This window comes from Ostrea edulis, chromosome 3 (genome assembly GCF_947568905.1).
Source record: "Ostrea edulis chromosome 3, xbOstEdul1.1, whole genome shotgun sequence".
In the NCBI taxonomy this organism is placed as follows: domain Eukaryota; kingdom Metazoa; phylum Mollusca; class Bivalvia; order Ostreida; family Ostreidae; genus Ostrea; species Ostrea edulis.
In genome coordinates this window covers 33,508,935-33,653,113 of record NC_079166.1, presented here as the reverse complement: position 1 = coordinate 33,653,113, position 144,179 = coordinate 33,508,935, and the positions used below count along the sequence as shown (strand labels likewise).

At 34.7% G+C, this 144,179-nt stretch overlaps 7 protein-coding genes and 2 long non-coding RNA genes across 12 annotated transcripts; 5 read left to right on the top strand and 4 right to left on the bottom strand.

Moving 5' to 3' along the window:
• The first annotated feature begins 29,182 nt into the window (after positions 1–29,182).
• Positions 29,183–31,074, top strand: LOC125677726 (uncharacterized). Its single transcript, XR_007371259.2, has 4 exons — positions 29,183–29,335; positions 29,696–29,833; positions 29,925–30,011; positions 30,941–31,074. It is a non-coding gene; the product is annotated as an uncharacterized LOC125677726 (long non-coding RNA).
• A 19,971-nt stretch (positions 31,075–51,045) lies between these two features.
• LOC125677428 (proprotein convertase subtilisin/kexin type 5-like) lies at positions 51,046–60,961 on the bottom strand. The gene is made up of 3 exons (XM_056160516.1): positions 60,764–60,961; positions 53,454–56,159; positions 51,046–53,163 (listed from the first exon to the last, which is right to left on the bottom strand). The coding sequence occupies exons 1-3, from the start codon at positions 60,815–60,817 to the stop codon at positions 52,972–52,974; spliced, it is 2,952 nt and encodes a 983-aa protein (XP_056016491.1). The 5' UTR covers positions 60,818–60,961; the 3' UTR covers positions 51,046–52,971.
• Positions 60,962–60,974: 13 nt separating this feature from the next.
• LOC125676531 (uncharacterized) lies at positions 60,975–75,590 on the top strand. The gene is made up of 8 exons (XM_048914385.2): positions 60,975–61,663; positions 62,222–62,257; positions 62,439–62,593; positions 72,732–73,001; positions 73,113–73,220; positions 73,525–73,560; positions 73,634–73,717; positions 75,305–75,590. The coding sequence occupies exons 1-8, from the start codon at positions 61,042–61,044 to the stop codon at positions 75,488–75,490; spliced, it is 1,497 nt and encodes a 498-aa protein (XP_048770342.2). The 5' UTR covers positions 60,975–61,041; the 3' UTR covers positions 75,491–75,590.
• A 4,662-nt stretch (positions 75,591–80,252) lies between these two features.
• On the bottom strand, positions 80,253–93,536 carry LOC125677427 (proprotein convertase subtilisin/kexin type 5-like). 2 transcript variants are annotated; one of them, XM_048915487.2, is made up of 4 exons: positions 93,465–93,536; positions 86,220–86,336; positions 83,142–84,624; positions 80,253–82,831 (listed from the first exon to the last, which is right to left on the bottom strand). In XM_048915487.2, the coding sequence occupies exons 2-4, from the start codon at positions 86,231–86,233 to the stop codon at positions 82,640–82,642; spliced, it is 1,689 nt and encodes a 562-aa protein (XP_048771444.2). In that variant the 5' UTR covers positions 86,234–86,336; positions 93,465–93,536; the 3' UTR covers positions 80,253–82,639. The 2 variants fall into 2 exon arrangements, with proteins under 2 accessions (XP_048771444.2, XP_048771443.2); XM_048915486.2 differs by having other exon boundaries at positions 83,142–86,336; positions 93,465–93,534.
• LOC130053374 (uncharacterized) lies at positions 88,664–91,901 on the bottom strand. Its single transcript, XR_008801935.1, has 2 exons — positions 91,801–91,901; positions 88,664–90,185 (listed from the first exon to the last, which is right to left on the bottom strand). It is a non-coding gene; the product is annotated as an uncharacterized LOC130053374 (long non-coding RNA).
• A 2-nt stretch (positions 93,537–93,538) lies between the features above and the next one.
• Positions 93,539–106,700, top strand: LOC125674231 (uncharacterized). 3 transcript variants are annotated; one of them, XM_048911338.2, is made up of 8 exons: positions 93,539–94,366; positions 96,281–96,316; positions 96,480–96,634; positions 101,779–102,051; positions 102,172–102,279; positions 102,901–102,936; positions 103,010–103,093; positions 104,295–106,700. In XM_048911338.2, exons 1-8 carry the CDS (start codon positions 93,742–93,744, stop codon positions 104,478–104,480), a joined length of 1,503 nt encoding a protein of 500 aa, XP_048767295.1. In that variant the 5' UTR covers positions 93,539–93,741; the 3' UTR covers positions 104,481–106,700. The 3 variants fall into 3 exon arrangements, with proteins under 3 accessions (XP_048767295.1, XP_048767296.1, XP_048767297.1); XM_048911339.2 differs by lacking the exon at positions 101,779–102,051 and having other exon boundaries at positions 93,612–94,366; XM_048911340.2 differs by lacking the exons at positions 101,779–102,051; positions 102,172–102,279 and having other exon boundaries at positions 93,612–94,366.
• An 8,329-nt stretch (positions 106,701–115,029) lies between these two features.
• LOC125674238 (uncharacterized) lies at positions 115,030–122,593 on the top strand. The gene is made up of 5 exons (XM_048911352.2): positions 115,030–115,257; positions 118,050–118,185; positions 119,331–119,445; positions 121,216–121,359; positions 121,601–122,593. The coding sequence occupies exons 2-5, from the start codon at positions 118,060–118,062 to the stop codon at positions 121,879–121,881; spliced, it is 666 nt and encodes a 221-aa protein (XP_048767309.2). The 5' UTR covers positions 115,030–115,257; positions 118,050–118,059; the 3' UTR covers positions 121,882–122,593.
• A 3,448-nt stretch (positions 122,594–126,041) lies between these two features.
• LOC125674239 (uncharacterized) lies at positions 126,042–135,276 on the top strand. Its single transcript, XM_048911353.2, has 5 exons — positions 126,042–126,537; positions 128,072–128,207; positions 130,689–130,806; positions 132,980–133,123; positions 133,399–135,276. The coding sequence occupies exons 2-5, from the start codon at positions 128,082–128,084 to the stop codon at positions 133,629–133,631; spliced, it is 621 nt and encodes a 206-aa protein (XP_048767310.2). The 5' UTR covers positions 126,042–126,537; positions 128,072–128,081; the 3' UTR covers positions 133,632–135,276.
• Positions 135,277–138,216: 2,940 nt separating this feature from the next.
• Positions 138,217–138,699, bottom strand: LOC125676533 (uncharacterized). The gene has a single exon (XM_048914387.2). It carries the CDS (start codon positions 138,697–138,699, stop codon positions 138,217–138,219), a length of 483 nt encoding a protein of 160 aa, XP_048770344.2.
• Positions 138,700–144,179: the final 5,480 nt, after the last annotated feature.

The following is a 144,179-nucleotide window of genomic DNA, read 5'->3' as shown; positions in this document are numbered from 1 at the left end:
TAACAGTCTCGTTTAAAGTCAGCATTTCACAAATTTCTCGTAGACGTCTGATCTCACCTCTGGTGTGCTCAGGGGTCCGTGTTTGCTCTCAATACTGTATTCTTTATGGAATTTATGAAATTGATCACTGTTCATTACCTTAACTTTTCATGAATGAATATGGAATATTGTTAATAGATAAAAATACATCGATATACATGTATCTAAATATCGAGGTAAAGGTCACGGCAAGATATTTTTTCTTCTAATGAAAAAACTTTTGAATAAATTCTGCCACATAAGAATATACAAATAGGTCAATTAATAAAGGAGCGTAATTTATGCATATGAGACTTCCAACAGACTGTTGGAAGATCTGATTACCAAAGACCACGTAGATATTGTCAATGAAGAAATCCAGAATGTTTATGACATTAACATCAAATACTAGTGCATAGAACCAGAGGGGAGTTTAATAAACTATTTTTTTAATAAACTGATCACAAGATATGGATACTTCCGTATTTCAGTTTCTCGAGCATCAACTTCATGTTTCGGTTTTATTTTAAAGGCAACTGTCAAAAAGCATAGTCAAACAACTGTCAAAAAGCATAGTAAAAAAAACTGTCAAAAAGCATAGTCTTTGATTTATCATGAGGAATGGTCGTGTAAAGTGTTGAAAAGGTATGCGTCTTGATGCTGTTGATTTGAGAAAAGTTTGGTGATTTCAAAATTGATTTAAAAGGTTTTTTGGACCTTTCTTAGAATATACGTTTGATTGTGTTTTACACCACTGCTCGCATACATTGTATGTTGTAGCACCGTAGTCTAAAGTTTCCACTTCAAAGCAGTTAATATTTCTGGGAGTAGGAAAGATAAGGGCTTGGGATAACATTCACTAGATAGTGCAGTGTATCCCTTGTAGGTATGGCAACTCATCTATTCATCCTGTTGACTGGGGGTGTTAAATGTTTTTAATACTTAAGCATGGTTTTGAAGAATTTGGACTTTTGAAAGGGAACTTGATTAAAAGTTGGATTACCAAACGTGAACTTAAAGCCAAGTTCGTTTAGAATTCAGCAGTAATATTTAACCTTGCAAACAAAGACAATGTTGTTACAAGCTTTGTCAGCTGGAACTATTCCGTATCTGTCATGTAACCTATCTACTTCTTTCATGATCTCTGGTTTAGTAAGCACAGAAGGATAGATGGTACGTTATTTTGTTTTAATATGTCTTATACAAGATTTTAATATTCCACAAACTATTATTTAAGAGAGAAAAATCAACAAAATGGTGATGCCTTCAAAAGTCGATGATGAAACTACATTAGTTGTGGACACGTTGTTATCAACAAAGGATTTTTCTTACAACGTCGATTTTGTTTTCAATTTTGAAGGACAGAGATAGTTTTTGATACTGAAAGATGCTTGTTTATTAAAACAAATGTCGAGCAAAAGTGTCGAATGGGTCTTGATGTTGATTAAAAATTACTCTATGTATCTGATTTCCGTGGGTATGCTGGTTCGAATCGGTCCCCAAAATCCCTTGCTTGTCGTAAGAGGTGACTAAATGGGGCGGTCCTTCGGATGAGACCGCGAAACCCGAGGTCACGTGTCACAGCATATGTGGCACGATGAAGATCCCTCCCTGCTCAAAGGTTGTAAGAACCGAGTTAACAGTCCTTCACCGGCAGTGGTGACGTCTCAATGTGAGTGAAAAATTCTAAAGAGGGACGTTAATCAATATAAAACCAACCATTCGTCTGATCAAGCAAGAAGGCTGGCTCATGGCTGGCGTGACCAGTCAACAGGGGATGATAGGCACCCACCTATGGTGTTCCCATGGTCCGTGTTGGTCGTACTCTTAATTCTTATATTCTTTATAGGATTCATGAGACCGATCACTATTCGTTGTCTTCACCTTTTTCATCCTATAATCTAGGTATAAAATAGAGTCTCTAACATAGAGATATTGGTAATTTTGATTAGGATATAATTTTCTTGATTCAAAACTCTAAAGTTTCTATATTCAGAGAAATCCAATAAAGTACTCAGTAAAAGAGTTGATGAGATAAAATTCTTTCAAGTGCAGAATCAAGTTGAACCGATAAAAGCTCTAGACAATGAAGATTTTATCAAACCTGAAAAACAGTTCTCACAAAACATATTAAAATCTTATTTATTGCCAAGTCATTCTTTAGAGTCACGTTGAACCATAATTCAAACCCATATTCGCCTTATTCTGCACAATTCTAAATGATATAACTTCACTGAAAATGCACTAAACTTTAGAGAATAAAAACACTTTTATCAGATCGGGCATATTTCATCTGTTTAATGTTTTAATCGTTTGTTGGTCTGATATTCTACAGCAATGTCATTTACGGTTACATACTCGTATTTGTGCTCCATTAAGTAACAACACACTGCAGGTTAAAACGGTTCATCTTCAAGCCCATTTCGATGTTCCACAACAACACTAATGGAGCCAGGGTAAAAAAAACCTGGATCATCTTTCGTCTTGCCATACATCAATGTTAATACGTTCATGGGACTGTGTTGAAGTTTCATCTACAATGGTATCATGTTTCCAAGGAAGATCCATTCAACTCCTCGCTCCTTTTAGGGGAAGTCTGAGGAAACCTATCACCTGTTTTCTTCTGCAGTTGCTGTTCGATGGTATCGAAATTTTACACCTGGATTTGGCAATGGCCACGATGTCCCTTTGTTTAAGTTTTGAGTTTGGTTTCGATATCCAACACTTACAAGATATCAAGAAAGATAGTTGAAAAGGATTCTTTGTTTAACATATACACATGGTCTGTGAGTGATAGATGGCATGAAAACAAATTTGTCGACACAACTAATCATAGGGTACAATGAAATTTCATTCAAGTTTCAACAAAACCAGACAAAGATATCTGTAATTTATAGGAAATAATCTTCATTTGATAGACTTTGGAAGAGAGAAAATAAATGGATTGTGTCTTAATATGTGACATCTTCTATCACATATTGCAATAAAACACACATTACAATAAATAAAACGGTGTATTCCATAGAATATATATATATATATATATATATATATATTTATATATATATATATATATATATATATATAGAGAGAGAGAGAGAGAGAGAGAGAGAGAGAGAGAGATTCATCTTATGGGGCACTGGCAGTTTTTATTACTCCCGCTTTTTGTTCCTCTAACTTTTTTGCTCAATTTCATTTCCAGTTTTGTAATTTGGTTTGAGAAAGATCGCCTGTGTATGCAAATCAATTCTTGTGAAGTGTTTAGAATTGTTTTAAATTTAAGCAATAGTGACCTCCCCTTGTTGCTTTATTAACTGATGTCAACATTTTGTATGGGATAATTATTGCATTTATTTGTACCTGCATTTGGTGTGATTTTCTTTATTATCATTGAACCTGGTGAAATTACAGTCGATTTGATATATATTTTAGTCGTAATTATCAATAACGAACAGTTTCCATTGTAGGCTTTTTGTTTTAATTTTGCAATGATCAGGCAGATATGTGCTGCAATATGCTCAGTAGATGCCAACTGTGTCCAAAACAGGCACTGAAATAAATCATTAAATGTAGCAACTCTTTTCTGGTCCAAAACTCCCATTTTGGTAATCATTACTAAACTGAAGATGACGTACTGGGGAATTTACGGGAGTATATTTCAATAGATAAACCCACATTTCTAGTACTGTCTGGATTAAGATATCCATGTAACTAAAATCGTAATCCTTATCACCAGAGACCAAACCTTTACTATCCCGAGGTAGGACTGTTTTGCATGTTTTGTTAAGTTCCTGTCTGAGCGAATCAATTAACTATAATTATATCTCATTCTACGGTCTAATGGTGATAGATTCTGATTCTTAATGCTTATTCCAGACCCAACTGACTTATCGGTGTAAATTATAAACAAGTGTACAATAAGCGGATAGAAAAGTAAAGTATACGAATACGTAATGGCTATCAACAAAATAGTGCCTGATACACGTGTGTGGATTCACCAGCTGTTTGCGTAATAGAAATTGAAACAATGGCCGAGGATTATACACCTCTAATACATTTTGTGCATTTTTTAAAATGTACTTGGGTGAATATAGTAAAACTTCGTGATACATAGCTTTATCATATTGTTGTGATATATATATATATATATATATATGCAGTTTATATGCAGCTTTTGTGAGTAAATGTTGTTTATTTGCTTGTATTTGATTACGATCTTACAAACCTTAACATAACAACCTAAACAATAGATATTGGTTATTTTATGATTATGTAAATCTTAAATCCTAGGTATCCAAGAACCAAGAACTCACAAATAAAGGAAAATGAAAGGAAGATAGAACAGCAAGAGAAAATGTAAGACAAATATTCTGGTTACGTACCTTCATACAAAAGTATATTATTAGGACAAGGTAAAAGCAAAGGACTGCCATATAATGATAGCTTTTAATCTACTAAATTATGTACTTAATGTAACAATATATTGATAGAACAATATTAATACATATAGTATCATAGAATCGTAAACTTTTATTCTATTGTAGTTTAAGTTTCTCAAATGATTTCCATTTCTTCAACAACAACAACAAAAAAACTCAACATAGTTGTTTCTCATAGCTAATGTCAATTCTATATTGTATACATTTGACAAAGTCAGCTGAAAGATATTTAAGACTAGAGTTTTCTTCTGACATATACAACAATATTGCATTTTCATATCTTCTTTGGAGTCTGTTGAAATATTTAATAATTTTTTTAAAATAAAGATATAAAAAAATTTTTATGATATATATATATATATATATGATATGATACTTATATATTTATATATATAAATAATACTTTTGAAACTAACGTAGATAAAGAAGGGTTTGGCCTGTTTGAAGTAAGCATTTATGGTAATAGCTGCTGTCATTGCTAGTCATAAACCAGGTTTACCAACTTGTGACATATTTATAAAAAGGCGATACACTAGTCTTTCTACTGATGTAAGATTTGCGAATTGTGTATCCATTTATCGACCTTAATTAATAAGATACCAATCAACGCATGTTGTTCCTTACTACGGGTTAATTATACATCATGTTTGCGGAATATCTAATGATTTCCGTGTAGTCGTGACCTTTATTTGTCTTTTCATGAATTGAAAATATGAGACATTTTGTTCATAAATGAACACAAGGCTTCTGGTAAAGGTTCACCACTAAATACAATGCTCAATAAAAGATATTGTGGGAAATTTAAGGTTGAATGTAGAAAATTTACTGACAAAACAGTTGAATTCTCAAGACGTATTTCTTAACGAGTGAAATAAAACTGAATTTCAAATATGAAAATATACAACACTTTTTAACAATAAGTATTCAATTTCTACATGTTGCATACATTTTTCGTTATGAAATACACCTATCAATTTCTTTTCTTTTAGTATACTTTTTTTTAAAATTTCAACTTTCTATGATAAATCCTGCTAATAAATTATACTAATTAATCCTACAGAATGAATATAGACAATGACGGATTCCGTACAACTATAGATATCTCTATATATATCCGTCAACTTTAGAATATCCCTTTCAACTTTAGAATATCTCCGTCAACTTTTAGAATATCTTTATCAACTTTAGAATATCTCCGTCAACTTTATAGATATCTCCGTCAACTTTATAGATATACCTGTCAACTATGTATATTTCTGTCAACTTTAGAATATCTCCTTCAATTTTATAGATATCTCCGTCAACTTTATAGATATTTCTGTCTACTTTAGAATATCTTCGTCAACTTTAGACATCCTGTCTACTCTCAACCAACATTGCTTTACCCTCTTTATTCATTCACTAAATTTTACTTAACATGCCGAAAAGTATTGATAATATGACCATATCATTGCGTACAGGTACAAATTTCATACAAGCTTGTTGCATATGTATGTCTTTAAAAAAATGAATCAATAAAACCACCACTTATATCCAGTTCAACGTGTTAAAGTGTGTAATAGTATGGATCAAAATATCTACTTGTACATGTATTATATAAAGAATAAAGATACATTTAAGACACATGTACATCAAGTGGATTTCATTGCGGTAACAATGAAGATGAGATTAATTAAAGGGTTCACTTCTAGGCGAGAATTCTTCACACATTTCCATTCTTTGTAAAATAATACACATCAGAACTTTTCCATTCCACACAAAAACAAATTGTCGACGCTACAGCAACATATTTCAGTGGTCTGTATTTTAAGTGTCCTTTGGTTTATACACATCTGAAGATATGATTAAAGATTAATTATTGAATTATTGATAACCAGGGTTTAGTTTTGAACTGTGTACAAGACCACCTTTGACTTACTTTGCAGTGACTAATTTAATTATTTTTGATATTGAATAATATCGTCTCATTGACGACCTAGTTTCAGATAATGATATATTAAACCCGTCAATGTATCATGAGTAATAAGATTATCTAATTTCCAACTTTCACACTTTCTGTGACTAATTATTCAAAAGCAGTAAATGTATGTACGAGAAAATGTTAAAACAATAGACAGCTCTCATAAATTAGTGTATTTTTCACAAATTATCAGTCAAAAGCCAAATTGGCCTTCTCCAAGTGCAAAGGTTTTTTTTCCACTGAAAATGCATAGAAGCAGTAATGGAATTCATAAAGAGATAAAAATAATAAGTATATTTATTGGTCGATGGAATGCCCTGGTACTGAATCAGTGCTTAAGGCTTCTCTGCAGATTAAAACAAAGGATTGATTGACACTAAGTTTTGACCAAATGTATATTTCAGAGTAAATTTCCTGCTGGGGAAAGGCTACTAGAAGACAAAGAGTGAAGAGTTCATACACTAGCAATACTATTAATTACATGAAATGTAATATACTGCTGGTTAAACATATGTGTGATATATGGACCTGCATGGTCATAGTTCCGTAATACAACAGGCACGAAATAGTTTTTAGATTCTTAATTTTCCTGGCATTTTCCAAAAAACCCTATACAAGTTTCACCGTATTTCCTCATATGCTTTCAGTTATTATTTCTAAAGTATTTTAGGGGGTTTGTGCTGAGGGACCATGATGAGAGATTCCAGGACGAAAGTGATAGAATTTTACAAATAGATATGAAATTAACAATACATATCGAATTTTCTTTTCAGCATTAAAATGAAATCCTTATGAATACGAACTCATACGACCGGGGTTCAGGCCCGTCACAAAGCTAATATCTTCACACTTATGCAATATATGTTTATGAGTGGTGCATATATCCCGAAGACTTATTTAACAGAACACAAAATAATATATCACAAGTCAATGTTACCGTATACTTACAAGTCGAAGGGAAGCAACCAGCTTTAAATCATACGTAAGAAATTATATGAAATATATTCATCGATAAATAATGCAAAACAAACAACAGAATTCTAAATGACTCTTTTAGCATGTTTTTTTTTTTTTTCACGAACCAATAAAATCAACTAATTAATTATATTAGGTACGTTTGATGATAATTATAAAGATCTTGTTATGTTTACATTGTGATTCCTATTCATGAAGATTGAGAAATGATAATTTTGCTAATGTGATCTATTCAATCTTTATATCAAAATATTAATTAAAGAATATAGACAGCGCAATCCAAACTAGAAAGGTTAATAAAGGGCAATTGATAGGAAGGGTCAAGTTTTGCTCACAAAATTAGTTTGATGAAGAGCATATGCACAATTCTTTTATGTATGTTCTTTATAGGAAATTATGGGGCAAAATTTTCTGAAAGTTTTGATGTACAACTAAAATTGTGTATACATATTTTTTCATCTATTTTCTTCCCGCAAAAAAAAAAACAACAACAACCAAAACAAAAACAAACAAAAAACCAAGACGTGCTAATCTAGATACTTAATGATGCAACATGTATATTTCTCAAAGATAGACCATGGATAGAAAAATAAAAATCGTTCAAAAAGCCTCCCCATGATTTTGAAATAAAAAAAAATAATAACCATCAAATTTTTCGAAAGGGGTTGTAAAGATTACCAACAAATTTCTATTTTTAAAATGACATTCAAAGTTTTAAAGCGATACCAATATTACAATTCTCCCCATTCCCCTATGGGTTCTGGTATTTTAAGGTGCAAAAGTAAGTTCCTGAGAGAATCCGCGCATGGCTGTAGCACCCACAGTGTCGATGAGTAACCCTTCTAAATTATTAAAGAGAAGCCATTTCTTTAGAAATTTAATAACCATTCTTTATATCAATGCAATTTAATTATTTATCAAAATCAGTCATATGAAATTAAATAATAGCTCGAACTTCAAACACACGATCGATGAGTTGCGGGCCGCAACCGGGTAACCGGAAGTACGTAAAAATCAAACACATTAATACAGTGTAGTAGTTTTGGATCCGAACATTGACTCAAAAAAAAAACAACAAAAAAACAACAACAAAAACTATTGAAACACTCAATACATATCAAATGAATATATAGGTAATGTCTCCATAATTTCTTTATTTCATTATCAATTCAGAGATTATTTTTATTCACATATTCAAAAAATGATTTCGTTTGTAGAGATACATGAGAGTATGAACTGCGACGCTTCACGCCGGCATGCATGTACTTCATGAAGCGCGTTTGCACTTAATAAAAAGTATGCCCGTATGAAGCATTGCGGTTAATACTCTCGTGTACTTTCAAAAATGAAGCTTATTTCTTATATTCACATTTCATTTTCCTTTCTGTCGGAATTGTCGGCCGTTGAAATAGATTTATTAGAATATTTTTCTGTATTCATACGCGCATTGTTTACAACTACAACGCATTCACGAGGAAATGGCTACCATTACAATTTGTAGAGATATTAACGGCAAAGGTATTGGACATGTAAATATATATGAACGGAAAAAGAAAAATATGCCTAAACATGATAACAGCCTTTTGGAGCCCCTATACAAGTATAATTTGGAACGCTTGAAAAGAAAACTAAATCTTCATTTATTTCATAAAAGAAACTGTTCAATACAGTTTCTCATAATATATTTCTGATACAGTCATTTGGAGTACATAGCATCTAAAATGAAGCTATTTCTCAATTTTAATCAAATTTACTAAAAAAATTTATTTTCGTAAACTTTTCTCTTTCAGCAAACACGGCGAGCAGCTTCAGACAAACGCATTTTTTCTATCATATATCTGCACCGAAAAAATAAATCTTTGGTATATATAAAGTTTCCCTAAGTCTGCTCTCAGTGTTTTGTCTGAGGGAAACTGCATGAAAGTAGCCATTCTATGTTAAAATAGCGAAAATAAATGCTATAATTCCAGTTCTACGTCACTCTGATCAGATTGAAATGAATAACTTGAGTTGCATAAGGATTTTAGTATTAAATACATCTAATTTTGAAATAAAAGCACGGGTGTCGATTTCAATGGGCAAATAGAGTCAGAGTATATAAAGTTCTGCTAGTCCAAAATGGATAAAGAAAAAACATTGTTTAGATATATTTTACACCACATGTATGTACATCTGTTAAATTCAACGATGTTGAATATGGGGGGAAATTAAATGGTATCGCTCTCAGAAATAAACTGAAACGTAATCTCGGTAGATAATTTAAATTATTTTGACCACTTTAAAAGAATGCTGCTCCATCAACATAACTGTTGAACAAACTTAAAGCCTGAAATGGGTGTGAACATATATAACTGATGTTTACGAAATAATTTATTTCTTAAAGAACGTTATACTGAGCTATGTGGTTCTAACACTGCAATTAATCTTGAAACAAGCAATTAATTTCTGGGTCTCGATGAATATTTGGACAGACGTTGCGGTGGGAGTCTTGCAATAGGCCATCATTAGTCACGTGATATTTTGAAACTCTGCAAGGCTTTCTTTTGAACGGTGGTGTAAACTCCCTAGGTCTAGTTAGATCGAGTCTTGCAATAGGTCACCATTAGTCACGTGATATGTTGATACGAAGCGCGGTCGGCTTTTGAATGACAGCGTTATACGCACCAGGAAACATCCAAGGTCTAGCGATGCCTCGACCAGCTTGGTCATTGACATCTGGCGCAAACCTTTCCTATTCCAAGTTCAGATTTGTGATAACTGACATGTTAATGATGTAGAAGCCAGCTATTTTATTTAAATCATTCTCTACCTATGTACTTAGCTATCAATTCGCGATTCCCAGAAATGTCCCGATTAACATAAAATAATAAAAGCAATTCAAAATTGACCATATTTACATCTTGATCTATCTCATATTTCTTGCAGCTTGAAAATATCCATATTAATACACTTGATTAATTTATATTAATTTCTGCATGTAACACGTGCATATTTGGATCTATTATTTTGATGCATTTATCCAGTCCAGTACATTTTACAGAGGCTATTCACTGATAGGGCAAACATCTATTATGCAATGTTCGATCTACTTGACACCTGGTACGACTGGTTTCATTAGGCATCAGAAACCTGTATAAAATTCCAGAAAGTGTAAATATACCTGTGTATACCTCATTCTCATGTTATGGACATTTATCATACTTATATAACAATACATACAGTCTTATCATACTTATATACACTGTAATTCAGCGAATCACGCAATGAAAAATACAAATTATATGATAAAAAAACAAGTGTAATTTCATGTAATGTTGAAAGAAGCTGGTGCAATAGCCGAACACACTTTATATTTACGTTAATTCAGCAGGGTGAATTATGTAAATGGATGAACAAAGGAAACTAGTAGAGTATACTCAATCGACTTTGCTATATTTTTAACTTACTATTACTTGTGTAGATTTTTCTATACTTATCTCTGGATACTTATATATATATATATATATATATATATATATATATATATATATATATAAATTGATGACCAGATGGATTTCAATTACATAATATCATTTATTTCTCTAATGGCTGTTTCGTAAGGGGATAGCTCCCCCTCACTCGTCAGGAGAAAAATGACATCTAATGAAAAACACGTACATGACTGAGTACATGTTACACAGAAACATACTGGATAGTTGCGAAGCATATATATGAATGTGATATCAAATGTGCAAAAATAAAACGACATGAATTGTTAAGTCACGAACATATAATAATATAATAAACAGATATATCCCTTTATTTTTTTCATTTGATTTCTTTAATGTTGTAATTCTTTGTCATATGCAAAAGGGCTTTCATGGCATCATTTCACTCAACCACAGATTATAAGCTAAAAAACATAAGTGCTCGTTTTCAACATTCTAAATTCTATCATTTATAGAAACACTTCGTCAACTAGAATATTGAAAAAAGTTTGGTCATTGAGAAGTAAAAATCATTTTACTAAAAAAAAAAATTAAAATCTTTTTAACATGTCTATAAGTAAGCATTCATCATATTAATGTGAAATTATCAGACTGCAAAATAGCACTACATTTACGCCATCTCTCTTTCTTTATCTATCTCTCTCTCTCCTTTTAAAAGAAATATGGCACAAAAAGAAAGAATCTGAAGTTTATATGACCTATTCCAAAACGAGCACCAGACAAAATATTTCCTGGAGACTGAATACTTTCACCTGTACTAAAAACCTCTATTGTATCTATTCATGCTTCAACCTTAAATACTAGGAATAGAACACTGGATGACTTAAACGTAATTCTGTCTTCTTCGTTTTTAATTCTGTAATTGCATTATATTTTTTTTTAATAAGATAACAAGCAGACTTGTCAAATTGTCATACAATGTTGATGAGTCTTGCAATTTATTGTGTTGAAGACCTACATACTTTCCAAAGAAAATGGCATTATATATTCCTATAATATACAAAATACCATAAAATGAAAATTTTGAAGTTTTGGAAATGAATATCTGATATCAATTTTTTTTATTAAAACGATAGCATATACCCAGCAGCTAAAACAGGTGGGAATGTAGTTAAAATGACTATTGCAATAGTCAAAATATTCTATACAAGGAATATTTATCAATACAGTAGCTACTTCATAGTAAAAAAAAAAATCTACTAACAAGGAACACAAAAACAAGACAGGCACAGATGACTGTTTTCGTGAGTTTGAAGTTTGGATAAGTTGTAACAAGATGGAGTGGCTATGGATCACTATATTTAGTTTACATTTCTGATTCTTATGAAGCTTCAGAGGGGTGGGGCTGGGGGGTACATTTCTATCATTCTCAAAGGATCCGTGTTTGTGTGAGATTTCATAATTCTTGACAAGCCATTACATCTGATTGCACTGAATAATGCAATAGATAATATATAAGTCCATTTCGCTGTAAACAAAATGTGAATGATGCTTTGGCCAATGACTCTTTCAATGTGTTATGATAATTCCCAAACAAATAATCCTTAAGAAGTCTGACAAAGAATTCAAGCATTACTACAGATTTACACGAGTTCATTATCTCGTGTCTTAGATTTCTGTAGTACATCAAGTTTGTATAAAGGTTGCATGATATGTACATAATTGAATATTAATCGATAATCAGATATTCATCGACCTTGTATCAGAAATAAGGATTAATTTATTGTGGGGGTGTCTATTATCATTGATATGTAGCCTTGAAGGTAAATAATCATAGAATAATGTAACGTAAACGAGACATGTACTCAATTCACGACATTTAATACGAGCTGCACCCACCACACAATCTTTGTTATGAACTGTTCTACGTTATATGTAAAAGAAAAGACATGTGTTCCGAACAGTGGTATTAAAAAGTATTTCCATAGATGCATTTTGGTCATCAGATTAATTAATAAATTAATGTATCGAGTAATCAATTGGAATTAGTTGTTATAGCATATCATACGTAAGTAATTATGGAAAGGGGAAAACCGATAATGCAGTATTCCTGTCATATTTTTTGTGTAAGCAATTCACATTGAGTTTTAGAACTTTTATCAAATTATCTTACTGCGTCGTATATTAAGAATTTTGCAAAGAAAACCTTGCAAATACAATGCTAGTAACTGTGACATAAAATTGCCGAATCTGGATAATAACCACATAATAATTAAATTTAACTGATGCGCGTATAGTGTGGATTCTGGCGTTTCTCAGAAGAGTCCTACATGTACTTTAAGTTTTTATTTGTGGTTTTCTAAGCACACACACCTTTGAACATAATTGTACATCTATCGCTAACAGTGGGCATGTTATTCATTTTTACGCTCTTTATGCATATAAACGATCCCTAATCTCACACCAATCCACGTTGATAAGGAAATAACCTAGTGACTGTGTGAGGGAGCTTGTTTTAGGGTGTCACTCTGACAAATGTATATGTCAACACTAGCTGTCCATCAACTGTTCTGCGAAATTCCGAAGAATGCAAAGTCTAAAATCGTTAATTAGGAGAAGGTACATGACGTCTATTCAATTGAAATGTAAACGCTTACTCTCCTCTGTGTGTTTATATGAACTATGTTTTGTTCCCAATTGCTTCAACTTTTGTCTACCGTCTGATCTTGAAACAAAACATCTTCAGAAGCATAAAACATTTTGAAGATTGTTCTAAATTGCACACCTCTCTGAGTTAAGGTATGGTATATTCCAAGATGCTTTTATAATTGCATTGTGTCACGCGTATCAAGATGTGTGCACAAACTTCTCAAAGTGATTGATTTTAGCTTTTGGCCTCAACAAGAAATACCATTGTCATCAATACAGTTTGCCAAATCAGACCTATTGATACACATGAAGCACTTATTCATCATTTTTGTTCTCATACATTTTGCATGAAAAACTCATCGATTTTCTTTTATTATTTTTATTATATATATATTTCATAAAATCACTCCATCAAAAGACGACACAGAGAACTTTATCGATTTAAGTGTTGAAGGCGCAATGACAGAAGTGACCCGTTGTGGTTTGGAAGTGTTCTCGAAAAGAAACATTTTGTCACGATTGCTGCTTAATTTAAATATCTGTACGTCAACAACGTCAGACGTTACTCCTCTCGCAGGTGTTACATCTTCAATTTTTTTTCCTAAGCACCATGTCAACCGGTGTATCTGAGGTCCTGGAACTCTTGAAGAACGTGAACTCTGCGATTGAAAAACAAAAATCCAATTCTACAGAACCTTTTTTTTAATTATACATACAATATATCAACAATGCTTTTATTATGCTTATTTTGCAAACTGATCCAGACAACATAAGTATTATTTATCTCTAAGAAGTTTCTTATACATTGGTTTTTTTTATATATATGTATATCAAAGAACCCTACAACTTCTTAACTTTGTGTTTTTATTTTGCAAAGATACGCGGAAAACTTAAGTGATGTATTTTTCCCTTTAAAATAATAGGTCGTGCTTTAAAGCTTCTTCAGCCTTTGGAGGCCTTGGAATTATTAAGGACTGACAAAAAGAGCAGTCCTTTTGTGTTACGATGTCATCTTTCTTTCTCAGTGACAGAATATATGCAATTGGTTGAACACGTAGTTTTGGATTGCAAAAAGCGAAATATGTACTACATATATATCTAATTTAATGTTACATATTTCGCATCGAAATGAAACAATTTCCTGTTTCTTTAGAATACCTGTATGTTTTATATCTCTTTAAGTTAGAAGCACGGACAACCACTGTGTGATATGAGATGAAACACCCTGAAAACCAACCCCCACAAGGCGACTGCTTCTCTTTAATTCTAGTTGGGGGGTTCTTGATCTGTTTTTGCTGTGTTCTGTATGGCACATTTGTTGCGTACATTGTTGTCTGATGTATATATGTATATCTTCTGAGTTTTTCCATCGATGATCAGCACCTGTAACCCGCAATAAATTCACAGCCCTGCATTCCTCCTGTCATAAATAAAGTCTTCACTTGTGGTTGGTGTTGGGTCGTGACTGTTACCTATCCCACAGTTCTTCTAAGGTATCCCATGGTTCAAATAAGGTTATTCAAACCGTTAGTACCAATGGGGGAAATGACAACTAGAATTATCCATCAAGAACCCTCTATATGAAACTAAATAAACTTCTTTTTTTTCAAAAACGATATTTAGATTCTAAAATAAAAGAATGTTGCTAAAGTTTGTATATTAGTTAGAATTGCTACAATGTATGTAATGGTTTGGTATTTTCATGGAACAATTTTACTAAATTTGCTACAGACGTTGTATCTTAAGCAGTAGTCGTTTGTACTTTTCTTCAATACGTAAACTAGAATCAACTCCTACACTTGATTTTCAAATCAATACATGCGTTATTAATATTAATTAGGATAAAAATTAGATTACCTTTAGCTATATCAAACACAATTTACAGACCAAATAAAAACTAACGTTGTTAAGGAAGTGGTGAGATATACACGATTCGCTAATCTAAATAAGAAATTTCGGATCATGTCTGACCTTCTTCTAGACATCCTCTATCCACAAGAAAAAGGTTTTTTCTTATTTCAGATAACCATGAAAACGAAATTTAAAAAAAAAAGTATGAATTAATGTAATTGGAAAAAGCTAAAAACCACAAAGGCTTCGATGTGGTAGCAGTTCAAAGAAGACAGATGTCACACATCACAAATCCCAAACTGTTTGTATATATCTGATTGTTTTGTTGTAAAAGACATGTGTGACATTAATTTGTATTAAAATATATACTTAACCAAAACTGTGGTTACTTACTGTTAACAAGCATCACGGGCAGCGGTGATCTTACACGCAGGGCTTTGTTAGAAGATTTTTTTTTTTAAATCAGTAAGAACACTTGTCCAAACTTTGTACGCAATGGTTGTCGATTCTTTCAGAATTCGATCAAACCATTGCAGACTTCAATTTTTTTTTTCATCTATTGGATCTCATCATCATTGTGCAATGGTATTCAGAGATATAAAGATAAAAAGTTATTATATATACATTTAATAAATAATATATGCGTGTAATAAAGTATTTATCAAGCTAGAAAAACACCCGTGTTATTATTAATGTGAAGTATGGATATCTTAAAGGTAGGGGAGCACCAGTTAAACCAAATAGGAATACAAAGAAAAGAAGGATTTTTTCTCTATATGTGTCGATGTTTCCCTGTGGATAATACAAATACGGGGTGGGGGTGGGTAGGGATACATCAGTCTTCTAAATCCCACGAATGTGACCCATCTGCAGAACGTGTAATTATTTTATGTGTAGTCTACTTGATACAAATATCGACAGAACGGTATGACAATGAATGCAAAGAGACACAATGTATTCTTTAAATCGCTTATTTCCAATGGATACTTTTTTCCTGTGGGCATACCCTTAAAATTCAAAAATCTTCAGAAACTTCGACAACCCTTGAAATACATTTTATTTTTTCAAACAACAAAATTTTGATTCTTGTTCTAATATTTATCTATTCATTTTCTTTACAGTCATACCCGAAGTTCTTTGCAGCAATACTTCAGTCTTTGCAATCTGCTCAAGCACGAACCAATCTCAAGTTTCTTATATCTTATTTAAAAAAAAACCCAAAGGCTTCTAAGACCACCTTGCATTATTTATGCAGAATGGGTTGTCATCTATATGAATTACGTGCCAGTAGTATTTATAGGGCGCTATATCAATGTTATTGATACAAACTGATAAATCAATATCAAATCGAAGGATTACTCTGCGAAAAAGATAGTTTCTGGATTTGGGTCATATTGACGCTAAAAACGAAGGATTGATGGTGTGAAAGGGCGTAACTTTTGCATTGTCTCAAAAATACACTTTGTAACCCCTTTCTGTTTTTGCATTTCTTAAATTTCACTTTATATTTGTCTTCACACACTATACTATTATTTACTAAAGGTTATTGCATGGATTGCTAGATTCATTGAATGCGTTTGTAATTTTTCATCAGGGTTTCCTATATGATAACCCTATTTCACTTTTAAAAATTGTGCGTACAAGCACCAAGATAACCAGAGTTTTATTTTTTTTAAGTTCCCATGAACTGTTATTTAATGGAGTGTACGGCAATCCAGGGGCGGTCTCGATAAGCTTTTAAAAAATGAGGAATTGCTATCTAAGATTGCGCCTTTTTCCGCCCGAAAAAGGACAATCAAAGTGCTCAAAATAACAGGCAGAAAATGACAATTTTCGTTTTAAAAATTTCAACCAAAGATGGGATGCAACATTTGTATTCTCTCTAGGCCTGTCACTGCAATTCTGAAGATAGCTAAATTTCTTATTGCACAGAGTTGATTCCACAAAATAGTTCGCTTTGCGGTGACAGGTTTACAATTTGAAATTGATGTACAAACGATTTATAGCAATACCCCACCAGCCGTTTTCGATTTTGAGATTGCACCTACACGTGCAACGTTTGGAGTAAGATCAGACTTTCCTCTTTTTGTTAGGAATTGACTAGGGCTTAACTAGGGGGCACCCTATTTTTCGAAAAAAACCAAAAAAGGTTTTAAAACGAAGATATTATAAATGTATCATTTTGAAGGATTTGTGAAATATTAAGACATTTTTGCATAATGATATAATATCGAATGTCACCGTGGACAAGACTTTTGATTTACGAGGTATATCTCCTGTAAACAGAACTGGAAAACGCATCTCTTTCGGTTTTTGGAGGCACCTTTTTGAGTGATCGTAACTGGTCCCGTGCAGTGAAGACCCTGTCAGGGAGATTTATAAGGTTGGTTACATAGGGAGTAAAATCTCATAAATATATAGTCTTAAATGCTACTTTCCAACTTTTTATGGCCATGTGTGTGCGTAATGACACACAACTTAATTAATATTCGTAACATTTTATTTCAACAAGTGAAAAATTGTCCCCTTCGTTGACATCCACTCCGCTGGTTGAGTTACGCGTGATTGATTTATAGTAGTTCTCTAATTCCACAGGTACCGTGCAGGAAATAGAAATAAAAAAAAGTTCATCAAAATCAAACAACAAACAAAATATAATAAAATTCCAATGACACCTGCAATTATCTCTATTGACGACACAAAAGGTTTGTGAGAGGATATTGAGAACACACATCATTTTTTGAATTTCAAATTGCACTGTCAGATTATGCAACAATTTGATTAGTATTATGTCTAATGAACCTTGCGATATAGCTGTATTCATTGTCAATACCGCTCATAAATTAAGATGTTCAATACCATAATTTCATTAGGATTTCAATGATGAATTTCAATTAAAGAACCGACTAAAGAACCATTAATTGAGCGCCATTTGTGAAACAAAAGCGCACTTGGGTATTTTCCGAGTCGTGGTGTTTATCGATAACAAAAGAACCATCAATAATGATTTTTTTTCACATTCATCAATCAATGATGAAAATGATCGATGTGGTATCATTTTGTGTTTGTTTATCCACGCCACCCTCCGATGTTGATATGTTCATTATTATGTTGTAATCCATACATCATTACATCAGTAAAAGTTTCAAACTGCTACTTTTGTTATAAAACATGCTCTACAATTCATAGTTTACTCCCATAGAAAGCATCTTTTCACTTTTTTTCCAGATATGAAAAAAAAAAATGTATTAAAAGATTAACTTGTTTACTTTTATGTTTTTTTGTATAAATAAAAGAAACACGTTCAGTAACTTTTGAGTAAGTTATATACCTACATGTAAACTGTTTCCAATGATAAGGACATTCATCAACGATCTCAAGCTTAAAATCAATCACCATGACATTCGATTTGTTTATCCAATTTCACCTGATTGAATCTTGGGGATTTCCGATGAAACACCTCCATGCAAATAGGTAGACCTTGAAAACAGCAGTCTTTCTTTTGATGGAAACATCTGTAATATCACCTTCTTATTTCCAGTTGAGGAGAACAGAGCGTATTAATAGAGACAATTCTAATCTGCACTAATCATCTAGTGTTGTATTCTGTGATTGGTATCACCATCTACCAATACCTCTGCGAACTTTCACTCTTTTATTTTGTTTTTATAAAATGTTTTTAAAAAGGAATATTCGCTGTCAAATAGGAAGTAAAACTTTTTTAATTTGGAACTGTGATTAAACTGTAGATTGTGTTAAAAGATAAAGAAAACTAATTGTGAGAGTGGAAAGAAAAGCCTCCAATCGAATTTTATGAAAATGATATACTTCCATACCGTAATGATTCAGCCATTGTTTCTTTATGATGAAAATGATTGCAAGATATTTTAACTTTGATACCAAGTATGTCAGTGGCGATTCTTATAAATTGTAAAGGTATTCTAGTCATTTTGGTAACAACCGCCAAAACAAGACTTTGGCAATTGATACCCATTTCAGATATTTTTGACTATCTGTGAAATAACCTTCTCCCAAAGAAACCTGAAGAATCATGAGTGTAACGGGCATTGATTGCGAAACATGTTCATTCACCCACAGAATGCCAATGGAGCACGAGTCATCCTAGAAACGAACAAGCTCAGAAAACCACAATATTAGAACATTATCGTAAACCTCCAGAGAAAGTCGAAAATCTTCCATAGCTATTTATAAACACCACACACATCTAACACTAGCTATTTATAAACATCACACACATCTAACACTAGCTATTTATAAACATCACACACATCTAACACTTCTTGAACCAAAATGTAACACCACTACAGTAGTAAATATCAAGGGAGTGAATGCGAGAGGCAAGTCCGAACTAGACAAATACAACACACATCACTCTGTTTACCTGACCAAGACATAGGGATTACAGCGAATGTGACCGGTCAACAGGGGATGTTTACTCCTCCTAGGCACCTGATTCCACCTCTGGTATGTCCAGGGGTCCGTGATTGCCCTACTCTTCACTTTGTATTCTTTACAGGAGATTTGAGATTGGTCACTGTTCGTTGTTTTCACCTTTTCATCATGCACAAATCACATAAACAGCGAAACTAAAGGTTAGATTGGTTGGTTGTATATTGTTTTACGCCCCCCTCGAGAATGTTTCACTCATATGGAGACGTCACCATTGCTGGCGAAGGCCTACAAAATTTAGACTCGGCGCTTATAGCCTTTGAGCAGGAAAGGATCTTTATCGTACCACACCTGATGTGACACGGGCCTTAGATTTTGCGATCTCATCCGAAGGACTGCCCCATTTAGTCCCGAGGACCTATTCTAACCCGGATCCCCATCGGGCAGGTTAGGAACACTTAAACATATGTACATATAACGTACATAATAATGTGCAAGGGTGGCAATAAACCAAAGTCAGATCCATATATTTATCGACCTGTGTCTTTATCATGTACAAATTTCAGAGAGTTTGAAAATTTCATATATAACTATATTTTCTCATTTCCTTTCCGTTGAATTTCAAACGTTTGACCATGTGATGTCAAAATGCCATTATTCATACTTACAGGAAAAAGGCATTATTTGCGAGAAATATACCCGTATATCAATATTACATTCATTTGTCAAATCGATATATCAGTGAACTCGAAATAAAAGACACTACAGAGTCTTCCACATATGCTTCATACTTAGATATTTTATTGAACATAGATGTTGACGGCACTTTATGACAAACGGTGTGATTTCAGCTTCTCCATCGTCAACTTCCAATATTCATGTAGCAACATTCCATTATCACCTGCATATGGTGTTTATGTCTCGCAATTGATTCGATACGCGAAAGCATGTTCTGAGTATGATAAATGTTTAAATAGAGTCATGCTACTGACAAATAAGTTGATGTTACAGAGTTTTCAAAAGTCTCGTTTGAAATCAGCATTTCGTGAATTCTATGGTTGTTATAATGAATGCTCGTATTTGCAAATACAACCTATCGTTAGGTCGACAGCTGTCTGACATGTCTCAAGCAATTGTTAGGCCGTTTTTCACAGTCTGATTTTGACTGCGGAATACTTTGCTTACCTGATTGAATAGAAGACTCTCGCCGGGTGTTGTCGGTCAACAGGAGATCCCTACTCTTCACAGACGCCTGATCCCACCTCTGGTATGACCAGGGGTCCGTGTTTGCTCTACTCATGATTTTGTATTCTTCATGGGAATTTTGAGATCACTCACTGCTCGTTGTCTTCACTTTTCATTATTGCAGACAAAAGTGGTTGTGTTGACTTTTAGAAGATACGCACCATTTGAACTGTGTGTGTTAAAATATGCTTTAGTAAAACAATCTTCAACGTATATCCTTTTATCACTATTTTTGTACATAATAAATGTGCATGTGATCCATTGAGATGACGAATCTATGGATCAAAATGTGAAACTCCTCTGTGCAATCCAAGCTTTTTTTACAGGAGTGTTGAAGGTGCAATCAAAAACAATAATTTCAAAACCATGTACCCTAAATGTGTATATGCTTATGTATCTACTGGTAATTCAAACATCTATATACTAAAATCTCTTATGAAGGAATGCGAAACTCATGCTATTAAATGTACATTATGTAAATGCATAGCTGCAAGGAAAAGCCTATTTTAAGTTTTTGAGAACTTTAGTCCAATCCGTTTGGCTCTATTGTCAATATGTTCAATTCAATTCAAAGCTTCGTGGACTTGGTCTTTGATTTTAAAACAGTTCAACGCATTCTTTTGAAATGAGCTTCTCGTTCATACGGGCATGCATTCATTATTTACAATTGTCTTTTCCAATCTGAGAGCTTTCCCAAATATTTATGTTTCTATGGATAAAAATGTTACCTAAGGAATCTGGAAAACAAATTTTCCTTGTTTTTATCTATCTTGTCAAAGCGTATTGAAAATTAATCAATGTTCCCCCGGACCCAGTTGCACAAAGCTTAGTTACCTTTAACTGACAGTTAACTTTCCATTACCTTGAAAATGTAAATAGCGTTAACTTGACGTTAACTGTCAGTTAAACGTAACTAACTTTTGTGCAACTGGCCCCTGTTCTCTTAGAGTGTATTTCTATTTCACGTCTCCAATGAATTAATGACATGCATTTTTCTACAAAGACGTTAATAAAATCTAATTTTTAATGTCATACACTTCAAATTTGCACACAAATGAGTGCTCAAAGGCCGTACGCGCCGAGCATAGACCTAAATTTTGCAGCCCTTCACTAGCAATGGTGAGGTCTCCATATGAGTAGAAAAAATTATCGGGCGGGACGTTAAACAATAAACAGCAATCAATTAATCAATCATACATGCTGGGAATATATTTTTGCACCATTCAAAACGTTTTAAATACTTCTACATATAATGTAATCTTCAAAAATGAAATATCTTTTTCATTTTCTTACTAGGTTTACTCTAATTGTCTTTGATAAATATATTGTATATTGCGAGATCTTGTATGACACGACACGAGGTGGCGCTCACTCAGGCCCATACATGGCTGCTGCAATAACTATTCGAGTAGCGAAACCATTTTGTTGCAGATTTGGTATGAGGACTAAAAATTCATACTATAATGGACATAATAAAATATCTCTTATTTTATTGCTATAAACAACACTGCTTTGATAATCACGGTGCCATGAAATTTCAATAATCCCTCATACTGTTGCAATTTTCATTGTAACACAGATACACAGATGATTTCTGCTAAATTAGATATGGTCGCCACACCATTCTTACCACGCACAGTGAAAAATTGTAATTGTCTGCATCGCAGAAGAATTAATCTTCCTATGTTTGGTGTTTTCTTGTGCCAAACAATTGTTTCTTGTTTTGAAAAGTTTAGTCTTTTTTTTCAACTCAAGAAGTTATATCTTGTTAGCAGAAAACATACCAGCCGTTATTCGGGAGAGGTTTTCCAGGTTGCTAGAAATTGTAACCAATCTCTTTGTATATTCATACAATAAAATGTGTTCAAATCAAATCAGCCGTTATTTTTATCGAATTTACACTTTTTAAAGGTGAGAATTACATGTTTCATTGTAATAAAAATTACAGTGATGTCCAAGCTTTAAAATTAAGAAGGGCAAATCACGAATGATACCGAAATAGTTAGATTTCAAACTTTCCAGAATTTGGGGGATTATCCATAAATTCAGCGAGTACGTCCGTCAAATATCACAATCAAGTCGAATTTCGCCGAGATTAAGTTCATAACAATAATGACGTTGTAGAAATTTGTTCCTGAGACCTATTTGTTTCAATTTACGGAGTTGAAAGAAAATGTGTTACTATGTGATACATAATTTTTTTTAGATAGAATATATTGTTGTAAATCGTTTATAATTTTTTGTAGATTTCAGACACAGCTGCACTTTACGAATCAAAACAGAAGTCTTGCAAGAGAAGAAAAACAACATTAAAATCAAAATAGATGACGTACGAAATAGTTTTGCAAAAAGGTTAAATACATTTTATTTTTGCGTTCTTTGTTTTTTGTTAAAAAGGTATGTCACTTTTTTATTGTTCACATCGCGAGAAGAATAAATTATCTAAAAACTATCAACGTGTTAGAGATTAAAAGAATATTAAAATGATTTGATCACTAACGTCTGCATCAAGTGTCATCTATCTTGCACAATACCTAGGAGTTCCCGTCGGTGATGTCAAAGGTTGTACTCTGACATGCGCAGTAATCATCGTTTCAATTCCAAAGTTGTCTAATATCCCTTAAGCCATGCTCGTACACGTTGCAATGATTATGCAATGTATGACAATTGATTAAATCTGAGCGTTTACTTTGTTTCAAAAGGATACTCAGTAAATTAATAATGCTTCCAGTTTTATATTGCAATATCGAACAGTACATTAAATCAAATTTTGTCGTTTATAACTTTCTAAAAACCAGTTCGCTTAGGCCCACCTGTGCGAAAAGCTCTTTTTTGAATTTCTGATTGAAGATTGAATATATATATATATATATATATATATATATATATATATATATATATATATATATATATATACAATACACAGTTCTGTTTTACTTCTTCAAAGTTATCGGACCAATTTCCATCAAACTTGCCCCAAGATGCCCCTAAGTATAAAAGGAATTCCATGTTTGTTCAAATGAAGGATCACATCCCTTTCCAAAGATTTGGTGAAAAGAATTTTGAGAGTTTGAAAGAAAACAACTACAACTTTAAAAAAAAAAAAGTAAAATGTCTAATAACAGTAACAGTTAAGTTTGTTCACAGGAAGTGTTACAGTAACAATTAAGTTTGTTCACATGAAGTGTTACAGTAACAGTTAAGTTTGATCACATGAAATGTTACAGTAACAGTTAAGTTTGTTCACAGGAAGTGTTACAGTTAAGTTTGTTTACATGAAGTGTTACAGTAACAGTTAAGTTTGTTCACATGAAGTGTTACAGTAACAGTTAAGTTTGTTCACATGAAGTGTTACAATAACAGTTAAGTTTGTTCACCTGATTGATTGTATATTTTTTAACGTCCCTCTCGAGAATATTTCACTCATATGGAGACGTCATCACTGCCGGTGAAGGGCTGCAAAATTCCGGCCTATGCTTGGCGCTTATGGCTATTGAGCAGGGAGGGATCTTTATCGTGCCACACCTGCTGTGACACGTGACCTCGGTTTTTGCGGTCTCATTCGAAGGACCGCCCCATTTAGTTCACATGAAGTGTTACAGTAACAGTTAAGTTTGTTCACACCATGGCCCCCAGGGTCAATGTGGGGCCACAGTAGAGGTTTAAAATTTTACATCTATTGGGAATTAATAAAAAAATGTTTCACAAGTCTTCTTAACAACCTCACATTAATTAAACTAATATGCAAGCATCCTCCTGTAGTTTATATTCGAATGTTCACGCCATCATCTTTAGGATCAGGGCCACGTTTTACAAAAGAACTTCCATGTATGACTATAAGACCGAAATCTTCTAGTGTAATCTATTTTATTCTTTACGTTGATTAAATTCTGATTTTAATGTGAAGAATAATTAAGTTATGTGAAATCATATAAATATAATATCACAAATTTAATTATATTGACGAGTTTTTAAAACTATGTAAAAAAAATTTAATCTTAGTTTCATGTTCTTTTTTAAAACAGGACCCAGATCTGAAAACAGTAGAATTATCTGTATGAGTATAAAAATAGAAAGTCCATTGTGGTGAAAAAGTATATTATTTTGTGTTGAGTGGGCAACCCGTGTAGTTGGCTCATCTATTCGTCGCCAAATAGACTCCATAAAAGGCATCATGGTAATGTCATTTTCATAAGAAGGTGGGTATTAACCGTCTGATATGGAATTTCTATCTTTTGATCACACGAGAAGGGATTCTATTCTATAAAGAAAAACAGATTTGGAGATAAAGGGTTACTTTCATTGGTAGAATTAAATTTGCTTTCTATCAAACTTTGTTTGGACTAAAATTAAAAAAATTTCCTGAAGATTATATTTTCTAAATGATTGTCTAAAATAAGATGCATTCATTGACCTCAGCAACTATACTCTGAAACAGATCCCTTAATTTTGTGAAGAATAGGGTTTTGGATCCAGGTACTTTTGTATGTATATGCCTGAACTATTCCTAAAAACTCTCGGGGGGGGGGGGGGGGGGGGTGACCGCTCCTTCGTCATGTTTGCTAACATGGAAAACGAAAGCAAGAACAGGAGGACTTAAAAGTGTACATAGCGGTACCTCTTTCTTCACAAGCTGGCTACGATTTTCGGGGGAACAATTTAGACCTCTACAAAGGTCAATAGCATCGTTATTTCTTCATGGTTGCCACTTATGACAACTTCAAACAAAAACACACACCGATTCTAATGAGCTCGAAAACATTGACTAATGATGTTTCCTAATTTATTGTGCCGTTGCCATTGAACCTGGCGTGGAGTAGGGACCTTTTTGAGGTATAGGGGTGCGACCTTGTCTGTTTCTCTGTCCCCTCGGCCTTTTTAACACTTCTGGAAGATGTTTTGTTTTGGCGTGCAATAAATTATAACTTATTTTGTTTATTTTACGACCAACATTGTATAAAACAAAATGGAACATAGTTTTTTTTAGATGAATAAGTATAAGGGCAAGTTAGGGCAACATTTTTTTTTAACTTGCAAGCCAAAATGAATGGATTGACCTGAGAATTATCATCGTCTCAAGCCTTTTAAGTACTGAACCGATGAAATAAAATAGTATCACTGTTCACCAACTTTAAGGCAATCTTAAATTCATCTCATATCATATCAATTAATATATACGCTGACATAAGAATTATTATATAGTAGTTTCTGTGAAATCTGCAGAACCGTATCTTTCGGGGTGGGGGTGGGGGGTGGACAAACCATGCTAGGCAGCCAATTCGATTTTCGTATTCGTTTCAAAACAATAACTTGTATGTGAATTGTTTAATATTCCCACAAATATTTTAAGTTTAATGTTTTGGATGAAATCATCCCATTTTGGTAAAACAAAATGGTTTGAATATAGAACTAAATCCACAGCGTTCGTTAGTTTGGCCCTCATCCCCACCACCCCGTGTTTGCACTTCTCTATTGGAAACAGGGTGACGGGGGCGGGGACCAGATTAAGTTTTCATAACGTACCAGAATTACTTTTCAATACTTAAGAACTTATTTTAAGTCTAGAGGAATTGTGCATTAATCATTCGTGTTTATGGTAAATGAAGACCAAATATATACCTACTATTTGAATTATAAATAGGTACAAAACTAACGGGGTTCGAATTGACTGGCTACCGAACATGGCTACCTCAACACGAAGGTGTGTATTTCCGGTTCGCATGAAGGTATGTTCGCGGATTTAAGACCCCTACACCCCCTTAAATTTTAAATCCTAGTATCTTGTTTAGAAAAATGTACTAAACAATAAAAGAAGCAATAATTTCTTCCACTCCCGGAGAAATAATTAACAAAATCTTTTGATTTCTTGAAATACTTTAGGGGGGAGAACTTAATTTTTTCCAAAACCCTTAAAATTTGCGTCATTTTTATTAATTTCACCTTATGAAATATTATAGAAAATAGTACAAATGACTAAATAGGAGACATATTTCAAACTCTATAAAACCTGTAAAATCCAGAAGCTTCCGGGGGCTTCGCCCCCTGGACCCCAACAGGGCTCCGCCCTGGACCCACTTAGGGTCTCAAGGCGGCCTCTCATTAAGTGGCGCCCCCCGTAACCACAATTCCTGGATCCGCCCCTGATGTTGGACACAAATGTAGCGGGGAATTGGATATATCAAAAGTTTGAGACGGCGATGCAAGATTGCAGCAATATAAGATCTCAACCGCGTATATCAAAGGTTTTTATAAGGGATGGACAGGAGCGTTGGCAAGTATTTGACATTGGGGAGGCGAACTGGATTGAAGTCTAAGTAACATGTTTTGACTTATATTCAGATTTCCACATGAATCTTTATATTCTTTTCCTATTCTGTCAATGCCGTAAAGACACCACCTGATAATACTTATAAGCTAGACCCCAGTTTCATATGTAACAAACTCAGAAAAAAAACCCAATAATAATAATTCCAATCACCTGTAAGATGTTCAATACTTTTGAAATGAAACTCCTAATTTGCAGACACTAGAAATTTGATGAAGCAATATTGAATAACAATTTCATATTGGAATCATTATCAATCCACAAACTTCCATCAGAGTTCGTTTACTCTCCAACCAAATTCTCTCATCAGAGGGCGTGCTACGTGTTGTGGAGCGTCAATCGGAACATCACTCGACCTATTCCGGAGAAGTTTATTCTCCAGAATAGGCCGAGTGATGTTCCGATTGGTGGAGCGTAGCGTAACACCCACTGGTGAGAGAATGCACAAACCAAACTCTTCCAGTTAGGCATTATGGGATAGCGATTTCTTAGGCCTCGTATACTGTGTGACGTCACTGTAGAATGACGAAAAAACATAACGTCAAACGTAAACAACTTTCAAAACAAGAACGTAAAGATCAAGTTCATTGCTTTACACAATAACTTGAACAGAGTCTCCCTACTTTTTAATTATCTTTTGATCATCTTATATTTAAAATAAAATCCATACTTTTATATTAATGCTTTTATTGTCAATATCTTCAAACTTTTAACTACGAACTACTTCTTTAGTGTTATTTACCCGTGTGATAATCGCGGACTCACAATATACAAATCTGTAATTATAGAATGCTTTTCCCGTATTCCGAGAGTTCCGTGATCCGCGACTGTCCGTGTTTTGCAAACCGCGATTCTCCATACGTAACAATGGGATGACGTCATACTAGTATTACGTCACAACATATCCTTTGTTGCTGCAACAAGGTGTATCTGGCAAAGCGCAGTGAGTAGACTTTTCTCCTCAAATTGTGTATCACACGAAAGCTCGGCGATCCAGACCGCATTATTTGTAGTTTAGTCTGCGATCTCCTACTTTTGTTGACTTGGTGCCAGATCTAACAGTTAACTCTATTTATATGGAAGATTTTTTTTAAAATGCTACAATTTTGTGTGTGTGTGGGGGGGGGGGGGGTGCTATTCTGCAATTAAATTGATTTCCTCCATGATTCTAGATCTGAAACTGATAGGATTGACATTGAAAATGGAATCCCCTATTTTTGACATCGCTGCCGATAACAAACAAGAGATGGTAAGGACTATACTTCTGCAATAAATGCTTTTCTTGACAGGATAAATCCTGTCTCTCCGTTTCAAGTTAAAACGAGCATTATTTTTAATTCTTATCAAATTAAATAGATTATTTTCTAATTGATGTATTGATAAATATTTACAGAGAGAGCTTGTTGGTCGGAAAAAGATCCTTAAAACTATCGAGAGGATCGAAATCATCAAAGAAAAACACGCAGGCGTCAACGTAAGTTTTGGACGCTTGGTGGGTAAACAGTCCAGTGTATTAATATAAGATGGGTTTGAATTGCAGATTCTGTATGTAAATCTCTATTTCCAGATGTTTCTGCCACCTTGGGCGACAGACGCCTATTTCGAATCCCTTCACAAACAGGAGACAAAGGTACATCGCGAGTTCATCAGATATGAACTAATCTCTTTATCTAATTAACTACAATTTGAGGGGGAAAAAAGCATTTATATCATTAAATTTTCTTTTTATTCCTGAAGGCTGACGAATGTGAACAACTGCTCAATATACTGCAATGAACAAACTTTTCTTCAATATGTGAAAAATATAGCATTTGTACTGTTATTTTAGGAACATTTTGGTAGAGAGGCTGGTGAAAACCGCCTTGATACCGAAAAGGATAGTCCACAGCGCCATATAGCTTCACAAACAGACAAGGATGGCGATCAAATCCACGTAGCTGCAGATACCGGTGAACAAATCGAGTATGATGAACAAATTAATGCATATACAGGAACTCGTGAGCAGTTGGAGTTGGCCATAAACGAAGGGGTTAAGGTACAGCATATCTTCATACAATTTATGATGTAGATATATGATATTAGTAATGTAATTCTAGTGATATAACACTTGATGTTGTACTGTAACACTAGTAATGTTACACTAGTGATGTAGAACTAGTACTCAGTCTGTAAAATGGGCAATTTAACGCTATAATCAGTAATGTAATACTAGTAATTTACCATTAGTCATGTAATACTAGTATGTAACCTTAGTAATCATATATTATAAGTAATATACCATATATTATAAGTAATATAACATATATCGGTAATGTTACATTAGCAATGCTGTACTAGTAATGTGGCACTAGCCAGTATGTGTTTTAATCTGAAACAAGTTTTATTTCTGTTACAGAACTTCCACGTGCAGGAAAACAGACCTGAGGATGACAGCGAGGATGACAATGAAGATGACACTGAAGATGACAATGAAGAGCCTCTGCCATGGAAGCTGTTCTTGTTCAACATTGACACTTTTAAGATCCCAATTCAGGTATTATTTATTATTCTTTGCATTTGTGACACCACGATTGTCATTGATAGGGTGTTAATGATACGTATTTTAACAAGCTGCTTTTTATCAGGACAGAGAAAGGCACACTACCGAAGAACTGGAAGACGTCACAGAACCGTCCTTGCCAGGCAGTTCTCCTGTCAACAATGCAAAACTGGTAATTATCCTTACAAATTACTTTCATTTTTATTTTATATCTTAAATCGGCGTAAAAATTCCTAGGAATTTATAAACGTTTAATTATATTGTAAGAAAGTTTGGGAGTAGCACTGTAGGGATAATTTGTAATGGAGAACGCATATATACTGCATTATCTAAGTTGTAGAAAGTCGGGACATTGGTCCTTGATACAGTTATTTGAAACTCTGTCAGGAAAAAGAACACAAAGTACATCCATATAATGTCTTGCAATACACCGGAATATCGATATTGTGTTGTCTGACCCTAACAGATTACAGTGTGCTTTGAGATATAACATTGTAATGTAGACATATTCTTGATGGGTCATGACTTTGTAAATGCAGGGGATATAAAGCCCCACATTACCAGATATTGGGAGTGTATAGTGCAGGTGTCTGTCACAACAAGGTGTACCCGGTATTACACAGGCCGAAGTAAAAAAAAAAAAATTCTGTAAAAACAACATATTGTCAATGTCTGGATTGTAAGATGTGCAGAGCACTCCAAGTCGGAGTTGAATATGCATTGATTGATTGATTGAATATTGTTTAACGTCCTTCTTGAGAATATTTCGACCTCACCACTGCCGGTGAAGGGCTGAAGAATTTCGGCCTATGATCGGCGCTTACGGCTTTTGAGCAGGGAGGGATCTTTATCGTGCCACACCTGCTGTGACACGGGACCTCGGTTTGCGGTCTCATCCGAAGGACCGCCCATTTAGTCGCCTCTTACGACAAGCAAGGGGTACTGGAGATCTATTCTAACCCGGATCCCCACGGAATAATATGCATTGAGTATTTCTCGAGTTGAGTGTACGCCAATACTGTGGGAGGATATTGGTCTGTTAGGATTCATAAAACAGCTCTATATATCATGAATTTACAACAAAGATCGTATAAATTACAGGTGCCTAAAACAAAGAAGCGCGGACTTGGAAGAAGACTGTTGAAGTTTCTGGGAGTGAAATAAAACACCTGTGAATGAGCATGAATACAATGCAAATCCTTTTTAAGTTTTCTGTGTTATATCTAAAAAGTTTGGAAATAATGTTCTTTTAAAATTAGATTAAATATTTTTAACTTTATCAACATGTTTTGTTTGTTCTGTTTATGCCCCCGCCACGAAGTGGTCGCGGAATAAAGTTTTACACTTGTCCGTCTTTCTGCCAGGTATGAACGTGGGAAACATAAGCAACATAAGCCATACAACAAAGAGAAAGTATTTAAACTTTGATTACATGAAATAAAACCATAAAACTAAATTGTCGCGTTCAATGCGTAAATAATAGTACGAGTTCACAGATCCCGGACAGCGAAAATTATTATTGTTATTGATAAAAAAAAATCGTGATTAGATATATGTAAAACCCGTAATTCAATTCAATAGAATAATCAAAAGATAATGATGGCTTTGAATATATATAATTAAGTTTACTATTTCATAGTGTAGGCCTGCAGTAAATCACAGTATTTTTTTTTTTCAAAACCACAACATATAATCTCCTGGCGACCGATCATAAAGTCTCTTTTTTAATTTTTGCACGACGACCACTCGGACTAGTAAACCGACATTTTACTCGATCATGTAGTAGACTCGGTCTGTCGGACGTGCCTTAGTGTCAAACACTGAAGTCTGTGAAATAACATCTAATACTCAACAGAGCCAAAGTTCATAATAAAAAAAGAAGACCAATTGATTATTACCAGGCGCATATAGCCGGAAAGAAAATGAAGTGTACACAAAGTATGGGAGAGCCCTGGCGGAGGGCGCAGGGGTGACGCCCCTAGGTTTTACCGATGAAACAAGGTCTCTAGTCAATTTCTAAAACAGAAAGAATTCACAAAATCATTTTCTAAAGTGTTTTATGATGTAAACTCACTCTGTGTACTTGGACTGATTTTACATTGTGTTGTCTACTCTTTTCGGGGCCCCCGTGGCCGAGTGATTAGAGCATCGCGCTCAAAATCACACGGCATATCACCTCTGGTCAGCGCGGGTTCGAATCCCTCTCACGCCAATAAGTGAGAAGGTTTCCTAGTTTATTTTTGGTAGGTCGGTGGTCTCTTCCCAGGTACATTCATTGGATCTGTAACTCTCTGGTCCGTTCCACACACACACACAAAGAGTTACAGTTCTGTATTTAGGATTTTGTATGATCATTTGTTTTATCCTGAATATTTCATCAACAACTTTACATTTAAACTTTTACTTTAATTCTAGGAAAAAATTGTATTTAATGAATGTGACTTTTACACTAGATTGTGTGTTACGTGAATATGGGTAACACATCATTACGTGAGATATCTTAATCTAAACTAGCAACCAAACTTATACTCAGACCAACACCAAACATCAACCTGAAATGAATAACTAGATACTCCAATCCAACTCACAATCATCGTTTTTCTTATCAGTCTCGTCCTGCATGTAACATTTCATTGACATCCAATAAACAGCATTTTGAAGCACGTGATTCATGTACATTTATCTTGTTGACAGACATCAAAACATACATGTAGCAATACACTACTCACGAGTTACCGCCGTCAAAATTCAAATTATATACTTGTAAAATATACATTGTATGGCATGTTTATCCACCTCAATTCTCAAAATGCATATGCCACAGCCCTTTGCTTTTTTTTTCTAGGGGAAACTTACACAAACTTTTATTACACAAAATATGAAGTTCAATCTATGTGTAAAATGCATTTATTTGGTAGTATCAAATAGTCCGCAGCATGAAGTTTCCTTTTCTTATCACAATTGGGCTGTCTTCTCTATGTAAGTACGGATGGGGAAATGGAAGCGAACAAAAACAATGCAATCGATTTTTGGATGTTTTCCTAACAAGCTCAGTAGATAAATATATATGTACAGCTATATACATATATGAATATATCCTTTAATCCATTTTTGGTTAACAGTTGACACGAGAGAGGAATATGTTGCTCGTAAAGAGCAATTCTACTGGCAAACCACGAATTGGATACTCCATATCGGCATGTCACCATAAAGTTAGTGAAACTACCCAAAATATGAAATTTACAGCGGACAACGACCAATCAACCCACTTAAAACAGCGACATAAATCGCATGAAATTGACAGGCAAAATTGATTGTCAGGAAGGATGGATTTCCAAGTGTTCATTGTGATAGTGAAATGTTGCCAATTCCCGCACGTGTTTTCTGCTTTATACGACCAAAGCATACGTTTTAAGCGTTAATTTGACGTTGGGTCTGTCGTTTCTCATTTACGAATAATGTGTAATATGACATGCTGGATAATTCAGGAAATATTTATGATGTAATCTTTATAAAATCATACAGGCTACAACCTAAAATCAGCTGAACTCCGAAAGAGTAAAAATCATGGTTAAAAAGTGTTTGTAAAATATCACGCAATTTTCTTAAGCTTTACGTCATATGCGGTGTAATAGTTAGAAACATTTATCATATCAATGATGTGGAATATATGGAATTTTTGGGTTCGTTGCCAATGCAATTTCTAAAAATATAACAAAGATATTCTATGGTGCTTAATGTTGTACACTAAATCACTTTGACCTAATTTCACTTTTTTTTTTATTTTGCTAGAACGTAAGTTGATTTTTCTGAATTACTCAAAGTTTGAATGTAAACGGATTAGAAATAGTTGCATGTACTTTATTTTTACGCAATGATGCAAGAATACATAAACGCGCGAGGAGGCATTGTGCCATTGAAGTGTTTAAGGAGCTAAATGGAATAGATGCATCATATTTGGGGTTTACATGCATTTGCCTGGTTCCTGTCGTCAGAATCTCATGGATAATTATGCACCACTTTAACTCGTTGGACAAACAAACAAAAAACCCTGAATGCATCCATCACACAGCCTTGCATGTATTTTCAGTGTAGAACATATTTCTCCTTCATAGTGGTTTGAATGTTTATTTGAATAAATGGACAACATCAAATCGAAAGTGAGTATTCATGTATTACAATTGGTAAAAAAAAAAATGTTACCTTTATTTACTGTGCGGTCATCCGTAGTCTGAGGCAGTATGCACCACGTACAAAAAGCGTCCGTTTCTTTGTAATTCAACCCCAAAACTTCTTGTATATGGCGTATGTCTTACAAAAGACTTTTATTTTTTCTAGATCTTTAATATCTAATGAATGTACTGACCCTGAGAACATTTTGATTCCATTTCGTCTGGTGCAGAACACAAGCGTTTCGGGGAATACAACTGTAAATATGTACCTCTGGGTGAGAAATTGTATTTACATGTTTCAACAAGAAATCAACTTGACTCAAGCGTCAAAGATATCAGGACGCAGAAGATGAAAGGAATATTTTTTTATTATTATTATTATTATTTTTTTTATCGGACCACACTGACAATATGCATTTTTGTACATTCCCTCAGGACGAATAGTTAATTAAGAAGTCATATTTTAATAAGGATATTTTAATTGCTACAGTACGCAAAATTAGTTAGTAGAAACAATTTTACGCGGAAGGATACTTGTCTAGACTCAAGACCCCTTATCACATCAAGACCACTTGAATATATTACTAGTTGTGTGTATCCGCGAAAATAGTCTTGGATCCACAAAACCCTGCACACTTGTTTGTATTTCATGAATGAATAAAAAGATATAAAGTAATAAATGAAATATATGGAATCCGAAACAAACGCAGTACAAATTGACATCTATAATCTTTATTTTACATTTTCATGTTAATTCGCTTGATTTATTTCTAGAAAGTATATATTAACAATATTTTCAATCCCAAATTAAGTGCGAAGTACATTGATTTTGGAAATATTTTAAGACTACATCCAAATCAATCCCATAAAAGCGAAAACTTTAATTCCGCAGCAACGCATGTACAGTTTGAAGACCCATTTCAGAAGAGACCGCGCTCTTACGTGGCCTGTAAGAATTTGGTATATCATTCCTTTAAAAGCAGAAGGCTGGTTCGTGTTTAGAGATTTCTTAAGTGAAAGGGATATCACAGCTCTTTTGATGAGGACATCGGGATTTTAAATCGGATAGAAAGCGTTTGAAATAAAATGAAGAAAGATCACTTTAGGGCCAGCTTATTATCAACAGACCATCCTCGATTTGAGGTAGCTCATTACATTAAAGTTTATACTCTGTACGTGTACACCAATGTGAATTGACCGGCATGCACACATACAGGGATGGCGTATAACGGATCATATGTTCATATTGTTTATTTACGTCGATCGTCTGAGGTAACACGCTTCAGTATTTACATACAATGTATATCTACTGCATAAGTAAGCAGTTCTGAATTCACTACGCGGTTGAACCAACATGAATTGTTGCTCTCTCTCTCTCTCTCTCTCTCTCTCTCTCTCTCTCTCTCTCTCTCTCTGAATTTAGATAGATATACTACTACACTGTACTGCGTGATACAATATTTGCTGACGTTTCAGCCAGTACACTTCCTGAAGGACTTGGTGCATCACGAAATGTATGCCGGTTTGAAGCGTTGCAGTTCATACTCTCATGTATTTCCAAAATCCTATATTTACATTCTACTTTCATTTTTATCGCAATTTACAGCCGTTCAAACAGACGAACTATATCTATCAAGATTCACTTATGCATTGTTCACAGCTGCAGCGGATTCATGGGGAAATGGCTATCATTACAATTGGTAACAATACCTAAGACAGAAACATTGGAAATGTAAATATATGTACATGTCCATTATATTTATATTGTTGATACAGTTCATCGATTCATGGATCATATATTTTCAAACTTTTTAAATGCTGCATGTGTGTTGTATTTTTACGCAGACAAGAATTGTTTAAATCGGATTCTGGAAAATGAGTAAGTGAATTTGATGTGTATTATCAATATATTAATGGACAACCTTTCGTTTCATGGGATATTAATAATGACAGTTGTTCCTAATGATTTATAGTTTTTCCATGTTCACATAAAATATAAACTCAATTAGCAGGGTTGCGTTTTTTATATTCTGCGCATCTTTGAATATTGAATATTCATACACTTCCGGTAGAGACCGGAAGAATATTATTCATCGGGTCTAAGGCTTTCTAAGTCGACTAATATTAAGGAATGTGTTACAGTATCTTTATTATAAATTCGTTTTATGATTGATGTAGTAAGAAGTTAATGAGCTGAATTAGAAGTGAAACGTTATTGTGACCGTCATCAAGAAGCACGCAATCAGCGTCTTACAGGCGTTTTATATTCTCGCCAAATATCCATTATCAAAGTCATCAAATGTTTCAATATCTGAGACATCGTACAAGTTTACGATTATTGTCCAACATTATTTCTGAAACACATATTCTTGGGAAGCTGAAAGGGAGTTCGTTCGTATGGGAAAAATGAAAGGTTTCTTTATTTGACAGGAGATCCTCGAAGACGGAGACTCCATCAGCCGTTCAATATTATGATGTACTTGTTTATGATAGATACATTTGATTATATTGATGCACATAAATGATTGGAGATGTTTTCGGTCAATCATAATCAAGAAATCATTTATCTATACACTAGTCAACAACATTCTGGTAACTGGGACTTTTTAAAATTGTATGATAATATCTGTACATGATTACCTATTGAAAATGGATTAAAGTATTTATATGTTATAGTAGAACCAAGATAAAGATACACATATACATAATATGAAAACTAGTCGGCATACTACTACTTTTGTAGATTTTTCTATACTTATTTTTGGATGTATATATATATATATGTAAAACTTATACGGTACCAATTTTGATGCACCAGATGCGCATTTCGACAAATAATGTCTCTTCATTGATGCTCAACCGAAATGTTTGAAATCCGAAATAACAATGGAGTTTTAGAGCTATTATAGGGAAAAACAGTGTTCCAAAAAGGTGGAGTCAAATTCGTCTAAGGATAAGAGCTATGCGTGAGGGAGATAATCCTTAATTTAGTAAAGAATTTCTAAATTTTATAACAGCAATTATATATACATCCGTATTTTCAAACTAGTAACGAAGTACTTAGCTACTGGGCTATATATATATATATATATATATATATATATATATATATATATATATGAGGCATGGCGTTTAAAGATTAAGTAGTGATAGCACAAACAATATTTGCAATTGACTTTCAGCGGTTTGCTGGCGGTGATAGCAACACGTACTTTTGAGACGTGATATATTAAACAGGAATACATAAGGATTTGCTATATTCATTCATTTCACTCCCTCAATTCGGATAATTCTTTGAAGTGTGAATCTCCAAATACACGATAGGTACACTATAGCAAACACCACAAATTGTATAGAAATGCCAGAAAAGAGGAGGCCGGAAAAAGACAAGAGAAGCTTATTTGGCGAAAACTGGCTACCGTCTGCTATCGATGTTTCGTGTTAATGACCAAAGGAGAAGGAATTAGCTTCAGCTTTTATAATGGTCATCTGATGACGGGATGTCACTCTGTCTAAGCGTGTTTGTTCCGATAACAAAATGGTAATCAAGATGTCACTTTCCCTTTGCATTACCCTGGTAAGTGGCCTTAATGAGTTTTGGATGATTAATAGAAAATATTTTCTGGGAAAAGTATAACTTATTTGCCATTATTTTCACGTACAAAAGAAATAAAGCCGTCGATGGCAGATCATTTCCGGGTGATTGGTCGGTAAAAAAATTAATATTTTCTTTCTGTATTTTGGTAAGGTTTGTACTTTTAGATGTAAGAGTGATAATGGTCTGCAATCTATCTATCTATCTATATCTATCTCTCTATCTATCTATCTATCTATCTATCTATCTATCTATCTGTTCTGGTAATCAAAGCTACACGTATCAATCTATTTATCTACATGTATCTATCTATATAGTAGTAAATATCTATCTATCTATTCTGATAATCAAAACTATCTATCTATTCTGGTCACGAAAGGTCTTTTTCGCAGTAAGGACGACATGACAGATTGAAAATACATTAACGTGTATTAAAGTTTTCTTATTTCTTAACAAATGTTCGTAACCTTCTAAACAACTTCCAGCTTCACTTTACTGGTAGGAGAAAATCGAAAACAGTAAAAACTAAAGTTCAAATCTTTGAAGGACTACAATAGGCACTGCTGGACGGAATTCAATTTATTGTGATGATCGAATGAGTAACGTAGCACACGTGTTTTCATAAATCCCATTATTACGTTTACAATAAAATTGCAAGATCATATTCTAGTTTTTAGCTGCAGCATGTTGTGGGGTCCAGTGCTGTCTGACGTGTTTCCTACAGATTATTGGTCTCTTCTTTGCATGGTGATATTTACTATGTTAGTATGTATAGGTCTCACTGGCGGGTGTAACTGGTTAGCTGGGCACGTTTACTCCTCCTATACAACTGATCCCACTTCTGGTACATGTCCAGGGGTCCGGTTTATCCTTATTCTCACTTTTTCGTATTTTTGTGTGGGATTTATAAGATTGATCACTGTTTGTTGTTTTCACTTTCTCATTGTAAAAAAAGTTTTACAAGCATAATTGTAATCAAATTGGATTTGTGCACTGTTGAGGTTCTTATTTAAGCTTTATTGCTATCTCGGAACGTTTAGGTGCAGTTCAAAACACCATGAATTCGATTCCACTTGTATGTTTACGAGTTTCATTGATCCCCTCCATTTTAGTTCGGTTTCTGTTCAATAACAGGCACATTCCTGTGAAGTCTAACATACACGCTATGCGCGGTCCTAATCAATGAAATACCTGTATGAGATGATGTACAAATTGCTGTTTCCGAGTTCTAATAATATTTGTAACGAAACTGGAGTTAGAAGATCAAGTTAGAATAACAGGATACCTATATCAATTAATAAAACTAAGCATCACAGCAGAACTTACAAATAGTGACATGTAATGGTTGTTGACATTCGTGGATAAATGTGATGATATTAAAAAGAATCAGGCAATGGGATGAAGGTCGATGTATATGGCATCATTTTAATTCGTGGGGGCCAATGTTCTCGGTAGGCAAAATTTGGCTGGTTCGTAGGGACGTAATTTCGTGGTTAAGCGATACGATGTCACTAGGAGAGATAACTCTACTTGGTTAAAAAAATGTCGAGGACACGTAAATTCGTGTGTAAGAGTGACCCACGAACATCCCCCCCCCCCCCCACACACACACACACGGACAATGATGATTCCACAGTTAATGGTCAATTATGAAATCTAAATAAGACGCAACAAAATTTAATGATTTATAGAAGAGATGAATTTCACTTCGATAACACGTTATCCGTGCGAAGAACAGTAACTCCATTACGTGTAATGGTCGCTCAGGCTGTTCATGATTAGTACATGCATGCTTATCGAATAAAGGCTTTAATATATTGTTTATCATATTTTGTCAATATAATTCAAATGTATTTTATGTTAGCTAATTTTCACTTGAATTGTAATTCAAGTAAGCTGTTATATTACAATATTACATGTTATTCCCTTGCATATACAGGGTGCTCCATAATATCTGATACGATTTCAAGCGAAAATAATTTTTCAAAGCAAACTTTCAAGATTATATAGTTTAAAGTTGTTTTCTTTAATCTAGGTACTCTATGGATTTATATTCTAGTGAACTTCTCGTCTGATTACTTCTGCTGCATAAGCCGCAGCACTGATACTGGTGATTCTGTTCGATAACAGAGCTTAACAATATCATTTACACGCTCTCTAGACAATGCCATGTTGTACGAAAATGACAAGTATAAGACATTATCATGATGTAACTCCTAACATCTTAATAATTATACCTCTGAACAATGCAATATCCCGAATTTGTTTTTTCACACATAAAACGCTATGCATTTACATTTTATTCAGTATATAAAGCAACTATTTTATCTTGATAAAAATGTAGCAATGTCATTTTTAGAGTAGTACCAGATAGTATGGAACACCCTGTACATGGCTGCTGAATCAAAGATTTGTCTGCAAATTAGTATGGGCAACAGCCAAAGTTCGGAATAATTATTTCAACTGAAGACCTACATGTTTTCAGGTAAGAATTGCATACAGTTCAGTGTTACACAAGAGTAGCAGCCGATTTCCAACCTTGAATATAGGAATTGATCAATTTGATTAATTATTTTTACTAACAAGTTTCATCATGAAATATGAGGATTTATTTTTCATATAAAATAGATGCCTTTATTTTACTAGATTACGTGCACTAGATTCGGGTGCGGGAGAATGGGGTCCCTTAATCTGAGAAGTATCTTGTAATCTAATAATAAAAGTAACCATTCGCAGTTAACCCGTGGTTGTCAACTTTGAACTTGTTGATTGATGTTGCATTTTGTGTTGGTTTGCTCATATGTGTTAATGACATCCCACAAATTTTGGCTGTATGCCATGGCCAATATTCGCCAAATAAAGTTTAAACTGGTTTTGCTTGTCTTTTTCTCTTCACAAATGAATATATATGACCTTGCGGATCTACAATACAACAATGGCGTACTGTTCACTCTACAACAGTCTCTGTATTGGTTATTGTTTATTTGTCTTACCTCCCTTTGATAATGTTTTACATTCGTCGAGACGTCATCAACTGTTAGTGAAATACTATCAATTTAGACCTATGTATGACACTTAAGAGTGTAAAAGTGGTGATTTTTCATCGTAAATACGCCTCTGTTTTTAAGGAGGAATAGCACATCGTCATAATTCTTTAGAAACATGAATGAAAATATAAATAGCTGCAATGCATGTGTTTTCTAAATATCATCGTCAAGCTGTGTAGCTCTGTTGCTAGCTGTCTGATGTTTTTCATGGAGATTATTGGACTGTTCTTTGCATGCTGATTTATTTTGACCACGTATATGGCTCACAGTGGGTGTAACCAGTTAACTGGGGATGTTTACTCCTCTTAGGCAACTGATCCCACCTCTGGTATGTCCAGGGTCCGTGTTTGCTTTACTCTAAATTTTGTATTTTGTGTAGGATTTATGAGATTGGTCACTGTTTGTTGTCTTCACTTTTTTATTGTAGAAAAGTTCTACAAGCAAAATTGCAATCACATTTGAGTGTTGCAATATGGAGTTTCTTATAAGCTTTAATGCTATCTAAGAACGTTTAAAGCTATATAATCCGATGTTCATGTATTAAGTTTGTACATAATTTAATTTACGTTCAAGCAGATTATTTAGTGTTTAAAGTTATTAACTTTCCCTTAACTACATGCTTGAAAACATTTTCGTGTAAAAGAAAACAGTGAGAAGATTATTTAGAAAGTAAATATAGTGTGGTACGCATAATTCATCCGGAACACCTCGGGCCTTTCACCGAAAACACGGTTTTTTCGGTGAAAGGTCCGAGGTGTTCCAGATGCCGCATAAATCATTTATCGTTTGTCGTCTAAAACTAACCCCATGCGCATCAGGGGTATCCCAACATGATGTATTAACTCAGGCCAAATGTCTAATTTTAAGGCTGAACGAACATAAAACAACGAATTACTAAGAGGTATTTGATATTTTTATTTCTATTAGACTTATGGCACGGTACTGTTGTAACAAAATACACAGCTTTACACAGATAAGATCATCGATGATCGGAAAGTTTGAACTGGTCACGTGACTGTCACTTGAAATGACAGAGTGACGCGGTTATTTGTAAAAACCGATTTAAAATCAAATAATTTGTTTAAAACATGTGAAATAATGTATGACATGTCATACAGCCTCATTATACTACAAATATATACGTGGGATGATTTAATAACGTTTACAAGATGGAAAAAATTGTCGTAATTCGGACCATACAACTTTAAATGCAGTTCAAAACACCATGAATTAGATTTCACATGTATGTTTTCAAACTTGGTTTATCTCCTCCATTTGAGATTGATTGCTGTTGAATAACCGGTACATACAGTCTAACATATATGTTACGCGCGGCCCTTATCAATGAAATGATTGTATGAAATGATGTACAAATGGCTGTTTCCGAGTTTTAATAATATTTGTAACGAAACTGGAGTTAGAAGATAAAGTTAAATAACAGCTTCCTCTATCAATGAATAAAACTAAGCATCACAGCATACTTTTCTGATGTTGACAAATAGATAATTGTTTTCAACATTCATAGATAAATATGAACTTTATGAGACAGGGGGTCGTGTATTATGAATACTTCTCTATCGTTTTTACCAGTTTTTTGTGAAATTTTGAATGTTGTTGAACGCAAATTGCAATTTATGACGTTGGTATAGGATTTGTTTATGTATGTCTCGCATCTTAAAAAGTGTGATGGCCTATATATTTTATTTGATAATTTCTTAGTTTTAACTCTAATAAATTGAACGAAATACACATCTTAAACTTTTATCAGATAATGATACGAATATGGAGTTACCTTAAAGTTGTTTTCTTTAATCTAGGTACTCTATGAATTTATATTCTAGTGAACTTCTTTTTAACAATATCATTTACACGCTCTCTAGACAATATCATGTTGTACGAAAATCACAGGTAAAAAAGGTTCTCATTATGTAACTCATAGCAGCATAATAATTATACCTCTAATCATTTAATTTTACATGTTACACGCTTTTTCATTGGTTGAAAAATTATTGGAATATCGTATCCAACGAAAAAATAAATAAATGGCCGGAACTACTTCTATTGGAATGGTGGGGATTCCTCTGGATGCTTCGTATTTGTATATAGATTAGAGAATTCTGAAAAGAAAGACTTAACAGTTCTATCGATCTATAAAAATTTATTAAACAAAAACAAACGAATATCAAATATAAATAATATGTAATTATGCAAAATGAAATAAACATGGCTATTTGAGACCCCCCCCCTCCCCCCCGCAAAAAAAAAAAAACAGCCAAAAGAACAACACACGTCTGCATCTGCAATTCCGGGCTGAGAGTTAAATGTATTCAACCGGGGATGACAATAATCCAGTTTGCACCTTGCGACAACTTCCTTCATGTCACAAACCTATTCTCTTTAGAGAAGTCGAGAAGCATAGAGGAGTTAAAATCACAACTCTGATTAGGTCCGCCTGCTTTTATCTTAACTGGTCCCCTATTGTGACAGTTCCCAAGACCAGTTAACGTAAACCCAGGACAGGGGACATGTTGAAAATGGATTAAAAGCAAGCAAGTGTTGATTTTCTTGTGACAGTTTTGTGCATTACTGCTAAATGTTTGAAAACAAGTTGTCTATTGCGTAAATCTAGGCATATCTGAGTCGAAACATCGGTCGAAGCATAAACCGTCATTGACTCCGTCATTTATACGTTTTCCAGAATCAAAATATGAATGCTTACGAAGAGAAGTCGACGAAGGCTATGCCTCTCGACTTCTCTAAAGAGAATAGTCCCAAACCCAAGTACCAGATACGCCGCACACTGCCTTAGAGATACTGCAATATCGTAGCCCTTAACGTATGGTTTCGAACTCCGGGCAATATGTTTATGAGTGGGCACCGAAGCGAGGCTTCCGTACGACGTTACAACAGCTGTGACGCCTTGGGAATTCACTGATAAAACTCGAAAGGCCTCTGTAACACTCACTTGTCCACCTGGAAGCCGTGACAATCCTCAAGAGAACTCTATCTGGCACGGTGGCACCCCACACCTTGATTATGCACGTGTCCCACGCTTTCCATTAGTACCGATATCGAACTTTGCACTTAATTCCAGTTCCACTCAACAAAATTCTTGCAATTGTCTCTCAACAGGACTTGTCTCTAATTCATCCTTTTAAAACTGCATTCTTCAGTTCATAAGAAACCCGTTTGCTCAACAGTAAACAACAGTTCATGGAAGTCGCCATTAGGTTTAACGGATTTAGTTGTTTTTTTTTAAAGTTGTGTATTCATAAATTTCTACGCCCATCTCGAAATGACATAGAGTGTAGTCCAAGATTAACTCGTTAATTCAACTCAAATCAAATAATGTTTTATCATATAAACTCAATGTTTTAAAATACTAAATGATGAGAAATTAATTTATTATTTTTTTCCTTGGATGGAGGTATACCACGAGAGAAAAAAACACCGGAAAACTTTTGCGTCATGCGCCACGCGCAGTTTTCCGGTGGTTTTTTTTTCGTGGTATACCTCCATCCAACAAAAAAACCACCCAATAAATTCATTCCTTAAAACAATGCAATATCCCGAATTTGTTTTTCACTCTCTGTTGTTGGTGCAAGGGTTCCAACAGTCTCGTTTAAAATAAGCATTTCGAAAATTCTATGGTCGTTATAACGATGTAGTTTGCCAATACAACCTATCATTGGGTCAAATGCTGTCTGAAGTGTTCCATGCCGATTGTTAGACCGTTCTTGGCAAACTGATTTTGACTACGGATAAGTCCGTTTACCTGATCAAAATATTGGGCTCACGGCGGGTGTGACAGGTCGACAGGGGATGCTTACTCCTCCTAGGCACCTGATCCTACCTCTGGTGTATCCAGGGGTCCGTGTTTGCCCAACTCTCTGTTTTGTATTGTTTGTGGGAGTTATGAGATTGATCAGTGTTCGTTATCTTCGCCTCTCATATAAAATATTTACATTTTATTCAATATATAAATCAACTATTTTGTTTTGAAAAAGATGTAGGAATCCCAATTTTAGAATAGGACCAGTTAGTATGGAACACTCTGAACATGGCTGATGAATCACATATTTGTCTAAAAATTAGACGGGCGACAGACAAAGTTCGGAAGACTTATTTCAACGAAAGACCTACGTTTTCAGGTAATACATGTAATTGCATTCAGTTCAGTGTTACACAAGAGTAGCTGCCGACCTTCAAACTTGAATATAGGGATTGATCAATTTGATTAATTATGTTTACTAACAAGTTTCATCACGAAATATGAGGATCTATTTTTCATATAAAATATTTGCCTTTATTTTACGAGAAATACTTGTACTAGATTCGGGTGCGGGAGAATTGGTCCCCTTAGATAAGTATAAAGGTTTATCTTATCGGGGTCGGCCTCCTTTTTGATACTGCTGTCAACCAGAGCAGTGGAAGAAATAATCTGAGAAGCATCTTTTTATGATAGCCATTGTATTATGGCATCTGTTAAAAAATTGGGTTCATTTATCATAATCTAATAAAGTAACCAACCGCGGTTGACCCGGGGTGGTCATATTGAACTTGTTGATTGATGTTGCATTTGGTGAAGGTTTGCCTATATGTGTTGTTAATTGCATCCCACAAATTCTTGCTTTGTCACGGCCAATATTCGCCAAATAAAGTTTAAACTGGTTTTGCTTGTCTTTCTCTGTATAAATGAATGTCTACAATATAAAACCCGTCGTACAGTCCACTCTGTCACCATAGTCACATTTTATGTATTGGTTACTTATTTCTTTGTTTACTGTTTTACTGACATAGAAACATCACTAGCTGTTGGTGGGATACTATTGATTCAGACCCCTAGGGCTGCAGTAGTGGTGGTTCTTCATCGTAAAGACGCCCCAGGTTTTAAGGAAGAATAGCATATCGTCATAATGGCTGACTTTCTTTTGAAACATGAATGAAAATATAAATATCCCCAATGCATGTTTTTCCTTTAAATATTATCGTCTAGCTGGTTAGTTCAATAGATACACTTGTTGACTGCTGATCTATAGATAGTAGCTTCGAGTCTTTAAGGGTATTTGTTTTAGACTACTCCGAAAACATGCCAGAAGTGGTGTAAATCAAATGTGAATTTTTCAAATAATAATTCTTTTCTCAAAATCAACAACACTAAAAACTTAAGGCTATTCAACATTTTGTACAACCATTCCTATGATAGACCAGTGTTTTTTTTTAAATCATACACTGCCGCTTTAAAAAAAAATAGGGAAAAGGAAACATTCATATCTAGTGATCAGTCATCCAAAAATTACTTTTTACGAGTAAACATCACACTGATTCTACACTGAAGTACTCTGTAGTTGATATTACAAAAGATGCTAGCGTCAGGCTTTTAAGTGACTTTTTGTGAAAAATAAGGACCCTTTTCAGGGCAACATTCTTCATAAAAAAGGGATATTGTTTAGGATATTTTAGGATTTTTCAGACAAATATAAGGGGTAAAAGTTCCTAATCAATGCAAAAATATTTATTCTGTACTCACCAAAAGTTATATACATAAAATACAACAGCAAATTACAATCATAGAAGATCATATTAGTGGTCATCAACATGTGTATTCAGTATTTCAATGTAACCATCAGAAATAAAGCGGTCTGTTCACTTCAACTAAGATAGTTAATTATCAAACCAACTCTGTATCACTATTAATGCTGTATTGCTTACTGTCGTCTAAGTTTGTAAATTTCATAAACAATCATCAAATTGTCCGTTCAAATGATCATTTCCCGAAATTGAAGAGTTCCTATAGTGTGTTTTTTTTTAAATTAGTGATGTACAAGTAAATATGTGTGGAGATACTATGCATCAGTAATTTGATAAAACACACTATAGGAACTCTTCTCTTTCAAGCGATAAAATATTGTGCAATGGAAGTCTTCATTTCAACGACTAATTCAGTGATTGGTGTGGGTTTTTTTTGGGGGGGGTTGTGGGGTTGTCATACCTACACGGCAAGCAATCCACAATTAACAGTGATAGAGATTTAGTTCAACAGTCAAATAACTTATTTGAAGCGAACAGCAGTGTCACCTAAGTGCACATTAATTGTTAGAACTGACCGAAGCTGAAAGTAAATTTCCAGACAGGAATTATGAAGGACTGCTCCGAGATGCGGTGAAGGCGTCAGTCCAAATATTCAGCAGAGCCAAATCACAGCCAAGATTACTCAGTTACATGCAATGTTTGAAGGAGTCAACCAAGGTTGCAACAAAACATAACAATTGTAAATAAAAAGAAAAGTACATCATTATGTTTCACCTTATTTCGTGTATTCACATGGCGAATAATATTGGGTTTACAACATTATGGATCCAAAAAGAAACAAAGAAGATAAATAAATAAATACATTTGAAAAAAGTATTATTTTCTCATAAACAATAAATAAAACGAAAAATAAACATTAAAAAAGATTGAAAATGTAGATGTCTGTTAATACAATACAAGTAATGGCCTTTCATACAATTCTACTTATATTCTTATTTTCCTTTCCTTATATATATATATATATATGAGAAAGGTAAAGATAACGAACAGTGATTATCTTATAAATTCTATAAACAAAACAAATCGAGAATAGGGCAAACATACATTGTATGCATTTACCCCTGCAAATATCAGGCTAGGAGGTTATAAAAGTTGACTCGGGCTCCAGCTCCAACTCTAGCTCGAATTCAAAATCATACTCCTAGGAGTACGTGGTCAGATTCTAAGGTTATAAAACATTTCGAGTATGTACTTCTAGGAGTACTTACTCCAGTTTCGAGCTCGTACTCAAAACTATTTTTAATTGCACAAGCGGCCTTTTTTTTTTTTTTTTTTTTTAGACTTTTCCGTAATGGCGGCGCCCATGTGTTTATGTTGTAGGCAGTTCACAGAAATATTCCAATCCTTATAAGAGTTATTTAGTGCCAGTACTTTGCTAAAACGTTCTAAATGTTTTTTTAAAAGAAATATTCGTTGAATTAGATGTAATTTCTGTAAATATAAAGGGCTATATATATATATGCATGTATATTACCATTTTTACTGTGTATCATGTATATATCATAGACATTTACAACATAAAATTTCGCTATCATCTGCAGAGCTGTATAGCCAGTGGCGGATTTACAATCCCTGAAACATTAGGTTACAGACTACTAATTTTACTCCTATTTCATTGTAGTGCCCGTTTATAAATAGAGTTTTTTTCTTAAAAATTCCTGGGATTTGTATGTGGGGTGGATTTGTGTTTATTATAGGGCATAGATGGAAAGAAGAGGGTCTGAAATTTTTTGTTGTTGATAATAATGGGAAATTCTGCTCTTAAGTGTGTAGTAGGAAGGGTGTAAATAGGCCATTGTTTATCTGCTTCTCAAAGGGAAAGGGAAATATGCAGGGTAGGGGTTACTTGCGGTGTCATAACAGGTGTGCGGTGGATTTTCCTGAAATTCACCAATATTTTTGGACCTGAATTGCTCTAAGTCTGTGTCAAATATCAGGTAAGTTGAGGCGGTGGAATTTTTATATTAATTTTTATGTTATAAAGGAATGTATAGCAAAATAATTGGTAGTCTGTGTCCATTAGATACTTTACCATTTTCCCGTTCGCTCTCCGTTTACAGTTTTGCGTTCACCGTTCACAAATCGCCGTTACACCAAAGTGAAAGGATCGATCTTCATAGCAAGGCAAAAATGAAAAAGGAACGTGTGCGTAAGAGTGAAAGTAAACTTTAATTTTCTTATATCAAAAATTGAATTTATAAAGTTCAAATGTCAGGATTATCAACTGAAAATTCAAGGAAAATTGCAAATCACTCACCAAAATAGAATAAATCCTTTTCATTATATTACAAAACATAATTATTGTTTGGTTTAAAAGTGGGGGGGGGGGGGGGAGGTTAGTTCTGAATGAGAGAAGAATGTAAGAACCTGCAGTTATGAATCAACCCTTATACATGCACACGTTACACAGGATGAGTGCTGGTACATGTACAAAAATTAGGCAGTTTATGACAATCAATAAATACCTCACATCCCCCAACAATCCCCCCCCCCCCCCCCCACAATTATCATTTTTGCATTTACAAGGTTGGGTAAAAGCACAATTTACTATTATTATTATTTTGTCTCACTTCACAAGAATTTTACACAAGTCATCATTTTTCCTTAAGCCCCCCCCCCTCCCCCCCCCCCCCCCCCTGCTATCTTAAAAAAGTAACTTGATGCTACATTTCAATGCACAATCGTGCCAAAATGTCAAACTGATTTGACAAGTATTTCTGATTATTTTACGCCTATGTTTATGAAAGACATTGTCAACAGGGCCGTAAGTAGGGTTCTAAATCAGGGGAGGCAGGGGATTGGGGGCCGCCGATTGACTTTACGACTGAAAATGACACTTTTTAAATCCCAATTTATCATGTTTGTGTTTCATTTGTACTATGTAAAGAATCGTAATATGGTGTCAAAGACAAAGGTGCTTGTCTTCATTTTAAACATATATCCTATAATATAACATTTATATAATTTTATTTTCTTTTTTGCCAAAAAATCAGACGAGGCAGTTGCCTCGTCTGCCTCATCGGCAGTTACGGCCCTGGTCAATAAATGTATTTACTCCTTTCCCCAACTTCTGAAACAGAGAGGTTGGAGCGTTTGCCCCGCATGCGGAAGGCCGGGGTTCGAATCCCGGCCGCGACAGACCTAAGTCGTTAAAACAGGTAGTGACAGTTCCATCGCCAAACGCTCGGCATAAGATGTGAATGTCACGGGTCCTCGGAGATTACCTTAAAAACGGATGACTCGTGTCACAGTAGGTGTGGCACGCTAAAGAACCCTCACTGCTCAATGGCCGTAAGCGCCGAGCATAGGCTTAAATTTGAAGCCCTTCACCGGTCTTGGTGACGTCTCCATATGGGTGAAATATTCTCGAGCGAGACGTTAAGCAAGATACAATCAATCAATCAATCTCTAATATAAAGATGTAATTTTTTCTCGTACATTTCTGTCCTACATATAATATACGTGTAGTTCAGTATACAATAAACAGTTTTATCCGCATCAAATATATATTGCACAATCTAAATGTAATTCATGGTGACACTATTTCGTACATACATTAATTCTGAGATTATTTCCTCAGGTCGATATACTGTACATGTAGTTGCAATATAGTGAATTACACAAAATGTACGTGGGAATGAACCTTTTATACTATTTAGAAGCGTTCAGGCATCAACACGAGGTACCTATACCACCCTTTTTACGATCATTTCATGAGAAATAGACATACAGATGTATTCAGAACTGTAGAACATATATACATATAAATATAAATATTTCGACCGTGTTACCGGTCTTCTTCAGCCGTGTTTCGACTGAAGAAGACCGGTAACACGGTCGAAATATTTCAACAAAGTGTTTAGAGTTTTTTCTGTATGTATATATATATATATAATATATATAATATATATATATATAATATATATATATATATATATATATATATATATATATATATATATATATATATGTGTGTGTGTGTGTGTGTGTGTGTGTGTGTGAAATATTTCGATGCAATGTGTATCATGTATGATCCTCTTAAATGTACATTAAATAACTGTATCCCATTTCCATTCTCAGTGACCGTGTAGCGTGTGACAGCGTGGCGAGAATTCCATCGTCATCGAAAGCAAGTTTTTTGACTTGCCTAGCTAGGAGATTTGGTTCTGCAGGTCGTGAGTTCAACCCCGGGTAGGGGCGGAAGTGGGTATCCAAATAAAGTGAAATTTTCTGTGCTTTATAAAAGCACTGAAAAGGCCACGACACTGTTGGTTATTTAAAACTCAAATTTTCGACGCAACCCGCGTCTTTATCGACGTATATTACATAAACAAATAACACACATCACGAAAAACGACAAGTATCAATAAACTACATTGGTAACAAGAATGATACACTGTTGTTTAACTGCCTTTTCGGTGCTTTTATAAATTTCTTTACTGGTCTTGTATCTTCTTAGATCCGACACTTTATGAAAGTAGGGTGTTGTTGGGTTTTCGTGCTTATATATATATATATATTCCCTACCTTTGTTATAAAATAAGTACAATCAAGGGTAAAATCCGAAATATTCCGCTTTGCGTTCACCGTTTAAGTGGGGAAGTAGAACGTTACAGGGACAGTAACCCCCCCCCCCCCCCCCCCTAAACTTATAGAATTTAAGGTAAATCATGGTATCTTGTTTAGAAAAATGTAAACGATAAAAGAAAGCAATAATTTCTTTTACTCTCAGAGAATTAATGACAAAATTTTGATTTATCTAATAACTTTTTTTGGGGAGAACTTACTTTTTTTTCCAAAAACCCTTAAAATTTGCGTTATTTCATCAATTTCACATTAAAAATGACAGAAAATAGTAAAAATGACTACATAGGACATATTTCAAGCCCTATAAAAGCTGTAAAATCCAACATAGAAATCTCAGCGTTACTTGTAATTGAAGGAGGGGTGGAATTGGAAGGTTCCGCTGAGTTGGAGATGATATGTCTGGCAGCTGACGCAAGAGATCCATAATGGTGTGTGGTAGGAAAATATATCTTGCAAAAACATCATCTGCAGATAATTCTTCTAAAGGGTTGCATGATCTGTCTCTGATATTGTGTGGAGCACGTTTCCTAATTGGCATTTGTCGGCATGCAGCCATTTTTATAAAAGCAAACGACACTTTGAGTACATACTTTAAATCTCAAGTAAGCTATTGAGCTTACTCGAGATTTAAGTATGGCATACTCCATTTGGAGTATGATTTCCTTACTCAAAAGTTTTATAACCCACATTTCGAGTATGTGCTCCGGCTCAAAATTTCAAGACAACTTTCGAGCCTGATTTGGAGCCAGAGCTTGAGCCAGTTTTTATAACCTAAAATTATTTGGAGCCATACTCCAAATCTTGTTTTCGAGCTAGAGTTGGAGCTGGAGCCCGAGCCAACTTTTATAACCTCCTAGCCAGAAGTGGGTTTAAGTTTCTAAGATCACTGTTGACCAGTTACAGCCGGCACAATCCCTATGTCCTGATCAGTTTATGTAGTGTTACAATGTAAAAATATACAAAGCCATGTGCATATTATTTTTCAAAAGGCTTTTGACAGACATGCTAAGAAAATAGAATTATCCAAACAGATGGTCAACAACTGCATAATCATAAACATACTATGATAGAAATAATATGACGATTCGATATATCCCTATGAACTCAAAATAATAAAAGACACCACAGAGTCTCCACATCTGCTTCGTACTTATATGTTTTATTGAAAATAGATATTAACGGCAAACTATCAAATCCACTTTATGACAAACAGGATAATTGCAGCTTTTCCATCGTCAACTTCCCATATCTTTCTAGAATTTTTCCATTATCACCTGCATATGATATTCATATCTCTCAAAGTGATTCGATGACCAAGAGCTTGTTCTGAGTATGATCAGTTTATAAATCGAGGGAGTCTACTTACAAACACGTTGATGCTACAGGCGTTTCGACAGTCAACATTCCGTAAATACTATGGAGGATATAATGTTCTAGTTTGCCAATACAACCTATCTTTGCTGTATAATGTGTTTGATACAAATTGTTAGGCCGATCTTGGCACACTGATTTGGACTTCGGATTACTCTATTTACCTGATCAAGATATAGTGTTCACGGTGGGTGTGACCGGTTGACAGGAGATGCTTACTCCTCTTAGGCACTGTTTCCATCTCTGTTATATCCAGGGGTCCGTGTTGCCCAACTCTCAATTTTGTACTCTTTAAAGGAGTTATGTGATTGATCACTGTTCGTTATCTTAACCTTTCATGCTTCAGTTCTACGAAGATTTATCTATGAAATACAAATTGAAAATAAAAAGCATAATTTATACGTATCGGTTTCATCACAGCGTAATCAGAAAATAGCCAATCTACAACTCAATTAAGATATAAATACAAAAACATAAGAAAACAAAATGAGAAAATGTATGGCGTCATTTGTCATAATTTCACACCAGCAAAACTTCGAATAGCATGGTAAACTAATTAACAAAAGTACTGCATTGTCTTATTTCTAATTAAACCGCCTTTTATAATAGATAGTTTGAGCAGTATGTTCAATGAAATAAGGCGACAAAACAACACTGTATAATCTAATTATAATACGATGCAATCCAATTGCATAGCAATTTTACGTTATTATGAAGAAATAAAAACACACAATACATCGACATTATTATAAAACGTTGTTCCGACAATCAATGTTTACGTCTTCGAAAATTAATGGGTTTATATCCATCGTTTAGCTCCGTTACATCTTCATTGTTTTCCATCTTTTCATCACTGCCAATAGTATTTACTTCAAAAATCTCGATGTTTTCCTTTTCTTCCTTTTTAAATCTGATGACGTATTTTCTATTGTGCTCTCTATCTTTGTTGCTAGACGTTAACTACAGAATGAAATATATGAAACATAATGATGGACCTGTACAGATATCAGAATCATCATTATTACATTGGTCATTGATTTACTGTGTTAGAGATGAGAAAAAGGGAGTCCACAGTAATATCCAAACATACTAGTCTATTTAGGTATCATAATCAGTAGTATCTGGTATAGTTTCTTTGAATAGCCGGAAAGTAAAATGGAGTAAAATATGAGTTTATATACCAAATCTTCGATCTTAAAATTCAAGCAAATATTACACCCAGTGATAATGTGTGATTTAAAACCACATACCTGAAAATGAGTTTTTATCATTGCGCCTTCCATTTCCTTTTTCTTGTTGGATTTTTTGCCAGTAAAACATGTCACAAAATATAGGACACCAAGCTGTATGATTGTTAAGATAAGGAGTAATATGGTATATAATATAGAGCTTGTCAAAGAGAAGCATGTATAGTTTTCGGTTTTCCTTGTCAACATGGGGCATGCTTCATAACAAACATGTTCATATGTGTAATGCTTCGTTGAGTGGCAAGTAGTTTCGTCAATACAGGTCGACCCATTCGCCACTAGTCTACCCGGACATTGAAAATAACATGTTGCACGTGGTTTCGAGGATGTGAAATCCTTATGAATTAACGGGTGGCTTGATGGGCATTCTTCTGCACACTTAGCGTTAACAATTACTTTTTCTAGTGGACACTCCTTGACACAATGCACTCCATCCAAGAAAAATCCTAGTGAACATTCATTTTTACATCTCTTGCCAACATCAGTGTGTTCCAGATACTTGTGATTAGGGCATTTATATATCGCTCGACATATGCTCCCGACAATTAACTTATTATCGGGACATTCTTCTACACAGGTCCGTTGATTTTCCATCAGAAGCAAATGATTGGGACATTGGTCATAACAAAATATTCCTTGATTTGCAATATACGAAAATGAATTTTGTTTGCTGCAAAATTTCACACACATATTTTGTATTTTCCCTTTCACACATCTTTTTTTCTCTATGTATTGTTTATCATGTGGACATTTTACATCACATTGATGGTTATTAGTTATCACAAAGTCATTTTCACAAGTGCTTAAACACTTTTTGGTCACGATATCTATATATGGAGTCGACTTCGGACATTCAAGTGTACAAGTGAAATTAAAGGTTCGAAAGCCATGTGGACAACGATCAAAGCATTTACTTTCAAACCTGTATGTTCTATATGGGCAAGAATTTTGACAACAATGTTTCCCATCGTTTCTTGTGTAATTCAGTGGCCTATCACTTGGACACGATTGCACACATTTGTTGTCTAATTGGAGTGTACCCTGGGGACATTCATTCAAACATGTTTTATTCAGAGTCTTTAAAGACTTCGAACTGCATTTATCCAAACATTTGAAATGGGAACTCTCTTGAAAAATGAAGTCGTTGGAATCGGGACACTTGTTGTAACATGTGTTGTTGAATTCGAAATTTTTATCCACAGGACATGCCGAAAGACACAAAGTAGCATTGTAAGTGAATGTGTTTTGTGGACATTCATCACAGCAGACATGGTGTTTCCCACTTAAAAACCTGTAGTTATATGGTGCAGGACACCCCGTATGACACGATCTATTAAAGAGGTAATTAGCTTGACTCGGACATTCCATTACACATGCATCTTCATAGTAGTTTGTGTTCGGTGGACAATCTTCAAGACAATAATGGTGATTGACAGTTGTTTTGTTGTACCGATTCCGATGTATGGTTGTGGAATTGCTTAACTGATATTTCAATGGTTTTGAGCATGTTGTGACGCATGTTTTATCATATTGATATTTTGCTTCAGGTGGACAGGAAGCAACGCAAAAAGAATCATTGTAAATAAATTCCTCTGATGGGCATGCTGCATTACATTTGTAATAACTTCCAGCGATCTGTTTAAAGTTGTAGTCAGATGGACATGTTTCGTTGCAAGTATTGTTATACAAGAAGTTTTCATCAGAAGGACAAGACCGTCTACAGTTGGTTTCATTGGAAACAAACGTATTAACGGGACAAGATTCAACACAAAGGAAGTATTTTCCATGATGAATATTATACTTGCTTGACACGGGGCATTCTGTCAGACACGAACCATTATAAGCATAGTGCGACTCTTGCGGACAGGAATCTACACAGAAGTTATTGTATATGTTGTACTGATAGATAACATTTGATCCCACATTGCAAGAATCGACACATATGAAATCCGACTTCCCAAGGCTTTTTATGGGACTTACGAATCTAATCGTATTTGGAAACATTAAAGGATGTGACGTAGGACATGTTACGACACATGTGTTGTTAAACAAATGTTTTCCTCTTGGACAAACACTGACACAGTAATCCCCATCAATCACAGCATCACTTGGACAGGAGTTAAAGCATTTCGAAATTGAGTTATACATTGATTCCACTGTTGATGCAAACGGGTGTGATTCGGGACAAGTTTTCAAACAGGTTTTATTGAAAAGAAATGGCGAATGCATAGGACATTCTGACTTGCATGCTTTGCTAGCTATATCTTCATACGTATAATTGGGACATTGTTGCAAGCAATGTTTCGATCTGATTGACTGAAATACAAATGGATGAGAAGGTGGACATGATTCCAAGCACTTTCCTGGAAGACAAGATTCTTCACAATCGTGTGAGAGTTTAAACGCTTGCTCCTCGGGGCATTCTATTACGCAATTATTCAGAAACTGAAACGTGTACTTAGGACATGTCTTCAAGCAATTCATTTTATAGCAAAGAGGGAACTCGTCTGGGCAGGAAATGCGCTGGCATTCAAATTCATGATCCACAGAGCAAAATTTTCCTAACTCTGTCACAATAACTCTGGTATTTACCGGGCACTCTTCATAGCATATTTGTCTAAACATATAAGATCTCCATGGACATTCCTTCAGACAACGACTTTTTCCATACAATGTCACCTCTGATGGTGGACAAATTGCGATAGAGATCTGAAAGAATTGATTGTTATTAATATTAAATCGATCGATGTCATAAAATTATTAAGATTTGAAACTAGATTACAACATTCTTGACAAACCAGACAAATAACAGTGGGTGGAACAGAAAGGATTACCGAAGTAGATGTTAGTTTAATTTAAAAGTTATGAAGATGTACTGGATAGACGATGATTAAAAAATGTAAAGTTCAGACATAAATTGGTATAAAAAGATGCGATTTACACTATACGGATTTCACGGAGAATAGGGCTGATGATAGGAAGATGTGTTTGTGAAGCACTTATAACCCAGATTACAACACAGTGGAATTGTCAGACATAGTATATTTATTTCCAAAAACTGGGTCAATGGTCAAAGTAAAGGTCTCAAGGTAAATAAATCTGGTATCGTTGAAAAGGTCTTTTCGCCAGAAATGCATATACTAAAAAGCAGTAACTCTTACGATTTGAGAGTTATTGTTGATATTCAACTGTTCTCAAACTAGACGAAAGGTCAATGGTAGGATCACCAGGTCATCAATTTAAGAGGTCTTGCCACAAAGAATACACATACCAATTATGACATTCGTACCTCTTTTGTTGTAAAAATAAGACCAATGTAAAGCAATTAAATTTCCAAAAACTATGCCAATGATCAGTGTCAACGCCACAAGGTGAACAAATCTAGTATCATTAAATCTAGTCTCATTGGAAAAGTATTCACATCAGAAATGTGCATACTTAATAATAAAATAATGTCGCTTACGATTTCAAAATATTTTCCTAACGACTAGATGAAAGTGAAGATAACAAACAGTCAATCCCATAACTCCTATAAGCAATACAAAATAGAGTTGGGCAAAAAAGGGCCGCTGGATATACCACAGGTGGGATCAGGTGCCTAGTGGGTGTAAGCATCCGCTGTCGACCGGTCACACTCGCCGTGAGCCCTATATCTTGACTAGGTAAACGGAATTTCCGTAGTAAAAATCAGTGTGCCACGAACGGCCTAACAAATTGGTAGGAAACAACGCAGACTGCATTTGACCCAATGATAGGGTGTATTGGCAAAATAGATTGTTAAAACGACCATATAATTTGCGAAATACTGCCTTTAAACGAGGCTGTTGAAACCCCAGCACTATGAACTTGTTTGTCAGTAGCCTGCCTCGATTTAAATAGGTACTATATTTTTTTATATTGAAAATTTCAATATCTTTTCTGATCAAACTCCATTTACTTTTATAAAACAAATTGATTCTATAATGTGAGGACATGTGATGAAATATTTTGGTACATATAGACCTAGAACTGTATGTAATTCAGTAAATGGAATGAAAGTCTTGAAGTAGAAGTTAATGCTTCTTCAAACTATCTATAGTACAAAGGAAGGTGTTAGCGGCTGTGTCAAGAATTATAGCAAAACACTTTGTGATATCATTAAGCCCTTTCGCAGATAAATCAATAACTATGAGCCTATCGTATCTAGGGAGGTAATACGGAATAGCTAAGAAAATATAACTCAAAATGCAGTCTGTAGAAGAAAAAGAAACTTAGTAATGATATAACAGCAGACACCTTTTTAGTCTTTTTCATAAAGTGACGGAGTTAACTAGTGTTACTGTAGAGGTCGATGTCTTAAAGGATACTTAACCATGTTATGAGGAACTAGATATGTGTATTACAGAGTTAGAAGTGTAAAAGGCAATCACAAAATTAAAGTGTACTAAGAGAATGCAGAAGATGGTACAGACAATGAATTCATCTCAAAGTGTAGAAATGGTACAGTCCCCATTTTATATACATTATTTGGCAAGATTTTTATTTTGGTATTAGTTGGTTACAATGATATATTGTGTCAATTTTCAAATAGGGAGACGTACAAGATCCAAATAACTATAGATGTATAACTATAGTTAGTTGTTTAGCAGAAGTGTTTTCAAACATAGATTGTTAGAATGGGATCAGAAATATATAATTTTATAGCAATATTTTACTATCACCTGCATATGGTGTTTATATCTACCTTAATAACTATGAAAGGCATTCCATTGAAAGTAATTGTACCCCGATTGAACTGTAATTGTTTATTTAGTTTTTAATTATGTATGCCGACGATACAGTTTTAATAGCGAAGTCACCTGAAAGTTGATAAGAATTGTTTAAATAATTTTCATACCTACATTGTACACAAAAGAATGGAGCCTAACTGTAACTGTAGAAAATCGATTTCATCTAAATATTTGGAATCATAAAAGTAAGAGAAATAAATTCGTTACACAATCAGCTTCGGACATAGTACGGAGTCATCCAGGGTGTGAAATGGAAATCCGTATTGGGACTCAGCTTCGTTTCGCCCAATACGCATTTCCATTTCACACCATGAATGACTCCATATTACGTCCTAATTTTTGGTTTATCCAACGTGTTGATGTGGTGTATTTATTCGCGAGGCTTGCCGAGGTCGTGCTTAATTTGTCTTCCTTACGCGGAAAAAAATAGTGCGCTTATAATCCATTGATATACAGTACAAAAGGGTATTTTTTATAAAAGAAACCATGGATGAAAATTGTTTTAGAAGGGAATATAGTTTATAATTAATAATGGTTTTGCCATTCCAACAAAGTAACAACTATTGACCGAGTATTTATTTTTTGACGTAGGCCTGACCTTCTCACAAAAGTTTGATGTCGTTTTCGTTTTGAAATAAACAAGTGTAACAACGATTGATGAAAGTAATATTGAATGCTGCGTTATTAGAATGTTCAACAGTTTACAATGAAAAGTAGAAGTGTTTGTGCATTTGGATTTTATTTACGTAGTTTCTGTGGATCTGAGAGCGAGAGGAAATCCTGGGGCACTTTAAATAGGCCTAGCCTAGTAAGTAAAGCTGTTGAGATTTGTTACAGATTATGCTCTAGAAAAAAAAAGAGACTGTGCTTGTGAATACTTGGTACCGCAGCATGTCGAGGTACTTTCCATTATGCTTGTCCTGTAGGCGGTTGATTCCTTGTCGATGATAATAGTGTGCACATATTTTTGTTTTCTGATCGTAATTTTTGAGTAGTTATTGACCGAGTTGGCATTTGTATGGCCGGTAACTTGCATTATATGTCAGTGGGGGCAACATCATTTTAATTTTGCTATAAAATAAATTCTAAATAAATACAGAATAACAAAATTTTACGCTTTATTTCATGCATCGATATGCATACACATAGAAAATATATCATCCAAGCGGGGACAGTGTCAAATGTAGTTAGGACAGGAAGTGCTTTATCAAACGGGCGTGTGATAAAGCTAATGCTTGATCTCACTTTCAATATACACCACACGTATGACATAAAGAAACTTACCTAATCTTCGCTCATTATGTAGCAATGTTCCATTATACATGATTTTATGTCTCAAACGATTTGATACACAAGAACCTGCTCTGCATACAATTGTATTATCAATATTTAGAATCGAGGCATGACACTGACAAAATAAGTTGATGTCACAGTGAATTCAGCAGTCTCCTGTAAAGTTAGCAATAGATCTGTAGCTCTCTAGAAAAATAATGGGACAGAATAAAGAGCTGCAGATGAATCCCTTATAAAAATCATCCATTTACGGCGCAGAAAAAATACACACTTTTGTATTCTTGCATAGCCATCTCATGAATTTAATATACAGTAAACTCCTAAATACGTGTGTCCAAACATACCTTCAAATATTCATGTCCCATGTGACCCCAAAACCCACTGTTTCATATTATTCCGTTTGTTGACGTTGCGATTTTAGGCAGCCCGTCAAATCGAACCATTTTGAGTTTTCGATCTATACCATCCTATTCGAGGCATATATTCTGTCTTCGATTATCATACACACGAAAATGAAAATGTAAGGTAGCTTTTGAATATTGAAAAGTAATTCTGGTATGTTACTTGTATGAAAGCCTCGTGTGGTTATCGCACCCACCACGCGAAGTGTAATGACAGGCGCGAATTTAATTCAATATTCAAACCTATTTAAACAATCATTTTTTAAAATCATATTTGCACATTTAATGCAAACAAATTATTTACATTTCATAGAATTGATGCATGTGCAAATAAAATAATGGAACAGTAAATATGAAATCGAAAACGCCACCTGCAATCAAACTTAATACTTTTAAGATTACAGTTAGGTAATCCCGGCATCAAAGGAAAGAGAAAGGAAATTTTCCTCCAAACGTAAGACAGTACTTTTGCCATAATAGCTTGCCACGTACATGGGTTTTACATAATTTAAAAATGTAGCATGCCTGTGTTTCTTTGCAACATTTTCAGAAGGGTTATGGGTTTCTGGACCAATATTAAACATTAGAGCGCGTCTTAATCAAATCCTGTAGCCAAAAGCAAGCAATGCCTATTAATTTAATAAAAAACCTCTTTTACTCGTATAATAGTGCTTTACACCGCATGGTAAGATAACCACATGTACATGTTTGCAAGTTGAAGCTCCGTTCATTTAAATCAATACAATGATGACCATTTTCTTCATCAGAAGTATTTTCAAATTTACAACTTACTAAGTGTATTCGCAATTATATCGTATAAATTATGTGAAATTATGAATATGCATCTTACCTTTGCTAGATATGAAAAAACAACGTACAGGAGAACATCCATTTTACTTTGCATTCTAGTTTGTCTATAAATAGACAATGTTATAATATATTCGGTTTCCTCATTTCACGTAAATGACCATTTTCAGGTATCCTACACGAACTGCTAAAATATATTCATTATCAGGAAGTGTTTTCGTATCGATTATTGCAGAAGGTCATTCTGTGCATTTAAACTGGTCGAAACACAGTGTTATCAATAATTCGTGAACATAGATAACGTCATTTTTTCACCTAAGTATGTCAGAGGAATTTATCACTGAAAACGACTTTTTATTAACAGAACGAGACGAATCAAGCGATTTTTTAAACTGTGATTTAGATGGCCTAAGCAATTCTCTTGATAATACGCATGTTAAAATTCCATTGGAATATGAAGCAAGTGCGCGAGAAGAAAGTAACCGCTTTTCATTTGGGCATGGTCCACAGCGATTGGCTCCCGGGTTGCCTCCGGGAAAAAAATACCATGTGTTTATTTCATGTTCCTCATCAGATATCGAGGAAGCAAATAAGATATGTGAGGAGTTGGAGAAGAGGTTCTTCCTCAGGTGCATGCAGTTCGACAGAGATTTTGTGCCGGGAAAACTGTTACATGACAATATCCATGCCGAAATGACAAAAAGTGTGAAGGTTTTGATGTGCTTGAGTCCTGCATACATTACAAGTTCCTGGTGTATGGATGAGGCCCACGAAGCTATTCAGTTATCGTATTCCGAAGGGGAGAAAATGAAGATAATACCTGTTTTACTGCGTCCAACTGAAGATGTTGAGCTTCCACCATTTTTGAAGCGATATCGGTATATAAATGCACACAAAGAAGATGACGTACCTGCAAAGATAATGGAAGCGTACTATCATTCAGGTAAAATCAATGTCTTGGTTTCCCTTGCATACAAATCTCGCTAGTTCCAGGTGTTCGTGTTTACCCTCCTATCATCTATGACATGTCCATGGGTTCGTGTTTGCCCCTGGATTAATTAGAATGATCGCTGTTCGTTGTCTTCACTTGTTCATACAGAGTAGCGTGAGTATCATTAAATGAAATGTTACCTGAGAATAGGTTACATACGTTACAAGAGGTATAGAGGGTACATGGTCTAGCATAGGGGGAATTTTAGAGTAGGTCAAACATAGAACCCTAGACCCACTATACACAGGAGCATGTTCCTAGGAGGAGTAAACATCCTCTGCCAACCGGTCACACCCGCCGTGAACCCTATATCTTAATCAGGTAAACACAATTTTACGGGCGTAAAAATGCTATACATTTATCCCCCGAGGACATTTCACAAACTGATACGAGCCTGAATCTCATTATACACTAATATGTATACGAAAGAATCGTATTCATTGAATATGTATATATTTCATGCGAAGTGTCATTGTATTCAATCATTAATCAAATGCTTCAACTTTTCAGGCGCCGTCGATGCAATTCAAATTCAAGAGGAACAAGGTGTGATAATTTAATTATTATTGGGTTTAATAAAACATGCTTGTAATATAATGTATTTGTTTTTATCCTAAATCTTAATCCTATGTTCGAAATAATGCTACTTTCATTTTCATTATACTACATTCAGTAAGTACACTGTAGTATTTGGTTTAATGATATTTTATCTTACCTTTTTACTTAGGATTAACTGCTGAAGAAATCAAGAATCAAAACGGAGCACGTTTAATGTCGAAAACATTTCTAAAGCAACGGCCGTATTTGGAGAAAGGCTATGTTTTTGAGACAGAGTCCTTAACATTCAATGAGAGGGAGTATTTGAAAAATATACACGAAAAGGTAATAGTATACGTAATTGTGAATACAGCATGAACAAATATCTTACATGTATCCATTGATGAATAAAACTCTCTTAAAACTTTCTTTCAAAGTAATTTTCATCACGCTGTATTCAAAGCAATATACATTGTTTTGCTTGTTGTCCGCCTCTCCGACAATTTTCATTTATTATATTATTACTGTGATGTCACCAGCGGGAGATGAAGTAACACAAATATGCAATGTGATTAAAATCAGATCCTTTCATCCGTTCACGTAGATCGCTACACAGGGGAGTCTGATATAACCCATTTAAGGGTCACGTACGTAAGAACTTAAGCCAAATAAATACAGGCAGCCAGATTTTCCCCATAAACCCTTGTGTCAATGTACATACGTTAAAGATTACTGCGTCCATGATCATAGACTGCACATCTGTTAAAACATGCAATGTAAACAATATGTGCAGTCTCTGTGGGTTTTCTTTCATTCAGCTCGTTAAACATCCAGATGAAGAGGGGGAGGGGGGATTGGATAGAAAATTATAATTGACCGACGAAAAATACAATTGATAAACATTGCTCTAAACCTCAATATCGTTGAAAGTACCGATACAGGTATGTGTCAGAAATGTTTGTTTTAGGTCGGTATAAAAGATTAAGTAATTCTTAGACCTAAAATACAGGGTGAAAAGGTTCTTTCGTCATTGGTACCAATAAGTGGTAAGGACGATTTTCCAACCACCACTATATTAGCCATCGTGATAACTATTAAAATCGTGCTCGTCACTATTCATACATGAATCGTAATTGACATATTTGGTAGTATTTTATCTTGTTTTGTTGTTTGTGTGAACCGAATAAATTAGGCATGATTGCAAATTTTTTGAAAATCCTTATCCAAGCACGTACATTTTTATAGAGTGGAATAAACTTCGTGGGAGAGAGATTACTGTGACCTGTTCGCGAATCAAATGGACCGTCATTATCTGTATAGCACAATCTGATTGGCTGATAATTCCCATTAATATTCCAAACAAAAGGTCACGAGGACGCGACCCTCCATTGGGTTACTTCAGATCTTTGTGTAGCGATCTTTGTGAGCGGCTCAAAGGATTTGATTTTAATCAGATTGCACAAATATGGATCTTTCCTTGACGCTCAGGTTTGTAGCATTAACTGTGACGGTGCTTTAACGTTTCAATTCAAGCGGTGACATGGAGGTCATATCGAGTACCTCTAAATGCAAAACGAAACCTACACAAAACGATACCTAACGAAACGAAGCCTAGCAAAACGAAGTATAAAACAAAATCAATCAATCCGTAGCTAAATCTAATGAAACGAACCAAATCGTATAGCCGAACTCTTTAATCATAACAATAAAATGGTAATATCGTTGAGCATCTCAGACCCCCTGTGAATGTTTCCAAATAGAGATGAAATTCGTTCCTGTAATAAAAAGCTCACAAACCTTCATCTGCCCTTCGCCAATATCATCTACAATTGATATACAATCATCCCAATCAGTTTAGAATTGTATTACATTGATGGAGTTGCATAAAGTATGTGATAAAATCTGTAAAAATGCAAAGGATTAAATTACGTTTATGGAATTATACCCATAACAGCGCGTCATACGTTTGAAAAATTCATGGAAAATAGACACTGACACAAATTGCGTTCGATAGTTTTCTTTGTTCGAAAGAAGAGAATACTTTACAATGCTATTTACTTTTTAAACAAATAATTGAACTTTATCTTCACCTAAATATGGAATTCTCAATAAACTACAAAATTGCTAGATAACTAACATATGAAAATTACAAAGATACCACCCGAGACACATGTCATAAACCATGTCTATAAAGTTCGAATTGATGCGACACAAATTGCGTTCGATAGTTTTCTTTGTTCGAAAGAAGATGATACTTTACAATGCTATTTACTTTTAAAAAAAATTATTGAACTTTATCTTCACCTATATATGGAATTTACAATAAACTACGAAATTGCTAGATAACTAACATATGAAAATTACAAAAATACCACCCGAGACACATGTCATAAACCATGTCTATAAAGTTCGAATTGATGCGAAATATCTTCATGACACAATGAAGCTGACTTTGGCAATAACCCTTACACATTATGAAAAGCAATTTTACAGATGCACAAATACGATGCATAAATACTTACACTGTAGTTCGCCACAAATACAATCGATGCTGAAAAGCACAGGATGGCTACAGGAATTAAGGTACCAAACCCCTGGATGCGTAACCTGAACGCAGTTTACCCATGTAAGATTGAGCGGAGGTATAAATATCTAGGTGAGGTGTGGTTGGCTAATATCAAGAGTGAATGTTTTGAAATTTAAGGAAATATTACAAAAGTTTAAGTTCATTGTCGCGAGGAAAATTATTGCACAAAATCGAGAAATGACTGAGGAAATTACCATGGTAGGGAAGTGTTTGAAACGAATGGTGTAATTTACTGCAGATTGTTATATTTATATTGCAAATCACATTTTCCTCCATGAACCAACCAATTTCAGTGCGCGACACAATCCGTTCACATTGACTATGAACGGATTGTGAACTAGCTTAAAGCTGACATGAATTAATAAATATAGTATAATTCTATATGTTCGCCATATTTCTCTGCTAATCCGCCATATTAGTTGGAATTTCTATTGTTATATGTATCGGGGTTCGCATGGTATATAAGGGGACGAGCTTTGCTACGCTTCACTTCACATCAGTGTCTTCGATTTACCTGTGCGGGTAGCTTCGACAGGTAACACGTACATCTCCGATACTAATTCATAGGACATCAAGAAATGAAATCACGTTTTGGAACACCATGCAGTGCTCAAAATTATAATAAACATATCATACAGTAGTAAATCATTCTAAATACATGTATATATATTTGGATAAATATATATAGAATGCCTTTACTTTACGTGAACGTGCGTACATTTGCAGTAAATACGTCAAAACTATACAAAAATGCGGAGAAATATTTCATCTTTTATCTATTGATAAAATGGAATAAGCAAAGAGTATACAATCTATACCATTTACAATTACTTCAAGTAAAAGGCAAAGACATAAATACTACTGTACTTATAAAAATGGCATGTATGCTCGCCATGAAAACTCATCGAATGCGGACGACTATTTACCTGGGCCTACTCGTAATATCTGTAAAGGACCGCAGATGTACGTGTACACTTGTCGAAAATACTCTAAGTAGTAGTAAAACTCCCTTTATTTGCATAATCCATGAAACAAAACGATAAATTCCATTCGCATTCTAACAGTAAACAACATTGTCCATTGTACAAACTGCGACACACTTAGCCCGTGCCGATCAGCTATCTTCAATCAGGGGAAGTATCAGAGTATAATATTTACCCTGTATTGTGCATGAATCCTTATACCATATGATTTACTGGTCAGAGTATTGCAGATTTATAAATCATGAAATCATTTAGGTACCTAAATTTGCATATACAACACTGTGCGAGTGTATGGGATGAGAGAGAGAGAGAGAGAGAGAGAGAGAGAGAGAGAGAGAGAGAGAGAGAGAGAGGGAGAGAGAGAGAAAACAACGAGAGAGATAACGACGAGAGAGAGAGAGAACCGATGATCTTGTAATAATCGTGCTCTTATTAAGACAAATGATATCGTTAATTCAATAAAAAGAGAACAGTACTAGTAACTCAATATTGCTCTCATTAATTGATAATACAGATTTATTTTATTCATTTAATTAAAGCACGCATTAATTAAAAATTAAACATATTTTTAAATAATGTTATTTTCAATTACTTCATTTTATGTTAATTTGGCGCTCAATAGATCTTTTATATCTATGCCATTTTGCGTTATTACATTCTGCGTCGAACTCGACGCAAATTGTACTAATGCAAAATGTAATAATCGAGTTTATCACATTTTGCGTCGTTATCAAACATCAAGGGGAGAGGACAAGAGTGTCTGTCACCCACCTTTAATAACAATATCCATTTTTTGTTAGTTTGTAATGCAAATAAAAGATACATTGAGTGACAACCCCTCCCCCACTTACCCCAGCTTGAAAGTTCTGATATAATAGTAGAAGACACACACCACCACCAATTAAGAAAATGAAGATATGAGGCACTCATAGTAGAGGACTCTAACCACCCCATCCGACCCCCAACGACTGAAGAAAATGAAGTGTAGGGAGGAAATTATTGAGGTAGTCAAAGTAAAAGACTCTTTAACCCTTCACCCCACATTAGGACTTTGAACATCGGACAAAACATCTTGGTTTGTTTGGGTGAATTGTTTTATTTTATTGCTGTTTTCGTTCATCTTTTTTAATTATTATTTTGAATGGCAAGAAATTTTGAAGAATCCAATTTTCCATTTTTTCCCCTGTTGTACCCCCCCCCCCTCATGAAAAATGACGATACATGTCTGGTTATTACATGTACATTTTGTTTTGCAACACATGCATGTATACTAATTGTATGATGCATGTAGAATTGCACCCTTTACCAAGTTTTCCTTCATTTACACAGTGTAAGGAATGGTAAAGTAAAATCACAAAACAAAATGCATAAAGACCAAGATATTTTCAAGCGTAGGAATTTCATTCATGAATACATAAATACATGTATTCAGAAAAATCGCATGCATGCATTGCAGGACTATAGCATTTGTGTGTTTTAACGTTTCTGTAACATGCCATAATGATTACTTTGAGGCTTGAGTGTAATTTATTCATAAATATTTTCATTTCGTAGATCTGGCGCAATGGCCATACCGATGTACGTAGAAATTTCAAATTCAAATGTATTCGATAAGATGTTAGTATGCATAAATCAGTAAAATTCGTGTTGAGCTTTTATTTGATATGATACAATGTCAATATACCGTAATGCATTAGTAGGATATGCAGAAGGCAAGAGTATAAACATTTTCTTTTTTCATTATCAGTATCAATATCTATATGATCACGAAAAAACGTTATATAATTTATATCCGGATTCATTTATACCGATTTAGATATCAATAAAAACAAAGCTGCATAGTTTGGGAGAGGGGTTTCTAATGAGTCTGATGAAATTAAAAGAAGGAACCCAACATTTGCATTCAAACTAGATGCACTTCAAAGTGAATTCATTTCTGCTCTGACTGAAAGCATGATTCTAAATTTGGGAACGAATCTTGCATACAAAATAATTAATAGGGGAACACATAAATTCGAGCTCCTTTGGAATTTAATGAAATGTAGATATGCGCCTTTCTTTCAACACGAATTGATATGTTGTTTCAGGCATGAAAACAGGGGGTTGGGGTGGGCAGGAAGGCTGGTCTGCTTTCCCCACTTTTTTGACAATTTACTTTTTTCCCGTTATTCTAACATACAAAGTCAGTATTTTCTACATGCACAGTTCAAACTAATTTTTTTTTAAATTTGTCATGAATTCAATTATAAGCATCAACTCCTGTAAGTTTCCAATATATTGTCAATCACAAATTTTTAAATAGCTGGAAATTTTTAATGCTTGAAAGCTTACATTTATATAAGTGATCAATTTTCTTTCCTTCTATGAAATGGTATATTATAAATCGAAGTAGGACGGTCTCTCTCTCTCTCTCTCTCTCTCTCTCTCTCTCTCTCTCTCTCTCTCAATGAATATGGACATACAGAGACCGTAAATAATTATGTGGTTCCAAAAGAGACAACAAAACTATATTTTCGTTTATAAATTTCCTTTCATATGTGTCTTTGTGTAATCAACTGTTTTTTATGGATTGCAAATGTTATAAACGCATTTTCACACAGATGTATATTTTCGATCATTATTCCCTTATTTGTATATCCAAGTTTGTATATGATCATCGAGAAATTTTGAATTGTGCACGCAATATATCCAACCAGATATTAGATTCCCCATTTCTATAAACTGCAAAACCTCGACCAGACAAGCATTCAATACAGGAAAAATTTTCGACTCTGACATCTCCCCTGATTGAAGACACACTGTTTGGCACGGGTGAAGTGTGTCGCAGTCTGTATAATGGAATGAGAACGTGTTGTAAAGTTCTAACGAGATACAAATGGAGTTTATCATTTTGTTTCGTGGATTTATCAGAATAAAGAGAATCTAATATTTTCGGTAAGTGCACATCTCCGATACCTGTTGAATAGGCGCCCGATTTGATACTTTTTTTGGCGATTATACCTTGTGCATTGCATATTATGCATATGGCATGCACCTTTATTTTGCAAGAATTGATATAAATAATATATTTTATGCTCTTTGCCTATTCCATTCTATCAGTATGTAATTGACAAATGATTTATCCGCATTTATTTTATTACAAAATGCAAATACATGCACTTACAACTATGCAAGAAAAGCTTCTTTTTTTTTCTTTTTTTTTTTTGCATTTTTGTCTAACTTATCTAAACTTCCAGAATGTTGCATTAGTATACAATCAATATTTTGTAATTTTGAGCAAAGCGTAATGTTTTAAAATGTTATTTTATTTGTTTCTCATTCCCTATATATTACTATCGGAGATGTGCACTGGTCGAGTCCACCTAGAAAAATCACTCAGGTGTGACAATCACATTTGGGGTATATACGGGTAGAGTAAATTAGGCTACCTGAAAGAAATATGGCGGATAAGATGAGAAAGGTGTACGTATTTATTAATTCATGTCAGCTTTAAAGCACGCGTCCGAGAGAGCGCAATGGTTTGAAAAAAAAATAGAACATCTGTTACAAACATCTCGCAAGTCACACCTTTAGATTAAGATTGTAAACTTACGTGGATTATCATCCCAATCTTGCGGTCTCCTACCTCCAAAATACAGTGCACCTTGCAATGTTGATAAAAGGCAGGGTGAGACGAAATGTGACGTCATGTCTATGTGTTGACGTACGTCACAATAACTACTGTGACAGAGGCTAGGAGTTCGTTTTATGCAACAAAATAGAAGCAATGTAAACAAACGGTGTTTTAGTAAATGAATATAAATATAAGAATTGAACATCACTTTTGAGCCGTTCATTGTCAATGGCGCGATTCACAGAATTTGCCTCAAATCCAAATCCGTTCATACTGACCATGAAAAGTTCAAAAGTGATGTTCATTTCTTAAATTTGTTGTAAAATGTACAATTCTGACCTATAAAAGCAACAGGACCCTATATATTTTTGCCATTTTATCAGCACTTCGAATGAACTTTGAAATGTGACGGTCATTTGTTTATAATTAATATAGTTAATTAGTGAGAGGAACAAAGGTTAGTATTCAGGTCGATGAGAAATGAATTGGCACACTTTCCCCTAAAATCCATGCTAACGATAGATAACTCTAATAACAATTTTTACACTGCGCGATAAGAACAATAACTGCTGATCAGATAAAAATGAAAAAACGCATAGAAAATACAATTATTAATCATGGGATATAACAAACCTTGCTATACTAAAATTAGTACATTCATAAACTATGACAGAACTCGGATGCATCTTAGTAGGATGGGGTTACAAGTATAAGTATTCATTTCTTAGTACAGTAAGGTCTAAGATCGCGGAAGATTTTGTCGACAAGTGGATTTATGAACATAGGATGTCCATAGAAATTGTTACAGAATTTTGAAAAACTAAGTGTAAACTTTTGATATTACCACAAAATGTGTCTATGAAACAACATTTTTGTTTGTATTATTCATAAATCTTTACTTGGAAATTCAATGGAAAAGCATTATCCAAATTAAACTCCTTCAGAATGTCCTTTTACTGGTGTGTTTCATGTATTAATGACTGAACTGCATTTTTGTCTGATAATCACGTAATCACAGCATTTCTATGGTCATAGGATACCAAGCTACCCAAGATTTGGGACGCATGAAGTGAGTATGATTTTGTTATGTATGCGTGGATGTTTAGCTAATCGCCGCTGTATCCAGTGTTTGTACCAGGTTTGATATGTAATGGTTGTGTTGTGAACAATCTTTTAAGTGATGGGTGATGAAATCGACGGTGTGAAGTTGTAGCGTGTGTCTGTGTAGTGACCTAGATTGCCAAATATATTGCTTTTCATCATTATCAGGAGTGTAATGATGTTGTTATAGTGGATGTGGGAGTGATATTGTATAGGTTTTGTGCATTAGTTTCAATTGGTTTTGGATTTGAGTCTAGTGTTATAAATAGGGATTTGTTTTTAACTTTTGATCCCTAGTGATGTGTCATATTTATAGGTTATAGACTTTGTATGGGAAAATATGACGACCGAGTTTTTGGCGCGTAGACGGACCGAGCTTGCGAGGTCCGTTCGCGACAAAAAACGAGGTCGTCATATTTCCCATACAAAGTCTATAACCTTTTTATTATATACTTTCAATTTCATTTAGAAACTAACAATAATTTTATTTTTAACAATAACTATCGGTTTAACTGAGTAAAAGATGAAAAACACGAAAAATTTGAAAATTAACGGCGTAGAAATTTGATTGTGACGTAATGTTTGCGGGCCGGAATGTTTCCGGGCATATATCGTGTGATATATGCCCGCAAACTTTTAAAGAAAAAAGAAGAGATGAAATTGAAAGTATATAATAAGTAATAATATTATGCCCGGGTGCTTGTTTGGCAGCGTGGTCGACAATCTAGTTGTTTTGAATGTAGATATATATCACTGTTCGTAACCTTCACTTTTCACATGTGAAGGTAGCCATCAGAAATGGATGCGCTGATTGGATTGTGATGATTTGTGCAAAAGGTGATGATGATGTTCAGTAGATTTGTCCTGCTAGTTTGGATTTGTTTGTAAAACGCCAAGAATCACTGACAATAACCGTTGCCGGTGAAGGGCTGCAAAATTAGGCCTATGCTCGGTGATTACGGCCTTTGAGCAGGGAGTTATCTTTACCGTGTCACACCTGCTGTTACACGGGACCTCCGTTTCAGCGGTCTCATGGAGGACCGCCCTACATAGTCGCCCTTTACGACAAGCAAGGGGTACTGAGGATTTATTCTAACCCCGATCCCCACGTGCTTAACGTGAGAGTGTTTGAGTGCAGCAATAAAAGCAAGCATCTCTATCGAGGAAAGAGATATATTGTTCGTACATCTATATCTTCCGGGATACAGGAATCATAGATGGCTGCATCGTTTTACTATGGTGTTTCTTCTCTCCCATCACTTTAGAGTTTTGTGAACCCCTTGACAATGTAGGTCTTTGTGGTAGTGCAATTGCCTCCGTATGTACTGAGTTGTTGTGGTATTTCTTTTCTGGTGATTGCACTACAAATGTAGCAGACTTTCTTCCATAGTGTTTGTAGGACATTCTGTTTTGTCAGAGGAGATCCTACCCCAGTACCTTAGAGAAAGTCTATATTCAAAGATCATTGACCACTTGTACGTTAAAAGGATATTCTAAACAAGCAAATTTCGTACTATATTTGATTTCACGTATTGTAACCTTTTGAAATTTGTATAATATTCTCCGTTGCTTTTCCTTTGAGACATTATCACATATGTTACAGTACAGAAAAGGACAGAACACGTGGCGAGGTCACTGTTATACATAAACGCATCTCCTAGGTAGTATGTAGTGAGCATAATTGGTCACGTCATCCATAAGGAAAGATAATGATCCTGGACGCTATTGTTTATTACATGAAGCGATTTTCTGGTTGTTGACTAAATATTCAGGGGCGGATCCAGGAATTGCGGTTACGGAGACGCCTTCAGAACCCCCAGTGGGTCCAGGACGAAGTCCTGGTGGGGGCACAGGGGGCTTTGCACCCTGAAGCTCCTGGATTTTACAGATTGTATAGGGGTTGAAATATGTCTCCTATTTAGTCATTTGTACTATTTTCTATCATTCTTACTAAAGTGAAATTGATAAAATGACGCAAACATTAAGGGTTTTGGGGGGGAAATATTTTTTTCTTGGAATGAAAGAACTTGTTGCTTCTTTTATCGTTTAGGACATTGTTCTAAACAAGATATCACGAGTTTAAGGGGGTAGGCGCAGTCACACACACACACCCCCCGCAACCTTTAAGTCCGCAACTAATAATGGGTCTTCAAACATAGTAAGTCATTGATATATTTTTTTTTTTACATTTATTTCCAGTTTGAGGAACAATTTGAGGCAGCTGCTTCTTTTCTGGCAAGCCAATGGCTTCTAAGATTCTACAAGGTTTTCGTCATAAAGTTTTTCACTATAACTGTGGGTGGATTGTTGACAGCTTTAACAGTTTCATCGATAATGACATTCTACATTGCTGCTGCACTGTTTGGTTATGAGATGACTTTCCCCTACGAAATTGCTCCGTTCATAACACCTATGGTGATTTTGGAATGGTGTATATTTGTTTTCATAATTTTTGTATTGCGAAAAAAGGTTAGTATCAGTATATACAACATACTAGTATTCCATAGTTATTTTTAAAAAATGAGTTATTATGTGATTGAAAAATAATATGATTTGTTGATTGCTTGATTAATTCTTCAGATGACAGTTGCTGTACGAAGAAAGTTGTGGCACAAAGTCAACAAAAAATACTTTCGAGAAACAAAATGTCTTATTGTATATAATGACACGGACGTCCGCCAACCTTTCGTATCCTTATTTATACGGAATATGTTTTACTTTACATATGCATGATATCTTAACCTTTTAAAATAATATATTTTCGATTGTTTTCTCTATGATTATTAATTTATAATTAACTTTTGCTGGAAGGACTAACTTTTACAGTCAACGATTGGCTTCAAATAACACCAACATAATATACGGAAACCTTTTCATGACATACACTGTATCCGTATACATGCATTAAGTGATGAACCGATGTAATGCACAGTAATGTCCAAGTTATCATGGAATGGCATTATCGTGACAGTTTCCTTCATTATAACTTCAGATGATGGTCATTCGCTACAATACAACACCGTGTCAGGTAATCTCTGTTTTTATCTGGAAGCTTGATGGCTGTTATTGAATAGTGTACATACCCTCAATCTCTTTTTCAGAGATATCTAGCCATTCTCCTCGAAAGGAAATACTTCCAGCTAGAAGACAGGAAACAATACCATCTGGATGATGACGAAATTAAGGTAACTTTTGAAACGCATATTGTTGATATTGAAAAGTGTCAGTAAAGGAATTCAAGTACTCGGGAATTTCTGATCCTTACCGCCATTGACAAAAACTCTGGGATCATTAAGGCTACGAAGCTCCTTTAGTATATATGTAGCTCTCCCACGATGTAAATCTGTCTTGACATCAAGAGGTCTCCTTATTTTCCCAGCTTCTTTATAAATTGAAATTTTAAAACAAATCATAGCACAAAACCGCATTGTTAACATTGGAACATCATTTAACATTGTGCAGAAATGCTAAGGATAAATCCGAAATAATTATATATCAAATGTTACACCCATGACATCGTCGCAAGCCACGCCTATTGTTTCCGTTTGTGGCTGTGTGATTAAAAAATCCTCGACTTCATAAAAGTATATGTTCATTAGTCAATCAATCGGTGAACTTCAATGATTTTTTTTTTTGGTTGAAAGAAAATCATTCGGAGGTCATTCCGTGCTCGAAGCGGAAAAATCCGAGGATTGCCGATTGAGAACATACTGAACACCTTTAGCTGTTGTTACTAATGGACACTTCTTTGTTGACTTCACTGGTGTATTAAATTTACTATATAATATGCGTAACCATGCCGCTCTCTTTAGATGTGTATCCGATCAACTCTAGTCCCCATCCACTTTACCCCGAATTTCCTCATCAAATTTGAGAATACGATGAAGTTTATTAACACAGAATTAACAAGCATAACAACTGCTCTTAATGCGAATTTCATTTAATGAATACTTAAAAACTTTGCTTGCTTGTGTAAACAGACATTTGTAGCCTTTTTGTCCGTTATTACTAGTAAACTGCATGTTTTAGTTCTTGGTACAACCATCAAAATATTGGAAATATGTTATTGTGACTGTGATTAGTCAAAAAACTTGTGTCATTTCATAAATATTCATGAAAATCGAGGTTTTTGCTGATCATGCAGCCACGGTTTGAAGTATGGTAGGTACTACCAGACTCAGTAGCCGTGGCTAACGACGATGTACTCATGGCTACCATTGCAAAGAAGATCATGCAAAAGAGGAATAGTTGAGGAAGAACTTTCTTTTTATAATATGGGAATGGTAATTTAATGGGCATTGTGGTTTATGTTGAGCTTCTTAGGCTACATTTATTTCGAATGCAATGTTAAGTTTACATTAAATAGTAGATTTTCATATGTATTATATGTAAGTGTTAGTCCAGTGTTCTCTATATGTGGAATGAAGACTACTGTTACACAGGATGATTGTATACATTAGGACATAACATGACTATAATATGGATGTGCTAAACAATTGTAAACTATAATTACAATATGACGGAGTTACAAATTGTTTTACTGTACCACTCACTTCTATTCCTTGTATGGTAATGCCAATACTAATGAAAATGCTTTGACAAATTGCTGTAATAATCAATTCCTTTTTCATAATCTTTGTCTTTCAAGACGAATTATTTTCTTCTTTAGTGACTCGAATTATCCATTGTAGTGTCTATGCGGCTATATTTTTACTAGAATGATTGCTTTCGAAATATTTAAACGCAGTTTCTCTTAACTTGTACAATTACAGAATATGGCTGCAGAAAGAATTGAGGAAAAATTGGAGCTGTTACAAACTTCTGGACATTTGGCGCACTGGTTCCCGCTGGATGTGCACGATTACAATCGCCATAACACTTGGCTACGAAAACAATGTCTCTGTCAGATGCTGGAGAAAAACATCATCGAAAGGAAAGTACCGATAATTACCGTGTGACAAAAGACCTGTCCAAGACTAAAATGTCTGAAAATTAACAAAAATGATCAAATAATCAAAACCAAATATATGTACTGTGATTAAACATCTTTCAACTAAACAGCGTTGTCATTGGAATTTCTCAACTTTTAATAAATTTGAAATTGCGAAACCTTTCTCAAATCTACAACATCAAAACGTAAGACTTTTCAACACTTTACATAATCATTCCTCACAATGAATTAAAGACTAAACTTTTTTGACATCATAAGAGAGTTGAGCATATGACTAAATTTTGCAGCCCTTCATCGGCAATGGTGATGTCTCCATATGAGTGAAAGATTCTTGAAAGAGACGTTAAACAGTATATGCAATGAATCTAAATCGAACAGTCTGTTGGAATTCCCATGGGTACGAATTCTGCTACTTTGTTAGCTGATCTATTTCATATTCTTATGAAGCAGAGTTTATTTAAAAGCTTCTACATGAGAAGGAAAAACCCATTGCTATGCCTTCAGCTCCACATTTAGATAGATCGACAACGTTAACAATAGTGATATTCATTCATATGTCGATTCGATATATCCATGTGAACTCGAGATAAAAGGCATCACGGATCCCTCAACATCTGTTTCGTACTTATATATTTTAATGAAAATGGATATTAACGGCAAAATTACAACTCGGGTTTTTGACAAATGGGATGATTTCAGCTTCACCATCATCAGATTCCCACATTTATGTAGCAATATTCCATTATCACCTGTATATGGTGTTTATGTCTCTCAAATGATTCGATATGCAAGAACTTTTTCTGTATATAATCAGTTTTAAATCGAGGCAAACTACTGACAAACAAGTTGATGTTACAGGGATTTCAACAGTATTGTTTAAAGTCAACATTTCATAAATTTTATGGTCGTTATAACGATTTAGTTTGCCCATATCACATACCATTTGGTCAAATGTTGCCTGAAGTGTTTCATATCGATTGTTAAGCCGTTATTGGACACTGAGTTTGACTACAGATTACTCCTTTTACCTGATCAAGACAGGGCTGAGCTGATAGATACCAATAAATCGCGCACAACGTCTGACAGTGTACCATACATAGGGAAACGGAACGTACTAGTGTTTTACTGCACTTTATCAAACATGTTAGGAACTCTAGAGAATGCCCAAAAGAACAAGAGGCCCATGGGCCACATCGCTCACATGCATCACCTTGGTCCATATCAGAAGATTTTCCATATATATTTGCATGTAAAACCGTAGTCCCTATTATGGCCCCAAACCTACACCTGGAGGCCATGGCTTTTGCAAACTTGAATCTACACTATGTCAAAAACTTTTCATGTAAATGTGAACTTCTTTGGTCTAATGGTTCTTGAGAAGAAGATTTTAAAGAGTTTCCCTATATATTTGTGTGTAAAACTTTGATCCCCTATTGTGGCCCCATCCAACCCCAGGGGGCCATGATTTTAACAAACCTAAATCTGCACTATATCAGAAAGCTTTGATATAAATCTCAGCTTTTCTGGCTCAGTGGTTCTTGGGAAGAAGATTGTTAAAGATTTTTCCTATATATTTGTATGTAAAACTTTGATCCCCTTTTGTGGCCCCATCCGACCCCGGGGCCATGATTTTAACAATTTAGAATCTGCACTATATCAGGAAGCTTTCATATAAATCTCAGCTTTTCTGGCTCAATGGTTCTTGGGAAGAAGATTTTTAAAGATTTCTCCTATATATTTGTATGTAAAACTTTGATCCCCTATTGTGGCTCCATCCGACCTCTGGGGCATGATTTTAACAATTTAGAATCTGTACTATATCAGGAAGCTTTCATATAAATCTCAGCTTTTCTGGCTCAGTGGTTCTTGGGAAGAAGATTGTTAAAGATTTTTCCTATATATTTGTATGTAAGACTTTGAATCCTTATTGTGGCCCCATCCAACCCCCGGGGCCATGATTTTAACAAATTAAAATCTGCTCTACCTAATAAAGCTTATCTATAAATTTAATCTTTTCTGGCCCAGTGGTTCTTGAGAAGTAGATTTTTTAATGACCCTACTCTATTTTAACATTTTTTTGATTATCTCCTCTTGGAAGGTGACCAGGCCCTTAATTTTAACAATGTAGAATTCCCTTTACCTAAGAATGTTTTGTGCCAACTTTGGTTGAAATTGGCCCAGTGGTTTTTGAGAAGTCAAAAATGTTAAAAGTTTACAGACGGACGGACGCCGGAATACGAGTGATCAGAATAGCTCGCTTGAGCTTTTAGCTTAGGTGAGCTAAAAACTGGAGGAAATATATTGCACCTCTGGCCTTCTACTATAACAGCACCAAGTATTATTGTACAATGTATACCCGTTACATGCTGATTTGTGCGAGATATCCGTGATTTATTGATTTATTGGAGTTTTACGCTGTTTTGGCAATGTTTCAGCCATTTTACGGCGGTTAACTAATTGATTATATTTGGTTGTGAGTGTTTGAGTTTCCCTGATGGCCCCCAGTGAGCCTACTCTTTTTCGAACATCAGGAAAACGATATTTTGCGTGCCAAGGGGGGTTGTGATCATGGTTATGTTGCCAGTTGGATTAAGGAAACAGTAGAAATTGACATACTATATCAGTAACCTTAGGGAAAGGCTTGAATATGCTCACCAGAAGGCAGCAAAGATATCAAAACAACAAATGAGAAACAGAATAGAGTATGATGTGAAAGCTAAAGCATCCATTTGTTTATGGGACAAAGTGTTGGTAAAAACCAATGCCTTTGATGGAAAACATACATGGGAGAAAGAACTATATCTTTATTTTTGACCGTCGTGGTGGTCTAGAGGTAGAGCGTTTGCACTGAATGCGGGAGGTGGGGGTTCAAATCCCGCGGTCAACAGACCTAAGTCATTAAAAAAGGTAGTGAGAATTTCGTCGCCAAACGGTCGGCATCAGAGGTGAATATCACGGGTCCTCGGCGATGACCATAAAAACGAATGTCCCGTTTCACAGTTGTTGTGGCACGCTAAAGAACCCTCACTGCTCAATGGCGTATGTGTCGAGTATAAGACTAAATTTGAAGGTCTTCACAGGTCTTTATGACGTCTCTAGATAAGTGAAAAATTCTCGAGAGAGATGTTGAGTAAGATACAACCAATCAACAATCGGTACCGGGGAGTCGGAGCCCCCTTTTTTGTTAGAAAAGTTTGCAAGAAAGAATAAAAGTCACGCATTTCAAAGGCGACCCCTTTGAAAACCAAAATTAATGGTAGATCCCCCTTTTCAAAAATTCATTCATCCGGCCCTACATTCATATAGTGCATTATGTTTTCGATTTGTTATGCATTTGACGAGAAGAAACGAGATGTATTCATAATTTTGCCCATGACTTGATGCACAGGACAGAAACTAGTCACTAAGCAACCAGCGTATCCCATTTTCCATTGACCGAGACGGTAATGATTTTCATGCCTTGTTTCAATACATGTCTTATACCTGGGTACAAAATGCCACACGTATCGAGTCATTCTTTAACAAGATATTGAATGTCAAAGATGGTTAGTAATGCAAAGACATGATTTTCATCTAAAGTTGAGTACCGTGCTATAATTCGGTACTTGTATTATAAAGGTAAAACAGACAAGGAAATACACGGCGAGGTAGCCGATGTTTATGTCTTCTGCACCATCTTATGCTCAGGTCAAATTCTGGGTAGGGTTATTCAAACGCGGTAGAACGTCTTTAAAAGAGGAAACCAGGTCTGGACGTCTACCGGATGCCATCGACGAAGAAATGTGTAAGAATGTTCGGGATCTGGTATACTCTAATGGGCGATTTCAGGTGGAAGAAATAGCACAGGCATTGGCCATTTCACATGGTAGCGTTTCAACAATCTTACATGATTGTTTATGTATGCGCGAGCTAACAGCCCGTTGGGTCCCCAAATCCCTTAGCGATGAACAAATGGCAGGTAGAGCATCAATATGCAGCGCCTTGTTGAAGCGTTTTAGGTCAAAAGATTATTTTCTTTTGCGTCTGGTGACTGAAGATGAGACTTGGGTTCATTATTATGAGCCAGAGAATAAAGCTCAGAGTCGTCAATGGGTAGGACCGGGGTCCCCGAGGCCAAAGAAGTTCAAGATGCAACCATGTGCTGTCAAGGTGATGGCCACATTATTTTGGGACACAAAAGGCGTTATTTATGTTGGACTTTTTACCCAACAGAAGTACAATAACTGGAGTGTACTATGCTAACTTGCTAAACCAGCTGAGGACAGCCATCCGTGAAAAACGCCGAGGTAAACTCTCTAAAAGTATTTTGTTGCAACAGGAAAACGAGAGAGTCCACACTTGCAAAGTTGCAATGGATGCTGTAGAGCGAAACAGGTATGAATTAATACCACATCCTGCCTATTCGCCCGACCTAGCTCCAAGCAAATTCTTCCTATTCCCAAACTTGAAAAGGGATATCCATGGACGTCATTCTTGGTCACACGAAGAAGTGATGGCAGTGGAGGAGTTGGTAAATTTAAAGAACCCTGACTTTTAAAGTTCTGAGGTGATGGCACTTGAACACCCGTTGGCCTAAGTACATCACACTAGAGGACAATTACATAAAAAAGAAGAGGTGGATCTCAACCGGAAATAAGTTAGGCTGGTTACTTATTGACTCTCCGTCGTACATGTATCACGATTACGTTCCACCATACCTCATGTATTCGCTTGAAGAATAATATTTGGTTAACAACATTATGTATAAAGTGAATAGATAAATACTTAAATTCAAAAAACAAATTCTCTTAAAAATGAAAGCAAAAGAAAAAACAAATAACAATGAAAATGGAAATACCTGTTGATACATGTACTTACCTTTCAAATTTCATTTCATAAAAAATTCTATAAACAATACAAATCGATAACATGACAAACATGTGGCCCTGAAGATATCAGAAGTGTGTTTCGGAAGAGTAAGATTCCAATGTCGATCGCTCACATCCAACATGTTTTGTATGTCCCGGTCAGTTTATATGGTGGTACAATGTAAAAAAAACACACCAATATTATATAATAATAATAATAATAATAATAATGTCCTTTATATAAACAGGATAACACAATAAGTTTAAAACTAGTTTACATTGTGGTCCTGAAAACATATATGCAGACAGCATGCAGCATTATACAGATACAATATAAAATAGTATATGAAGGTATGTTGTATACATACATGTATGCTATTTACATATTTAAAACTGAAAATACTCAAACAAAATCTAATATGGTTTTAATTCCCCGAATGAAAACAATTTCTACTATAAGCGGATTTAAAAGTTTCCAATGTTGGATAATATTTTTACAATTCTGGCATATTATTCCATAACTGCGAACCGTAAATTGTAAAAAATCTTCTAAAATATTGTGTCTTCGCTCTCTGGACATATAATCAATTACTTTGACTTAATATGGTAGATCTACTGCTAATTTCATGAACATATTGAAAAACATCTAAATAATCGGGGGTTAGACTATGTAAAACTTTGAAACAAGAATGATAGTTCTATATACAAAATAGTCTGACAGAGGCATCCATCTAAGTTGCTGCATCATTTCTGTTGTAGGTGTATAAAAATTTCTATTTAAAATCATTCTAGCAGCTCGCTTTTGAAGTTTGCATAATTTGTAAAGACGGTCCTTGTTTTTCATATTGCCCCAAACAGTACAACAGTAGTTAAAATGGGGAAAAACAATTGTATTAAAAATGTTCAGTAATAATTCAGTTGACAAGAATGAACGTAATCTAGATAACACACCAATTTTGTTTGCAAGTTTTTTAGTTAAAATTTCAACATGTTCAGACCACGTGAGACATCTGTCAATATAAACACCAAGTAGTTTTGCACATGATAGATGTGCATATTATTTTTTAAAAAGCTGTTGATAACCATGCTTAGAAAATACAAGACACTATATTATTGTAAATATAACATACATATTCATTTATAATAAACACTGACGGTCAATAATTGAAAGGGACATTAGCTGTCATTTCGTCACCAAGAATTCAATTTAATGACAATTAGTCTATATTATATATGTCAGTAATAACAGCAGTATTTAATCATTTCAAACACTTTTAACCCGAAACAGGCACATGAATATGTAATTTTGGTGATTACATAATTATTGTCTTGCAAGACAATAATTCTTTCTGGTATATTTCTTTACACTAAAAGCTGTTATCTAACGTAGTTTTATTAGGTTTTTCTTGTTTTTGAACAAAATAAATGGTTTTTATTAGTCATTGATATATATCCTATGCCATTGAGAGATTTTGAGAAAAAATGGTCGCCATTACTTTCACAGCTTATGCCCCTTTAAAGGATGTAATTACAGTTGTAAAGACCATATTCTACAAATCTATAATTTTTAAATGATAAAATACACAGAAATGTTTTACAAAATAAAATGCATAATGCATACGTCTATGATGAAGGTTTCATCACAGCGAAATCACGAAATAACCAATCTACAACTCAATCAAGATATAAAACTACCAAGATCATGTCAAACTAATTAACAGAAGTACGTATCTGCTCTTATTTCTAACAAAACCATCTTCTACAAAACATGGTTTCAGCAATATGTTCAATGAAATAAGGTCACATAACAAAATTGTATAATATAGAAATGATACCTGGTATGAAAGGTGAAGATAACGAACAGTGATCAATTTCATAACTCCTATAAGCAATACAAAATAGATAGTTCAACAAACACGGACTCCTGGACACACCAAAGGTGAGATCAGGTGCCTTGGAGGAGTAAACATCCCCTGTCAACCGGTCACACCCGCCGTGATCCCTATATCCTGATAAGGTAAACGGAGTTGTCCGTAGTCACAATCAGTGTGCCAAGAACGCCCTAACAATCGGTATGAAACATGTTAGACAGCATTTGACCCAATGATATGTTGTATTGACGAACTAGATCGTTATAACGACCGTAGAATTTGCGAAATGCTGACTTCAATCGAAATTGTTGAAACCCCTGTACCATCAACTTGTTTGTCAGTATGTTACAAAAAGCACATAGTTTATATTTGACATTATGAATACGTAAACATAGCTATGGAATACATGGACATTATCATAAAACGTAGTTGATACAATCAATGTTTACGTCTTCGAAAAGTAATGGGTTTATATCCATCGTTTAGCTCCGTTACATCCTCATTGTTTTCCATCTTTTCATCACTGACAATAGTATTTACTTCAAGAATCTCGATGTTTTCCTTTTCTTCCTTTTTAAATCTGATGACATACTTTTTGTTTTTCTCTCTATCTTTGTTGCTAGACGTTAACTGCAGAATGAAATATATGAAACATAATGATGGACCTGTACAGATATCAGAATCATCATTATTACATTGGTCATTGATTGACTGTATTAGATATGAGAAAAAGGGAGTCCACAGTAATATCCAAACATACTAGTCTATTTAGGTGTCATAATCAGCAGTAACTGTTATAGTTGTTTTGAATTGTCGGAAAGTAAAATGGAGTAAAATATGAGTTTATATACCGAACCTACGATCTTAAAATTCAAGTAAATAATACACTCACTGATAAGGTTTGATTTGAAACTTGTACATATGAAAGCAAAACACATACCTGAAAATGAGTTTTTATCATTGCACCTTCCATTCCTTTTTTCTCTTTGGATTTTTTGCCAGTGAAACATGTCAAAGCATAGAGGATACCAATCAGTATTAATGTGATAATAAGGAATGATATTGTATATCCTATATACTTTGTCAAAGAAAAACATGTATAGTCTTCCCTTATTCCTGTCAACATGGGGCATGCTTCATAACAAACGTGTTCATATGTGAAATGCTTCGCTGAGTGGCAAGTATCTTCTTCAATACATGTCGACCCATTCGCGGCTTTTCCATCCGGACATTGAACATAACATGTTGCACGTGGTGTCGAGGCTGTGAAATCCTTATAAATTAACGGGTGACTCGAAGGGCATTCTTCTGCGCACATTGCGTTAACAATTACTTTTTCTGGTGGACATTCCTTGACACAATGCACTCCATCCAAGAAAAATTCTGATGAACATTTATTTGTGCATCTCTTGCCAACATTAGTATGTTCCAGATACTTATGATTTGGACATTTATAAATATCTCGGCACGTACTCCCAACTATAAACTTATCAGAAGGACATTTTTCTACACAGGTCCCTTTGTTTTCCATCAGAAGCAAATGATGAGGACATTGATCATGACAAAATATTCCTTGCTTTGCAATCTGCAATAATGAATTCCGATTTCTGCAAGATTTCACACATCTTTTTTTCTCTATGTATTGTTTATCGTGTGGGCATTTTTTATCACATACATAGTTATTAGTTATTACAAAATTATTTTCACAAGTGCTTAAACACCTTTGGGTCAGGATATCAGTGTATGGATGTGAAGTCGGACATTCATGTGTACAAGTGAAAAGATGCGTTCGAAAACCATGTGGACAACGATCAAAGCATTTCCTTTCAAACGTGTATGTTCTATATGGACATGAATGTTGACAAGAATGTTTCCCAGCATTTGTTGTGTAATTCAGTGGCCTATCACTTGGACACGATTGAACACATGTTTTGCCCAATTCGAGTGTATCTTGAGAACATTGTGTTACACATGTAAAGTTTAACTCTAAAGTTTTCGCCGGACATGCTTCCAAACAATAGTAATGGTAAGCCTTCTGGTTATAGGATACCACCGTAAAGTTTCTAAATTTATATTTTCGTCTGTCGTCTTTACAATCTTGAACACAATGGCCATCGTCCTGGAATTTGGCCTCCTGGGGACACTGCTTCAAACATGTTTTATTCAGAGTCAGTAACGAATTCGAAATGCAATTATCCATACATTTGAAATGGGAACTCTCTTGAAATATGAACTCGTTGGAATCGGGGCACTTATTGTAACATGTGTTGTTGAATTCGAAATTTTTATCCGCAGGACATGCCGAAAGACACAAAGTAGCATTGTAGGTATATGTGTTTTGTGGACATTCATCACAGCAGACATTGTGTTTCCCACTTAAAAAGCTGTAGTTATATGGTGCAGGACACCCCGTATAACACGATCTATTAAAAAGGTAATTAGCTTGACTCGGACATTCCATTACACATGCATCTTCATAGTAGTTTGTGTTCGTTGGGCAATCTTCCAGACAATAATGGTGATATACAGTTTTTTTATTGTACCAATTAACACGTATGGTTGTAGAATTGCTTAACTTATATTTCATTGGTTTTGAGCATGTTGTGACACACGTTTTATTATATTGATATTTTGCTTCAGGTGGACAGGAAGCAACGCAGATAGAATCATTGTAAATAAATTCCTCTGATGGGCATCCTGCAATACATGTGTGATGACTTCCAACGATCTGTTTAAAGTTGTAGTCAGATGGACATGCTTCGTGGCAAGTATTATTGAAAATGTATTTTGTGACCGAGGGGCAGTTTTCAACGCATTCATTTCCCAACACAAAATACTTTGGTGGACATTCACTAAGACAAGAATAATGATTTCTATAGTAAAATGAAACGGTACTTAGCCCAAACTTTAGCTCTCCCCGGCACTTTGCAACACATGTTCCATTGCTTTCATATTTTGCCTCGTCAGGGCATTCAGACACACATGCGGTATAATTAAACACCATATTGTTTTTAGGACATTTTTCATGGCAATCGTAGTGAGATAAACGGCTGTCTAACTTTCGATAATTTGCTTCTGATGGACAATTGATATGACAGCTTTTGTTATACAAGAAGTTTTCATCAGAAGGACAAGACCGTCTACAGTTGGTTTCGTGGGAAACAAACGTATTAACGGGACAAGATTCAATACAAGGGAAGTATCTTTCAAAAACAATATTATACTTGCTTGACGGGGGACATTCTGTCAGACACGAACCGTTATAAGCGTAGTACGACTCTTTTGGGCAGGAATCTATACAGAAGTTATTATATTCCACATTGTACCGATGAACAAAGTTTGATCCCAAATTGCAAGAATCGACACATATGAAATCCGATTTCCCAAGGGTTTTTATGGGACTTACGGATTTAATCGTATTTGGAAACATTAAAGGATGTGACGTAGGACATGTCACAACACATGTGTTGTTAAATAAATGTTTTCCTCTTGGACAGGCACTGACACAGTAATCCCCATCAATCACAGTATCACTTGGACAGGAGTTGGAACATTTCGAAATTGAGTTATACATTGATTCCACTGTTGACACAAAGGAGTGTGATTCGGGACAAGTTTTCAAACAGGTCTTATTGAAAAGAAATGGTGAATGCATAGGACATTTTGACTGACATGATTTGCTAGCTATATCTTCATACGTATAATTGGGACATTGTTGCAAGCAATGTTTCGATCTGATTGACTGAAATACAAATGGATGAGAAGGTGGACACAATTCCAAACACTTTCCTGCAAGACAGGGCTCTTCACAATCGTGTGAGATTTTAAACGCGTGCGAGCTTGGACATTCTATTACGCAATTATTCAGAAACTGAAACGTGTATTTAGGACAAGTCTTCAAGCAATTCATTTTATAGCAAAGAGGGAAATCGTTTGGGCAGGAAATGCGCTGGCATTCAAATTCATGATCAACAGTGCAAAATTTCCCCAATTCTGTCACATTAACGTTGGTATTTACCGGGCATTCTTCATAGCATATTTGTCTAAACATGTAAGTCTCCCATGGACATTCCTTCAGGCAAAGACCTTTTCTATACAATGTCACCTCTGATGGTAGACAAATTCCGATGGCGATCTGAAACAATTGATGATATTAGTATTATTTCCTTTAATGTCATAAAATTGTTAAGAATTCAAACTAAATTATAAAACTATTGTCAAATCTGACAAATAACAGTCGGTGGAATAGAAACGATTGCCGAAGTATAGGGTGGTTTAATATAAAAGTCTTGAAGATATACTGGATAGACGATGATTAAAATGTAAAGTACAAACATAAATTGGCAAAAGAAAGATGATAAAAAGTATATTTGTATAACTTGTCAGAGCCACGACACGATTTCTCTCTCGAACTCAAAACAATCCACTAGACATGAACCGATATCAGCAAAGAATATTTCCAAGGAATAGGTGAGATTACCTATAGAAATGACTGTGTGAATATAAGATGATACAACACATCTTTGAAAAACTTGAATTAGAATATCAAACCATAAGATAAAACCAAAGCAAAAACGTTTAACTCAATTATAAAACATAAATTGTAAAAGGCCTCGTTTACAAAGTTAAACAAGGAGTTCCAAGTAACAGACAAAAGGAACTGGGAAATGAAGACAAATTCTTAATCATAAACTATTAAACAACTTACTGAGTAGTAATGTCCTTATTAGTAAATGGAATAATGATGTAACTAATAAATGTAAACTGTGAAACAGTGCAGTAGGAAGCACAAAACACCTCATATTTGAATCCATGAATGTACAACATATATGGAGGATTGCAGGCGTTTGATTGAATTTTAAAATTATTTGGAAACATGTTGGGTGTTTTAAATTTTATTTAGGAGATACTAAATTGACACAGATTGACACAGATGTACAACTACTTTGTCTTTTATTGCTTTCAGGATTTATAAATATAAAATGTATTATAGAACTGTACACGTAAATGAAACAAGTGATTTTTTAAATTCTTGTATTATGGAATACACTCGATCACACTGTCACGTTTCGTCACTTTTACATAAAACCAAGAAAACAAAAAGGTTTCAAAATTTTGCCTCTAAACTGTAATTATGCTACTATGAATCTTTACAAGTTTGTATCAAAATCCTTTGAGGGGGACAGTCCCTCAGTTGTAGAACAAGGGGATACCTTGTTGGACTTTTGTATCATCTTGTATATCCCTTGTATATAAAGAAAACATTCAGTAATCTATATACTTTATTTGTAAATGTAAAAACAAAATACGATCAAAGATCTATTTTTCTTTTCTGTTTTCTTTTTTCTCCTTTGCATAGAAAGAATCATATTACTCTCTATACCATCGGAATATTGTTCCGGTTGGATACATATGTATGTACGACTGTATGCCTAATGTTCCTTAAAAATTAATGTAGCATTACATCAATTACAATATGATAAACTAACATGTTTTATGGATAATACATGTGCCTAATCAGGGGGCGGGGTGGCACCCTTGGTGAGGAATATATAAAGAGATCTCTGGGGAGACTTAATCCCTGATTATGGAATAGATTATGCAATTCGGAAATTCAAATATTTGTAACATTTTAAAAAAAATATTGATCAGTGTTCCTTATCTTCATCCGTTATGTAGCAATATTACATTTTCTTTGCATATGGTGTTTATGTCTAAAGGACTAAGACCATGTTTAGCTATATCGGCCCTGTGGTGTGTTAAAAAATAAAGTAGAATGTACTGAAATAAAATTGTTATCATTTGATAATATAATCTTTATACCATCGCGACGTACAAAGATTTCCCCGCCAAAACGTCAGCTTGTGGAATTCTATACAAGACAAAACCGGTATCGGTCTGGTTTTCTGCAGAAATCTCCACTTTTTCAAATTTAGTCATATAATTCATATAAAACACGACCTTCGATCCAGAAACTGACTGTAGTCTATCAAAATCTATCAATACAAATAAATTTTGCACGAACGATTTTTTGGATCGAAAGGTGTGCTGTTGATGAATATCAACTTTGAATTAATCGAGAGCAATCCGGAATTATTTATTTTTGTGAGAGTTGTGGGTATTTTATTAATTATGTTGCTTTGAAAAATTAAAACAATATACTTATGTGGAGTCTACATCATCTCCATGCAGAATACACCCCTATGTGGTGTTTTTATCAAAAGTTTGTGCAGGAATTCTAAAAGCTATAGAATTTTGATGCGTAAACAAACGAATCTGCTGTCCGACAAATCGGACCTTCAATGCTATAGAAAGTTTTTATTTAGACGACACCAACAGAATTACTAAGATCAAAATGAAAAGAATTTATAGAACATGCATTGATATAACTAAAACTAAGAAAATATGCAAGGATTACAGATTACATTTTTTAAAATTCATTGAAAAAAACCCCCAAAATACTTTATTTTCGGACTTGATTTTATTTCAAAGTATGAACCAGCAAAAGATAATGGAAAGGAAAGTTTTTTCAATGCATCTAATGTACAGAAGAAAAGTCAGAAAAAATGTGAATCCATTAGCTATTCGTCATTTCCTGCAGAGTAAGAACTTTCTTGTTGAAACCACCACATGCTATTTTGTGCAGCAAGTGTAGACATGTGTGTCAGTAAATTCACATCCAACAAAATTGTCACCACCAATCTGGGCCACTTCCTGAGACAAAGTCTCTACAGAAAATTTCAATACCTCTCGACAGAACCAGGCCTGGGGTAATGGTAATTAAATGACAGCCAGTTTCAATGTAATGGGGGTGTAATGGACCATTTTTGCATTACAAGTAATGGTAATGTAATGCATACTGTACTGCACATTATTGTTCATTACATTTACACTACTTCAAATATTTGATGATATTTTGAAGATTTAGAATAATTCATTTTATTACTGATTGACTGAAGCATTTGAAACATTGATGACAATCAAATGCAATGAATAACTTAATAGATATGTTTCCTAACATTACTGAATATTTTGTGTACTTATGTTAATGTATAATTAAAAATCATAATACAGAAATAATTTTTCTGCCATTTCTTTAATATCTGACAGTATGTTATGTAAATATGTAATGTAAATTCACTCTCAAGTAATGTAATACATTATATTTCAAAATAGGAGTAATGGTAATGTGAAATTTTCTAGGTAATGTAAGGCGTTACATTGCTATGTAATTGACCTCAAGCCTGGATAGAACACCTTCTCATGCATATATGCAAGTGCCTTGGACCCCAACTTGTCATTTCCTCTTTTGCAAGATTTTCAGCATTTCTTCATAGAGATCATAATTCCAACTGCAAGGTGTCCAAGATGATGAATTCAGACCTGACCAGTGTTTTTGACAATTTGATAACTTTTGACTCTACACTTTTCATCATTCAAAAAGTACATTATGACATTCATAATTCAACATGCAGATTTTCATTTGAATCATCAAATATGAATTCTTCCAATTAATACCCCCCCCCCAAAAGAAAACACTTTAAAAACCTCCACAGGTATATTTCAAATGACATAGAACCATGGTATCAGGATGTCTCTGGAAGTGCCATGGGTTAATAAGGGTTAAACTTCAGAGTCGACATGTTTCTTCCAAGCAATATAGTCTTGTTTGGATCCAGTTTTTCCAGTTCTGATATAACTGCCTGATACTGTACAATGTAGGTGTCAATCTGGTCCCCCTATTGTGGGAATCTGTTTCCACATAACTGCTGTATAATCTGGTACCTTGCTATTGGCAGGCACAACAAGGAAGCTATTCCTGCAGTGATGTCCAACACTTATCCGCATGTGTCACTGATGCCACTATCATTGATGAATCTGATGGCAGTGATGATAGCATTATTGAGGAGTAGGAATATGGATTCTTGTCAATCTGATTCATGTCACCCTTGCCATCAATTTTCGCTGTACATATTATATCATCCTGAAATTCAAATTACTCCAGTATTATATAATTATCAAAACTATATCATAAATGAAAGGTGAAGATAACAAACAGTGATCAATCTCATAACTCCTACAAGCAATACATAATAGATAATTGGGCAAACACGGACCCCTGTATTATAATATTCATATAAAAGTTGTACTTTCATGCCCTCATGTATTTTCATTGATATAGAATTCAGAAAAATTACATTTATGTATTCGGTGGGAGATTGACATGTCTCCAACTAAACAATAGAGGACAGTTTAGCTACATGTACATTTCTGCATAAATAATTATATACACATACATTTCATTTGAATTTGATTCCCCATCTAATAATTTTTGTTGTAGCTAATGTTGATATATTATCTTACTTCACAATTATCAGCAAATTCACAAAATATTTTTATCTTTCATACTCTTTCTTGTAGTAGATGTATGGAAAAATTTAATATTCAATAATATAAAGGAGATTTAAGCTAACAAAAAATGATATGCTTAAATCATGGTAGTACTCATGAAATTCAACATTCTCTGAGTGATTCTATGTCTAATCCCAATGCAGGCATGTAAGTTGTAAGCGTAATTGTTGAAATTAAGTTTGACATGTTTACAATTTATCTTGAAATAAGGCATATTTAAATTATAAAACCAAACTGTTCTTATGATTTTCCTGGCTTAATGGTGCTTTTAAGTATTTAAAAATTATTGAATGTAAAAATCATTCCGACTTTTCTAATCCATGTTTCCGCGTAAGGCCAAAAATATATATATATATGTTAATTGGTTTCCACTTTCCCGACCTACCCTAATTAAAAATTTCTGCTGACCCTAACACATTTTTTTCTATTCTCACAGATTTTGCAAATGTCATCACTACAACAAGAATATATTTATTGACTTATGAAGTTATTTATTATGCACTAATACCAGACAGATTCCAAAACACAGAAACAGTTTTTGTTTACAGTAAATTGAAGAAATGTATCGATTCATCATATAACTTTTATTTGATTACTAAATAATCACTAAGTTAAGTTTAAACATAGTAGAATACTAGAATACCAAATCATTCGAAAATTATTCAACCTATAACGCCCCACAGGCCTAGATTCTACATGTTACCCCAGAGACATATACCATTATGGAAATATACATCTATATACAATTATATGTCTCTTTAACCTATACAAATACTTTTTAGACCATACAATGATACATGGAAAGTTCAAAGTGGGAAGTGAGTCAAACATCATTTAAGAAAATTCAAATAGACCCGAGAAGGTCATGCACTCGGAATTGAAAATGGCATGATCGTGAAACAGCTGATTTTTCTGATCAGCTGATATACATACAATTTTAAATCTTAACAATATATAATTATAATAGATAAACAATAAATATATGTTGACAACAGTTAACAGATTTGTTGTGGGATTTCCAACAGTCCAATGCGTGAATATTATGAGTTTATTTCAACACACCACAGGCGCACCATACTATTCGTTCCATGCGACTTGTTTATTATTTTTAAGAGCAATTGATACACCTATTTGGTTATACAGTTTAACGAGTAGAGGTGAAATATATTCATATTTCTAAAACTTACGTTGAAATGCGATGAGTACATCCTCTGCAACTTCCACGAACAGCGCAAACAGGCTAACGGCGCGGCGTGTGAAAATGGCCGAAAGAAGGATTGAAAAATATGGTGTGCCATTCGGGCTATAAGTAAAATAACCTTCTTGCGTATTTGGGAAAGAAAATTTCTTTTTCAAGATCTTATTATATATTAAACCACTCATTGCATAATCATGTTTTACAATACGTTACCACTTCTAATAATATATAGCGACGTTGTATGACGCAATCTTAAAAAGTAGAGCAAATTATAGGATTTATACTAGTAATGTAAACCTAAAAATAGTGTTCTTTCATGAACTCTACATATAAAAACCAGTACATTATAGGAAAAGAACATGTTAGAGAATATTTCTAACAAAAAATTATTCACTTTGGACGTTAGGCCGAATTTTGATAAACATGGTCTTAGTCCTTTTATTGGCGATAGCATATTCTACGTATCATCAATATTCAAAATCGAGACAAGCTATTGATAAATAAGGTGATGTTACATGAACTTAATGATAAACGGGATGATTTCAACTTCTCCATCGTCAACTTCCCATATTCATGAAGCAATATTTTATGATCACCTGCATAAAGTGTTTACATATCTTAACTGATTCGATATGCAAGAGCTTGTTCTGCTTATGGTCAGTTTTTAAAAGAGGCAGGTTTCTGACTAACAAGTTGATTGTGCAAGGGTTTCAACAGTCTCGTTTAAAGTAAGCATTTCGCAAATTCTATGGTCGTTATAACGATCTAGTTTGCCAATAAAACCTATCATTTGGGTCAAATGCTGTCTGATGTGTTTCATACCAATTGTAAGGCTGCTCTTAGCACACTGATTTAGACTACGGAAAACTCCGTTTATCTGATCATGATATAGGGCTCATAGCGAGTGTGACCGGTCGACAGGGTATGCTTACTCCTCTGAGGCACCTGATCCTACTTCTGGTATATCCAGGGGTCCATGTTTGCCCAATTCTCTGTTTTGTATTGCCTGTGGGAATTATGAGGTTGATCACTGCTCGTTATCTTCACCTTTCATTAGCATCTTACACCGATTAATAAATGGATGAACCTAAGACGGGAGTTTGGTGTTATATTTTAAATATAACTAACGATGTTTCAGAACAAAATAAATGTGAAATTTAAATACGTCCCCTCCAATCAGACTTACGACTATTAAGGTTAAAATAAGGTAACCTCGGCATCAGAGGAAAGTGAAAGACAGTTTTAATCCAAACTTATGTTTGCAAATTGACAGGACTTATTGCCATAATAGTCTGACATGTACATGGGTTTTACATGATTTAAAAGTGTAGCATGACGGTGTTGATTTGCAACAATTTCACAAGAGTTCTGGGTTTGTGAACCAAGTCTATACAATAGAGGTCATCTTAGTCACATTCTGCAGTCAAAATAGAGCAAGCAGTGCATTTTGATTTTACAATGTTCTCATGATAGTGTTTTACACCCCATGATAATATAACTACATGTACATTTTACATGTCTCAAAGATGAAGCTCCTCTCATTTAAATCAATGCAATGATAGCCATTTTCTTTATCAGAAGTATTTTCAAATTTATATCTTATTATTTGCAATTATGTCATGCAGACTGTAATATTCTGAAGATGCATCTTACCTTTGCTAAACACGACAAAACAACGTACAGGAAAACATCCATTTTACTTTGCATTTTAGTATGTCTATAAATAGACACTGTAATGCATTAGGTTTCCCATGTTACGTAAATAGCCATTTTCAAGTATCCTACATTAGTTGCTAAATATAAATTCATTTTCAGAAAATGAGTGTGTATCGATTATTGCAGAAGACTTGCACAAAGTATTTAAACTAGACGACGGACAATATTATTAATAATTCTTGAACATGGATAATGTGATTTTATTCAACTAAGTATGTCGGAGGAATCTATCACTGAAAACGACCTTTTATTAACAGAAAGGGTTGAACTAAGCGATTTTTTAAATCCTGATCCAGATAGTTTAAACAACCCGCTTGATAATGAGACTCATGTTAAAATTCCATTGGAATATGAAGCAACTGCACAAGAAGAAAGTAACCGCTTTCCGTTTGAACATGGTCCACAGCGATTGATTCCCGGATTGCCTCCGGGGAAAAAATATCATGTGTTTATTTCATGTTCCTCATCAGATATAGAGGAAACAAATAAGATATGTGAGGAGTTGGAGAAGAGGTTCTTCCTCAGGTGTATGCAGTTCGACAGAGATTTTGTGCCGGGAAAACTATTAGATGATAATATCCATGCCGAAATGACAAAAAGTGTGAAAGTTTTGATCTGTTTGAGTCCTACATACGTTACGAGTTCCTGGTGTATGAATGAGGCCTACGAAGCTATTCAGTTATCTTATTCCGAAGGGGAGAAAATGAAGATAATACCTGTTTTGCTACGTCCAACTGAAGATGTTGAGCTTCCATCTGTTTTGAAGCGATATCGGTATATAGATGCACAAAAAGAAGATGACGTACCTGCAAAGATAATGGAAGCGTACTATCATTCAGGTAACATTTATGCCTTTGTTTCTCTTGGATATAAATCTTGCTATGTTCAGGGGTATATGTTTTCCCTTGTATTACATTCGAGTCCATCGTTACCGTTACTTGTTCTTACAGAGTAAGATGAGGTCTAGTAGACAAAATGGACTTGAGGTAATTTATGGAGTGGAGTGGAGTCGTGGAGTCATGGAGTCTCTGTGTTTAATAACTTATCCATCCCCAAACTGTCACTCTTTATTTTAGAATAATGTAACTCAACACTCTCATCCGGTACAACTAGGTGTGTTGGAACTTGGTTCAATCTGTTTATTCTACTTTAGTTGCACACACATCTGTCAAAGCCCCTTCATCCCCATAGGTGGGAGGAAAATTTTCCTGTCACAAGCACCAAGAATGAGGTCAAATTTATGACCTGCAATGTCAGATAATCACTTCATCATTATAACACTGTGTAATGCATGACCTTGGCAATGGCATTTCCTATTGATGTGTTTTTATTAAAATAGCTGAGGATTTTGTTGACCAATTATAGATTGATATAACCTATCAATATTATTGATCAATTGACAGGAGTAAATCCAATCTAACGCGACGTATCGAAAACTGGGGAGCGGATGGAAGATCTAATTTTAATTAGATTGGGAGTAAATCTAGTATTTTATTGGGTAGCACATGAGACAGATTAAAATGGGAGGGTTTTAGCCTCTCTCCACAGCAGTGTAAGACATTACATGAATGGTTTTTTTCCCTTCAATGCATCTTGTTTGTTTGGCTAGTTATGTATTTATTTAGGGGGGGGGGGGGGGGAGTAACTTCTGAGATAAAAATGAAGAGCATTAAGTATGTGGGATTTCCCCCCATTAAAAATACAATTGTTTTTACATGTATCTTCTCAAAGTTTTTGAAAGTATACTGGTTTATGAAATATGTTATAAATAAATTATATATTTTTCTGAATACCTATATTTGATTTTCATTAAGAAACCTTTGACATTCTTAGAGTTACATGTGTGCCCCCCACCCCCCACCCCTTTCAATTTGCCAAGAATCGATTCGAAATTTATGAATCTAAAGCTAATCATAATGAAAAGCAGCAGTCTATTGAGTGTAATGAAATATAAAATTCAATATTTAGTTACTGTAATGCAATGATTGTCAGGAACTGAACAGTGTTCAAATGATAGTGTTCATAATTTAAGCTGATTTATCAACCAATTGATAACAGTCAAATAATAATTAATTTTAACAGAATATTTAGCAAACGTATCTAACATCAAGTTTTTCTTTAATTGTTCTTTATTAGGTTTTGAGTCGTATAGAAGTCTCTCATGACACAATTATCTTAAATGCTGACCTATGTGTAATCAAATTTAAGGGTGAGAGTTTTTTCATTATAGTGTTTGTTTTTTATCTGTTCCTGGTGTTGACTTTGCTTTTCCTGTCTCATTCATTCTTGTTTTGTTTTTGTTGTTTTTTGGGTTTTTTTTTTATAAAGTTAATAGTTATCTAGGACACCTATTCACAGATGTGAATTAAACTGTGTCCACAACAGTGCGAAGTAGATCAAAGAGTAGGTGTGTTACATTCCAGGGCTGATTATATACTACACGCACTCAGTAATTAAATTTCAAACAAAAGATAATGGTTAAAAGTTGCAAAATCATGATCAGTTTCTGCATTCAGTAATGCATGTTCTTTTATTTTATTTGTAAGAATTTCTATATCAAAGTCCTGTGTTCTGGTTTGTAAATGTATATTACAACTATGAATTCAATCTTCGGAGAACATTTCACTAATTGATGTTCTCTGAATCCCAACACTCCAAGATGTATGAAAGAATTGTACTTGTTAAATATACTTAATGTTTCATACAAAATTGCATTGTACTCAATTATTAATCAAATTCTTTCAACGTTTCAGGGGCAGTCGATGCAATTCAAATGCAAGAAGAACAAGGTGTGATAATTCATTAGTGGGTTTAACAAAGCACAAGACTGTATATCTGATATAATTTTACATAGTAATCCTATCTTCGAAATAATTTTTAATAATTCATTTTCATTATATAACATACGTAGTGTTTGGTTTACTGAAATTTTATCTTATTTCTACATTTCAGGATTAACTGCAGAAGAAATCAAGAATCAGAACGGAGCACGTTTAATGTCGAAAACATTTCTAAAGCAACGGCCGTATTTAGAGAAAGGCTATGTTTTTGAGACAGAGTCCTTGACATTCAATGAGAGCGAGTATTTGAAAACAATACACGAAAAGGTAATATTTGTGTCATTGTGAAGAAAACATGAACGAATCTCTTACATGTATTCATCAATGAAAAAAAATTTGGATTTTTTTTTCTATCAAAGTAATTTCCATTATGATATATTCAAAGAAATGTACATTATATTGTTTGTTTTACTCTCTTTATTCATATTCTCATTTCATTTTCAATTCATATTTCATTCATATATAGAGAGAAACGTGTGTGTGAGTTTTAAGTTTGTGGTTAGTTGATTGTTGTCGCATGATTCTTTAATAAAACGTTAATAAAGCGTTCTAAAATAGAACATTTAAAAACCAATACAGTAAAGGAATCTATTTTTAGAGGAATAGTGTTTATAGAAATTCATTTTAGTATAGTAAGGTTTAAGACCGTGAAACATTTGGTAGATAAGCAGATTTTAGGACATAGGATTTTGTTACAAAATTCTGTAAAACTATTTGCAACTGTTATAATATTGATATTGCTAAAAAAAAACAACCATATTTACCACTATATTTTCTTGTGAAAACACCTTTCTTTTTGTTGTATTCACAAATCTTTATTTGAAAATTAACCAAATATTGAAATTCTTCATGAATGTATTTATATTTTATTCTATGTCTGTTTATAGGAGTTAATAATGACCGAATCCCAATGTTTAATGACATACATGCAATAGAACACGTGCATTGATATGGTCATAGGATACCATCATCCCCAGGATTTCACTGTCTTTACGTGGGATTTTTTGCTGACCACTGTTGTATGAAGTGTTTGAAGGAGGTTTCGTATATAATAGTTGTGCAGTGGACAACGTAGTAAGTAATGAACGACGGTTTCTGGGATCTGGCAGTGTGTAGTTGTTGCGTGTGTGGCTGGCGTAGTGACCTATATTGCCCAATAGATTACTTTTCTTCACCCTCAGAATGTAATGATTTTGTTGTAGTGGATGTTGGAGTGATCGTCTAGAGGCTTTATGCATTGGTTGCCATTAATTTTGGATATGAGTTTAGTGTTAAAATTAGAAGTTGCGTGCAAATTTTGATTATAATCCTTAGTAATGTGTCATATGTAATAGAATCATGCCTGAGTGCTTGTTTGGCAGCGTTGTCGACAGTCTAATTGTTTTGAAATCCAACAGATTTATGAAGGTATCCCTTAGAAATGGATATGTTGACCGGATTGTGAGGAATTGTGCAAGAGATGGGGATGGTTTTCAGTTGTTTTCGCCTATTAGTTTGGAATTTTGTTTGCAATACACTAAAGGAATCATTTAGAATAACCATTTTCTGATATACCTCATTGTGAATGTGTTTGAGTGCAACAATAATAGCAATTGTCTTTGTTTAGCAAAGAGATGTATATTTCTCGCATCTATACCCCTCCTCTTCCAAAATACAGGGGTCATAGATGGCTGTATGTGGTGGGATTTTGTTCCCATCAGTGTAGAGATTGGTGAACCACTGTCATTGTATATATATATATATATATAAAGCACTAAATAATCACAACTAGGTACTGAAAAGCACTAAATAATCACAACTAGGTACTGAAAATTTTCGCCCCAGCCCGGGGTCGAACCAGCGACGTACGGCACCCACCGCCTAGCAAGATTGTCAAACCAGTGCGTAAGTCCACTCGGCCACAACGATATATATATATATATATATATATATATATATATATATATAATTGCCTACATATGTGTGTCCATGTGTCCAGTGTTCCGTGTTTGTCCAAATCTTTATTTTGTATTGCTTATAGGAGTTATGAGACTGATCACTGTTTCACTGTTCGTTATCTTCACCTTTCATGTCTGGGTTGTTGTGGTTCCGGTGATTGCCCTGCTTGCTTGAACAGACTGTCTTCCTTAATGTTTGCAGGGTCTGTTTTGTCAGAGGAGATCCTACCCGAGTACCTTTCAAGAGAACCGCGCTATTATTTGTTCTGCTTTGTTGGATTTTTAACTCTGGTGTTTTGGCTTTGTGTATGAAAGGGGTCCAAAGCGAGGCTGATTTTGTCACTAAATTGGATCCAGATGGTGACTTGTTGACACAACTACATGAACATTGTTTGAAATGCGACACAAGTATGTGGATGGGCCCCAGTACATATTATACACTCGTGTATCTAATGACAGGCTGGTAGGTGACAACGTCCTTTTAAGAGAAATGAAAACATTTTTGTGAGAAATATGCATGCGGTTAGTTGCTAATTGAGGTTGTGTTCATGAGGTAATGTACATCACTATTAACGCGTAATAAATAAAGGTTGAACCTATCAATTTTAACCTTAATCCATTATAAACATTGCTAGAAAGTCAATGAATGTTTTTCACAAAAACGATGCTAGCACTCATGTTTAGTGTCCTCCAGATGGGCATTGGTTGGGTGTTCCACCGTACTAGATTTTGGCCTTTTAGTCCTTGACCCTGTCACCTCGTGGTTCCTAGAATGTCATTTACTTATACTCTTTGGAGGCTTGCAAAATGAACCACGGGGATCTATTGGGGAGGTTCTAGAAAATATATACTAAACAAGTCGTAGTGAAAATCCCACCAAAATCCCTTGGGACTTTTTTTATTTCATGTGAAATATCTTAAAAACTACAATAGCTACAGGTGTAAAGGTTGACTCATGTCTTGTGAACATAAAATCCCACTTTTTGTAAAGGGTTTATTTGTAGCCTTAAAGAAAGGGATGGCGAAACTCCGGACTTTTGTCGTGTCCAAAGTTAAATGTCGCACTGTTTGATTTAAACCGGGCGGCTCATAATAATGAACAAAATGCGGTACGCAAAACTAAACATGTATATTTTTAGGAATGTCAAAATGAGTAAATTTCTTAGTTGATTGTTTGATAGATTTATTCGAAGCATATTTGATTATTCGAACTTTTTAACCACAGTTAATGCGATGTTACTTTGTACTAAGTATATACATAGTATAACTTACATCAGTATAACTTACTTACATATCACGTACCTTTACCAGTAATCAGATAAGAATAATATATGTATAAGTTACTTCAAATCATATAGATATATAATCTGAATTTAACGTTATTAAGGTTTTCAAAATGAGATGAATTTGTCAAATAAAGGTGCTGTATGGGATAAACATGATAAACACCGTAAGTATAAATGTAATGATGTGACTAGGATCACTCAGGTGGTCAGTTAACCGTAGAAGTCCTGTCAGGTTGACTCCAATGTAAACATCCATTATAACAATTGATTAGGACAACATGCATGACACTCTATTTCAAATTAATTGCAAAAAATATGGCATTTTGAATACCCTCACCCATTGGAACACCTGTATTCGAATTGGTAAATTATCAGTTATCAGAATGTGCAATTCGTTTTACTGATTATGTCAGTTGTATCGAAGAATATTCGAATAATAGAATATTCGTTAACATCCCTAGTATTTTTTAATTAGTTAACCCTCAACTACTTTTGCAATTATTCTGCATCCTGCAAAATGCGTGAAAAAGGATGCAAATACCTATCTTGCATTATGTATTGTGTGAACAACACAGGTAGATACTGTAGCGGTCAACCGGGTTCGATCGCCGGTGGCCAGATAGCTCAGTTGGTAGAGCACCTGACTAGAGATTCAGGGGGCCTGGGTTCGAATTCCGGTCTGGTCCGTTGCATTTTCTCCCTTCCTGTTACATTTGGTGCCGTAGACCAGCCCCTGGAACTGACAGGTGAAAATGCCTGCCAGGGGATAAAGATCCTGGGTTGATCAAGTGTGAAGACATTTAAGGAGGGAGGAATGTAGCGGTCAGCCGGGTTCGATCGCCGGTGGCCAGATAGCTCAATTGGTAGAGCACCTGACTAGAGATTCAGGGGGCCCGGGTTCGAATTCCGGTCTGGTCCGTTGCATTTTCTCCCTTCCTGTTACATTTGGTGCCGTAGACCAGCCCCTGGAACTGACAGGTGAAAATGCCCGCCAGGGGATAAAGATCCTGGGTTGATCAAGTGTGAAGACATTTAAGGAGGGAGGAATGTAGCGGTCAGCCGGGTTCGATCGCCGGTGGCCAGATAGCTCAATTGGTAGAGCACCTGACTAGAGATTCAGGGGGCCCGGGTTCGAATCACGCTCTAGTCCGTTGCATTTTCTCCCTTCCTGTTACAATACCAACAAAAATTAAGACTTATCTATTTTCTCTGTAAAATAAGTCATTGAATTTATATGGCTAAATTGATGATATCATTGCTTGACCATTACAAAATGTCACAGTAGCTTAGTGGTGGAATGTTTGCTTCGTAACCGGAATGTCAGGAGCTCGAGCCCTGCACGTGCCATGGTCATGTCAAACTTATGAAGTAAACATTAGTAATGATTGCTCCTTTGCGAAACACTCGATATTTCGAAGTAAGAATCACTGGTCTTTCAGGTTTGATTTTAAAACAGAAATCATATGTCGCTGTAGGCATTAGCACGTTAAAGAACCCTCACTGTTACGGACTTAAGCGGTACGAATAGATTTAAATATGTGGTATTTCACCTACAGCTTGTAACATTTCAATATAAGTGAAAAATTCTCGACAAGACTTAAAACAAACAATCGATCAATCATTCATCACAAAATGTAGTATTTACCAAATCCTTTCTAAATTTGAATTTCCAAAGAAACCAAGAAATCAAATGGCTAAGGTTATATGATGAAAGGCCAACACAACATGTATAAAAAGAATTATAGCATCTTGCGTTTTCATGCATGTAAGCTGAGGAGCTATCAAGGGTTTTTCGTTACGATCCTGTGGAGATACACGGGCATTGATCCCCTTGCATGTTAAAGGTATATTCTATACAAGCTAATCTATTCGATTTTGAAAGTGCAATATTCTCCATTGCTTATCCTGAGGGGTATTATCACATATGTTACGGTACAGAAAAGGACAAAACACATGGATAGGTAACTGTTATACATACACGCATCTCCCAGGAAGTAGGTAGTGCGCTTAATTGTCCATGTCATCTACACGGAAAGGTAATGCTCACGTCAATGATACGCTATTGCATGTACATGATTGACAGCGGTATCCGATTCAAGTTGGAAAAGTGAGATTTTCTAGGCGTTGGTTAAATATTGGGTCCTCAAACGTACTAAGTTATTGATAAATAATTTACATTGATTTCTAGTGTGAAGAACAATTTGAGGCAGCTGCTTCTTTTCTGGCAAACCAAAGGCTTCTAAGATTCTACAAGGTCTTCGTTATAACCTTTTTCACTATGACTGCGGGTGCAGTGTTGGCTGCTATAACAGTTTCATCGATAATAACATTCTCCTATGCTGCTGTTCTGTTTAGTGGAAATGAGAAGATGGTCTCCGACACAAGTATTCCATTGGCAATGTCTTTGGGGCTTGTAGCATGGCCTCTATCTGTTTTCATAATTTATTTATTGCGAAAAAAGGTTAGAATCAGTGACATATTCCATGACTTTTGATTAGTTGTCAATTGATTGTGTAATAGACTGGCTGGTTCATTTAATGATTGAGTGATAAATTATTTTGTTGACTGATTAATTCTTCAGGCGACAGATGCTATACGAAGGAAGTTATGGCACACAGTCAACAAAAAGTACTTTCGGGAAACAAAATGTCTCATATTGTATGATGACATAGTCTTCCGAGAACCTTGTGTATCCTTTTTTACTCGGAATATGTTTTACTTATTATTATATACTTTCAATTTCATCTCTTCTTTTTTCTTTAAAAGTTTGCGGGCATATATCACACGATATATGCCCGGAAACATTCCGGCCCGCAAACATTACGTCACAATCAAATTTCTACGCCGTTAATTTTCAAATTTTTCGTGTTTTTCATCTTTTACTCAGTTAAACCGATAAAGTTATTGTTAAAAATAAAATTATTGTTAGTTTCTAAATGAAATTGAAAGTATATAATAAAAAGGTTATAGACTTTGTATGGGAAATATGACGACCTCGTTTTTTGTCGCGGACGGACCTCGCAAGCTCGGTCCGTCTACGCACCAAAAAACTCGGTCGTCATATTTTCCCATACAAAGTCTATAACCTATAAATATTTGCACAATAATTTGATATTTTAAAGTACATGAAATATATGTCCGATTGTTTTGAATATGAATACTATTCTATAATAGTAATTCCACTATTTCTAATACTATTATTTAAATATTTCAATTTTATGATTCACATATTTGCATGTACATGTAGTTGCACTTGCATTCATATTATGAAATGGTATTACCATGACAGTTTCCTTCATTATAACTTCAGATGATGGTCATTCGCTACAATACAACACCATGTCAGGTAATCTCTGTTTTTACCTGGAAGCTTGATGGCTGTAATTGAATAGTGTACATACTCTCAATCTCTTTTTCAGGAGTATCTAGCTATTCTCCTCGAAAGAAAATACTTCCAGCTAGAAGACAGGAAACAATACCAACTGGATGATGACGAAATTACGGTACTTTTAAAGAGCATAATGTTAAATAAAAACGCTTCAGGAAAGGAATACTTAAGAATTTCTTACCTTCACCACCGTTGACAGGGACGCTATTATTAATGCTGTGAAGCCCCGTTTGTATATATGCACCCCTCCCACGATGTAATAACGTGTTGACATCGCAAACTTTCCTTACTTTCTCGTTTGTTTTTTGTTTTTTACTTTTTTTTTTTTTTTTTTTTTTTTTTTTTTTTTTTTTTATAAATTTGTAACTTTTTCAATGCAGATTCAGATTCAAATCTATATGATGAAAAAAAAAAGGCCTGCTGCGTCTCTAACATTGTGACAGCATTTGTGATTAAAATGCTACGAAAAAAATAAATCATTATGTACCAAACCGTATCCCCACAACTACTATAGCAAAGGAGATCATGTAAGAGATGAATGGATTTTGCAAGAACTCAATCTTTCTTTTCAGTAGGAGAAAGATAATGAAATTGGGCATTGTGGTTCATGGTGAACTTTCTTTCCGAAACTATACATGTTTGGCAACAACTATTTCCAAAGTAATCAAGTTTTTGTCGTGAAAATTAAAGCACATTGGCTTCCATCCATGAACCGACTTTGATCAAGCATCTCTCCAGTTTCACCGCTATAGCATCCCAAGCAACTGTCGCTTTGACATGGAAGGTCATGGAGTGTCTTTAATATTCACCCTCAGCACATTCTGAACCAAATGACTCTCCATAAATCTCCACAACTGTACAAAATACAAACTGACAAATTAAAATCATGTCAGACTGAATCCCCTGCAATTAAGAATTAATTTTTATTCACATTCATATGTGTATTGAATGGTAATATAGTGGACACTCTTTGTTACAAGAGATGCGTCTAAACCTTAGGGTATGCCTTTAATTTGTATGTACTTCAGCATTGAAAACTATAATTACAATACGACGGATTAAGACGTTCGTTACGAAAATATTCACTGCCCCACCCACCTCTATTCCCAACATGGCAATACCGCTGCTAAGGAAAGTATATACGCAAATTGCTGTAGAAATCAATCTTTTTTAAAATTCGACTCATGGCAGACTAATTATTCTTTTTATAAGTGACACGAAGTATCCATTGTAGTGTCTATGGGGGTATATCTTTTACTACAATAATTATTATCGTCATATTTAATCACAGTTTTTCTTAACTTATTCAATTACAGATTATGGCTGCAGAAAGAATCGAGGAGAAATTGGAGCAATTACAAAGTTCTGGGCTTTTGGCACACTGGTTCCAGCTGGGTGTATACGATTACAATCGCCATAACACTTGGCTACGAAAACAATGTCTCTGTCAGATGCTGGAGAAAGATATCGTTGAAAGGAAAATACCGATAATTAATGTGTGACGAAAGAACAGTCCAAGACTACAACATGTAACACATGTATTACTGAAAATTAACCAAAATTATCAAATAATACGGAATATCTGAACCATTATTTCGTCTCCGATTCCGTCCCGGTTTTAATATTTAGTATATCCAACGAGATCACGTTTTCTGCGTGAACTTGGGCAACTTTTTCAGTAAACAAGCACATGTAACTTACTTACTATCAGATATAGTGAGTTTAGGGACAGTTTAGCTTCGTATTTGAAAGTTGAGGGGTGGGAAACAAAAGGAAAAAAGCGGCACCCGTTATATTAATTTGAAAAATCTTAGCAAGAAAAGCTTTTCTGCTCATACTCCTAAATCGTAAGGAGGGGGGGGGGGTATCCTTTAGTACATGTACGAGTTCCATCAATTATTTAACCTTGCATTTACACTACCATTCAACGCTACTATTAACTATATCAAGTGACCAGCTAATAAATCGAACTTTGCATGTACTAATAACAAATGTATGTGATAATTTAGCGCGATGTCAGATGGGGGGGGGGGGGGGGGGGTCTGGAGATCTTTTGTTTTGTCTCCACTGCCAAACTTCCGTAATTTAATCCAACATCTCATGTTTTGGTACCAGGCCATTCATTTGCAACATTCTGAAAAATAATCTTCAAACCAGGCAGATATTTTTGTTTCATAAATGAGTTGTCTTTAGCCATCACCAATTTGTATGTACAAGAGTTGCAGTGACGCATAATTTTCGCAACTTCTTTTTCTGAAGAGTTCCAAAATTTTCTAGTTCCAATATCCCGTATTAAAATCAAATATATGTACTGTAACAAAACATCCAAAAAATTTGTATTCGTTATAGGAGTTATGAGAGAGACCACTGTTCATTATCTTCACCTGTCAAGTTCTCAAGACAAAGAAGCTAATTACATGCATAAAATAAACAAATAATTTTTTCAAAAAACGCAATTTCTAAGCTAACTCACTAAAGCTAGTGTGTATAATACAGTACATGTCATTGTTTGGATAAAAAGATCAAACTTAAAAAAACACGTCTGATCAGTCGAAGAAACTGCTTGCAATGTGTGTATATTGTATACTATTGACTGGAATGAATACAGAATATGCTAATATGAAACAACGTCGAGCTTGGTTAGTACTTGCATGGGTGACCACCTGGGAATACAAAGTGTCGTAGATTTTTTTCTATTTACTTTTCAAATCACATTTCCATGTCCCCTTTCTGGGAAGGGGAGACATAATTAACATGTCATCTGAATGAAACATAAAAGCGATGAAAAGTGAAGATAACGAAGAATGGTTAATCTCATAACTCCTATAACGAATACCATATTAAAAGTTGAGGAAACCGGGGCCCTATCAGAGGTGGGATCAGGTGCCTAGGGGGAATAAGCATCCCCTGTCGACCGGTCACAACCGCTATGACGCCTATATCGTGATCAGATAAACAGAGTAATCCGCAATCAAAATCAGCGTATGAAACACGTCAGACAGCATTTGACCTAATGATGGGCAGTATTAGCAAACTAGAGCGTTATAACAATAGCATTTGTGAAATGCTGACTTTAAAAGAGACTGTTGAGACCCTTGTTTGTCAAATTGTTTGTCAGTAGCCTACCCCGATTTAAAAACTGATCATACGCAGAACAAGCTCTTGTGTATCGAATCAGTTCAGATATAAACACCATATACAGGTGATAATGGAATATTGCTACATGAATATGTTAAGTTGACGATGGAAAAGCTGAAATAGCCCCGTTTATGATAAAGTTGAATTGTTAGTTTGCCGTTAATATCTATTTTCAACAAAATATTTAAGAATGTAGCAGAAGTGAACAACTCTTTGGTGTCTTTTATTTCGAGTTCACAGGGATATATCGAATCGACATATGAATGAAAGTTAGCAGTGTTAATAGACAAAACGTCGTCGATATATCTAAATGTCGAATTGAACACAAAAGATGGCATTTACAAATTTGCATGTGTCATGTAGCACCAGCCTGTTTATGCAACAACTTTTTGCATGTTTATGTAAATGTTGTGACATATATACAATAATTGTGTCATTGGCTGGGATAAGACTTCATTTCTAGTCATCTCTATTTTGCAATTATGTAACGCAAATTTTGTGATATTACATGTTCTTGCATAATCTTATCCCAGCCTTTACTTTGTTTCCAAGTCATTTGTTCAAGAATAAATTACCAAACCTCACTCAAAGTTCATGTTGTCTATTGTATAGAAGTTCATCTGATAGGAAGATGCAAAAACTAGCTGCGTCAAAGTTAGATAGTTCAAATTTTCAAATAGTTATGGATATAAACATTATTATTCTTAATAGATAAAAAGTCGTCGGTATATCTAAATGCCGCATTGAAGGCCACAACAAGAGATGATTTCTTCTTAAAGGACACATCTCATGTTTTCAAAGTATACAACATTACATGCATCTCGTCTTCTTTATGCTTATAGTAATTAATTATAATAGTTCGTTCGCCAAAATTTTGCGATCATTAACCACAATACAGACTTAAGTCTAAGGCCCGATTTCAAAAAGTCTACTAGTTAATTAGGTAGGTAGTCACGTGGTACAGTGACGTCACATGGGCCCTTCGGATTGTAAAAGTACTGCGAGATATTATTAAAAAAGATATTATTAAAAACTCAACTTTTAGGGGCCTAATTTATCTACCATGGGCAACATTTAAATCGATGTTGACAAATTGTCCGAGTTTTATATGTGTTCGCCACCAGTGCACACATATAACGATGTAAATACCCAAATATAGCGAGTAAAGCGTGTATGAAATCGGCAATATTGTGAGTAAATAATGTTTATATCGTTCGCTGTCTACAAACTGTTTGGGGATGTTATTCCTTTATACATCTGTAATTGGCGCTGTTTTTCTAAAATAAACAGTGCAATTATTATTTAATTTTGGATTAGACAAATTATGATACGTTAAATTGTTGACAACTAGGCCCTATGCCAAGCTATTGTCACGAGTGCATTTCGGAAAGAAAGAAAAAGACAACACACACACACAAATCAATGAAAATATTCAAATTTAAAGTGGTAATCACATTATTTTATTTTGTTACTATTTTTGAATTGTGATCTGCACATTGTTAGGAAATACGAAGTGGGAGCACGGCGTTATAGCCTACTGACGCACTCAAGATGCTACGAGTTCAATAAGGAAATAGTTTTATAATTCAATTTAAAGTTAGGAAATACAATATTCTATTATTTGTATAATTAAAAGTTCAATTATTTTGTATCCCTATTTTATTTTATTTTTTTTTTTTTTAATTTTTATTTTGTTGTTGTAAATCTACAACTATGTTGTTACAAGGTGAAGGTCAGTTGATCCGAGTGTGTATTGAACTTGAAGGGCAAAACAGAATGTATGCTATAGGCCTACCAGTGCTTATAGCTGCGATATATCCATTTTCTCGCAGTTTATCAGGGTCTCTGTCCAAGCAGTTTTCGAAAAGGTAACTGGGTGTGTTTTTTAAGGTAAAGTTCTTGCTCTAACAAAAAAATATCCACGTCTTTTTTTCTTGTACCTTCCTTCGAAAAATTGAAAAATACTCAGTCTAAATCCTTTCTACCGACAATTAGTACACCCGAGCACGGCACAAAACATCTTAAGGCATTATTATTTACAAGCCGTTAACGTGATAATTGCTTTTTTGCCGATAAAATCTAATCTGTTTATGAAATGGCTAATAGATGTTTTCAAACCCGAGGGCGCCTATAACGTCACACATGATAGCGCATAAACTAGCGAAAGAAAATATGCGTATCGCAAGATTTGAATTTCATCGCTTTCAAACTCGAAAACTACGCAAAACATTTCATTTAAAACACGTTTAAAGTAGTTTTAGGCATAAAAAGAGTTAATTTTGCTGAAAAAATAAAAAAGTTTAGAAACGTGCGTTTTGTCCGAGTTTTTCGACCGGTCGGTTTACCTCAGGTAAGTTTAGTTGGGGGCGGAGCTAATTTTAAGCAGGTGTGAAGCCCCGAGGGAAGAACGGTAGCTTGTGTATAGCTTCCTGAATACACGGGATGTTACCTGTGTTACCTGTACGTTTTCGTAAGATAAATCAAAATATTGATAAAAAAATTAATGAATCAAACATGTTAAAACAGTCAGACATGATGTCTCTCTTGTATCCGTGCGTCTGCCAAACATACAGATTCCTACGAGAATCCCTTCGTACTGCGGAGGATTTTCTGGCGATATAACGATCATTGTCCCACACCCCACGATGACTCAACATAGTCCAGAATTTCTTATAAAGTTTTTTTTTCTGTTAGATTTATTTTTTCTGGACGGCACACCGGGATTTTCTGGCCACCAAAGTTGCATGTGCGACTCGCCCATAACGCACGGCCTACACCAACACTCGGAACATTCAGCTCTTCCGGCATTTCCCTCAATAGCTGGTCCAGGCGAAGAGGGTACTTCCTCAGATATAACTTCTTCTTCCTCGGCATCCCAATCCCAACCATTGTATGCAAAAAGGGCCCTTACAGAGGATAATTTCTCTTCTGATAGAGTTGTGGTTACTTTTGTTGCCATGTTTCGTCGTAAAATGACGTTGATAAAATTTCAACTGAATATAAACGGAATTTTAATGACGTATTTACTCATAATTAAAATTTTGATAATAATATATAAACACGACATTTCCAATGAGAGTCGGTATAGTCTTTTGAGCATAAAATCCATGTCCATGTAAATTTTGTTCTAACCATCCATAATTTTCTATCGCACCTAACCCATCATAATTTATTATAATTGATGTAATTATATGTAAGATTTTCTACTCAATACATTATATTTTGTGACTATAGATGTAATACAAAGCCATAATTTTCTTATCAAAACTTTCTCTATTGAGCTGGCATACTACGCGGTAAACATCAAAAGATTTCACGGACACCTCGATCGAGAGACGAGGTGGACAATGTATACACACGGATTAGTTACTAAATGTCCATCAATTTCTAGCATCCAATCTGAAGCTAAATTTCTCCTCATTGACAGGGGTTTGCAGACCAGGTAAAATTGAAGGCGGTGCTTATTTCCTCGGTCTTTAAGTAAAGGTTTTTGAATATTTTTCTTTCTTTATAAGAATATCAAAACAGGTCAGCTACAATGTAACAAAGGAGCACAATTCGTGTCCATGGCAATTCAACAAACTGTTGGAAGACCTGATCACCAAAGACTACAAGATATTCTCAATGTCTATGTAAATAAATTGTCTAGGTCGTCCCGAAAACGTGACAATACACTGTTGTTCATGCCGTTGGTCATTATATATATAAAACACTAAAATGACCAACGACACGAACAACCAGATTGTCAACTTTTCAGGACGACCCGTCCCCCCATCCCTTCTCCATGACAAACGAAAAGAATTACATAATGTGGCCAATATCAACAGAGAATAATAACAAAAACTACATATAATATTTTATATGTAGTTTTTGAAATCATTCTCAACCATGTTGTCAAATTTTCAGGACAAACGAACAGAATTACATAATGTGGCCAATATCAATAGAGAATAATTACACAATAACAAAAACTACATATAAATACACCTAGCACTAAATCTACAAACGTATTTACACTGCAGATTACATGTGTTTGATTTTTGGGCTTACCAATCAATGCTAAAAGCGGGGCGAATTAGGAAATGCCCTATTCCTCCAAAAAGTTCATCCCCAATCGGGTTTAAATACACATGATACTCTAGGCCTATATATATGTGAAAGCGCTAAAATGACCAACAATGCGAACAACTACCGTAATCTGCCCTTTCCTCGGGACAAACGAAAAGATTTTACTAATAAGAATACAAATGAAAGGCTTGGTGAACAAGGACCCCTGGACACATCAGAGGCAGGATCAAGTACCCAGGAGGAGTAAGCATCCCCTGATGACCGGCCATACCCACAGTGAGCACGATAAGTCGTATGTTGCAGTGCATGTAACCAAGACGAAGACTTATGGAGCGAATTTCGAAACAGTGTGTCATTTGAAAGTAGGAATGTTCAGAAACTTGACTGTTGTTGAAGAGATTTAAAGACCCAACTCTTTCGTCAGGCTTTCAATATTTGATCTGTGATTTTGTTTGGTATGTGTATTTATTATATTTTTCCATAGAACATTCATGTATTTTTATAGTATACAGCTGTAAAGCGCTTTAGAGTACTTGTTAGATCTGGCACTATATAAATCATTTAATTTTACATATTACACGCTTCTTCATTGGTTGAAAAGTTATTGAAATAACGTTTCCAACGAAAAAAAAAATAAAATGCCTGAACTACTTTCTATTGGAATGTTGGGGATTCCTTTGGATGCTTCGTATCTATATATTATTGATTAGGGAATCCTGAAAAGAAAAACTCATCGATCTATATAAATTTATCAAACAAAAAGAAATAATTTAAATATCAAATATAGATAATAATTAATTATGCAAAATGAAATAAACATGACTATTTGAGGACACCCCCTCCCAAAAACAACACCCACACACACCTCTGCTTCTGCATTCAGGGCTGAGAGTTAAATTTATTCAACCGGGGATGACAATAGTCCAGTTTGCACCTTGCAACAACTTCCTTCATGTCACAAACCCAAATACCAGATACACCGCACACTGCCTCAGAGACACTGCAATAACTATGGTTTCGAAATCCGGCATATGTTTATGAGTGAGCACCGAAACGAGGCTTCCGTACGACGTTACAACAGCTATGACGCCTTTGGAATTCACTGAAAAAACTCAAACAACCCTCGGTAACACTCCCCTGTCCTCCTGGAAGCCGTGATAACCCTCAAGATAACCCTACCTGGCATCCCACATCTTGATTATGCACGTGTCCCGCGCCACGCTTTCCGTTAGTACTGACATCGAACTTTGCACTTTTAAAACAAAATTCCAGCAATTTTCTCTCAACAGGACTTATCTCTAACTCATCCTTTTAAAACTGCATTCTTCAGTCCACAAGAAATCTGTTTGCTCAACAGTAAACAACAGTTCGTGGAAGTCACCATTAGGCCTTAGGTGTTTTTTTTTAAAAGTTGTGTATTCACAAATTACTACGCCCACCTCGAAATGACGTAGAATGTAGCCCAAGAATAACTCGTTAATTCAACTCAAATCAAATAATGTTTTATCAATGTTTTAAAATATCAAATGATAAGGAATGAATTTATTATTTTTTCGTTGGATGGAGGTATACCACGAAAAAAAAAAGACGTAAAACTTTTGCATCATGCACTTCGCGCAATGATGCTGTTTTCCGCCTTTTTTCGTTAAATTCATTTCTTAAATGTATTTTGTTATTATCATTATTAAATTATAGTTACCACTAAAGCGAATCAGCCAATTTGGAACTTGAATGAATTACTGCATTTGGAAGACACAATTACATGAACATGAAAGAATAAGGAACAATGCAATAATGATACAAATTGAAACCAAATGGTTGATACTCAAGGCCAAAACAAAGTAAAATCAGTTGAACGTCGAATTTTGTTTTAAGAAAACAAAATTAAATGAAGCAATTGTATGATCCTTTTATAAGTCAAATGACTGTATTCCATTTACATTCTCAATGGCCGATTAGCGTGTGACAGTGTAGCGAGTATTACGTCGTCATTGAAAAGCAAGTTTTAAAACTTGCCTAGATGATCGAGCGTCTAGCGCACTGGTAGGAGATTTGATTTCACAAATCGTGAGTTCAACCCCGGGCAGGGGTCCAAGTGGGTATCCACAGAATGGTGAATTTCTTTGTGCTCTATGTATATTTATTTATGATCCTGGATGAACACCCGCAGGAATTCACAATATACAATTAAATAAAAGTGCTAAGAGGAAAGACGTTTTTATTGAATGCTGTTGATATCACATACAGTAAATAAAACTTGACTATTTAAAAGTCACGTGGACCTTCCACGATGTCTTTAATTCAAATGAGTATAAATATAATATCTGGATAATTGCGTACATTTATTATATATGTTGTTGATATCTTATACAGTAAATCAAACTTGACTTAGGAAGTCACATGGACCTACCAAAAACACTCTAATTTCAACTGTATCCACACATTCACTAAGCGCAATATGTATGAAATAAATTTGAAAATATATTGAAAATGATTTTTAAAATATTCATATTTACATGTTCATCTCTTTTAAGAAGCAGCTGTAACAGTTGAATAACCCAAAATTTAAAATTCCACTTTTTCTTACTTGCTCTACGGTAAACGAGTACGATGCGATATAGCTGAGTTTGGAACGGAGAATTTGAAAGGGCGGGGTGGGGGTAGTAAAAATAATTTTAAAAATATGAACTATACTGTATCAATACACATTTTGCATACAGAAAGGTATATTCAATATTCTACAAAATAAGTCGGCATCGAGGTTAGTCAATTGTAGTTCCATATATTTGAAAGAATGATTCTTCCCCTGCGCGATTCTTCTTTTCTCTTAATTTTTGTCCCCCTGATTAGGAAATTTTGTGTAATTTTCGGAAATAATCAGTTGTATACAAAGGAACTATTTGATGTTGATAGCTGAGGCTACTTCCTGAGGTGCACTCATGCTGTTTACACACGTGACAAACATGTGGACTTGAGGGTAGTCTTGTTTGCTGGTAAACACTTTCGAAAATTCTGCGTAGGATATTGTTTTTGCGGTGTCGGCAGACGTTTCGTAACAATGAGCATTTCCAACAGCGTTATTCGCCATTAGCGCGTTATTGGCATCAATTTTACAATGTAGCAAGTGATAAATTACAACTTTCTCTAACGATTCATTCAAAATATTTGATGATATCCTTCCTTAGAGATCAAGCGTAAGTGGGGGGGGGGGGGGGGGGGGGGGGGGGGGGGGCGGGGCACAATTTGCAATTTTTGCCATTAATGTTGCATAAATAATTTTCAAAAATGACAAATAAGCCGGTATGGGGTTATTTGAGTGTTTTGGTTGAATACACAAAAATCATGACCATGCCAAGAAATCCCGTCCGGTCTGAATTCGTTGGCTTCCATAGGACCATATTACATGCTGATTAATAGTAGCCGTCGCTTATCTCTTAATTGCGGTCACTGATTTATAACGGTTTTTCTATACCGGAGATTTTGCTAGGAATTTCTTGGCATGATATTGAGTTTATCAATCACCTGACGGCTCATTTTCACAGTTTGGTGTTTCAATCGCTGTGACTCTCCCAGTTTTAGCAACTCGCCTGACCATGCTGACCTTTGTTCTAATGTGATTATAAACTGGTCGGGTCATTCACATCCTGTACCACGGAACTTCAGTCTTCTGATGCAACGCTCATGAAATAAGTCATAAGATTGGGTTAAAATTTTGAGCTTAGAATTTTAAAACTAAATAAATATTCATGCACCCACTTCAAAGAATAGAACAACAACAAAAACTTTTTGATGTGTTGGTCACGTTCTTTAGTTCTTAACAATAGATATAAATGGATGCAGTCATCTAGTTGCATGCATGGACAAAGAATGTCCTCTACCTCAGAATCTGCCCCCTAAATTCAGCATTATGCAATCAAATATCATAGCAACACATCCATGGCGCCGACATCAAGATGGAAAGTTTTGCAAACGTGGAACCAACGTTGGCCCAACGTAATGCTCCACAGCTTGTTGAACACCATCATTTAGTTTGCAGTGCCGATGTAATCACTCCAACCTGAAACATCCATACAAAAGAACTCATGCTATCACTGGGCCAACGTACTATTACCAGCTTAATCGAATATCTTTGTTAAGGATACATTTCAAAGGTTGGACCAACATTGGGCAAACTTCAGAATCCCAACAAAGCTAAGATTTAATAGTTATAGGAGTTGATTTACGTTGGATCAGCGTTGGGCCAACATAGAAATTCCAACATGGTCAGGGGCGGATCCAGGAATTGTGGTTACGGGGGTGCCACTTTGTGCGGCAGGGGGTCTGGTCGCCGCTTTGAGACCCCCAGTGGGTCCAGGGCGAATCCCTGGTGGGGGCTCAGGGGGCGAGGTCCCCGGAAGTTCTTGGATTTTGCAGGTTTTATAGAGCTTAAAATATATCTCCTATTTAGTCATCTGTACTATTTTCTATCATTTTTTATAAGGTGAAATTAATAAAAATGACGAAAACTTTAAGGGTTTTTTGGAAAAAATTAAGTTCTCCCAATAAAATATTTCAAGAAATCAAAAGATTTTGTTATTCATTTCTCTGGGAGTGGAAGAAACTATTACTTCTTTTATCGTATAGTAGAAGACTGACATGGTAACGTAGTGTACCCCACGCCAACCTTACAGTCATTTACCAATGTCCGCCCGACGTAGTTATGCTATCTAGGTTACAAGTACGCTTACATGTATGTGCACAGTTATTTGATTTAAATACTCAATCAGAATGAAGCGGGTTGAAAAAAAAAATAAAGAAATATCGATATCTTTTCGCATGTTCTTCCTTGATATAATTTTGTGAAAAGAGACCTGGTGCAACAATACATATAGGGGCTAGGTCAGCAGGTGTAACACTTCTGCCTATGGCGCGCTAGTCTAAATATAGACTTTACGTTTCCCTGCCGCTGTTAGAATCCATGACATTCGCTCAGTGTATGATCGTCAGTCTGAATTATTTTACGTGGAGTTTATTTAGACGTGCGTGTCGGACTACTCTCAGTCATTCAAAGAAAAGATCTATACAAAGACGCTGGTAAGATTTTAAATTGTATCAAAGATGTTTACAACATATATGTCTCTATTGTAGGAGGAGTAAAATTTCTAGAGTCTGCCGACACATCGTATCGAAAATATCACCATGCCATGAACGCGGCCATTTTTTATGTTTACATTTAGATTGCTAATCAATGGTCGCAAAAGAGTTATCAAGATATTATCTGTTAATTAACTGCAGTAAGCTGGTAACATTGCGTTTATCTTACCTATATGAGGGACACATACATATACCTGTAACTGCATGCACGTATTTGCGTGACGGGATTGTGAGATGAGAATCATAGTTTCAAAGACAAAGAAGTACATTTTGGAAGCCAAAAGATCTTGAAAAATGCATTTCATACATTTACCTATAGGTGTGTTTGATTGCACGAGTTATAAAGGTTTATTCATACATACACACACATACATACATGTATCTGTTGACAAATATATACTGTAGAAAGCACTAAAAACCAATATGGTTCTGCACTTGACATCTAATCGCACATCCAGAGACACGTATGGGGTCAGATGAGGATCAATGAAACGAGGAATATCGAATTGTCAAATTTTCGGGACGACCTGTCCCTTCTTGAAGACGATAGAATTTACATAGATATAAATATAAATAGATATAAATGTGATTAAATACGATCAGACTAGCACTAAAACTAAACTACAGGGCCTGACAAAAGCAGGGCGTCCTCATATTGAAAACCGTCAAGAGTTGTTGAACCGCTGTCCCTTCTACTTTTTTTGTTTGTTTATTTTTGATTCTTTTTGTTTTGTTTGTCTTAGTTCCTATTAACCACACCATCCCCCCATTTCTCTGTTTAATTTATTATGCATATGAAGTAAATGATTAAATCATGCTCCCGACATGTATATTATCATTATACTTTTTGTGATACACTATCTTAAATTTTTACTTCATGGTTAACAATTATCATATACGTTGTGATTTCTCACTTACATTACATGCATTATGTTAGACGGTTAGTGTAGGCTCAGCCTGCTGCCAAATCCTTATTATGTTACACACAATAAAAATACTGTTTAAACTTCACTGATTTGCATGGGTGGGTCCGAAAAATGTCCAAGCTAGAACCTTTACAAGTGTCCCACTAACAAGGTAGTTCGTGTAACAGTGAGTAATATACCATCATACCTGGCTTTTTGTGTCATGTTTCTGGCGATCTTAAGCTCATTGTAATTAAATAAGCTCTTTGTTTGCCGTTTATCAAAAATCGTGAAGAACTGATTTCCCGTCTCCAGTTTCCATTCTGCACAGTTTGCTATAAAACAGATACACAGCATTTTGTTAAGAAAAGTAATGCATTTCATTTTTGAAATTAAATAAGGGTATGAACTGCAACGCCGGCATAATTTTCATAAAGCGCGCAAAATGAAATTTAATTCTCATTTCTACATTCTACTTTCGTTTATACCGATAGACAATTTCATACTATATTCTTCAAAGATTCATACGCGCATTGTTCACAGCTGCTGAGGAAATGACTATTATTACAATTTGTACAGACATATTAAATCATTAATCATATAAATAATAGTGTCATCCATGTTAAATTCCTTTGTACATATTTCTAATAAAAGTAAAATTCCCAATAATGTATTGCGCTAGCAGTGTATTTCATAAGTTATCCCATACCGTTCAGAATATTTCAAACTGATTAAAATCAATGAAGGCACAAATTAAATTTGATTTACTCCTTCTAATCATAAGAGTAATTGAAAGAATTTGTGATGTTCAAATTTATGATATAATGTGATGTACACACGTCATTCTTCTGTTGTATACTAGTATTTCAAAATCATCGGCTCGAGTTTTACATAATTAACGAAGATCGATCTGACTTTCTTTTATTGGGGCTTAGCAAAAATAAGCCTCGAACTGATGATTTTGAAATATGCAATGCAAGTTGGCAATTTTCAAGATAGATTGGATACATTAAGTTTACACGTTACATGTATGTGTGTATAGATACGCAGCCCTTGCTTTAGCATATTGCCCCTGACCCGAGGTATGCCGTGGTCAGCTAATCAACGTCAATGTCAAAACGCGTCAGTATAAACTTTTTCAACTCATATATTACCATCTTTGAATACACGTAGATTGAATAATGAATGGAATATTTTATTACTTATAGATTGAATATTTTATTGTCAAAACCATGGTTTGTATTGTCAAAATCATGGTTAGAAGCTTTCATGAATTTTCATACGACACTTTTGAATTATATTTATTGAAATACTACACACAGATACGTATTGGGTTTATGCAGGTTGAAAAATTACCCCCCTGTCATTACATTAATGGCGTTTGGTAACACAACAGATATTTGAAATAAATGTCAACTCTCACAAAATTGATGAATGTATAAATATATTTCATATTCGTATACATGAAGTCTCAATACTTACATTAGCTTTGCAATTTGATGTAAATAATCAACACATATTTTTCTTTAAAAGGAATCGAGATTTTAGTTTGTTTTTTATGGGTTTTTTTTTTTAAAAATTTATTACAACATTTAGATATAAGAAATAATATTCTATACAAATTGACCCATAATGCACTGTTTTCTCATCTCCTTATCAGCATTTATTCCTTAAATAAACTTTTTGGCTCTGTTGCGTTACCATAGAAATAGATATTGCGAAATGTTGGTTTTACGTGCATTCGAGAATTGCGAAATGTGCTCTATCACCATGCCTGTAACAGTCCTACACATGTAACCCAATATTACGTATTCATTTTCCTTTCAGACAAACAACAATGGCTTCCAAACTGGCTGTTGTGGCCTTGGTGATGGTTGGTCTGACCTTTTCATTGTGGACGGTAGCCATGTTTACACCAGGGTGGCTAGTAATTTCCATTACTGACGAAACGTATCCACAGGGGGTTAGTTCATTTACAGTTTTAGATAAGCCATGTTTAAAGAGAGGACAGGAGATGGTAAACGCACTCGACTGTAAGGATTACGTCAGTACATTTGCCTGATCTCAATAGAGGATGTCTAGAGCACAAATTCAGAAACACAATATAGATTTTGATCATACATACAGTACTTTGATTGTGATGCCATAAACTTGAATAATTTCCCTGAAGTTTTTACGATGTAACGTAAGTCAATTTCTTTTATTGATCGTTTAAATTAAACTGAGTCACATCTGCCTTTTCACCACATTTCTTATTTTCTCATGTATCAAATTTCCTTGAAATTGGGAATTTTTTGTATGAAAATTGAGATTTGAAGGAATACGTTTTTGTGGTACTTAAACAGAACAGACGACAATTGATTATACATTATACTGCATGTATATTTGTGTTGTGTACCTATATGCCCTCGAGTAAATGTAATATTTACATTTGAAAATAATTAAGTTATGTAAATAACAATGCATACTGAAATCATCATTTACTTAGTTCTGAAAAGGAAAAAAAACAAACAAACATCACTGCTCTTTTCACGGTACCTATCATATCATCACTGCTCTTTTCACGGTACCTATCATATCATCACTGCTCTTTTCACATGTCTGTTTGGTCAGGTTATACTCAGTATATGATATCTCATATTCATACTGTAAAGTCATGCGCAAAATATCGTAAACAAACCACTTAGTTTTAGAAAAAGTACGAACAATCTTTGAAAAACCTACAACATACCAAATGATTATTAAGGCGGTACTCTACATCGTCATAATGGCTGACTTCCTTTTAAAAAATGGATGAAAATATGAATAGCAGCCATATTTGACTATTCATTTCAAAAGTCATCGCCTAGATGAGAAGCTCAGTAGGTTAGCACGTCGACTGATGAACTGTAGATCATGGGTTCGAGACCAACAGGGGTTTTAAAATTTTTTTTTCATATTGCTTTCTATTAAAACTGAATTTATCGACTAAATAAAGTAAATTTGAAAGTTTTTCCCATTAAAAATATTGTTGTACATATCCTCCACTTTTCATCCATATTAAATTTCTCTGGTGTAGCATACCACCTTAAAATCAGCATTAATTGACTTTCTTCGTATTAATTTCAGATGGAGGGATCGTTCAGTATATTTTATTATCGGATGTGTGCAGCTTCTATTTGCAAGACTGGCTCTCTGTCTTCATCTCAGGAGGGTGACTCGTCTAATCAAATAGCGAAAATGCGTAAGCTCGTTTTTGCAACCTTTTTGTTTGAATTACATGATGCCCTTATATAGAAAAGACTGAACATGATGATAATGATATACGTAAAATAATATGTACAGTTATGTGTATGTAATTTTTTTTTTATTACAAGAGAACACATTTCCCTGTACAAATGTTACTAAGTACTATTTACGATATACCAAATTACGTGTACTACAAAACAAAAATAATTTTTGCAGATTAGTTCTTGAGGAACCGCGATTGTAATTGATAAACATTGTAAAAATGGATAAATGATAGCCGTATCCTAAATTACACTGCAAAAACTATACACAAACGTATACATTGTATACAAATTTAACTATCAATTCCCATCAAACGAAACCCGAGATAAAACAATTTTTAAAACTAAGTTTCTTTTATATGAAATCTATGTCCTAAAACCATGTCAAAATCGCTCACAGGTACTATAAGGGTTATGCAGGGACCTTGGAATACTTTGCATGTTGTGAATTATACGAGAAGAGCGAACGCTAATTAACGATAGGAAAGAGCTACATGTAGACCTGATTTCTCCTACAACTGAATACCTACTCCCACACGTGACTACTGAGTTCGAAACGCATTGGATGATTTTAAGCTAAACAACAGGTGTTCCCCGCTTTGCTTTGTATATGATGAAAATATAACTTACAATTACTGTTTTATCAATTAATTAATGTCATCTAAAAGGTCAATAAGACTTTGATCCAGTTTTGAATTTATCAGACGAGACTGTGTACACTGAAACATGGGTAGGCGTTGATTGATTATGTCACGGTGTATAATGTACATGTAGGCGTGGCTTGATCATGACAATGTGTATAATGAGGTATAGCTACATGTAGGCGTGGTTTGATCATGACAATGTGTATAATGAGGTATAGCTACATGTAGGCGTGGTTTGATCATGACAATGTGTATAATGAGGTATAGATACATGTAGGTGTGGTCTTTCCCAGACTGTATAGGATGAAGCAAAAGAAGATGTGTTCTGTCCTTGACAGACTGTGTTTACTGAGACATAGGTACATGGAGGCGTGGTCTGTTCTTGACAGACTGTGTTTACGGAGACATGGGTACATGCAGGCGTGACCGGTTCTTGAAAGACTGTGTTTACTGAGACATAGGTAAATATAGGTGTGAGACATATGTACATGTAGGCGTGCCCTCTCCCTGACAGACTGTTTACTGAGACATAGGTACATGTAGGCGCGGTCTATTTTGACAGACTGTTTACTGAGACATAGGTACATGTAGGCGTGGTCTGTCCTTGACACACTGTAGATGTAGCATGCCCTTGCCAGACTGTGTGTAGTGAGGGAGAGGTAATCGTGGTCTGTCCTTGACATACTTTGTAAACAAGGACAAAGTTAGGTGTGACCTTTCCATGGCACTCTGAATTCTGAGTTATGGTTGATATGGCACGTCTCGAACACACTCAGTATAATGAGACACGGTGGGTTTAACCTATCTTTGACAGACTTTCTAAAATGAGTTTGGGTAGGTGTGACATGGGTAACCCTTCTGCTTCATTGACAGAAGTCTAAAGTTTAGTACATATGTACCTGCGATAGTGGGTTCCAATAAAACGAGGTGTAACAGTCAAAAGCGACCGACTTTCATAAAACAAACTTGATTCTATATCAGCCTGATTACAGTTTAACTATGTGATGGCTACATCTTTATCTGCTTTGTTATTTAATTGATCAATGAATAATACAGCTACTTCATGATGAAATATTTTAGCTCATTTCGTCGAGATCCAAATGGAAGCATGCTTCGCTCTCATCCTCTGTGGTGCTGGTTTCATAGTACTGCTGATAAATATGAAGTCTGTCCTTCCACAGTCCTCCAGGATTGTTACAGGGGGAATTCTGATCTTGCTGGGAGGTATGGTAGTTTCCGTAAATTTGTTGAATACACTTGCATTTAGACGCAACAGAACATAGAAAATATACTGAATGGAGGTTCTGTCGTAAAATAGCTATTTGTATTACTATTACATTTTTAATTTTGAATGCTAGTTAGAACAATTTCTAAATTGATAATGGTAAGAAATAATCTCTGAACTATAATAAAAGTCGGCCGAGTCTTCCATGTCTGCATACTGATGTACTTCTACACGTTTCAGTGGCATCTGAATCCACACTCGTCGGTCGAATGATTGACGCTAACATCAAAGTGAACAACGCATTCAATGTGTTGCTTGAGATGACATCCTCAGGACTTCTATCATACCGCGAGGACTACCGTCTGGGAATTCAATACTCCATCATCGTTGCGTCACTCGGCGTCATCACCGGTATCTTCTCTTGCCTCGTTGTGATCTCTCTCTACTGCAGAAATCGGAACTCGTCAGCAGAGGACCATCAAGTGTTGGAGGTGTACCCCTCAGCTGCTGATAATTATTAACTTCACGAGAAATGACCGACAGGTGGACTGAATCTCGGTGACCAAAATTTATATATTTGGAGTTTGTATTCACCTTTGTAATACACATGGTAGAGATTTGATATTATCATATATCATTGCAGACTTTGTTTAAATGTATGTACATGTAAACTTTACAACAAATCATTTCCTAGAGAAATTGTTTTTATATTTGTTTGAATTTATGTTGACACTAATTTTTTGGTGTGTAATGTATTGCATACAGCGAGGATGTAAATGACTTTTCAGGTGGCTGTTTATCCGTTATCAAATTCCGTTATATCGGAGTGATACTGTATATTGATATTATAAAATTTGTAGTTGTATAAAAAGAAAATTTCACTTCATAATGACTTCCTTTCGAAATGTAAAAGCCAAAATAAATACCAGCAATGTATTGCTTGTCCGTACATAGTTTATAACCTAGCCTGATAACTCTGTGTGTTAAAGGTTCGAATCTAGTAGGAGTTTTAATTTTCTATTGAAACTACATTTTTTCACTTGTTGTGTTTTGCTTTCGGAATATCACCCTCCACTTTCCATCCATGAATACCTTATCAGTGTTTTACCCTAATGTGAGATTTCTAACTTGTGAATGTTGTAGTGCCTGAACCTGCTGTAAATATGCTTTAAATTGTTGTCATTGTCCTTAGTCGTACTACAATTAATAAACTACACGCATGTTCATGTTAAAGTTTGCTTAGTGTATGATTTTTATGGATTTGCTTTACTTGCCATTTTCATGCTCGATCGAAGATGGGGGAACATGTTTCATTCTTTCCAAAACCTGAACCTTGCTCATTGCTCTTAACTTTTATTTCATATGTGCGTTCCTTGTGACCTTTCGTTTTACATTTATATTTCGAATCATTCACTAGTTGAACGTCGAGAATGTTTTTGTCACATCTATAGTGAAAGGTTGGCAAGATGAATAGCTGTTTTTGACCAACACATTCAACGAAGAACAAGAATGCCATATTAATAATCTCGTGAACGTTTTCTTGTATCATAGATGGAATCGTGGAGGTATCTACATTAGCCATGCTAGGTCTTGAATGACCCCGATCAAGGTTATGACCTCAGTGCTTTACAGTAGAATGGCAAAATTAACACTTTGCAAGGTTCACTGTAGCGTTTGCTTCAGTCAGTCTGTTGAACAATTCACGCGCGATTCGCAGATATTGACGTCTCATTGATCACGTGTCCATGTCGCTTCCGGTGAGGTCACAGAAGTGGAGGGACGTGTTCTGAAACGTGACTCTAACAAAGGCATGACTTTATATTGGCGCCGTTCATCGGGAGTCACAAAACCGATTTGTCTTTGGTTCTTTTGGTTATGATCACTTGCTATTATTACTTTAGTAAATCAAATTTGGTGAAAAATATAGAACTCTAAATTTTATCGATGTGGTAATTAATTCTAGGAATACGATAGAAATCATTCTTCGTGACGGAGTTCAGCTTTCTAAAGTCGGTATATCATTGCGTAAACACACCACATTGATACCACATTGATCTGTCGAACATTACAAAATGCTAAATTTTCGTATGTCCAAAATGAACTATTTTACGAATAATTCTGGAGAATATGAATCACCGCAGAACTTTCCGTTCCTTAGTTTAATTAAATAGGGATCGAGATTACAGAAATTAACGAGCGGAGAAGTGATAGTATTTTCTCTAATATTTTTTTTAATGGGTTACAGATGGATGAAAATTCGTTAGTATGATTAATATTTGTACTATTATTAATTATCAATGTAGTCAAACAGTTTACATACTTTTACATGACGTAATAATTAAAAAATCCCCAGGATTCTTTGTTAAGTAGGACCCTAGCTGCTCCCACAAAACAGAAAATTACAAGGTAAGGACCCTGACTGTGGATGGATAGGTTCAGGAAAACGAGCTGTAATATAGTTATAGTAAGTAAAAATATAGATTCCTTGATCTATTCCTCGGAAGAAGCTCTACACATTTAATTTTCATCCGGATAAAAAGTTCGTCAAACGATAAGAATGGTTGAAGGATGTTAGTAATAATTTCTGATAACGATTGAGCCATTTGGCTAGACCAATGCAGGACACTCACGGCTGAATATTAGCGAGGTGCTTTCTCGTGACAACGCCCACCGTGAAGCGGTATCTTCACTTTTAAAGTCGTGTCAATAACAACCGTGAGTTTCAATTGCTTGACGAAGGAACAGTCACTACCTATCTTATGCGTTTTAGCATTTCGCTAAACGCTCTGACTACTAGACTACCGTGACCGATTTTAAGCTATCATTCAAAAGAATTGCTACTTTCACTTTCACTATACTTTTGAGCGAGGGAACAGTTGCTACCCTTATCAACAACACAAGTCTGGTGCAGCTAATAATTGTCCGATCACGAAGCGAGACTACCGACGAAGCAGCCGTGGCAAGTTTATTTCTCATTTTGAACATTTCACTACATCAGAATTTGGCTATCAATATGCACATTAATGTAATAGCTACATTTGCTATCTAAACCTCCAGATTTTGAACAATATTATCTGTTAGTTGGACCAAAATTATATATTACACACGTAAACTCATAATGTGGATCAATCTGTAAATTCCATACATGGTACCTCAGCTATAGATTATGCACTGCTGGTGCTAAATGCAGGTCTTACTCTCATGTGTTTTCAAATACGCAGTTTGTTTTCTTACACTGTCATCTGTCGGAATTCCCAGCCGTTAAATCAAATGTACTAATTCAATACTAAACTAATGGACGTAATAAGTCATCAAAAAGGTTTGTGTTCACAAGCGCTTTGTTCACAATTTCAGAGCGTTCATAAGGAAGAGTCTGTCATTACAATTTGTAAATACATGTATATCAAAATTAAAGAAGACAATAAAAATGTCAATGTTAAATTTTGTACTACTGATCGATATATTAATATATGATAAATTCAGTACACAATATACGTAAAGGATATACATGTAAGCCTGAAACTGTCCATTCTGTGAGAGAAAGAACTGATCGAGGCCCGTAGTTCTTTCTCTCACAGAATGGACAGTTTCAGGCTTATATCCTACTTAAAACATTACATCTTTTGTTCTAAGAATGGACAGTCTCAGGCAAACCCATTGACAATGATAATTATGAATAAAGCTATTTTGAATAGTCTGACAATATAACCAGTCTTGCGTAGAATTCTGTTTCTTTTGTTCACTTATTGGAAAGTGTCAGGTAAGTAGTCTTGTACTGCAGGTTTTATATTCACTCTTTCTATAGTACTGAGTCATATCAACATGTCTTCCTCTAATGGGGAGACAATTTTCATTGCACAGTCAAAATTTAAGGATTTTAGTGAAAGTATTGCAAAAACTCTGGATATGGAGGGTGAGAAAGTTATGGAGCCAAATTTTGATCTAAAAAGCATTGTGTTTTCGAATATTTGGATGAGGAAATAACTAACGCCAGCTAAAAGAACCCAAATACACCTATCTCGTGAAATGAAATTATTCATGAAAGCGAAAATAATAATTCAGAATTAGGATATGCTAATAAAGAAAACATAGAAAAGCGTTGTGAAGAAATTTCGGAATGTGCCTCTGAATCCAGCGAAATTCAAATACAGTATGGAAATATGTCTTTCAAATTTAAGTTTTGATGCGATATAGTAATGGCCAATGGAATTTAAAAAATGTGAATCTTCCGAGTTGAAGCAGAGAATTCTACTAAAGGGAAATATTGTATTCGTTTTTAAGTGTTTCAGTGATTTTTCGGATATCTGTGTTGATTCTTACTTGTAGGGAATTTAAAATTAAATGTGTATCTCTTTGACAAATGTATTATCTCTCTCTTATTTTCAGCCTACCTGTAGATGTTTAATAAGTTATTGGGTGTACCTGGCACTGTCCAATAAGTTGACAATTACTGTCCATTATTTTTAAGAACGGACAGTATCTGTCCATTCTTAAAAATAATGGACAGCAATTGTCAACTTATTGGACACCTGCAGGTAACCTTTTCACTACAAGTGGACTTTCTTCTATATAAAAGCCTAAAAAGACTAAGGATTGCGTAACAAAAATGTTTTAAACATGCATAAACGAATGGCGGTGGAACACGAGAATTTCTCTTCTTTTTTTTTTTTTTTTTTTTTTTTTTGAAGTTGTAATCAGTATATAATTTACCGAATGCTAACATTCCTCCCTGAAATCAATGACTTAGATAATGAACATCACTGGTCTCAAAATGCAGCCTTGGTGTACCCCCAGCAAAAATAAGTTTGGATGATGACAAATAACGTATGTTATCAAACCAACCATAATGATCTATTCTGACATCATCAGAAATCCGGCTTGATTTGTAAAATAAGACTGTTATGTTTTCATGTAAAGAATATGCCTGATACACGTTGTGAGATATGGACTAGTTTCTATTGATGTGGATGTGGGCATATATATAATCAACCAAATGAGTGATTTTAAAAATAACAATTCCTACTTTGTTTATTGTATACTTCAACATTGTCTGACTGATACTGTCTGCATCGTCTTGTAACTACTTGTTTACAATAACATACACAGGGCACGCGAGTCTAAATATAGATTTTAACATCAGTGCCCTGTGTTTCTGTAGGTGATTCACAAAGAAGCTGGTAAGATTATAATTATATATATAGAATTTGAATATGATTATGATAAATTTATTGCGCAATGTCTGTGGACGTAATATTTTCGCTAAAATAGTTCGTATCGAAATCGTTACAATGCGGTCATTTTATTGTAAATCGTAATTAAATCTTGTGAATTCCCCTCCGTGATCTGCGGTCGCCATGCCATTGCTCTACAAACAGAAATCCTTATTTTCACGGGTTTTCCGTCCAATGAATTAGAAGTGCGCAGGTTTATATTCAAGAGCAGATATGGGCAAATCCATAATTTTGCTCGCGGTATCATCGTCATATAAAAATAATATTCACCTATATCAAAGACGAAATGCTATAGTTTTAAAACCTTTAATACTTATTGAAAATTATATATACATGTACATTTTCAATTGATAATGAACTCCAAAGCTCAAAGAAAGATAAAATTAAAACAACAAATGAGATTATCCATTATGTTTAGCAAAGCATTGGTATATACAATTGTCCTGGCGGTCTGAAGGGTTAAGCAACTCGCGCTTTGTGAATTTACGCAAAAGCATTCGTTGCGACATTTAGCGCTTTTATTAACATTCTACATTTATTGAATGATAGTAAGGGAGATATAAAGATATATTCACCCAAGAAACTCATATTCCCCGAAGGCAACATATCTCCCTCACTAGCATGCAATAAATTGTTTATTATACATGTACCAAAAAAGCAAGGCTATAGAAATACAACCGAAATTGCGGGGGAAAATCCTGGATGCGCTCATTTATATGTAGCTGAGCTCGCCCTAACGGTAACACCGTCAACGTCTCAGAATGTACACATGTACATTGTGATGGGAACACGATGATTTGTTGCAAGTCGAACACGACAGTCGCGTGAGGTACATGTATAATGATATTTTTATGTAATGCTGGACGGGCATCCTTGTAATTTTTTTTTCTTTCTTTTTTTGGTTTCCCTGCATACTTGGAAAACAACACAATGTGCACTAGATTATTTGACAACCTTCTGCGACTTACGAACTTACGACCAGTCTATGTTCTAAATTGTTATACAATCTTGATGGAATACATGTATGCAGGTGCATAGAATAACTAAAAAGAACATTAACAACGATACAATATATCAAACTCAGAACTCTATCTTGGACCAGCCGTGGACATTGACAGTCAGTCGTTAGATCACTAGATGGGCCCTAACTTAGTTTAATTCCTTGTTGAAAAGGGACGTTGTATCTTTCTGAAACTTCTAGTACTTTATCAATAAACGTGATTACCAATGCGAAAAAAGCATTCACTGTTCAGCTTCATTTCCATTTTGAATCAGTTTTGGATTAGTACCGTAGTAACGTACATGTCTGTTAGTATGACGTGTATACTCAAAACTGAAATGACAAAATGATAATCCTTGTACGTAGTAACGAGGTATGGTAATTCTCCAAAGCTCAAGCTCTCTCTCTCTCTCTCTCTCTCTCTCTCTCTCTCTCAACTGTGTACAAAGATAAAACTTGCATGTGTTATTTTCCTTTCAGCTAGACAACAATGACTTACAAACCGTCTGTTCTGGCCTTGGTGATGGTTGGCCTGACCTTTTCATTGTGGACGATAGCCATGGTTACACCAGGGTGGCTGGTTTTTTATATGATTAACGAGCTCTATCCACAGGGGGTAATTTAAGCTTCTTCCACAATTATTTGTTATCGTGAAAGGTGAAGATAACGAACAGTGATCATCAATCTCATAACTCCGATAAGGAAGACAAAATACGGAGTTGGGCAAACACGGGCCCCTGGATATACTAGATGTAGGATCAGGTGCCTAGGAGGAGCAAGCATCCCCTGTTGACCGGTAACACCCACCGTGAGCCCTATATCTTGATCATGTAAACGGAGTATTCCCTAGTCAAAATCAGTGTGTCAAGAACGGCCTACAAACACTCAGTGTATAGCATGAAACACGTCTGACAGCATTTGACCCAAGGTATTACATATGCCGTATATCTGAATATAAATGGAAGAAAATGTTAACACTATCTGAAATAAACATACTATGACATAAAATTTCAATTTGTGTTAAGTGTTCGGCACAAGACGCTTTCAAAAAAAATATATATATATACTTGGCACTTCGCAAAACGTCGAAATTGGACTGATGGCCAACACCCTCACACTAAGCTAAATTTTTCGTTTGGACGAGTTATTTTTATTGAAACAAATTTTAAGATACAGATGTACATTCGAATAAAGTCAGATAAATTCGGACGAATTATTTCTTTGTTTGGAAAACTTAACACCTTTTATTCGCTCAAACGAATTCAACGTTATATCGAATTAGTTTTCAGTTCATTCAAAGAACAGATTTTACCGAACAAAGACCTTCTTTGTTCAAAAGAAAGAAATATCCGTTTGGATGAAATAGATTCCTTTATTACGTGGACAGGTATAAATATCATAAGACGTTATAAGTTGCCGTCGATTATATGAGTGTTGGTTTGAAAACGTACGGTATGAATATTGTAAAACTGAATAGAATAAGGCGTGAAACAAAGAAATCATAAAGGTAAATTGTCTCTTTCAACGCGAAAATTAATAGTACATGTATGATTTAACAAATACCGTATACCGAAAGGATTTTAAATTCGCAGAAAAAATATCATGTTATTCATCAAAATCGTGATTGAATACAACTATGTAATTACCATAATTTGATTTAATAGAACAATTGAATACCAATGACGGCTTTTGATATACATGTATATATATATATATATAATTAAGTTCATTATTTTATGACGTAGACCCGCAGTTAATCACCATATGCCGAAGTTTTTCGTAAATCATAACATATAATCGCCCGCCACCTGGTGATACAGTGTATCTTTTATTTTACTAAAAGGAAACAAAAGACTCAATAACGATACACCTGAATAGATCTTTATTCAAAACACAGTCATTTACATGAGTCACATTGGCCTTGCTATTTTATAGCTGTTGTGATATTTAAATGGGTTTTTTTTTCAATCTTTATTCCCGTAAAATTGTTGACCCCATATTGTGGTCCCACCTAACTTCAAAGTGTCATGACATGATACAAGGTCACAAGTTCAAAAATCTTTTATGAAATGCAAGGTCTTGTCATTTGGAATCGATATATAAAATATGAAATCTGTATCTTGAACAGTTCAGGAAACATTGCCAAACATAACTTTTCTTAAAAGTAGGACAAAATTCAGGGTCAATGTTAAAAGGTCAAAAACTTTTGTACCAAAAGAAATGTTTTGTCAAAAGGAATGCATACCAGATATATGAAGGATATTACACATTTACATATGTACCATTCATCATTTAAAAGGTAAGAACAAGGTTGAAGTTTTTTAATTTGGGTCAAGAGCCAAAGTCAAGGTCACAAGATAAAACATTATGACATCATATAAAATCATTGCTATCAGTAACCTATCTACAAAATGTGAAGCCCTACCTCAAATAGTATATAAGATATTACCTAGGATGCATGTAGGTTTTCTTCAAGTACCAGTAGGTCAAAATTCAAGGTAACGAAATCTTTAGTACCAACGAAATGCACATACACATGCATGAAATATGAGAGCGAGTCCTGTATTACTCACCATTCAAAAGTTATCAGCAAGGTTAAAGTTTTGGGTAAGGTTTTGAAATTTTGGTCAAACTCCAAGGTCAAACCGCAAGGTATGAAATGAAACGTCTTCCCATAGGTAAATGAATCTATATACAAAATATGGGATCTTTAAAGAATTCTTCTCCAGAACAAAAATACCATGTAGTTACATTGATATTGACCCATCCCCATGTTCCGTGGATTGCCATTTGGTAAAATCATAATCCCATGGGCTTAGGTTGAGGTCATAATTTGCCATGGGATTAAAGATTAAGTACAGCCAAGGAGACTCGTGTGAGCGTTGTGGTCCAGGAGTCTCTTGTTGATTTATATCTATTCTGTTGATTTAAAACAAAATTGGAATTTTTCGTTAGATCATCAAAACAATATTTCATTTTTGATAACCATAGGATTATCATTACCTAATACTTTCAACTCATAACAGTTCCCCTAGGTGTGTAATTCCTTCTTAATGATAAGCTTTGCTATCTAATCAGCTATCTCTTTATATTTCAGATGGAAGCGGCCCTCAGTATATTCTATTATACGACGTGTTTTGCCTCCAGTATTTGCGAGACTGAATCGCTGTCTTCTTCCAAAGAAGATCACTCGTCTAAACAACTGGCAAAAATGCGTAAGCTGTTTTTATCTTAATAAGAGTAACATTGCATATTTTTGTGACTTGAAAAATCATATTCGCGGGGACATATTTCACTACTTGTAGAGTTGCTATACCGGTATTCTCTATGTATATTGTACCTTAGTTTATTCTAGGATGATTTGACCTGTATAGCCCACGAAAATTAATTATTTAACAACAATAAAATTGCATTCCTTTATATTAAAAGCATCAGATTGAATAGTTAGCTTAATGCAGTAAAGCCATCGTCACCTCCTGGACAGACTCTTTATACTGAGGCATGGCTAGGCGTGGCTTATTCTTGATATATACTTTCTCTACTGAGGCATGGCTTATGTATGAGTAGGCGTGGCTTAATCTTGATAAACTTTCTATACTGAGGTATGAGTAGGCATGGCTTAATCTTGATAAACTTTCTATACTGAGGTATGAGTAGGCGTGGCTTAATCTTGATAAACTTTCTATACTGAGGTATGAGTAGTCGTGGCTTAATCTTGATAAACGTTCTATACTGAGATATGAGTAGGTGTGGCATAGGAATATAAACGTGGCCGGTCCTGGACAGATTGAGTATACTGGGGAATGGGCACAAATGGCCTAGTTGCTGATCTGTAGCTCTCTGGAGAAAGTTTTAGGATGCCTTTTTCACTATGTAGAGAGTGTACTGTCATATATGCCATTATTCTATACTTATCAACTTACTCACTACAGTTTAGATGTTTTTAAACCTTACTGCAGAAAAGTCTTCGTAATCTTCTGAACAGACATTTTATACTGAGGCATGGCTAGGCGTGGCTTATACTTGATACATACTTTCTATACTGAGGTATGGCTAGGCGTGGCTTATGCTTGATATACTTTATATATATTCCCCCAGAGAGCTACATATATGTACATATCTGCAGCTAAGAGAGATCTGTCCTTGACAAGCTTTGCATATTGAAAATGGGTAGGTGCGTGTGTATATTCATACTGTGGATACTAAGGCATAGGAAGGCGTGGCCCGATCTTAATAGAATGTAAATACCGATACATGGAGAGGTTCCGCCTTTTTTTTTTTGGTAGTTTGTTGAAACTGAGAGAGTGACAAGTACATATATGTAGACCCTGTTTTTTATATTATGTGTATACTGATATGGAGGCACAAAGGAGGTGTTCAAAGGATAATCCCTTTCCTGTTTCAGCTACATGCGCCTGAAGTTAATGGTACTTCTATATCCAGGCGTTATTGAGGAAATGTTGTATAGGATTAATACGTTCTTTTAGTGACGTAAAACAGCAGATATCTCTGACAAAATAATAAATTTCATGATCCCAGGGGTAGGGGTGTTGGTACCAGGGTGGGGCTAAATTATAGTGATTTTTACAAATGAATATTTTTAATTTTTTCTTGATAACTACTATTCCGATTCTTTTCAAATTTGGTATAAAGCATATTTGGGAAAGGGGGATATAAATTTTAAATTTCAGGACTCCTGCACCTCTGGGGCCTTATGAGTGGGGCAAAAGCTGCCAAAAATAGACCAATTTTCAAAACTCTTCATCTATGTAAAAAAAAAAGCTAAATGCAAAACTGAGCATTGAACATGTTTAACTTCTTGATAACTACTATTCCCATTCTTTTCTTTGATATAGGTCAAGGAGGACATCAATTGTAAACTTCAGGACTCCTGCACCCCTGGGACCTTAAGGGTGGGGCAAAATCGGTCAAAAATCTTCTCTACTACCGCAACAATTATGAATTTCATGATCCCAGGGGTAGGGATTTTGGTTCCAGGGTAAGGTCAAATGTATTATAGGGAATATTGTCTTTATCATTTAAAAGACTTCTTTAATTTTGCATATACTGTATTAAAAAAAAATTAAACACAGAAAGGAACTTGTACCAAAATTGAGAATTTCGCAAACCCAAGGTTTTGATTCTACTGAGGGTCCAAAATAGTCATGTTGCTTTATTTCATATATCATGTAAATTGTTTCATCAGTATGGGCACTATCGGGGGCATAGAGAACAAGAAAATTATTTTAGATTCCATAGCCCTTGGGGATTGTGATATTTTAAACTGCTACTCAGGTAACGAGGGAAAAGGCCTGTGGGTCTCTTGTTCATCTATTCAAGGAAACAATATTTCGATAATTGATTTGACTAATTCATGATATTTTATAGCTCACACCCTAGAAATCCAGCTTGAAGCTTGCTTTGCCCTTATCGTATGCGGTGCTGGTTTCATTAAATTACTGCTGGTTAACATGTCCGCCCTTCCAACTTCTTCCCAGATCGTGACAAGTGGGATCCTGGTATTCGTCGGAGGTATGATTGTCTCCATTGATTTTGTGTGAGAACAAATCTTTCTTGAATACACGTATTGTAAATGGAACTAAATATAATAGACATATAATATGCAGAATTAAAGTTGTAGCAATATAGAGTAAATGATTACAGATTCTGTACTATAGATAGGACTGATGAGAAGGAGCACGAATACACTATGATAATTGAGTGTAAATAAATATTTAGATAGACTGTCGATTGAACATTTCTGGTAAGCTTACTAATATACTAGTATAATGCACTTCACCTTTCAGTGGCATCTGAAGCTACACTTGTTGGTCGAATGATTGCTGCTAACGTGAATATAAAAAACGCTTTCACTTTGTTACTTGAGATGTCATCTACAGAACTTCAACCATACCAAGAGAGCTACCGTCTCGACGTTCCATACTCCATCATCATTGCGTTACTCGGCGTCGTCACTGGCATCATCTCTTGCTTTGTTCTCATCTCCTTCTTCTGCAGAAATCGAAACTCGCCCGTCTGATATCAACATGAAAATACAATAGTTTGTACGCAAACGTATTCGTATATGTTGTTGAACAAAAGCTTTCACAATCGTTGCTTAATTTGCAAGAATCCAATATCATGAGAATTTACAGTTCTGTTTTCAGCAGTGTAATCTTTATGAATTGAACGAGAGCGATGCACACTTTCAGTATGATATATGGCTAGGACTGTTTGTATGTTGCAATGGGTATGCTATAAGTGATGTTGGTTTTGGTTTCGTATACTTTCAGAGTCGGTAGGTCAAGAAAGTAGTGCATCAAAATGAAGTAGTACCTCGAATTTCCTTAGAGTACATGTATTCATCAGATTTTCAGATTCATGTTCCTGTCATGAAGACAGAAACGCCATTTTAGAACGTATCACTGTTTGTAATTATCTTTTTGCATTATTTGTTAATTACTCCAGAATAAGGAATTCTATAACCTCACTTTCATTTTTTGGGGATTTCTAATCTAAGTCATTTTGCCGGAAAACAAACTGAAATGGAAAACATAACAACATATCACTTGAAGGACACTTGATCGTCCAAAGAAAATTATAGGGAGACCTGTGTGAAAAACGATTATCATTTTCGCCTATGGAATACAGTGAAACTTCTCAGAAAACTGGTTCTCCCTGAATATCGGCCGATTTTCAAAGTCCCGGCAGAAATCTTAACATTTCCTTGCAAAGAAATTCTTACAGAACCGGCCACCCCTGAAAACCGGACAACGGCCACTTTTTAAAGAACATTTGTTAACAGACATGTGTAATTTACCCTTATGACACCGGCCACTTTCTAAAGACGAGAACATTTGGCCAGAAGAGTGATCAAGATCGGCCAGGTGTGAAAAATGACTGACCGACTGGCCAGGTGGGAAATTATCGACCGGAGGAGTGAAAAACGCAACAACAACAAAATTATTTATTCTCAAATAGATACAACATGTGTATTGTAGAGAAGCAATTCGTAATATATAATACAATATTGTACATAGCATGCAGTTAACATGGAGGACATACCCTCTCTCTTATAACCATTAAAAATTTGCATAATCTTTTAAGTACAATAATATTTTTACAATTAAGAAGCTGTTTAAATTTATATCTGTCTGTTCTATTTGTATAATATCTATCTAAGCTTTCCAATCTTGATTTCTTAATAGTTTCATCAGTACATATAAATAAATAATGGAACTCATCAGCCAAATCATTATTATTACATAAAGTGCATACTCTTTTATTTCTTGGAATGTTTAACCATCGTCCTGTCTCTACAGGTAATCTAAAATTTGATGCTCTAAATCTACAAAGTATTTCTCTTTTATTTTTAGGAAGTTCATCTGAATAAAATTAAAAATTTGGTTCATTTTTAAAGATGGAATAATTAATTGCTTTTGACAAATTGCATAAAAGTTCATTCCATTTCTGTATACTCTGATCCTTCAGTGTTTGTAATACCTTTGCATTTAACCAATCTGTGTTTTAAAAAAAAGCTTCATTTTCCCATACATATGACAATCCACACTCATTTAAAATGTTTCTAATGCATTTTATCGAAGGGTTATTATTATCTTTACATATAAGTGAATACATATTTTTGTAATTTTTCTATTGTCTGATAAAATAATTTTTGACCAAAATTTGATTATTCTTGTTTTAATATTTATAGACAAAGGATATCTTCCAAGTTCTCCATAAATAAAAAAAATTCGGAGTATTTTGATTTAATTTAAGTATGTATTTACAGTATCGAGTATGTAATTTTTTCAATTATGGAAGTGTTTGAAAACCCCCAAATTTCACAACCATACAATAAAATCGGTTGTATAATTCTGTCTAAAAGGTCAAGTTGACATTTGATTGATAAGTTATTTTGCTTACATTTTTTAGCACATCAAACATTCCTCTAGTTGCTTTATCATATTGATATATTATATTATATTATTGGTAAATGAACCATGTTTATTAAAAAATATACCAAGATACTTGAATTCATCAACAATTTCAATAGTTTTACCGTCATATAAGAAATTGTAGCATGATGCATTTCTTTTGCCAAAAACCATTATTTTTGTCTTTTCTACATTAACCTTTAGACGCCATTTGTCACAATAGTAATAAAAATATCAAGTTTATATTGCAAATCTTTTTCAGTTTGTGATAAAATAATTGTATCATCCGCATAGAGTAACAAAGGTAACTTGACATAGATTTGAATTTCATTTTCAAGTCTCTCTTCCACAAGCGGAAGTCCTACAGCACCTCTTGTTAACAAAAATTTTTCAAGGTCATTCAACTAAATGGAAAATATAAAAGGTGACAAATTTTCCCCTTGTCGGACTCCCAATTGGCAGGGAAATTCGTCAGAAAAATTATTATTCAATCTAATCTTTGCTTTAATACCTTTATACATGTTGTTCATTATTCTAAAACATTTACCATCAACATTGCTCATCAAACGTTTATTCCAGAGACCAATCCACCACACCCATTCAAAAGCTTTTTCGAAATCAACGAACGCGCAAAATAATTTTTTCCCAGTGCCTTTGAACAAGTATTGTAAAACATATAATGAAAATATATGGTCGTTTGTAGAAAAATTCTTTCTAAAACCAGCTTGGTTACATAAAATTAATTCTACTTCGTCTGCATAAGTGTTTAATCTATCATTGATTATTTATGTAAATAATTTACTAAGACATTATACGAGAGTAATGGGTCTATAATTAGCAGTCAGTGATTCGTCTCCTTTGTTTTTGTAAATAGGGATTATCTCCCCGCACAACCAATCACTAGGAAAAATACCTGGTTCAAAAACAGTATTAAACAATTTCACATAAAAAGGCAGCAAAAAATCACACGTTGATTTGATGTATTCATTAACAATATGGTCACAACCTGATGATTTGTTACGCTTCAATGATTTTATACATTGTAATATTTCACCTTCAGTAATAGGTGAATTAATAAAAGTATTTGATTCAATATGGAATAACATATTCAAATCATTTTCACAAAACAAAAAATCTGGTACAACTGATTCATCTTCCTCATTCAATTCTTTAAAAAAGTTAAAAAGTTCATCTATGCTAATTTTATCAACAGTTTTTTTTAGTTTTTTTACCATTCAATATTTTCCAGTATTCTTTTGGACATGATTTTTTCAATTCACTCAACCTTTTTTTAGTATTAAACTTGTGTTTGTTTACAGCTTTTTTCATAGTTTTCTTATATTCTTTTTTTCTTTCTCAAGAAGGTTTATTTTAAAAATTTCGTTTCCATAAATTCTATACAATCTTTTGGCTTTTCTATAACAGTGCCTTGCATTTAAACATTCACAAGTAAACCATGGTTTCTTAAATCTTTTGTTAACATTCCTTTTTCTATTTTCTTTGACACCAAAAGTATACTTCGCACAGTCTAAAAAAAGAGTACATAGTTTATCGACAGCATTATCAATAAAATCACTGGTTATGTCAGACACATGTGTTTCGTCAAACATAGTACATAATTCATTTACATAATCAATATTTTCATAAAATTTTTTCTCTAAATAAGCTTGCTTTCTCATCCCTCCATTTATTAGGCAAATCAGGATTTGTATCATTTCCTGTTTCTTCGTTATGTATTGATTCTGAGTACTTACAATCAATGTTCAAACAAACAGATATAGGGTTATGAACATCGGATAAAATTGATGAAAAGGGTTGAACAAAAAATTTATCTACAATTGAAAAAAAAATTAAATTCCCAATACAATAATCTACTACACTTGTGTTTTTACAAGTAGTATGTCCTACGAGACGGTCACTTCCGACTCGACCATTCATAATGTATAAATTCATATGTTTACATAAATCAAGTAGTTTCTTACCAAAATTATTTGTGTCCTTGTCCATTGACACTCTGTACATATTTACATTGAAAAATCGTTTATTGTCAAGTCATTTTCAGGACAACATAATACATCCTCTAAATCATCCTCCAACATATCACATTTATCTGCTGTTCGACCATTAAAGTCACCAATAAGTGCTACTAGATCATGATCATTGGAGAATCGGTTAATACCCAATTCAATTTCATCAAACACAGTGCGTGAAACATATTTAGAGCTTTCTGGTGGAATATATGTTACACCAAGTAAGAGTTTTCTGACATTTCTATTGTTTGAGTAATCAAATGACAGAGATAACCAAAATACATATGGTAAAATGAATCCAAAATATAGCGCTTAAAGATGTTTTACAGTATACCACAATCCCGCCAGATTTAAAGCGTGATAACTCGTGTCTATGCTTTGTGTAACAATCAAAATTTGGAATGTCTAAAATATCTGTACTATCAGTTTTTGATTCAACTAAACAGATAATTTCGTATTTTTCTATGAAGTCTAGAAATTCTGGGCAGAGAAGTTTAGGTTTTAAACCACATACATTAAGGCATAAAATACTCATATAATTACCAGTACTTGTAAGAGAGGGCGAATAACTTGCACAGTCAGATGACAGTTGTGGGTTTGAAATAGAGTTTACATCAGGATTATCAGAGTCACATTCCGTTGATCCTCCGCGACAGTCCTAACATTGAGAGTTCATTCTTCTACCTCTATTGGGGACTCCATGATTCCTTCCGGTTGTGGGGTCAGTGTCCATGTGGTTGTTGTTTACGTGCTCACGTGGGTCAAATAACTTATTGTTGATATAAAGCTTGTCACCATTCATCACTGCTTTCATCCCTTGTTGTCGGGCGCGCTTGTAATGTGGGTATAACTCTTTGCGTCTTTCGTTGATTTCACGAGGGTACATATCGCTGATTCCATAGGGTGTGTCTTTAAGCTTCTTTTGGGATTTTTGTATTCTCTCCTTGTCTTTGTAGAGTACAAATTTGGCCACTATGGGTCTCGGCCTTCCGGTACCAGTGCGCCCAAATCTGTGAACGTGATGGAATTTGGAAGGGTCGAGAATTATTTCCATCTGTCGACTAAGGAATTTTATCACTACGTTTTCGGTGTTTTCCTCGGGAACTTCCGGGATACCGTTAATGATGAGATTATCCCTCATGTTCCTCCACTGAAGATCAAGATGCCTCTCCTTCAAATCGTTGTGATCACAGATAAGGTTAACGAGCTGGTCTTGGAGATCTTGTTCCTTACTGCAAGTGGCCTCTTTAATTTCTATGGTTTACCTGTGCTGTCAAGGGTGTTAATTAATTATTAACTAATCCAAGTGACCCTCCCAAATTCTGTACAAAATGTACTAAACAGAGATGAACATATACAGTATCAAACGACATATCGTTGCATCATACTGTCGTATGAATATAAGCGGTAGTTAATAAAGAACAAACTCAGGCCTGTTAATGATAATTATCAAAAGATAAATTAATTTTCTTGGTTTCCATAGACTTAAAATTCCTAAGAAACATTCAAATTACAATTTCATATTTACTATTCTACTTTTCAAAAACGTCAAAACAAATTTGTTAATGACATAAGCGATAGATGTAAACAGAGTCTTAATAGGTAATAGGAATTCCAATAATAGGCCTCTGTGTTTTCTTTATGAATCCAGTTATAGATTTTCAGTTTAAAGTCAGATGATTTTAGTGAGAGTATTTCTTGTAATAATTACCTCTATATGGCTAGGCCTGTTTGTATGTTACAATGGGTATGCTATAAGTGATGTTGGTTCTGTTTTCGTATTTGGATAAGCGGACTAATTTCATCTCCACCGATAATGGATTATAGATCTCCAAAGTGAACAGTACCTACTTAGTGAAAATTGAGATAAAATGTCTCTAAATGCTAAATTCTCGGTAAAATGGCCACCCCTCTATACCAGCCGGTTGTTTTTTTCCCGGTCCGAGAGCCGGCTGGTTTAGAGAAGTTCCACTGTATATGAGTGGACTTAGTCACTTCATGCATTATCCTTGTTGTTATATTTCGTGTATAGTAGGTGTTTCAGTTGAATACTAGTACACAACAAGAGCTTCGCAAAACGGGACATCCCCGCACATGCAACATCGCATGTCGTAAGATGGCAGTTCTACAAGCTCATCTTTTAATACAGATTAAAATACTATAGCGCTACATCTTTTTTATTCATTATGCAAGTAGGGGTTATATGAAATGTTTAATCAATCATAAAATTTCTACCCTAGTACATGTAGTTTAAATTTCTATCAATTCTTAGGACCTTTGTATTTTGCAAGTTATGTGTAGGAATGTTATTGGCTGGTTTGCATTGCAATACATGATAGAAAAATAAAATATTTAGTAAATAAATCATGGTTAGTCTGCATTATGTATATAATTGATATAAAGTATTCAATTTTCAAATAAAATAAATAATCCGTCGCATACATACCTATGATTGCTGTGCATTTTCATTCGCTGAAGGTTGTTTATAAATAAAAGATAAATATTTACATTTCCAATATATATGTTTGCCTTTGGCATCTCTACAAATTGTAAAGATGAAATATAAATGTGTTGCAATTGTAAATCTTGATAACTATAGTACGTCTGTTTTGATCTTTAAAAAACCCGGGAATTTCGACAGAAATGAAAGTAGAATGTAAATATGAAAATAAATTTCATTTTTGAAAACTACAATGCTTCACGTGATATCTTTCTATAAACATAGTTTTAAAAATGTTTTAAAATATAAGAAATCACTAAACCTGATCGAAGCATGTCAAGTAGACCATTAGAATAGTTAGAAAGTTAATTTACTGATTCATGTACATGTATTTAAAGTGCAAAGGAAAGAAAACAATGATTAAGGATGTTCTCTACATCGTCACAATGGCTGACTTCCTTTTTAAAACATGGATGAAAATATGAATATCAGCAACATTTGTCTATTCATGTTTTGAATTTTTGCCTAGCAAAAAAACAACAAAAAAAAAAACCCCCAACAAACAATGCGTACAAAGTCTTGCCATAAAGAATATATATACAAAATACGAAAGTCCAACCTAAAATAGTTCCGAATATATTCAATAGGTTATGCTTTTTTTTTCAAAGTAGGCCAAACTCCAGATTCAAGGTCACAAGGTAAAAAAAAAAATCATGATATGAAATGAAAGGTCTTGCTATAAAAATATATATACAGGATATGAAAACTTTATCTTAAATAGTTCAGGACATATTGTATAGGTCAGATTTTTATTGTTTATTGAAATTAGGTCAAAATTCCAGGTCACGGTCACACTATCACACACCATTGCATCATATGAAAGGTCTTTCGGTAAAAAATGTATATACAAAATATGAAGCCCTAGCTTAAATATAAATAATTCAAGAGACATTTTTGAAGATTTTCCCCTTACATCAGCATATAACATTTTGATCCCCTACTGTCGCCACACCCTACCCAGGACACATTACATTGCACAAACCCAGATCTACTCTATGTCAGGAAGCTTTTATGTAAATTTAAACTTTTCTGGCTCATGGGTTTTTGAGAAGATTTTTAAAAAATATCCCTATATACTCGAATGTAAAACTTTGATCCCGTATTGTAGCCCCACCCTACCCCTAGGGACCAGGATTTGAACAAATTGGAATATGCACCATGTCAGGAAGCTTTCGTGTAAATTTCAACTTTTATGGTCCAGTGGTTCTTGAGAAGAATTTTAAAGATTTTCCCGAATATGTTAGATATATTCGCATGAAAAACTTTGACCTCCTATTGTGGCCCCATCCTACCCCCCAGGGGATATGATTTGAACAAACTTGAATCTGCACAAAGCCAGGAAGCTTCTATATAAATTTCAACTTTTCTGGCCCAGTGGTTCTTGAGAAGAATTTTAAAGATTCCCCCTATATATTCGCACGTAAAATTTGATACCCTATTGTGGCCCCACCCTACCTCCGGGATATGATTTGAACAGACTAGAATCTGCATTATGTCAGAAAGCTTTCGTATAAAGAACATGACCCACTATATGCCATTTTTGGCCTACCAATTTTGGAAAAATCAAAGCACACTTTATACTAAATCTAAGAGGATATTTTTCATCCATAATATGAACAAAGTTATATTGCGCAATCGTTTCCTGACACCGGATGTCTATCGCAATACGATATAAATGCCCAAACCGACGGCAGTTTAACGTTTTCCGGGAAAATCGCAACATTTCGCAAACTTTAGTATTGAAATTCACCTTGGCCGCATTACCCCTGACTCGGTTTTTAAAAATAAAATTAAAATACAGAGTTATATTAACATTTTTAAAGAAAAAATGAACTCAGGAACAATGCGGCCATGTCGAGAAAAAAAATAATAACAAAATTCGCGACGTCAAAAAAGTCGTCTGGAAACGTCAGATTCCATTGGGTTTTGTTTATGTTATATATTTATTAGATATAGAAATTGATATTTAAGCGACTAAATGTGAGAATAATAGGTTATATGGTTAAAAGTTACCCTTTTACAAGGAATGAGTAGGCCTATCCTGTTGACATACGATACAAGTAATTAATGACACACGTGTATGTTTGTACATTTGATCCAAAGTTCGTTCCGATGCTTTTTTAAAAAGTACTGATTTTCTTACCTTTAGTTGTTTAAATTATATTGTCCGAAACAGTATTTATAAATCTTACACAACAAAGGTACTAGGGCTGGGACGATTCAGGGTTAGCTCGATTCGGTTCGGTTTCGATTCAGAACAGCACGGTTCGGTTATTTTCGATTCGGTTCATGTTAGGTCCAATTTCTCTAATGACACCACAAAAATTAACAATTTTAATGAGTAGCATATTTGATTTTATTTTATTCAAGTTATATAACTATAAGTCGTCATTTGTAAACAGCATATCTATTCATATTATGGCATTTTATATCCTTGATAGAAAAAAGAAAACACTGACAGTCTATCAAAATTTGTTATATTAATGTGTTGCATCAGATATGGATTATTAAACAAATCTATAGTGAATCTAAAATGTATATGATATTGTTTTCATTGATATGCAAAAATTCAACAATTCTATCAATTGGGTCTTTGAAAATCTCTCCTTTATTGGTTTACTTCTCTCTCATATTAACTGTCAAATCTGTGTCATTACCTACGATGTTGAAAGCACTCCACCACTGACAGAAATGTTATATGTCATGTAAAGATAAATTGCAATGACCTTACGGACCATATTCTGTTGGTATCTGAGTGGTGAAAATGCTAACTCTCAACACAGTAGTGATTTAAATCTCTGTTGCATAAAAAACCACATGTTTTCAACATCATTCGGACGCCATATTTGTTGTTTTGGTGTAAGTAAAATCTAAACCGAACCGAACCGAAATCCGGAATTTGTAATCGGTGCATCGAATCGAATGGTATGAATCGCGGTGCACCGAAATTTTCGGTGCACCGCACAGCCCTAAAAGGTACAAGCATACAGTACTGAGTATATAGATATACTCCGGCATGTTACATTGCGGCTCAGCATGTACGCACGGACTGGATATCTATGATATAATATACGTTATTGTATGAATTTATCCTTAGATATCACATTTTCACAAAAGCTCGAAAGATTTCAGTAGAGAAGTCTATCATTCTTACAGTTCTGTAAAGATACTGGCAATATACGACACGGAGATGAGTTTACACATGTCGGAACTAGTTCAAAATATTGTTTTTTTATTTCAACGTATTAAGTTAGTACATTAACAAGTGCTGTGTATAAAATTAATATTAACAATCCACGAAAACTTTTCTGGCCCAATGTTTCTTGAGATCTGAAGAAGATTTTTAAAGAATTCTCCTATATATTCGCATGTAGAACTTTAATCTCTTAATCTCCTATCGTGGCCCTACCCTGCTTCCGAAGGCCATGCTTTGAACAGACTTGAATTTGCACTATGTCAGAAATCTTTCATGTGAATTTCAACTTTTCTAGTCCAGTGGTTCTTGGGGAATTTTTTTTTTTTTAATGACTCCACCCTATTTTTGCATTTTCGTGATTATCTCCCCTTTAAAGAGGGCATGGCCCTTCATTTGAACTAGCTTGAATCCCTTTTACCCATGAATAATGTGTACCAAGTTTGCTTGAAATTGGTCCAATGGTTCTGGAGAAGATGAAAATGTGAAATGTTTACAGAGAGACGGACAGACGAAGGACAACGTTACGGTGATCAGAATAGCTAACTAGAGCTTTCAGCTCAGGTGAGCTAAAAACCTTTCTTCCCAATCGACTTGATGAAAAACGACATTCAAGCTCGAGAGTATCAATATTTTGTTGCCAGATATATTATTCAGTGACAGATCCAGAAAATTTTCAAATACTGTATTCATATATTCTTATGTTTGTATGACCTTGTACTTTATACGGAAAGGACTTATATAGAAAATGTCTACTGCCCGATCCTATTATGAACTATCATAATACATTGTAAAATACTGTTTAAATCAAATTGAATTTTCGAAGGCGGGTGCGACCCAAGTTTGTACATTTTCCGCCCAGTAAAGGGGGTGGGGTTGAATACTGCAAAATGGCAAAAAATTACCTTTTGTTTTTTATCAGATAAGG

Excerpts from the sequence above, each read along its gene's own strand:
- LOC125677428 (XM_056160516.1), bottom strand. The coding sequence starts at position 60,817 with ATGCAAAGTAAAATGGATGTTCTCCTGTACGTTGTTTTTTCATATCTA. Across the intron at positions 56,160-60,763 it reads TTTTTTCATATCTAGCAAAG|ATCTCTATCGCAATTTGTCC; the intron begins GTAAGATGCATA and ends CAATTCTTTCAG. Across the intron at positions 53,164-53,453 it reads TGATAAAAACTCATTTTCAG|TTAACGTCTAGCAACAAAGA; the intron begins GTATGTGGTTTT and ends TTCATTCTGTAG.
- LOC125676531 (XM_048914385.2), top strand. The coding sequence starts at position 61,042 with ATGTCAGAGGAATTTATCACTGAAAACGACTTTTTATTAACAGAACGA. Across the intron at positions 62,594-72,731 it reads TGAAAAATATACACGAAAAG|TTTGAGGAACAATTTGAGGC; the intron begins GTAATAGTATAC and ends ATTTATTTCCAG. Across the intron at positions 73,002-73,112 it reads TTTTTGTATTGCGAAAAAAG|ATGACAGTTGCTGTACGAAG; the intron begins GTTAGTATCAGT and ends TTAATTCTTCAG.
- LOC125677427 (XM_048915486.2), bottom strand. The coding sequence starts at position 93,518 with ATGCAAAGTAAAATGGATGTTTTCCTGTACGTTGTTTTGTCGTGTTTA. Across the intron at positions 86,337-93,464 it reads TTTTGTCGTGTTTAGCAAAG|ATCGCCATCGGAATTTGTCT; the intron begins GTAAGATGCATC and ends CAATTGTTTCAG. Across the intron at positions 82,832-83,141 it reads TGATAAAAACTCATTTTCAG|TTAACGTCTAGCAACAAAGA; the intron begins GTATGTGTTTTG and ends TTCATTCTGCAG.
- LOC125674231 (XM_048911338.2), top strand. The coding sequence starts at position 93,742 with ATGTCGGAGGAATCTATCACTGAAAACGACCTTTTATTAACAGAAAGG. Across the intron at positions 96,635-101,778 it reads TGAAAACAATACACGAAAAG|TGTGAAGAACAATTTGAGGC; the intron begins GTAATATTTGTG and ends ATTGATTTCTAG. Across the intron at positions 102,052-102,171 it reads TTTATTTATTGCGAAAAAAG|GCGACAGATGCTATACGAAG; the intron begins GTTAGAATCAGT and ends TTAATTCTTCAG.
- LOC125674238 (XM_048911352.2), top strand. The coding sequence starts at position 118,060 with ATGGCTTCCAAACTGGCTGTTGTGGCCTTGGTGATGGTTGGTCTGACC. Across the intron at positions 118,186-119,330 it reads ACGAAACGTATCCACAGGGG|ATGGAGGGATCGTTCAGTAT; the intron begins GTTAGTTCATTT and ends TATTAATTTCAG. Across the intron at positions 119,446-121,215 it reads TAATCAAATAGCGAAAATGC|CTCATTTCGTCGAGATCCAA; the intron begins GTAAGCTCGTTT and ends GAAATATTTTAG.
- LOC125674239 (XM_048911353.2), top strand. The coding sequence starts at position 128,082 with ATGACTTACAAACCGTCTGTTCTGGCCTTGGTGATGGTTGGCCTGACC. Across the intron at positions 130,807-132,979 it reads TAAACAACTGGCAAAAATGC|CTCACACCCTAGAAATCCAG; the intron begins GTAAGCTGTTTT and ends GATATTTTATAG. Across the intron at positions 133,124-133,398 it reads GATCCTGGTATTCGTCGGAG|TGGCATCTGAAGCTACACTT; the intron begins GTATGATTGTCT and ends TTCACCTTTCAG.
- LOC125676533 (XM_048914387.2), bottom strand. The coding sequence starts at position 138,699 with ATGAGGGATAATCTCATCATTAACGGTATCCCGGAAGTTCCCGAGGAA.